General features: G+C 43.9%; 4 protein-coding genes across 5 annotated transcripts; 2 read left to right on the forward strand and 2 right to left on the reverse strand.

The window, feature by feature from the left end:
* The first annotated feature begins 12,274 nt into the window (after positions 1-12,274).
* On the forward strand, positions 12,275-24,129 carry mycbp (MYC binding protein). The gene is made up of 5 exons (XM_060915572.1): positions 12,275-12,363; positions 17,264-17,336; positions 17,416-17,464; positions 22,098-22,227; positions 23,863-24,129. Exons 1-5 carry the CDS (start codon positions 12,349-12,351, stop codon positions 23,905-23,907), a joined length of 312 nt encoding a protein of 103 aa, XP_060771555.1. The 5' UTR covers positions 12,275-12,348; the 3' UTR covers positions 23,908-24,129.
* Positions 24,130-31,339: 7,210 nt separating this feature from the next.
* On the reverse strand, positions 31,340-37,234 carry fabp10b (fatty acid binding protein 10b, liver basic). Its single transcript, XM_060915575.1, has 4 exons — positions 37,162-37,234; positions 33,360-33,532; positions 33,030-33,119; positions 31,340-31,390 (listed from the first exon to the last, which is right to left on the reverse strand). The coding sequence occupies exons 1-4, from the start codon at positions 37,232-37,234 to the stop codon at positions 31,340-31,342; spliced, it is 387 nt and encodes a 128-aa protein (XP_060771558.1).
* On the forward strand, positions 33,496-98,290 carry LOC132882278 (procathepsin L-like). Of its 2 annotated transcripts, none has more exons than XM_060915574.1 (8): positions 33,496-33,521; positions 65,694-65,812; positions 72,464-72,574; positions 79,045-79,197; positions 79,317-79,541; positions 81,100-81,265; positions 96,247-96,352; positions 97,920-98,290. In XM_060915574.1, the coding sequence occupies exons 2-8, from the start codon at positions 65,699-65,701 to the stop codon at positions 98,014-98,016; spliced, it is 972 nt and encodes a 323-aa protein (XP_060771557.1). In that variant the 5' UTR covers positions 33,496-33,521; positions 65,694-65,698; the 3' UTR covers positions 98,017-98,290. The 2 variants fall into 2 exon arrangements, with proteins under 2 accessions (XP_060771557.1, XP_060771556.1); XM_060915573.1 differs by lacking the exon at positions 33,496-33,521 and adding an exon at positions 47,528-47,574.
* LOC132870930 (Na(+)/H(+) exchanger beta-like) lies at positions 41,095-43,462 on the reverse strand. The gene is given in 8 exon segments (XM_060904939.1): positions 41,095-41,194; positions 41,328-41,398; positions 41,907-41,996; positions 42,414-42,616; positions 42,745-42,962; positions 43,068-43,217; positions 43,219-43,301; positions 43,448-43,462. Coding segments are annotated over 8 exon segments (930 nt in total).
* Positions 98,291-144,179: the final 45,889 nt, after the last annotated feature.

Here is a 144,179-nt window from a genome sequence, read left to right on the forward strand (position 1 = left end):
TCTTAAAGAACATTGTTATCTGTGAAGGTTCTGGGGCCTCCAAGTCTGTAAAAGTTACACAAACAGTCAGGAGCTGTCATGGTGTAATGTGTTCATGTTTAGTATATATATATATATATATATATATATATATATATATATATATATATATACATATATATATATATATATATTCATTCTATCCACATTCACTGGATATGAGCGCGCTCTGATTGCCTACTCTGCTTCTATGCTAACAGCTCATATACCATGAGTAGGGAAAAACAAAATGGTGGAGCATGTTGTTGAACCAACTGAGGATGAAGTAAAAACTCTACTTGAAAACAAAAACCCCAAAAATACAAAAAAAGCAACAAAATATGGAATAAAAGTATTTGATATTAAGAACGTATCTTTTTTTATTTTTCAAGAATTATTATTATTATTGCATTTTTCACAAATTGTTCCTGTCATTTCACTGGTTTGTTTACATTCTAAACGGAAATTATTTTATTAGACATTTTGTATAAAGCTTTCATTTATCGAATTTGCAAAAAATAAAAATAAAAATGCTCTGTTTCTCAAAACCCAGTGAATGTGGATAGAATAAAACAGTCATTCCACTCAATCTCGTTGTACACGGATTATAGAGAACTTGGTGCTACGCACCTCATCATCTATCAGCTCATGTACGACTCGATTTCGTGAAATAACTGTTAAATATATAGAATATCTTAAGATATTTCCCATGTTTTATATATATATATATATATATATATATATATATATATATATATATATATATATATAAAACATGGGAAATATTTGTGTGTGTACAAAATCAATTACCAATACCTCCCTCATGCGATGCTTAACACAATCAAGCAAATCACTCAAGGTTTCTTCCCGGTGACATTTTCGGGAGTTTTTCCTTATTGCTGTCACCTCGGGCAGTGGTAGCTTAGTGGTTAAGACACTGAATTCTGAAGTTAATGAGTTTAAATCCCATCACTGCCAAACTTCTACTGTTGGGCCCTTGAGCAAGGCCCTTCATTCATCCTCAACTGCTCAGTTGTATAAATGAGATGAACATAAGGTGCTCTGGAGAAGGGCATCTGCTAAATGCTCAGGAGTAAACCTGTCTATTTTTCTGTAAAGCTGCTATGTGACAGTGTCCATTCTTAAAAGTGTCATATAAATAAAACTTAACTGAATTTAATAAATCTTTCAATATGTTTGATTGATTGATTGATTGATTGATTGATTGATTGATTGATTGATTGATTGATTGATTGCAGAAAATCCCCTGTGCTGTTTAAAATGGTGACACTTGTGCAAAGTCATAGAAATGATAATGATTTTAAACCAAATGGTTTTAGTGCATAGAAGAAACAAAATAATTTGTCTCGCAATTCCAACACTTTCAGAGGAGACTGTATAACAAACAGTATTATCTGCCTATGAACAATTCTGTTCAACAAATTTCAACTTCTGCTCTTCTAAACTATCAAATAAAACACATAGACAATGTGGGGCTAATCCCGCTGTCCACTACAGAAGACATTAACTTTTTAATGTGTTCTAATCAGGTAAACTTACATTTAATTATTTTTTTTCATGCGATCTATCAGATGTATATTAAATTACATTAATGGCATTTAGCAGACACTCTTATCCAGAGCAACATACAACACACCCAGAGCAGTCTGGGGAGCAGGAGCCTTGCTCAAGGCCACTTCAGCCATTCTTGCTGGTCCAGGGAATCAAACCAGTCACCTTTTAATCCCAAAGCTGCTTCTCTAACCGTTAGGCCATGACTTCCTGAAATAATATCAGTCCACAGTAATGAGTGTGAATTTCTTAAAAATTGTTAACATGTCTGATTCAGGAAAACCATATAGTCCTGTGGAGAATCAGTAAGCTAGTAATGTTACCTGGCGTTATCATCTAGGTAGCAAGTTAGCCACGAATAAACAGATGCCCAGTCACAGTAATAGTGAAGAGATGTGCTTTCAGGTGTAATACTAACAAGAAACAAAATCCCAGTATGAAGTTTTATGTCTAATTTAAGACTAGAGACTATCAATAAGTTCATTTGCCTCGACAGTATAGCCAAGAAAGGTCACGACTGTTCAGGAATTTAAGTGCTGGCTGATAAAGTAATGTCTTTTGGGGGGAAACCTCATCTCATCTCATCTCATTATCTCTAGCCACTTTATCCTGTTCTAGAGGGTCGCAGGCAAGCTGGAGCCTATCCCAGCTGACTACGGGCGAAAGGCGGGGTACACCCTGGACAAGTCGCCAGGTCATCACAGGGCTGACACATAGACACAGACAACCATTCACACTCACATTCACACCTACGCTCAATTTAGAGTCACCAGTTAACCTAACCTGCATGTCTTTGGACTGTGGGGGAAACCGGAGCACCCGGAGGAAACCCACGCGGACACGGGGAGAACATGCAAACTCCGCACAGAAAGGCCCTCGCCGGCCACGGGGCTCGAACCCGGACCTTCTTGCTGTGAGGCGACAGCACTAACCACTACACCACCGTGCCACTCCGGGGGGAAACCTGTGTTAAATAAATCTCTAAAGTCACTCATGTGATCTTGTTGGAGGCAATATATTTTGTAGTATGTGACTGCTTCAGTATAAAAATACACTGATATTATAGAAAATCGGTGAAGTTATTTAATAAGATTGAGAAAGTCATGACTTTTACATGCAAGCCCATTGGGAAGGGAAAGATATCGAGTCGCCCCCTGGTGGTAGTGTTCCTGAAGGTGGATAAGATGAAGAGCTTCTCATCGAGATGTGTTTTTTTTTTAGAAAAACTATATCCCAGTCTGCATGGGAAAGTTAGTGAAATGTCTAACATGGCATGTGCTTTAAAATAAACTTTACTGATTCTGGTGATCATAGTTTATTTTCAGCCACTATGTGAAATGTTTGAAAGGAGTTGATAAGGAACTATGATGAGTCTGTGAATATAGTGCAGATGAGATCAGCGTCACCGACACTGGTGGTATTACTGACAATACTCTGCTGGGATTCGAATATTTAAACAATTTATTCTCACTTTACACACACTTTTCACTTAAGCCGAGAACAACATTATCGAAATATTAAACATATTTACCTGACAAGTTTGAGTGGAAAGAAATATGAAGTTGTACAAGAGTAGTGACCTTGCAAACCGTAAAGATTACCCCACTGTGATGCCAATATGATGAGGATTGTAATGGAATGTTGACACACAAACTGTTATTTCACCATATTAATGAGTAATATTACACCTATGAGCTGTTTGTACAGTGATTGTGTTTTGGTTGTAAGGTGTACTGTAATCTTGTCTTTATTCTGACATGAAATTTTATCTTTTAGATCCTGGTTGGATATGCTACATTTGGCTTCTTCATAAATGAGATGTCTGTGTACGTTTCACACTTGTGTCACTACAAATTGTAAAAGAATACTTGAACACTACAGATCCAGTCAGGGTCACTGTGGAAGAAGATTATCTCTCCCCTGCATTTACAGAGTGTGTGTGTGAGTATGTGTGTGTGTGTGTGTAAAACTCATAACTCCAACTCTTTTAGATTTTAAAGCAGAGCTGCATCTCAGCTTACCAAAAGAAAGCGAACACTCAGAAGGTCATGTTTTAGATACTGCTGCACACATGGGCTCACTGACACTAACACTCAATCAGAGAATGGAAACTGCGTTGACGTTCAGTCAGATGATGACAAAGACGCTGACGTTGAACATGGTGATGACATTGGTGAAACAGTTAAGGGAAGACTTGCATCTTTGGTTCTACACATGAAGCAGTCTTGCGTGTATCAAAGTCAGCTGTATATTAAATAATTAATGAAGTTCAGCTGGTGAAATTTCAAAAATCACAAGCACTTCTGACAGAGTGTAACTGAAATGTAGATGATGCCACGCTGAAGGTAGTGACTGAGACCCTCCAGAACACCAGTCTTCTGAGCTGTGCTTAAGAAAGCGGGCCTCTCGGAACAGGATATAAAAGAAAAGAAAAGAAAAGAAAAGATTCGATGCTATTGAGACAGTTGAATGTCTGTACAAGAAAACTTTTATACATGTCCCAATTTCAATTATATTTTCAAAATTTAAGTCCTAGATCAGTGAAACGTAGAATCTCAGTCTGGTCAGTACAGATCATTTGTTGATGGGCTTTAATTAGACACAGAAATATAACACACTGGGGAAGAGTTAGGTATTTCTCTAGGATTATATATTGATGAATTTGAATCATGCAACCTTTTGGGAAAAAAACACCCTCATAAACTCATCCTTGCCAACTCTACCGATTCACACGGTAGTCTACCAGTTCTGATAGGTGAATACCACCTACTGAATTTACTTCTAAAATATACTGCACTACAAAATAATCAGTGAACACTGTTGGATTTGTTCTTATGATCTCACTTCAGCTGTTTTCATCACAGAGGGGTACACGCAGGCCCGCCGACAGGGGGGGACAAACGGGTATGTTGTCCCGGGCCAGGAATGGGGAGGGCCCAGAACTGGGCTCTCATGAAGTTGCGATTATTTTATTTCATTTCAAAATGTGTTGATTTGGGGGAGAAATGTGCTATATTTGCATTCAATAAATGATTTCTAGATCTTTTGCCTTTATTGTCTTTGAAAAAGGCATCAAGAACCCCCTACCACCCCTAATGCAAAAATGGTTTGGTCTGACTCTTTGATTAAGGGGAAAAAAAACGACATCGTTCGATCATAGCGCTTCGACAATCAGCGTCCGTGCCATTTGCCAACATGCACAAGTCAGGAGCACAGAAAAGAAAAGAAAAGAGAAAAAGAGAGGAAGAAACCAAGAGACTCAGGGGCTCACTGCATAAATATTTTAAAAAAGATTGGGATGATGCAGCAGGTACTAGCAAAGGCAGTGGGGCAGCTGAGCCAGGTAAGACCAGTGTTGGGCACGTTACTTTCAAAAAGTAATTAGTTATAGTTACTAGTTACTTTTCCCAAAAAGTAACTGAGTTAGTAACGGAGTTACTTTGTCATAAAAGTAACTAATTACCAGGGAAAGTAATTATTCGTTACATTTTGTTCCCCCTCAAAAAAAAAATCAAATTCAATTAGTGTAATCATAATAAAAGTGAATGTTAAATGTGTTTAATGACTGAAATGGACACTTAACAGAACCAATTAGTAACGTTATCTACACTATATTAATATTTTTGTGGGACAATGTGAGATAAGACATCTATCAAATGTAATATATTTGTGTAGTTATTAAAATTATGTTACTAATTACTGGCCACTGACGAGGACAAACGCTTTGTTCCTCGACACAATGTGCATTGCACGTAAACACTCTTGCCTTTTATTTCAAGTAATGAAAAGTCCTGGCTGTATTTCCAGTGTGAAAGCGCAGTGCTGGGCTGACCACTCGCCATCGCTGGGTCTTCCGATTGAAAGAGCGCGCAGTAGTGCAGTAGGCGTGGCCTACCTACACATGTTGTCCAAATCTACTCTGATTGGCTTACTGTGCCGTTGTCTCGCGTCTCCCCGCCCCACACGAAAGCAGAGTAAAGAAAGGCTGAACGAGCAGCGTGCCAGATGAGAACAGCTTTAATAAAGTAACGCATAGTATTTTATTGTAAGTAACGGGAACGGCGTTATAACGATGTAAAAAGTAATTAGTTAGATTACTCGTTACTAAAAAAAGTAACGCCGTTAGTAACGCCGTTTATTTCTAACGCCGTTATTCCCATCACTGGGTAAGACAGCCAACTTTTTCCAGCCCCGTAAAGTAACCCCAACCAAGGCACGCGCGGCACGCAATTCATGTTCCAAATGAGGGGAGAGCAAGTCACACTGAACACCATATCAAACGCACAGGGCATTGAATCATTTCATAACCACAACGGCTTAATAACATTGTGTTTCATATATCTGATTGAAGCTAAGAATATTCACATTAGCCCGCAATCATATCCCGCCGTTTCTCGAGCGGTGTGTTCTTCTCTGCTTTTCACACTGGACAGTACGCACGCACGCACAACAAAAGTCTGGCGCATTGCATTTCGCACCTGAATAGTTGCAGACTAAGGAAATGTTAAAATGTTAAAACTTTAAAAATGTTGAAATGCTAAAATGAAATGGTTGTTGACCGGTTGAATGGTTTTTGAATACCTGTCATTTAAGGGTTGGAGTGAGTAGAGACTGGGATAAGAGAGGTGGGTGTGTGTGTGGGTTGGCCCGGGGGGGGGGGGGGGGGGGGGGTTGTTAGGGGGGGCCCAGGGGGGGCCCATTCAGAGCATTTTGTCCCGGGCCCAGCCAAAGCTGTCAGCGGCCCTGGGTACACGTCTACAGCATCAAATAGTTATTAAGTGAAGCTGAGAGCCAATGGAACGGCGATAATGATGTTAAATCTAAATTGTATCGCTCAGTTGTGCCATTCCACTGGTTCTCATTATGGTTCTCACCAATCAGCAATGAGGTCACATGTTATAACAAATCACACCAATATTTGTAAAAACCAGACACGCTCTGGTGATCACAAACAATGAAAACTCTGAAGAAAACAAGATTTGCGATGAGAACAAGTTCAAAGTGACTTGGTCATTGGATCATCCAGCATTGAGGCGAGGTGAGAAGCAGCATTCTGTGAAATATGTCGGTCCGATTTCTTCATCAATTTTCTTCAAATATGGCACTCAGAATGCAGAAGAATGTACCATTTTACACCATTTTTTTTCTTCAGAATTTTCTGGAGGAGCAGGCCCCCAGACCCCCCTAGAAGGGCATGATAGCATCACACAGTCTGATCTATTGCTTTTCATTCTCTTGTTGTTGGTAAGTACACAGATTTCATGCTATTTAATGTGTATTTTTGGATTTGCCTGTCAGCTCCAGATCAGCCATGGCACAGTGTTTATACAGTACAGTACTCTCTGCTAACACTGCTGAAAATCACACACGGCCTGTGGTGCTAACAGAGCTGTGATAGTTACAAGAAACTTCAAACACTGTCACTTGTTTTACTGAGTTAGCTGAGCATGGATACCATAACACCTTACTAAAAGAAGATGCTCATGACTCATCCAGGCTGGGGTCTATTTTAAGAAAACTCATCCCAAAAAAGAACAACGTTTCTGTACAAGAAATAACGTATAATGGGAGAAGCTTTTCTGAAAACTCTGATATAGCCAACTGTTTTAACACTTTTTTTTTACATCAGTTGGGAGTCGACTGCACAACTTCACTGGTTTATTGAGGAGTAGTCAAACTCCGCCTACTTCTGGCAACCCTGAAGAAGATCCCAATATTCCAACATTTTCATTTAAGGACATCTCAATAAAATTTGTTTATAAGGAACTGTCATCATTGCAACTTGACAAATCATCTGGAATGAAAGATATCCATATCAGGTTCCTTAAAGCTGGAGATGATGTTCTTGCCTCGCCACTAGCTTACATCTTTAATCTTTCCTTGCACACTGGTCAAATACCATCATCCTGGAAATCAGCAACTGTCACACCATTACATAAGACTGGATCACATTCTGACCCCAGTAATTCCTGATCGATTTCTGTTTTGCCAGCTGTCATGAAAATTTTTGAATGTGCGGTACATAAACAACACCTAACAGCCAACAAACTACTCTCACCTTATCAACCAACAAACTACTCTCACCAAACAACCAACAAACTACTCTCACCTAACAACCAACAAACTATTCTCACCTAACAGCCAACAGACTACTCTCACCTAACAGCCAAAAAACTACTCTCACCAAACAACCAACAAACTACTCTCACCAAACAACCAACAAACTATTCTCACCTAACAGCCAACAAACTACTCTCACCTAACAACCTACAAACTACTCTCACCTAACAGCCAACAAACTACTCTCACCTTATCAACCAACAAACTACTCTCACCAAACAACCAACAAACTACTCTCACCTAACAGCCAACAAACTATTCTCACCTAACAACCTACAAACTACTCTCACCTAACAGCCAACAAACTACTCTCACCTTATCAACCAACAAACTACTCTCACCTTATCAACCAACAAACTACTCTCACCTAACAACCAACAAACTATTCTCACCTAACAACCAACAAACTATTCTCACCTAACAACCAACAAACTACTCTCACCAAACAACCTACAAACTACTCTCACCAAACAACCAACAAACTACTCTCACCAATCAACCAACAAACTACTCTCACCAAACAACCAACAAACTACTCTCACCAAACAACCAACAAACTACTCTCACCAAACAACCTACAAACTACTCTCACCTTATCAACCAACAAACTACTCTCACCTTATCAACCAACAAACTACTCTCACCTAACAACCAACAAACTATTCTCACCTAACAACCAATAAACTACTCTCACCTTATCAACCAACAAACTACTCTCACCTAACAACCTACAAACTACTCTCACCAAACAACCTACAAACTACTCTCACCAAACAACCTACAAACTACTCTCACCTTATCAACCAACAAACTACTCTCACCTTATCAACCAACAAACTACTCTCACCTAACAACCAACAAACTATTCTCACCTAACAACCAACAAACTACTCTCAACTTATCAACCAACAAACTACTCTCACCTAACAACCTACAAACTACTCTCACCAAACAACCTACAAACTACTCTCACCTTATCAACCAACAAACTACTCTCACCTTATCAACCAACAAACTATTCTCACCAAACAACCAACAAACTACTCTCACCTTATCAACCAACAAACTACTCTCACCTAACAACCAACAAACTACTCTCACCTTATCAACCAACAAACTACTCTCACCTTATCAACCAACAAACTATTCTCACCAAACAACCTACAAACTACTCTCACCTAACAACCAACAAACTACTCTCACCTAACAACCAACAAACTACTCTCACCTTATCAACCAACAAACTACTCTCACCTTATCAACCAACAAACTATTCTCACCAAACAACCTACAAACTACTCTCACCTAACAACCAACAAACTACTCTCATCAACCAACAAACTATTCTCACCTAACAACCTACAAACTACTCTCACCTTAACAACCAACAAACTACTCTCACCTTATCAACCAACAAACTATTCTCACCAAACAACCTACAAACTACTCTCACCTTATCAACCAACAAACTAATCTCACCTAACAACCAACAAACTACTCTCACCTAACAACCAACAAACTACTCTCACCTAACAACCAACAAACTACTCTCACCTGATCAACCAACAAACTAATCTCACCTAACAACCAACAAACTACTCTCACCTAACAACCAACAAACTACTCTCACCAAACAACCTACAAACTACTCTCACCTAACAACCAACAAACTACTCTCACCTTATCAACCAACAAACTACTCTCACCAAACAAACAACAAACTACTCTCACCTAACAACCAACAAACTACTCTCACCTAACAACCAACAAACTACTCTCACCTTATCAACCAACAAACTACTCTCACCAAACAAACAACAAACTACTCTCACCTAACAACCAACAAACTACTCTCACCAAACAACCTACAAACTACTCTCACCTTATCAACCAACAAACTACTCTCACCTAACAACCAACAAACTACTCTCACCTGATCAACCAACAAACTACTCTCACCAAACAAACAACAAACTAATCTCACCTAACAACCAACAAACTACTCTCACCTAACAACCAACAAACTACTCTCACCTAACAACCAACAAACTACTCTCACCTGATCAACCAACAAACTAATCTCACCTAACAACCAACAAACTAATCTCACCTAACAACCAACAAACTACTCTCACCTAACAACCAACAAACTACTCTCACCTTATCAACCAACAAACTACTCTCACCAAACAAACAACAAACTACTCTCACCTAACAACCAACAAACTACTCTCACCAAACAACCTACAAACTACTCTCACCTAACAACCAACAAACTACTCTCACCTAACAACCAACAAACTACTCTCACCAAACAAACAACAAACTACTCTCACCAAACAACCTACAAACTACTCTCACCAAACAACCTACAAACTACTCTCACCTTATCAACCAACAAACTACTCTCACCTAACAACCAACAAACTACTCTCACCTAACAACCAACAAACTACTCTCACCTGATCAACCTACAAACTACTCTCACCTTATCAACCAACAAACTACTCTCACCTAACAACCAACAAACTACTCTCACCTAACAACCAACAAACTACTCTCACCTAACAACCAACAAACTACTCTCACCTTATCAACCAACAAACTACTCTCACCTTATTAATCCGGTTTTCAACCTGACCGTTCTACCTGCACTGTTCTCCTGGATGTGTCTGACTATCTATTAACGAACACTGATAAAGTAAGTACTATTTCTCAGTCATGCTGTATTTTTAGCTCTAAGTAAAGCGTTTGTCATGATTAACCGTACCATCTTCCTTCATAAACTTATTACTGTTGGTATTCGTGGTCAAGCAGTGGACTGGGTTTGTAATTATCTTTCAAATAGATCTCAGTCAGTCACTATAAATGGTATCTCTTCTGATTTGATGGAACTATCCCTTGGAGTATCTCAAGGTTTGGTCCCAGGACCTCTTCTTTTTATCGTTTATCAATGATCTCCCAAAGTCAATTCATTGTTGCAAGGTAGTGCTCTAGGCAGATGATACAGTCCTGTTCTTTGCTGGTAAGGACATCCATTCTATAGAGTTACTTCTTGAGGAAAATCTTCATGCCGTCAATAACTGGTTTTCTCTTAATGAGCTAATCGTAAATTGTACCAAAACAAAAGTCATGTTTTTTGGTTCTATCCAATGACTTAAAAAATCTCCAAAGCCAGTATTGTCATTCACAGGAACTGATCTAGAAGTTACAGGTTCTTTCAAGTACCTAGGTCTGACATTTGATCCTACTATGACCTGGCATAATCATAATGACGAGCTCTCTGGAAAAGGAGCTAAAAGATTAAACCTTTTGAGGAGGATTAGAAAGTATTTCACTGTGGACACATGCAAATATCTTCACGGTTCTTTGGTTTAGCCTCTTTACGAATACTGTGATGTGGTCTAGTCTAATGCTGACAAGACAAGCCTCGACAGATTACTAAAGTTACAGAAGAGAGGAAGCGAGGTGCCTGCATTATTCTACAAAAGAAGATCAGAGAAGAACAATCAGAAAACTTGTTTAGAGAGTTGGGTTGGATCCCTTTAACTGGTCGTTGCCTATTTGTATTCAAACGCTTGAAAGGACTTTTCCCATCATACCTCAGGAATGTGTTTACCTCATTATCTCATCTCATCTCATTATCTCTAGCCGCTTTATCCTGTTCTAGAGGGTCGCAGGCAAGCTGGAGCCTATCCCAGCTGACTACGGGCGAAAGGCGGGGTTCACCCTGGACAAGTCGCCAGGTCATCACAGGGCTGACACATAGACACAGACAACCATTCACACTCACATTCACACCTACGCTCAATTTAGAGTCACCAGTTAACCTAACCTGCATGTCTTTGGACTGTGGGGGAAACCGGAGCACCCGGAGGAAACCCACGCGGACACGGGGAGAACATGCAAACTCCACACAGAAAGGCCCTCGCCGGCCACGGGGCTCGAACCTGGACCTTCTTGCTGTGAGGCGACAGCGCTAACCACTACACCACCGTGCCGCCCATGTGTTTACCTGTAATTCTGAAATACATAATTACAACACTAGAAACAAATCTAACATTGACATGGTCAAGATATCATCCCAGCCTGGTTATAGATCTTTCAAATATTCTGCTGCTAAATTATTCAACACTCTGGATTCTATAGTTAAAAACTCTAAGTGTGTTAAATCATTTTGCTCAAACTATTGGTTATGTATATAACTAAAAATGTTTTAGATTAACTCTAAATTTTCCATGTACTCAAACCTCTGTTATTTTAATTTTCACACTATTTCTTAATGTTTCAATTGTCAATACAAATCGCTAAAAGTTTTAATATTTATATCCACATTACTGTTTTTTATTTATTATATTTGTTATGATATATTTGCCATTGATTTATATTTGTTATGCACAGCTTTCGTGTAAATAAGTGTCCGCTTTTGAAACCCTGTGCCTAATAAAGTTTATTATTATTATTATTATTATTATTATTATTAACGCGAATCTGATTGGTCGAGTGGTAACCAACGGCAACGGCCTGTTGTCTTCCGTGAAGGCGCGTCAGTCTCTTGCTCAGTGCGCATGCGTCACGGGGAGAGTTTAGTTCTTGGTGAGCAGAAGCTAGTCGTGTGCTGTGGAAACTTCATGAGGAATGGCGCATTACAGAGTGAGTGGCGCTTATTCACACCTATAACGCGTGTTTTACAACAGCTGCCATTCTGCACATTGGATTTTAGTAGCGTTTAGTTTAGTTTAGCTCAGTTTGACTGGAGGTTACAGTCCCGGATGTGTTCCGCGTGCATTCGCGTTCTGATTCGTGCTAACCCTTTAGCATTGTGATTCGTGCTAACCGTTTAGCATTGCGATTCGTGCTAGCCCTTTAGCATTGTGATTCGTGCTAACCCTTTAGCATTGTGATTCGTGCTAAGCTAAACTAGCATATCTCATTTTATTTCATTTATTGTTTTGTTGATGTCTTCTTATTGAAGACGGATTTTATTATTATTATTATTATTATTATTATTATTAACGCGAATCTGATTGGTCGAGTGGTAACCAACGGCAACGGCCTGTTGTCTTCAGTCTCTTGCTCAGTGCGCATGCGTCGCGGGGAGAGTTTAGTTCAATGCTACAGAAACCGGTTTCGCTCTGTATACCTAGTTTACTCCTTCATGACAACTGTACAGGGAGTGAATTTTTATAGAATTCAATTAAGCCATACATTTATGCATAATTAGGGGCGGGGCTGATTTGAGTGACAGCTGGGTTTGGGCCCTGGAAGCCGCTAGCTGGCATTACCTCAGAACTCGCCTCAGAACTCAAACCAGATTCACTCTAGTGATGGATTTATGTAAATCAGGCTCAGACTGACAATTTGACCGCTTGAGCGACTAAAAAAATTACATTTTGGAGTTCGAAATAGAAATAATGTCCATTCAGCATGAAGATCCGCATAGCAACAGTCAGTTGTTCACCAAGAGACACGTCTCTGAACTAAATCACGGGTTTGGTCGATTGTTTCAGATCAGATACACTGTGCTATGTGACCATCATAGACTGACCATCTAACAGTAGCTGCTATCGACTTCAGCCAATCCTAGCGAGCTATATCGCTAGCAAGCTAGCTATTAACCATGCTAATGCTAGTTATCCCAGATATCGGGGGGAATATAATTGTTAATGTTGTTTTTATTAACAGTTATTAAGATTGAAAAGGCGGCACTCCTTGATCAAACATGTTATCGGACAGTTACACGCTCTGAGATTTTGTGAACCAGCCATTGAGGTTACGATCTGTATCTTATGGGCCTTTTCCACTACCCTTTTTCAGCTCACTTCAGCCCGACACGGCTTGCGTTTCGACTACCTCAGAGCAGCACGACTGAGCTCACTTCAGCCTTACTTAGCACCCAAAACTCGCACGGTTTTGGAGTGGGTCTGAAGTGAGCCCAACCGAGCCGAGTGAGGCTGGGGGCGTGAGCAGACACTCCCCTGTGCACTGATTGGTGAGGAGGAGTGTCCACACGCCCACACACGCCCTGCGAGCACGCTGGGATCTGTAAACACCGTAAACCCGGAAGAAGGAGAATTACGAGAATTTCTGAAGCCTTATGCGCCTCGCCTCATCTATACGCTCTTGCCAGTATCTGTTGGCGTTGTCGGTGACAACAAGCCACAGCACCGAGACCAGCAACACTAACGACTCCATGTTTATTGTTTACTATCCAGGTCGTGAGACTACCGCTTAAAAGGTCACTGATGTCACTGTTTGTGCCGCCTAACGACATCACGTGACGTCCACCCACTTTTGCTAACTCCACCCAATGTGTCCACCCACTTCCAGCCAGCACGGTTCAGCGCGGTTGTAGTCGAAATGCAACTCCAACAGCCCCACTCAGCTCGACTCAGCCCAACTCAGCACGGCACGGCTCAGCCCAACTCAGCCGCGTTGGTAGTGGAAAAGCCCCATTATGGAGCCGCTTCTTTTAGTTTGTCCAGGAGCTTGTTGGCTAGCTTGCATTGCTAGCTTGTTAGCATTGAGGTGAGTAGGTGTATTCTAGCCATACTATTCCAGTGGCTAGGCTTCACTATCCTGCCCCTTTCTCCATTTATGCATACTTTCAGGCTTCTCATTCAAAAACTGTAAATCCTATCGCTCAGGGAGACACTTGTCTTGATTCACACAATGTGTGACTACAAGTTTTGAGAAAGCTGTGTGTGTAGAGTGAAAATTGTGGCTGAGAAAACAGTTTAAATGAGAAAGTTAGACCTTTTTTTTTTTCAAGCTGCCTACACTCTAAACTCCTGAGCGCTGCTGGTGTGTAACGCAATAGACACCCATTATAAAGCCTGAATTTCTCCAGATGTGCTCATGGTGTTTGATCTGTGACTGATCAGAAAGTATAGAACCTAGCAAAATTGAATGCCAGATCCACACAGGAGAATTTTGTCTCCGTTTTAAAGTTTGAATCATGTCTCTAGGTGAAAGACACAATAAGCGTTATCTCTGCTTCTGTTCCCTCCGCCGGCCCCGACACACTACTGCCTCCGCCGAGTGCGTGCGCACACCGCATATCGGGGCCGCGGATGAGTTACTCTCCCAGATCAATGAAGTCGGCAGGGAATTTGTGGTTATTATTGGTACAAACAGCGCGAATCACAACTTAAATGAGTGCGGTTCAGTTTGACATTATTGTCAGTCCGTTAGATAAACATTTAATTTTATTAAAATCGAAAAATAATATTTAGAGCCTGTGGGCTACAAAAATAAGTCATTAAAGTAGCCGGCTGGACTTAATTGTGTAGTCGGCTGTATGGCCGGCGCTTGTGGAAAGCCCTGGTTTTCCCCAGTGAAACTTCTGGTTCACGCGGTTGGGTTGTATGTAAAAGTTGCGACTGGGGAAAAAAACGAAAAAAAAGTTTAGGGTCGGGCGGTACGGATTAGGGTCGGTCGGGTAACCGGAAACACACACTTTTTTTTTTTTTTTGGCCTGAGAAGTGGTGCATGGTAATCATTCAACTCTGAACTTATAAAAGTTTGTGAAGTTAGCACTGAATTTTACTTTAAGTTGTTTTAACAACATTAGAGTTTTTCCCTAAACAGGTGGGTGTGTTATCAGGCCTTTCAGTTACATAATTTGGGCTACACCCTGTATATCTGAATTTGGGCTTTTTCCATCGTGATGCAGCGTAATTTGGGCTTTTCTGCGCGTGCAGAGTGCTGCTTTCCCAGCGCTCTGTGTTTAAACCTGCTGCTGCTTTTTTAGCTACAAAGTTATGAATAAATAAAGAAATCTATGAATGTTATTTTTACCTTTATTGCAAAATGTCTACAGCATTAATCCCTTTTGATGTCCATGACAAAAATAATTTAAAAGATGTGTTGTGGCCTGAGGAGAGCCTGGAGGAAAGCAGCCTGTGGATGAAAATGCAAGTTCTGCACTGTTGCCATCAAAGAGACAAACCTGTAGCAGACCTGCGACACAAAAGGTTTTTCAGTCACATCACAAGAATCGGCAGCGCAGTTCAGTCTGTAGTCAGGTTAAAGACGTTAGTTTAAATGAAAGGCCAGTGTCTAAGACCATCATCAACAAGAGGACCAAGCTCCAAGTCACTGATTCCACCCACACTTGCACAGCTGTGTGGATTTATGATGCAAGCTGTATCTTAAATACACACAGTTGTGTCCTGAATAGCTCTCTTTTACCTGATTTAAATCATAGGACACTAGGTATCAGAGAGATGTTGCAGTTGAGGTCAGATAATGTGGCATATCGGGCTGTTTTTTGGTTTTTAAATGATGCAGGAATTATTAGGAGAATTTAGCACAGTAGGGTAGTAAACATTCTGGTTCACACTCCAGTCCAGAAGGTGGCGATAATGCACCTAAAAGCTGTTTGCCAACCGCCATAAAAGATGACTTACCTAATGTGGAAATCCCGCTCTGGTCATTGGTATGCGAGTCTTGCTCCTCCATGAAATCATGGCGTGCCGATCACCGCTGATGGAGAATTCGTGCTCTGCGCGAGGCTTACGGCTCGTTCTGGGTTCGTCGAACTACATGGGCATGGTGCGCATTTCGCGTCAATTACGAGAAATATTTGCTAATTCTCACTAATATCTGTGTTTTTAAAGAAGAAAGTCAAGACATTGGGTTTTATGCAGCAAAGTTTATTTAATCAACATTTCGGGTTATTTTGTTTATTTTTTACTTTCGGTTGCATATTTTGGGCCCTTGACCTCAATTTGGGCGCCTTTTTTATTTGAGCGCCTACGACGTTATCCATCGCAGGCTTCATGTAATTGAAAGGCCTGGTTATAAACACCTGCACTCTGATCAGTGAAAAAATCCTGGTTATTAAATTTGAACCCTAACCCATTCTGATTAGGGTCACTCCATGCCAGTTCCACAGTGTTCCATGTCCTTTGGCCTCAGAGTTTCTTCATGTTCCCAGCGAATGCTCCTTTCCCCACCACGTGAACGCCTGATGTTTGAGCCCCTCTGTGGTAGGTTCTGAGTTCTTGCACTGGGTGTTGAATGACTGAAGTTAATCTTCACATCTGGACCCGAACCCAGTTATTTAAACAGACCAGTGGTGGTAATGGGAGATGATGTGCACCCCTTCACACACACAGGTGACCTGTACAGGGTCGTGGACGCTCTTCTCCGACTGAAATATTAGGATTTGCATCTGAGAGTTATGTTTAGTTGTGTTTGTGATCTCTCCCTGCTTAAAGTTCAGGTTTCTGGATTTATTATTTAATTCAGGGTTAAACTTCACCGTCACTATTTTGAAACATGGCCATAACTCAGAACCTGTTTGACAGAGAGGACTCCAACTTCATATCTTTTAGTAGCAGAATGAAGATGAGGTGAAAGGGCATGGCGCTGTGGTGTGAAATTATCCATTATTAAATTATACTTGAGTAATGAGATGAGTTTACTGTTCTGTTGTTAAAGACTTTATTAATACCTGAACACTTGGTCAGGTTCTATCCCCCCTGTAAGAAACACATGGTGTAGAAGTTCTACCGGGACCTAACCGTGACGTTTGTGCATCCTCCAGGCCTCAGAGTCGAAGCGTGAGCAGTTCAGGAGGTACCTGGAGAAGGTTGGGGTCCTGGACAGTCTGACTAATGGTATGTGCTGCTAATGTTCATGATCATAGTGCCTGAACCTCACACACCCAACTCTAACATTCTCACACTCGCTTTACAGTGCTGGTGGCCTTGTATGAGGAGACGGAGAAACCCAGCAACGCCCTGGAGTATCCTTCATGTACCCCACACACACACACACACACACACACAGGACAGACCAAACGAAAGCTCCAAACAGTAGAACACACAGATCGGGTCGGGGTGAGCGTGTGGTGCTTCGTGGATGTTCACGAGTGATTGGACAGCGTGGTGCCCTTTACCAAATCAGTCACTTATCTCCGTGTGAAACATGCTAACAGCAGGAAAAACTGAGCTCAGACTGAATTGGGCCATACACAGGAAGGGCATGGGGTCGTTTCATCAGCTGCATTAAAGTGGATTTAATGTCCCTAAACCACATACTTTTCTTTGTACAAACCAACAATAATAATAATAATAAGTTAAATTTATATAGCGCCTTTCAAAAAACCCAAGGACGCTTTACAATTATAGACAAGGAAAGAATAAATAAATAAATAATATAATAATAAATAAATAAAAAGGAAAAAGCCCACCAAATAGGGGTCAGGATGTAATTCCCGTGGTGTAGCAGCCACAGTCCCACCAAAAGGCGCATGAAAACGAGTCCCACATCTCCAGCACAGCCGCCGTGACGCCGTCAGCAACATCGCTCGAACACCACGCCATGGATCCACAAAGCGAGCAGAGAAGCTCCGCCACGCAGAGCACTGGTGTGTCCCAAACCACCTGCACAGCCACCGCGACGCCACCCAACCACAACCAGCGGACAAAACACTCAAACATCAAACCACTCAAAAACACAAAAAAAAAAAAGAAAAAGAAATAAAATAAAATAAAAAAGCTCTGGTGAGAAGCGGCAGCCAGAACGCGCACGACGTACTCTCAACCGGAAACGGAAAAAAAAAAAGTACAAACCAACAATCATTATGTTGATTGATCATGTGTTTTCGAACCCTAGCTGATCCAAAAGGCCATAAATTGATGGAAAATCAATAAGACCAGTCGATTTTCACAGAATTTGCCGAGACCAAACTGGAAGATCCTGAAGCGGTGTGTGATGTCACACATGTAACAGAGATCCAGGTATAATTTCGTTGTGTGCAGTAGTGGTCGGAGCAGTCTCCATATGGAATCACGCTTTGGAGAGAATTCTGAGAGTGACTGGAATTCTTGTATGTCGGATGAAGGGGCAGAAGATTATCAAGGCTATTCCGGAGTAAATGTTTACCTAAGCCTAACCCCAAAGACGAGAAACTGCCAGTTCACAACAATCTTCCTCTGTAGCGTGCATGAGATGGAGAGATGGATGGATGGATGGATGGATGGATGGATAGAGAGATGTGGCAGATCACAGAATCCAGGGACACATGTCTGCCCAGGGGCATTTTGAGTTATTGACAGATTCAGAAAGTACAGTTTCTAAGCTTTCCAATGATGCCTTCCATGTGGAGATCTGACAATATTTGAAGAATGTGTGGCCTTTTGAAAGTGTATACTTCTTAAAACAGAAAAGGGAGAAAATCGCCCTCAAAGTTTTCCATCTCAGCTACTCTGGGTGTAGGGCGGGCACATAATGCTGCTCATTTGCATGATATTAAGGAAAGCTCTACCCCCTACGAGCTAGCACGATACTACTTTCATGTAAACAAAGATCACCACGTCAATTTTCCTTCCATGCAAAGTATGCCCAACACAATTATGAAGTACAAAAATAAGTCCTAAAGTATACTTTAACGTTTTGTGGTTGAAAAATTACTCACACCGTAAGAAAGAAAGAGAGCACGATGATGACACAACTAACACAACACTAGTTTCATGTAAAGCCTCGGTCACAACCGGCCGTACAGTACGCGCTCCTACAGCCGGTCTACATGCAAAAAACACAAGAAACGCACGGAGGGCGCGCGCGTGAAACGCACGGAGGGCGCGCGCGTGAAACGCACGGAGGGCGCGCGCGTGAAACGCACGGAGGGCGCGCGCGTGAAACGCACGGAGGGCGCGCGCGTGAAACGCACGGAGGGCGCGCGTGTGATGTGCTGATTTTCGAGCCGCAGACCGGCCGCAGAGGTTCTTTGTCATGTCAGACAAACTCTACGGGTGCTTACGTTTTTTTCAGGTTGCAAGACAAACTTACGGCCAACGCGCGTCTTTCTCTGTGAACAAAAAAAAAACCGCAGCGATTTGGGAAACACCAAAAATCACACGGCCAAAAAATCGTACGTCCGATTGTGACCTAGGCTTAACCAAACCACAACACTCTCCGTTACATGCAAAAATAACCACACAGCCTTAGATTAATAAACTCACCCCATCAGAAAGAGAAACGGCGCCTTGCACACACCAATGCCTCCGATGGAATGTAATCCTAGAACGGTCCGTGTATCATCCGATCATTCAAGTATTCCATTCAATCTGGAAAACGAGGTTGCGGGGTTTTTTTTGCTAGAAATGGTGATCTCCGGTGTAAATACCGTGTGTCTGTTTGCTTCGCGGTGTTTCAGCTCCTCTGCGCTCTGTTTAGTAACTCATTCCATAGTGAAATCACACGCCTGTATGCAGTTAAGTAGCCACGAGCTCAACTCCGATCATACAGCTGATTCGCGGAAAAAAAAAACAAAAGACTTAAATCATCATGTGAATGGCCCATATGGTAATTTACCCACACCCCCCAGCAGGCTACAGTCCTGACAGAAACGAGACAATTTGCAACAAAAAATGTATGCTTTTCCAACAAAATAATCTATTATCTGAAATACTGATTGCATTCTTCAAGATCTCAACTTGCACATGATGGAAAAAAACAAAAATCACAAATTTCGAAAAAAAAATGCTTCTTTTGCGATTATCTCGGATTCGATTCGGCCGACATGTGTCCCTGGATTCGGTGAGGGGTCACAGATGTGCAGAACGCCGTGGTTACTTTTCATCATGTTTTCCTGAACAAAACTAAAAACAAATGGAGTCCTGCAGTATTGCAATCTGAGAGCATTTACCATGTTTCAGTTAATAATTAATGATGATTGCGCGTGCTTTTTTCTTCCTGTTAAAGTACATCCGATATGATAAGATCAGATGTCGCAAGCGTGTAAATGTCGCTCATAATCCTGTGTGTGTGAGAGAGAGAGAGAGAGATAATACGGGAATCGAACTGTACAAATGTCAGATCAAATGCCATTTATTAAATGGGTTTCTTTTTGCCCCAGTAATTCCCATGTGGTCGTTCTGGTGGTGATGAACACATGATGAATCAGATTTATTATCAGTCGGCGACACAAAATCTGCCCGCTTCGTTTGCACAAACCCCACCCACTGTCGCTTTAGATTAGTGTCATTTCTCAGAAAGTCCTGAACGTCCTGTTGTATATGAATTTGAACATCCAAACACAACGCAGCGCTTTCACATCGTTATTTTTGTAACATTCCAACAACATTATCCAATTTCAGTGAGTAAACAAGCACAGGGTCAGATGAACAGAAATGACCCAGATAATCAGGGTTCCATGCGTGATGTCATGCGAGATGATCCCTGGGACAAGGCGGCCTTTTTCCGGGATCCGGACGCCGCGATTTATCAATAGTTTTGTGCTTGATGATAAAATAACAAGTAATTAATATTATTTCCCCCTGCTTTATTAATTCATTTTGGTCGTTACTAATGATGTATATTCATTTTAAAGCATGACGATAAGGCATTACGTTCACTTTAATGAAGTTCTGCCCAACATTAAAAGATGCTGCGATAAACAGAATGAAACTGTTAATTACATCCTTAAAGTCACTGTGCACGCTGTGATAAAGACTCTGGGTTCCTGATGGGGTGGAGCTTAAAACTGGTGCAGCTCGTTCAGAGCGGTCGGTACAGCGTTACTGATTAATATGTAAAATGTAGTCTATAATTTTCACATGTGCATTGGTTTTAATACTGTGAGGAAAAGATTTCAGAGCTTGGAGCCGCCCCTCCTGTCGTGCGCCGCCGCCCCTCCTGTCGTGCGCCGCCGCCCCTCCTGTCGTGCGCCGCCGCCCCTCCTGTCGTGCGCCGCCGCCCCTCCTGTCGTGCGCCGCCGCCCCTCCTGTCGTGCGCCGCCGCCCCTCCTGTCGTGCGCCGCCGCCCCTCCTGTCGTGCGCCGCCGCCCCTCCTGTCGTGCGCCGCCGCCCCTCCTGTCGTGCGCCGCTCCTGTTTGCTGACTAGCTGACGTTATCCATCATTTAAATCAGTCACGTCAGAATAAGCACTTTTAATGTAACGTACCCAATGAGAATATGAACGACTCAGCATTTACACAACACCACGTGTACTCGAGGGGAAATCTCTCCGTCTCACTCGCACACCTGCAGTAGATCACACCTCTGAACAGCGACGTGCTTGTTTATGCGCCACTCGTTCTGTCTGTGAAGTTCGGATCAAAAGCAGCAACTGCGAAACCTCACCAAGATATTTTGAGACTTCGCTGTGGTCATACAGTCACTATTAAGCTCTTATGGCCTGGTGATGTCACTGCTGTGGGCTCAGCATCAGAATGTTGAAATAATTAGCGGAGCTGTAACTCCTCACCTTTCCTACTGATGAACATGGGACTGGGCGGGGCTAACACCTGTTCTGCAGCCGAGGGTTTTGGAGAGATTTTGGTTTCACTTCTAAACCCCTGTTGCAACCTGTGTGTGAGAAACCCAGAATGCACTGCAGTGCTGGTTGTTGATCCTTAGCGAGCGTTTCCTCAGGTTTATAAAGCAGCACCTGTCCACAGGAGACTCGGACTCCAACAAGGCCGAGGTTCTACAAGTCGAACTGGACAAACTGCAGCAGAAATATGACCTGCTACAGGAGGAGAACTGTGAGCTCAGGAACCGGGTGAGGAATGTCACCACCTCCTCCATCAGAGTCCAGCTCATTTCAGTTTTCACTGAAGAGTGAATGTGTGTGTGTGTGTGTTATGTTTGCATCCCAGAGTGTGGGTAAAGATGAAATCCTGAGTGACTTTACTGCGCTTTAATCTCTCTGATGCCCCTTTTCCACCAAAGCAGTTCCAGGGCTGGTTCGGGGCCAGTGCTTGGTTTGGAACCGGGTTTTCTGTTTCCACTGACAAAGAACTGGCTCTGGGGCCAGAAAAACCGGTTCCAGGCTAGCACCAACTCTCTGCTGGGCCAGAGGAAAGAACCGCTTACGTCAGTGGGGGGGCGGAATTGTTAAGACCAACAACAATAACAAGACCGCGAAAGATTGCCATTTTTAAGCGACGAGAAGCAGCAGCTGTACAAACGCGAAGTCATCCATTATTATTGTTGTTGTTGCTGATGCTGCTTCTTCCGTGTTGTTTTTGCTTTGATATTCGCGCCAAAGTTTAAGCAAACGTAGCGACGTAATGACGTATACAGCGACGTAATGACGTATACAGCAACGTAACTGACGTATACAGCGACGTAATGACGTGGCACCGTGAGCTATGGAAAAGCAAACTGGTTCTCAGCTGGCTCGCAAGTTGAACGAGTTGTGAACCAGCACCAGCACTGGCCCCGAACCAGCCCTGGAACTGATTTGGTGGAAAAGGGGTATGAGTAACAATTGCACTTCAGTTCCTTTTGTCTGAAAAGGAGGTAATTTAAAACACGAGCGTGGTGAGTAAAATCTGGTTGTTATGCGAATGCGGACGTTAAACCCTGCTCCCAGCGGGCGTGATTGTGGATCGGGTTACATGCAGCGTGGGTTTTATACGGAGCGTAAGGTTCAGGATTCAGTTCCACAGGAGTCTGAACTGAGAAAGGGAATAACCAACTTTGTGTGAGAACTTGATTTGGAACACAGCCGTACAGTTGGGGGGGGATCACACTGCCCAGCGGTGGGACCGGGGCTTCTGCTGCGTGCTATGATTCGGCAGTGGGATGGTTCACGCCGCGACCGTTACGCTCATGATGGAGCTGAGTGTGGGTCTGATCTCAGCTGGGTTCAACACTGAGTGTAACCCGATGCTCGTCAGTGTCAGTTCAGTGTTTCCTAGAAGTGTATCAGGCATTCTGACCAAACAAACAGTGATATTGTAATAGGGGCGGGGCATCTGAAAGGACAAGAAAAGGTTTGAGTGAAGGCAGTGTCTCACGAACCCAAACTAAATTTGCCCCCCACCCTCTGGTCCCAGAGCTGCTAAGAGCAAAACTCTTACTAGTATCCATTTTTCCAAGTCTTTTTTTGAATTGTTGTACAGGAAGTTGGTGCTTCACATCCCTGAGGGATGAAGGAGAACTTTGTTGTAGTCAGAGTTTCTTGTGGTTTGGCTGACTCGTTACGCTCCGCTGCTGTCGCTTCGTCTTTCACTCTGATCCACGGCTGATTTCTGTTACTGTGTTCTCCGCCCGCATGTTCTCCTCACAGATCACTCATGTTCCTCTCGCATTCCGTGTGTGTGTGTGTGTGTGTGTGTGTGTGTGTGTGTGTGTGTGTAAGTAAAAGTCCTATTTCCTGATGTGTGTTCTTCTGGTTCTTCCCCTTCAGCTGCTGCAGTATGAGCCACCTGCTGAAGATGCAGGAGCAGAATGACTCTTTATTTACTTTCATTTTTCTTCTTACTAATTATTATTATTATTATTATTATTATTATTATTAAGAGCAATAATGATGTCACTGTTCTGCGAATGTGCAGATTTATTTTCACCAGTGCAGTGTGTGTTTTGTTTGTGTATTCTTGGTTAAAAGGTTTAGTTTGTTGAACAGTGTCTATTGTTTGGATTTATAGAATAAAAACAATACAGTTTTCCTGCATATGTGTGTGTGTGTGTTAAATATGTTGTGTATGGATTGTTCTGAATCCATTTGTGGTACGGTGTTGACCCATCCATTAATTATTTTAATTAATTTTGACGAGACCCACCTGTTAAAGCGCTCCAGGTGACTTCCTGATGAAGCCGTTTAAGATAATGCCAGTAGTGTTTAAAGTGTCAAGGGAAACGCTGGGTACACTGAAGAATCTCATCTCATTATCTGTAGCCGCTTTATCCTGTTCTACAGGGTTGCAGGCAAGCTGGATCCTATCCCAGCTGGCTACGGGTGAAAGGCGGGGTTCACCCTGGACAAGTCGCCAGGTCATCACAGGGCTGACACATAGACACAGACAACCATTCACACTCACATTCACACCTACGCTCAATTTAGAGTCACCAGTTAACCTAACCTGCATGTCTTTGGACTGTGGGGGAAACCGGAGCACCCGGAGGAAACCCACGCGGACACGGGGAGAACATGCAAACTCCGCACAGAAAGGCCCTCGCCGGCCACGGGGCTCGAACCCAGGACCTTCTTGCTGTGAGGCGACAGCGCTAACCACTACACCACCGTGCCGCCCAGAATCTAAACTATCAAACATATTTTTTTAACATGTTTTTGTTTCCCACATAATTCCATCTAGATTCCAGATGTTATTTCATTGTTCTGATGTCTTCAGTTTTGTTCTACAGTGTAGAGAATAGTTACAAATCAGAAACACTTATGAATGAGTAGAGTAGGGGTGTACAAACTTTTGACTGGTCCTGTCCACGAAGGTTAGCATCTTCATGTGACAGATGCTCCAACACTCTTTAGTTCAGCAGCAGTGCTTACTGCCCTCTATCTCAGGTCATCATACCGAGCCAGCGTAGCTCTCCAGACCTGTGATACGGAGCTCTCGGGACAGATCGCTGAGCCTTTCACTGGTGTCCAGCATTCTCACCTCTCTGCTGCTCACAACCAGTTCGCCGTTAACGTGCCACAGGAGGAACGCAAACACAGCACCAACCAACACACACCACAGTCACAAATACTGCACGTGTTGCAGAGACAGGACATAACAGTTAATATTAGCATTCCTGTAGCGTTCAGGGTTTATACTGCTCAAACACACCAGAACTGTCTAAACAGTCGGGTCAGATCCTACACTCGCTGCCCACTTTATTAGGAACACCCCTACATTCCCCCTGCAGGTCTGTAATCAGCCGATCCCTCGCCAGCAGCAGCACAATGCATCAAATCACGCAGATACAAACCAAGAGCTTCAGTTAATCTTCACAATGTTCAAACATCAGAACGGGAAACACTGATCTCAAAGTGTGACTTTCTTTCTCTCACTGTGGTATGGGTGTTGGTTTGATCCAGATGGACTGGTCTGAGTATTTCAGAAGCTGCTGATCTCCTGGGGTTTTCACACACAACAGTCTCTAGAGTTTACACAGAATGGTGCAGAAAACAAAAAACACTGAGTGAGCGACAGTTCTGTGGGTGGAAACAAACGCCTTGTTGATAAGAGAGGGTCAGAGGGAAATGGACAGATTGGCTCGAGATTTTTTGCCAGGAAGGATATAGTAACTCGTATAATCACTATGACCGTGGTGAGCAGAAAAGCATCTCAGCATGAAACAGCAGAAGAACACATTGGGTTCCACTCCTGCAGCCGAGAACAGGGATCTTAGAACCAACAAGTTCCTATTAAAGTGGCCGGGGGTGTGTATTGCTGATGCGTGTGTAAATAAGAGAAAATGTGCTGTGGGAAAGGTGTATCCTCCAGTACACTGCACTAGTGATGGTGAGGATACAAAGATCACCTGAAGAAGAGAAGGATTTATTCATTGTTTTAATCCCTTGTCTCACTTAAAAATGGCTCTTAAGAAAAGGTCACAACTGACAACAGTGTAGTACCAATGACCATTTGTACTGGGTTACCATCTCCAAATAAAACCTCAGAATTCGCCATAGGTATAAAATAAACCTGAAGCAATCTCTTAATGATGTGTGATCTAATCTGACCAGCTGACCCGGAGCTCCGGAGGAGGGAGATGTTTCTGCAGCCAGGCTGCTGTGGGTTGCAGATGAAGTCGACCTGCTCTTGTAAAAATAAACATGATTATAAATTGTGCTTTATAATTTATTTTTTTTATAATCCCCTGCTGGTCGAAAGGCCCGAAGGGGGATTATGTCGCGGCGAAGTCCGTCCGTCCCGGAAAGGGTTCTCACCTTCTGAAATCAACGCACAATTTTGGGAGGAATTTCATGAAACTTGGCAAAAGGCTTTGTTACAGGACAGTAATACACACATTGCAATTTTGTTTGCAGTATATTGTAGCGGGGGATATTGTGCTCTCAGAGCACTCTTGTTAACCTGCTCGTCATTTCAGCCGCCACTCCAAGCACAAGCATGCAGAAGATGAAGAGAACAGTGAGTCAGATCTTTCCCACCATGGTGGAGTGGACATGAATCTTCTCAAGGATGCCTCCCAGAAAGCCTCAGTCCCCCATTCTCTACTGCAGAGAGAGAGATTCCATTCCTAAATGTGCTGTGAGCTGAACGTTGAGCACCAGAAGACCCAGACCATAACTCTGAATCTTAAAGTGCCAAGAGTTTCAGGGCTGGATGGATACACAAGTCACAAAAATAGATTATGGACTGGTTCTTTTTGAGGTTTGTATTCATAGTGACAAATTCCTTCTGAACCAGCCAAATTTTATATGTGGTGTCTATTGCACAGGTTTGTTTTTTTTTATAAAATGGGATATAATTCATGCATCCCTCTCTTGTAGTTATTATGCATAGTTGTGTTAGAGACGTGGAGACAGATGAAACTGCAGGTGTTTTATTACAAACAGCTAACAAAGTCAAAAGAAGATCCATAAAATGAGCAAAACTAAACTTGGAGAACAGCACGAGGTACGCAACAGAACACTCGTAATGAGACAACGGGCTCTCAGAACTTAAACAGGGAAGCTATCAAGTTGTAAGACAAAACAGGTGAGTAATCAGAAGGACAACAGCATGTGACCTGGTCATGTGATCTGGTTGGAGTCTACAGCTGATAAGGCCAGATTGTGAGGTCATGATGAACCCTGGGATGTGGGGTTCACGGTTAAACCAAGACTGACGTTACGTGGTGTTTAACAATTGTGTCTTTAGTTTTGCTAAACTCATACTGTAAATGTTGGAAGCTGCTTGACTGAGATTAAGATGAACGTAACAGGACTACAATCAAGACTCGGGAGTAAACAAACAACAACAACTCTGAAGAATGAGTTTGGAACCAAAACTCTGTGAACTGCATAAGACTGGGACTCTGAGCAACGGGGCCGAGTCTCAGAGTGATGTGAGCAAGACTCGGAGAAATGGGACAGGGACTCGCAGTAACGAGGTTCAGTGCAGTGCTTGGAGTGCCGAGTCCAGGTTTGTGAGTGACTCACAGTATTGATTTGTCAGTACTGATATCAAACACAGTGACCGTGTCTTTTCCAGCTCCATTTGTTGACTCTATTATGATGCAGAACATTTTACAGTACTTTAGATCGTTCACCTGATGCCCTGAGTAGAGCTTTATGGATGAATGTGGCTCCCAATCGTTGCTGTCAAAGAGAGAGAACTTTATACATTAATATTTATATTTAAATACAAACTACTCTGATGTGAACATTGCTGACACTTACCTTCTCACAGGACGCAGTGTGTGTGTGTGTGTGTGTAGATCAGTCATGCTTGCATTAGATTAGCATCGACACTAACAGATCGATCTCTCTCTCTCTCTCTCTCTCTCTCTCTCTCTCACTGTCTCTGTCTCTCTCTCACACACACACCCAGGATGTCACAATGTCATGCTACCAGTCACTAAATAATCAGCTTGCTAAACCCTTAAAGGACACATCTTGGGTAAATTCAGGAGTAAGATCAATGTAATTCTCCTGTTTTATATTATTTGGTCAAATATCTGTCACATTTTGCATTTTGTGCAATTTGTTTCCCTTGCGCAATACCAGAAAAATTCAGTTGAAATCAAGCCATTTGAGGCGGATTGGTCCGCCTCTGAAAAAACTTGCCATTTGGATTTCCCGGCAAACATTGATTTTTGTGACGTCATCTGCGGGACGCCTCCCTCTGAATCCTACATCAGCGCTGGTTTGTTTATGAGAAAACGACCTGGTGGTTTTCTGCAAATTTCTTCAACGTTATCGCGTAATTATTAAAATGGTTAACAGCTGTATCGTAGGAGGGTGTAGCAACACCAATCTTGATGGGATTAGTGCTCATCGTTTCCCAAAAGACCGGACAATGAGAGAGAAATGGGAGCGCTTGGTCTACACAGGCTGTGCACTGAAACCGTGCAAAGGTTGCGCTTCCACAGGTGACGTCACGAATCTGGCTCCAGACTCATTCTCATTATCTGTAGCCGCTTTATCCTGTTCTACAGGGTCGCAGGCAAGCTGGATCCTATCCCAGCTGACTACTGTAACGGTGTTTGGTTTTGGAACTGCAAGTTTAAATTAATGAAATAATATTTAACCAAACACCGTCAGAAAAAAAAAATCAGGGTCGTGATCTTATGAAAGAGAAGATCCAAACGCAGTTCCTTATATTCAATTAGTTTCATTCAAAAAGTAACAAAATTATCCAATAACAAATAACAAAAGTATTCAATAAAGAAGCATTCAACATAAAATTATTTTCTCTAAACGAAACACAATACACACAACTCAAAACTCCGGAACAAAAGGTTCCATCGGAAGCAAAAGTCAATTCAGTTCAGTTCAAAACCAAAAAAAAAAAGGCAGTAGTGTAGGGCGTGTAGTGTGTTGTGTGTTTGTATATTGTATGCTTATGGACTTGTATGTGTTGAATCTGATGAATCAATGGCAGGGTTTAGTTATTGTTGATGTTTGGAGGAACAGAAGTCAGCGCAGATGAACAAATAAACGGGCTCAGCTAGTTCTCAACTCACAACTCTTCAGACTCCTCGATTCTGGATCCATCCAGGTCTGGTGACAATAGATCCACTCATCAAGGGAGAGGTTGCACAGGCCAGCAGCATTCGATCGCGGCAGTAAGCCGTAGGCGACAGCGGGATTCCAAGTGCAAGTTGTGGGTTTTATGTTCCCAGGGTTTACTTTTGGTTCACTCGCTCAATGTAATGCCGTAATCTGTGAATGTGTGTGTCTGTGTCTGCTCTGCCTGCTAGTGAGTGAGGACTGCTGTTTAAAAAACATGAGTTCCGCTGAGTGTCAATTGCACGTCAGCTGTGCTTAATTAGGCTCTGACACTGCGCGCAACTCAGCACAGGAGAGAGGGGGAAGGAGACGGATCGTCACACTACGGGCGAAAGGCGGGGTTCACCCTGGACAAGTCGCCAGGTCATCACAGGGCTGACACATAGACACAGACAACCATTCACACTCACATTCACACCTACGCTCAATTTAGAGTCACCAGTTAACCTAACCTGCATGTCTTTGGACTGTGGGGGAAACCGGAGCACCCGGAGGAAACCCACGCGGACACGGGGAGAACATGCAAACTCCGCACAGAAAGGCCCTCGCCGGCCACGGGGCTCAAACCCGGACCTTCTTGCTGTGAAGCGACAGTGCTAACCACTACACCACCGTGCCACCCCTAGCTCATATTTAAAGTCATTAAAATTCTGTAAAGCTGCTTTGCGACAATGTCTATTGTTAAAAGCACTATAAAATAAACTTGACTTGGCTAGGGTCCAAGGTGACACCCACATCCTTGCATGACATGACAGGAACCAGGTCTTGACCCAGGAAGGGGACAGTAACATTAGAAACAGTATTTAATATCTGTTTAACTCCAAAGAGCATGAGTTTTGTCTTGTCTGGGTCGATAAGTAATTTATTGCAGCAACATCACTCACCAGATTTGTGAAGGTCTTGAGAGATTTGATATACACTTTCTTTAATATCCACAGGGGCAAATGAAAGATAGATCTTTGTGTCATCTACATATGACTCCACTTGACAGTTTCCAATGGATCTTGGTAGGTCATTCATGTATATCTTGAAGAGTAAAGGCCCCAAAATGGAGCCTTGCGGCACACCATGAGTGATGATGAGTGGCGATGACCACGAGGTTCCGATATGAGTAGACTGTTCCCTCTCAGTAAGATAACTCTTGAACCAGTGGAAAGGGTTTCAGGAGAGCCCAAGATTGTGTAATTTGTTAAGAAGTATTGAGTGGCAAATGCTGTCAAAAGCCTGGCTTAAGTCTATGAAGACCATCGCAGTCACATTTTTATTATCCAGACAGAGATAAGAAACTGATCTTGTTTAAAGCTGATTTGTGTAATGCAGCCACTTTAATATAAATAATTTTAATAAAAATTATTATCCAGTTCCCATGCATTTGTAATCCATCGAAGTTTGTTTTTAATTTTACAGCATTTTACCATGAAAGTGTGTTTAAAATGACTGCTGACAGACACGAAATTAAACTGTACAACTACACACACTGTCTGAGCAAAGAGAGCAGTGAGAAGAGCACACAGCTGCTCTATCAGTCGCACAGCTGGAGTGTGTGTTCAAGAACTGTTCATGAGTTTATCAGTAAACGTGACCTGTGTGGGGGTCGCTCTATCCTTCTCTCTCTCCCTCCCACTTCACGCTCACTCATCAATATATAAAATCAGTACATCACATTTCACACTAAAGCTAATTAAATCCTCTGTGCTGGGCTTTAAACACACACACACACACACACACACACACACACACACACACACACACACACACACACACACACACACACACACACACACACACGGTGGAGTGGCTGCTGCTTTATGTCCCAGGGCCCCTTCATGTCCGTGTCGTCTGAGGGAGTTTTTCCTCAACATCGTCACCTCAGGCTGCTCATCAGGGATAAATAAACGTATTCAGGATAAAATTAGTTCATGTTTAAAGTCTTTAATTTTCTGTAAAGCTGTTTTGTGAAAATGTCTGCAGTTAAAAGTGTGATATAAATAAACTGACTTACCCTCACTCAATCAGTGCTCAACTTCACTGCTCTGAATAACTCATCATTAGAAATAATTTTTAAAAGTTTATACTTTATTATTTATTGATTGGTGCTCAGGGTTAAATGTTTATAAAGTTCATGCAGCTTTTTAATATTCTATTATTACACAAAACTGCTTCATTTAAATATTATAATTTATTATTTCAGCCCGTGTGTGCTTCAGGTCCTCCTGTATCTTCTGACCAGTGTCACAGAGCCAGCTCTCAGAGTCTGCAAGGTCAAAGGTCAGGAGAGAGAGAGAGAGAGAGAGAGAGAGAGAGAGCGATGGAGGGGAGGCAGACAGACACAGTGTATGTAGGTAAAGTAAATGGGTAATTAGCTCATTGTGTTAGTTTTGTTACAGTATGTAAGGAATAAACCATGATAGGTAGCAAGCTGTTCTACAAAAATAATCCATGTTTGGACCATCCCATTACCACCCTGTTACTACTTCATTACCACCCCATTACCACCCTGTTACTACTTCATTACCACCCCATTACCACGCTGTTACCACCCTGTTGCTACCTCATTACCACCCCCTTACCATCCCATAACCACCCCATTACTACCTCATTACCACCCCATTACCACGCTGTTACCACCGTTACTACCTCATTACCACCCCATTACCACCCTGTTACTACTTCATTACCACACTGTTAGCACCCTGTTACTACCTCATTACCACCTCATTACCATGCTGTTACCACCCCGTTACTACCTCATTACCACTCCGTTACTCCGCTGTTACCACCCCCATTACTACCTCATTACCACCTCATTACCACACTGTTACCACCCTGTTGCTACCTCATTATCATCCCGTTACCACCCCATTACTACCTCATTACCACCCCATTATCATGCTGTTACCACCCTGTTACTACCTCGTTACCACTCTGTTACCAACCTGTTACTACCTCATTACCACCCCATTACCACATTGTTACCACCCCGTTACCATGCTGTTACCATCCTGTTACTACCTCATTACCACCCCGTTACCACCCCATTACCACCTCATTACCAACCCATTACCACGCTTTTACCACCCCGTTACTACCTCATTACCATCACATTACCACGCTGTTACCACCCCATTACTACCTCATTATCACCCCGTTACCACCACCTAAACCACCCCATTACCACCTCGCTACCATCCCTTTACCCCCCTGTTAAACACATACTCCAGTTTGTTGTGGGACAGGCGTGACCATGCTGTCTGACTCGGCCACTGCATAACTTTCTTATTATCGCTGTATCATTAACACTTCACTCTTTATCTAGTTAATATTTTTCTATCCAAATTTTAAATGTTTTTCAGCAGGAAGAGCTGTTTTGTCCATTTTCAGTTAAAAATCTTTCAGTGAAATCCTTAAAATTCGATCTAACTGATGTTAGCGAAACAAGTGTCTAATGTTAGCAAAGTGAAACACACACTGATAGATTTTATTTCACATTAATCATCAAATCATCCATGAAGTGTGACAGAATGTAAGGGCAGCTCTTTCAGCCAGAACATCAAGTTGAGACAAGAGATTAATGTGAGATAAGGAAAAGGGGCGGGGCTTCTGAGGGTCATTTAATAATTAAGAGTTCCAAGCACCTACAAAACTGTCAATCATTCTAGATTCACGTGTTGATCGGTTCATCTGCTCGTTTTATTGGGGGAAAGACAACCAAATAATGAGTGATGGCTCCCAGCAGCGTATAAATGTTAAAGTCTGACAGGTCTGGCCAAGTTTTCACCTCACTGGACTTATTATAACCTCAGCTGAGTTGGGTTCTGCAGCAGTTCTGTAGTGATTTAAAGTGAGGATGATGATGATGATGATGATGATGATGATGATGAAGGACAACAAACCTCAACCATTTCCTCTCCCTGGATCTCACGCATGTGTTTGACTTTTTCTGTATCGATGATGATTTTCCCATCAACCATTTGCGCCATAGCCTGTGGAGAAACACACACACACACACACACACACACACACACACACACACACACACACACACACACACACACTTTAATTTAACGATTATGATTCACTAAACCAGAGTGAATCTTATAGTTTTACTCCTTTGTTACAGTAAATTCTGCAGAGTTATATTTGTACATTCACTGTAGTGTGAAATGGCTGCTTGTTCTCTCTGTAGGGCCCTAGATACTGTATGAGCAGTGAAGTGCACTTGCCCGGGTCTTCACTCCGTCCATGGTGGTGAACTCACTCTCTTTGCCAATGGTGAATGAGTTGGTGTTTGTGCGCAGCGGCGTTTTAACCGAGACCACAAAGTCATCACCAATTTGTTTGATAATCATCAAGGGCTTCACTTCTCTTATCATCTTTCCCATTAGGTATGGCACAGCTACACACACACACACACACACACACACACACACACACACACACACACACACACACACACACACACCAAACATAAGAACTGCTTGAATTTCATCACTTAAATAAATGACAAACAAATGAAGCATTTTATATGGTATGAGGTGATAGTTTGACACTATATACAAATGTTGTTATGGTGACAGTTACTGTGGATATAAAAAGTTTACTGGCGTTCGCGTATTCTCCCCGTGTCGTTGAGTCACACCTTAGATGAGCTTTTCATCCATGAGAGGATAAATAGCTGATACCCCTACCAGTCAGACAGAACTGAAGAAGCCTTTCGGATGAGAGGTGAAACGTCTTCAAGAATCTTCAAGCAAGTCCAGTTGCTCTCTTTTACCACCCACAGTTACTATGACCTGGATGACTGAGAATCTTCACAGACAAGGGGAGAAGAACCTCACAATAACCTGGTTGCATAAGTATGTACACCCCTTAAATAATACTTTATGAAAGCTCCTTTTGTTTGTAATGCAGTACTCAGTGTTTTTGGATAAGAACCTTCTGACTAAGCACATCTTCATCATCATCTCTGGATCTCCTGCACACAGCCGTCTTCAGGTCATTTCACAGATTATTGATAGGATTTAGATCAGTGCTCTGACTGGACCATTCCAAAACTCTGATCTTCTCCTTTTGAAGCTGTTCCTTTGTTGACTTGGAATTCTGCTTTGGTTCGTTATCGTGCTAGAAGGTGAAATTATTCTTCATCTCCAGCTGTCTAACAGAGGCCTGCAGGGTTTGAGTTAAAATAGATTGGTGTTTGGAGATATGCATGAGTCCCTCTATCTTAACTCCAGCCCCAGTCCCAGCTGAAGAAGAGCAGAACCATAGCATGATGCTGCCACCACCATGCTTCACTGAAGGTATGGTGTTCTTTGGATGATAAACAGTCTTATTTTTCTGTCAAACACAGCTTTTAAAATTATGTCCCAAAACAGTTCTACTTTGGTCTAATCAGAGCGTAACAAATTTTGCCACATAATTTAGGATGATATGGGCTTGGATGCTTTTTATTTTGTTTTGTTTTGGGATTTTTTTTTTTTTTAATGAGAAAGGGCTTCCATCTAATCACCCTACCCCAGAGCCTAGATATGTGAAGAACACGAGAAATTGTTTTCACATGCAGAAAGTGACCAGTACTTCCTACATATTCTCATAAATATTTTGTAAATAGTGTGTGTAGTGTGTTTTCTCGTTTCTACCACACTATTTACACACTCTCTTACTCTTTTTTTCTACTTTGGAATTGCTGTAATGTGTGAACATGTTTGTCCTACGGGGAATGATATGGCTTATCTTATCTTATCTTATCTTATCTTATCTTATCTTATCTTATCTTATCTTATCTTATCTTATCTTATCTTATCTTATCTTGCAATGTTTGAAAGAGTTTCATCGTTTTGGTTAAATTTCATCAAAGTAGCTCTTTAATAGTAAATGATCATCAAATTTAGCTAGTGTTAGCTGTTGTGGTTTTTATGCCATCACTTCTTTCACTCATGTTGGTTTGCTAATTATAATAACAGTAAAATGAGATAACTAACACACTAAAATGAGCAACATACCATAAAAACTGCCCAGAATTCCTCATAGAACACAACTTTACTGTAAAACTGTCCAGAGCCTCCGGTGTGTGTGAGAATACTGAGACTCGGCTGTTCTCCTAACCTGCCGATCATCTCGTCAACCATTCCCTTTTATTTAGCACCAAATAACTCCTATAAAACATATTTATCATAAAGGAAATTATTGTGGAAGATATCAGGACCAACCGAACTTGTAAAAGAAAATTGTTTCACAGCCTCTAGAGGGCGTCAGAGACATTTTAACCTCTCTTGTGAATCTGTTATAATGTCTAACACAGTCATCGCTTAGAACACACAGTGTGAACACTGTACATGATCCCAATAAAGTGTGTCATGAATTCGATAACAGACTGTGTGATAGCGTGTCTCCGTGTCTGATTATATGAGGACATAATCAGAGGACAAATCTTAAATAATCATTACATTATATTGCATTTAGCAGATGCTCTTATCCAGAGCAATGTACACCGAGTGCGCCACACACAGTAATCACACACTGTAAAACCAGGATAATGCAAAACCCCCTGCGATTCTGTGGAAGGATCAATGGTGGGAACAGAAAGCAGCACAGTGGATTCAACAATGTGGAAGTCAATGATAAAAAAAATTAATCCATTAATTTAATTTGCTATTGAACATTTATTAGAGTTACAACATAAATTAAAGACTAAAGAGTGAAGAGTCCGAATCCCAGTGTATATTCTGTATTCCAATGAGAACCGACACAGGTGATTATTTATAGGTAATTATTGAACCATTACACTGCTACTGCATGGCCAGTGGAGACTCAGGGGGTCATAACACCGTCACAGGTGTTTTTACATCCCTGTACCCCTGAGGACTTAGACGAGGACCTCAGGGGTTAGAGCCACGTTTTGGATGCAGCTTGAGTGCTGGAAGTGTCTCAGTAAGAAAAAATCCCATAATTCTTTTATAAGATAAGATCTCATCTCATTATCTGTAGCCGCTTTATCCTGTTCTACAGGGTCGCAGGCGAGCTGGAGCCTATCCCAGCTGACTACGGGCGAAAGGCGGGGTTCACCCTGGACAAGTCGCCAGGTCATCACAGGGCTGACACATAGACACAGACAACCATTCACACTCACATTCACACCTACGCTCAATTTAGAGTCACCAGTTAACCTAACCTGCATGTCTTTGGACTGTGGGGGAAACCGGAGCACCCGGAGGAAACCCACGCGGACACGGGGAGAACATGCAAACTCCACACAGAAAGGCCCTCGCCGGCCCCGGGGCTCGAACCCGGACCTTCTTGCTGTGAGGCGACAGTGCTAACCACTACACCACCATGCCGCCCGATCAGATAAGATAAGATAAGATAAGATAAGATAAGATAAGATAACCTTTTATTATCCCACAAGGGGAAATTTACAGCAGCAAAATATATAAAGAGAAAAAGATAAGGCAGTGTAGGAGTAGTGCAAAAGTACTAAGTGTACAAAAAAGGATGTATATAAAAGAAATAAACTACAAATTTAGAGAAAAAAAATTAACAAATTTGCATAAATTAACGGGTTTGCAGAAATATACTTAACATAAGTGTATCACAAAGCTGGTATTGCACGTGTAAGTATTACCCAGGTAGTATTGCACAAGAGCCATTATTACACCACCCACAGCGCTAAAGAGTTCTGCACTCTGATTAGTCAGAAGGTGTTGATTAATTCTCTATAACAGCAGCTCTGACAGTCCTGCAGCTGCAAACCACAGGTTTATATTAATGCTCTCACTCTAATACGTTATCGTTGATATGAAGTTTCCTGTAAAGAGAAATGTGTTCATGTATCGTTTCTGGAAGGAGTCTCCAGTGTCGGCGCTGTGTAACAGTCAGAGGTGATGTCTTCAGGACAGAGGAGTTTACGCTTCTTTACAGTTTCTCAGTAACATGACAAACTCAGTCACTAAATATATTTCACCCAGAAACTAACAGGTCATAATAAATCTAATGGTTTTATTTGTGAAGAATGATGAAGAAACTCACACACAGCTTTGAGGAACTCCTCAGGGTCTCCCTGCTCATACATCTGCCATGTTCCGTTAAAATCCACAGCCATGACAGGAGAGAACCTCAACACACGCACTGCTTAATATGCTGGAGTGTCAGTCTTTGTTCACAGCAGTCTTAATCACACCCTTTAGGGATAGTGATGGTTTTCATCAGGGGACACACACACACACACACACACACACACACACACACACACACACACACACACACACACACACACACACAGAGTTTTGTTTGCATCATTTCAACTCCATAGTGATACTCCTGGGGGAAGAACACACATTCTGAAAGGCCAGTTAGTGAAGTGAATGTTTACGCTGAGTTTATCACAGTGTTTTACTGAACTCTGTTCTGGACAACAAAACAGTACGATTGCCTTCTTCACTGGATTATAAAATTTACTATAACACTGAGTAAAATGTGTACTCTGAATCACAGAATTTACATTACCATACACACGTTTTTATTTTATTACATCCACAACGTAAATATTACATACATACATACACACTCAGATTAAAATAACGATTAAAATATAGTCATATAAAGAGCTGTGTATCCCAGAGAGTATGTGCACCGCACTCCCGGGGTGTTTGAGTTGTAACTCATGCTGTTACGCCGCAGTAGATTTCTGAAGTAACTCGATTGGTTCAGTTAGTGCAAAGCCTCATAATGCATTGTTATTTATTATTACTATTAAACCTAGCTCTGAAATAAATGTTTTCTCTCAGTTTCTAGTTTTGTTTACAACTCTAAATCAGAAAAAGTTGGGATGGGGTGTTGAAATTACAATTAAAACTGAAAACAATGATTTGTAAATAATCTTTGACCTGTATTGGACTCAAAACAATACAACAGCATGTTATTTGATGTTTCATCTCATGAATTTTATTGTTGTTGCTTCAGAATAAACACATTTAAATTTTTCTTGCAACATATTTCAAAAAAGTTGGGATAGTAAAGAATTTACTACTTTATAATGTTCCCGTTCCTTCTCCCAACACTTAAAAGCTGTTTATGGACTGAAGACTCCAAGTGATGAAGTGTTTCAGGTGTTATTTTTGTCCCGTTCTTCCTGTAAACAGGTCTGAAGGTGTGGAACAGTTCGGGGTCATCACTGTCATATTTATCATTTCTAAATTCTCCACACATTCTCTATTGGGGACAGAGGGGACACGCCCTCTTCTTCCACAGCCACGCCTTTGTAATATGTGCAGAATGTGGTTTTGCATTGCCTTGTTGAAATCTCCCTGGAAAAGACGTCGTCTTGAAGGCAGCAGATGTTGCTCCAAAATCTCAGTGGACTTTTCTGCATTAATGCTCCATCACAGAAGTGTGAGTTACCTTCGCCAAGGGCACTGACCCAACACCATACCATGACACACCCTGGCTTTGGGACATGTTCCTGCTAACAGTCTGGATGGTCCTTTTCCTCTTCAGAGCACATGGTGTCCATTTCTTCCAAAAAAGACCTGGAATACTGATTCGTCTGACCACAGTACCCGTTCCCACTGTGTGATGGTCCATCCCAGACGCCTCCAAGCCCAGAGAAGTCGACGGCGCTTCTGGACACAGTTAACATAAGGCTTCCTTTTTACACAGTAAAGTTTTAACTGGTGTTTGTGGATGTAACTCCATTGTAACTTGATAAAGGTTTTCCAAAGTAATCCCGAGCCCATGTGGTTCTATCAGCTGTAGATGAATGACAGTTCTTGATGCCGTCTGAGGGATCGGAGATCACAGATGTTCAGATTAGGCTTGAGCCCTTACCCTTTTCCTCATGGAAATTCCTTCAGATTCCCTTGAATCGTTTAGTGGTATTATGCACCATAGAGGGTGAAATATCCAAATCCCATTCTATCTTTGTTTGATGAACATTGTCTCATCTCATCTCATTATCTCTAGCCGCTTTATCCTTCTACAGGGTCGCAGGCAAGCTGGAGCCTATCCCAGCTGACTACGGGCGAAAGGCGGGGTACACCCTGGACAAGTCGCCAGGTCATCACAGGGCTGACACATCGACACAGACAACCATTCACACTCACATTCACACCTACGGTCAATTTAGAGTCACCAGTTAACCTAACCTGCATGTCTTTGGACTGTGGGGGAAACCGGAGCACCCGGAGGAAACCCACGCGGACACGGGGAGAACATGCAAACTCCACACAGAAAGGCCCTCGCCGGCCCCGGGGCTCGAACCCAGGACCTTCTTGCTGTGAGGCGACAGCGCTAACCACTACACCACCGTGCCGCATGAACATTGTTTTATACATTTCAATACTTTTCTCATGCATGTGTTGATAAACTGGAGATCCTCAGCCCTTTGTTGTTTCTCAAAGACTCGGCCTTTCCTGGATACTGATTGTGAACCTAATCATGAGGACAGTCACCTGTTGACATCACCTGTTTCACTTCATTATTTAATTGTTTTACCTCATTACTTTCCCTAAATTGTCTCCATACCAACTTTTTTTGGAATGTGTTGCAGATCTGAAACTCAGGAATGGATGTATATTCATAAATGAAATGAAGTTGACCAGCAAAACATGAAATATCTTGGGTTCATTCTGTCTGCAATGAAATACAAGGTAAATTACATTTAGAAATCACTGCTTTGTTTATTTTATTTGCATTTTCCATTCCATCCCAACTTTTTCTGATTTGGGGTTGTAAATTGGTGCTGCTTGTCTCCTGTACCAACACATGACCAGAATCACTGTCATTGTCATCTTCCTCCTCAGTCTTGCTCACTTCCAGTTTGTCTAGATTTTGAGGAGTTTTCTTTTCCTTGACCTCCAGACCAAAGGTCACATTCAGCTTTCTGCCTTTTCCTCCACAGGAACCATGCTGGATCATACAGGCTCCATCTCCGTCCATCTGGGGGTCACTCTGGTTCTTGTTGATTGCATCTTTTGTTTTGTTGACTTGGTTTTCTTGGCTCCATCTTGTCTTGATTGTGTTTCATCGAGTAGCTTCACCGTGGCTGTAAGAGTTGAAGATGGCTCTGTACTAATGATGATGTCACTATCTGCAGGACTTGGATTCTCTGCTGGAAGAGAAAATAATTGAAACACAGTTTTTATGACTGACATTTATGATGTTTGACATCATTAGTGTTGTTCTGCATGTTATTATGATTTTTGTTTTTAATTTTGTTCTGGTTATGGTTCTATTTCATGTTCTACTTTGGGTTTTGTTCCTGATTCTTGATCTTTATAGTTTTTACTGTGGTTCTAGTTTTGTTTTTAGTTCTGTCTCTTCATCTGGTTTCATTCATTCATTCATTCTCTTGGTTTGGGTCACTGAGAAGTTAAGTTCAGACTTCTTTATGCCCAAGCACAAATCCCAGCTCCTCCTGGGGGATTTCCAGACATTCCCAAGTTGATGGTTTCCCAGCAGGTCTTGGCTCTGTCCCATACTGCCTGTACTTATGATCTTATTCACTCATAACCCCTTTCCATCATGGAAAGGGTTGAACCTGCCTGCAGTTCCACTCTCAACCACTAGGAGTGCCTACTTCATCTCATCTCATCTCATTATCTCTAGCCGCTTTATCCTTCTACAGGGTCGCAGGCAAGCTGGAGCCTATCCCAGCTGACTACGGGCGAAAGGCGGGGTACACCCTGGACAAGTCGCCAGGTCATCACAGGGCTGACACATAGACACAGACAACCATTCACACTCACATTCACACCTACGGTCAATTTAGAGCCACCAGTTAACCTAACCTGCATGTCTTTGGACTGTGGGGGAAACCGGAGCACCCGGAGGAAACCCACGCGGACACGGGGAGAACATGCAAACTCCACACAGAAAGGCCCTCGCCGGCCCCGGGGCTCGAACCCAGGACCTTCTTGCTGTGAGGCGACAGCGCTAACCACTACACCACCGTGCCGCCCGTGCCTACTTCATCTCCAGTTTATTATAGAAGGAGATGAGCTGTGGTTCCTCAGACCTGTCTCCTGAGATCAGCCACTTCCTCATGTAGCGCTACTGAGTCAGCCTGAGACATAGGGGGCAGATACAGGGTAGAGAGAGACAGATAGGGAGTGGATCAAGGGATAGATAGAGGGACACCTTCATCCAGTCCTAACTCTTTCCTCTAATGATAACATTGTGTTCAGTGTGTTACTGACTTGTCCTTCCAGTGAAGGTGTCCATAATGACCACAGATGTACTCGATTCCCATCAGCACATGGTCAAGAAACTACACACACACACACATTTATAGTTACATTTAATGCTGTAATGTCAGTGAATCAAGTTAGTTCCTGTTGTCACTGATGTTATAGCAGCTATAAACAGTCCTTCCCTCACCAGCCTCTCTTTAGTCTCTCTCAAAGAGAATAAGGGGAAAAATACAGCTTGTCATGTTACTGAGAAACCAGAAAACATATACTGTACCTACAGTTTTACCTCTGACTGTTACAAAGCACTGACACTGGAGACTCCTTCCATATGTTACAAAAATGTCTCCTTCCAAAAAAACTCACCATATTACACATTACATATTTTTAATCCATTTATTATCAGTGGAGAATCCACTGCATGAGTCCCTGTGAACGAGCTGTTACAATAGAAACGATAACATATTAGAACGAGAGCATTAATATAAGCCTGAGATTTTCAGCTGCACAACAATCAGAGCTGTTACAGAGAAGTAATCAACACCTTCTGACCCATCACAACGCAGAATTTTAACAAGAGAAACTGACCTGTGTATGTATTTGCTCGTTTATTGTAAACTTGGTGTGGCTTTTCTTCTTCACTGCCAGAAGCTCCACCAGTGGGCGGATCGTCATTCCCTGTTTCAGAAAACAAAATAAGCACATGGAAAACCATTAAGAGGATTATTTATGAAATGACACGGTGAGACATGAGCGCCCTCCAGAGGTGGAGTTAAACAGTGAGGTGGCATACACCAAGATCTTTCTGTTTCCCTAGTTTCCCTATTAATTCCCTAGTTTACAAACCTTCTGTATTTTTCATTGTTCTTGATGTTTCCATGGTTCTTCAGGTTCCTCTAGGTCCCCAAGTTCCCTGTTTCTCCTAGTATACCTGGTTCTCCTAATTTCTTCAAACATTTCACAGGTCACTCTTTTCTGCTTGTACGTTTGACATTTAATGATTTATGATGATGTATATGCAGCTCAGGCACACACACACACACACACACACACACACACACACACACACACACACACACACACACACACACACACCTGAACAAAGACTGTGAAGAAGATGAGTGTGATGATGGAAGTAAGGAACATGTTCTTCATGGGGAAGTGTTCACTGGAGAGCAGGAAGGCCAGTGAGAAGGTGACGGCTCCCCGCAGGCCGCCGTAGGCCACGATGAACTGGTCTTTTCCCATTAATTTCACCATGTGGAATTTATTCATGATGAAGCTCAGTCCCACCACTCCTACACACACACACACACACACACACACACACACACACACACACACACACACACACACACACACACAGTGATTAATGGAGAAGCTTCACAGACAAACAAATAGACAGACAGACTGACAGAGCTCTGACCCAGTACACGGGAGATCAGGCAGAGGATGATGGTGAGGATGATGAAGATAAAGTTCCAGTGATGCGGTCCTGCTACCGTGGAAACACCGAGGAAGATGAAGATGAGCGTCTCACTCACACTGCTCCACATCTTCAGGAAATACTTTATTGTGGTGTAAGACTTGTGGGAAATGTTGGCCTCCACACAGGGCCACATGACCACGCCACATACAATGAGACTATGCGCATGCATACACACACACATACACACACAAACACAGACCATATTACAATGTCCTGATAGAAATACTGTCTGCAGTGTGAATAAATAAATAAGAACTCACGCCATGATGCCAGACAGGTGGAACACCTCAGCTGACAGGTATGCCAGGTAGCTGTAAAGGAAGATGAAAAGTGGCTCGATGACACGTGACTGTGAGGTAAAGCGAGAGGTGACAGCTGCCATGATGCCATAAACCATGCCCACCGCGATTGAGGAAGCTCAACACACCCAGTAGAGCATCGCTGAGCTCCACCGTGCCTCTGCCAGCAAACTCCTCCAACAGATGGTACAATACCTAGAGAAAGACACATACTGCACCTTTAACAAGTTCACTTCACCTTTCATATCACTGACTGCAACTTTAATGTCACTCACTGCACCATTAACTAATTCACTGCACGTTTAACGTCAATCACTGCACCTTTATCCACTTCACTGCACCTGTAACCAATTCATTGCACCTTTAACCTCACTCCCTGCACCTTTTAATATCACTCACTGCACCTTTTAATATCACTCCCTGCACCTTTTAATATCACTCCCTGCACCTTTTAATATCACTCACTGCACCTTTTAATATCACTCCCTGCACCTTTTAATATCACTCCCTGCACCTTTTAATATCACTCCCTGCACCTTTTAATATCACTCCCTGCACCTTTTAATATCACTCCCTGCACCTTTTAATATCACTCCCTGCACCTTTTAATATCACTCCCTGCACCTTTTAATATCACTCCCTGCACCTTTTAATATCACTCACTGCACCTTTTAATATCACTCCCTGCACCTTTTAATATCACTCCCTGCACCTTTTAATATCACTCACTGCACCTTTTAATATCACTCCCTGCACCTTTTAATATCACTCCCTGCACCTTTTAATATCACTCCCTGCACCTTTTAATATCACTCCCTGCACCTTTTAATATCACTCCCTGCACCTTTTAATATCACTCACTGCACCTTTTAATATCACTCCCTGCACCTTTTAATATCACTCCCTGCACCTTTTAATATCACTCCCTGCACCTTTTAATATCACTCCCTGCACCTTTTAATATCACTCCCTGCACCTTTTAATATCACTCCCTGCACCTTTTAATATCACTCACTGCACCTTTTAATATCACTCACTGCACCTTTTAATATCACTCCCTGCACCTTTTAATATCACTCCCTGCACCTTTTAATATCACTCCCTGCACCTTTTAATATCACTCCCTGCACCTTTTAATATCACTCCCTGCACCTTTTAATATCACTCCCTGCACCTTTTAATATCACTCCCTGCACCTTTTAATATCACTCACTGCACCTTTTAATATCACTCCCTGCACCTTTTAATATCACTCACTGCACCTTTTAATATCACTCCCTGCACCTTTTAATATCACTCCCTGCACCTTTTAATATCACTCCCTGCACCTTTTAATATCACTCACTGCACCTTTTAATATCACTCCCTGCACCTTTTAATATCACTCCCTGCACCTTTTAATATCACTCCCTGCACCTTTTAATATCACTCCCTGCACCTTTTAATATCACTCCCTGCACCTTTTAATATCACTCCCTGCACCTTTTAATATCACTCCCTGCACCTTTTAATATCACTCCCTGCACCTTTTAATATCACTCCCTGCACCTTTTAATATCACTCCCTGCACCTTTTAATATCACTCACTGCACCTTTTAATATCACTCCCTGCACCTTTTAATATCACTCCCTGCACCTTTTAATATCACTCCCTGCACCTTTTAATATCACTCCCTGCACCTTTTAATATCACTCACTGCACCTTTTAATATCACTCACTGCACCTTTTAATATCACTCCCTGCACCTTTTAATATCACTCCCTGCACCTTTTAATATCACTCCCTGCACCTTTTAATATCACTCCCTGCACCTTTTAATATCACTCCCTGCACCTTTTAATATCACTCACTGCACCTTTTAATATCACTCACTGCACCTTTTAATATCACTCCCTGCACCTTTTAATATCACTCACTGCACCTTTTAATATCACTCACTGCACCTTTTAATATCACTCCCTGCACCTTTTAATATCACTCCCTGCACCTTTTAATATCACTCCCTGCACCTTTTAATATCACTCACTGCACCTTTTAATATCACTCACTGCACCTTTTAATATCACTCACTGCACCTTTTAATATCACTCACTGCACCTTTTAATATCACTCACTGCACCTTTTAATATCACTCACTGCACCTTTTAATATCACTCACTGCACCTTTTAATATCACTCCCTGCACCTTTTAATATCACTCCCTGCACCTTTTAATATCACTCACTGCACCTTTTAATATCACTCACTGCACCTTTTAATATCACTCACTGCACCTTTTAATATCACTCCCTGCACCTTTTAATATCACTCCCTGCACCTTTTAATATCACTCCCTGCACCTTTTAATATCACTCCCTGCACCTTTTAATATCACTCCCTGCACCTTTTAATATCACTCACTGCACCTTTTAATATCACTCCCTGCACCTTTTAATATCACTCCCTGCACCTTTTAATATCACTCCCTGCACCTTTTAATATCACTCCCTGCACCTTTTAATATCACTCACTGCACCTTTTAATATCACTCCCTGCACCTTTTAATATCACTCCCTGCACCTTTTAATATCACTCACTGCACCTTTTAATATCACTCCCTGCACCTTTTAATATCACTCCCTGCACCTTTTAATATCACTCCCTGCACCTTTTAATATCACTCACTGCACCTTTTAATATCACTCACTGCACCTTTTAATATCACTCACTGCACCTTTTAATATCACTCACTGCACCTTTTAATATCACTCACTGCACCTTTTAATATCACTCACTGCACCTTTTAATATCACTCACTGCACCTTTTAATATCACTCCCTGCACCTTTTAATATCACTCCCTGCACCTTTTAATATCACTCACTGCACCTTTTAATATCACTCACTGCACCTTTACATCAACGTACTGATAGCGATCAGTTAAATAAGAGCTGAGCCAGGAGAGGGCCGTTCCCTTAACTCCCACAACATCTTCTAGTCTATCCAGAAGAATGGAATGATCAATGGTATCAAATGCTGCACTAAGGTCAAGCAACACAAGCAGCGAGACACAGCCCTGATCAGACGCCAACAGTAGATGATTTATTACTTTAACCAGTGCTGTTAACCAGTTAAATAAAGGTTCACATGAATTAACAAACCACAGATTTTTTATTTTTATTGCATTTTGGAAAATATCTCAACTTTTCTGGAAATTGGGTTTTTATTTATGTACTTATAGAAAATAAATAAAATATCAATGTTAATTTTGTGAGTAGGGCGGCACGGTGGTGTAGTGGTTAGCGCTGTTGCCTCAGAGCAAGAAGGTCCGGGTTCGTGGCCAGCGAGGGCCTTTCTGTGTGGAGTTTGCATGTTCTCCCCGTGTCTGCGTGGGTTTCCTCCGGGTGCTCCGGTTTCCCCCACAGTCCAAAGACATGCAGGTTAGGTTAACTGGTGACTCTAAATTGAGCGTAGGTGTGAATGTGAGTGTGAATGGTTGTCTGTGTCTATGTGTCAGCCCTGTGATGACCTGGCGACTTGTCCAGGGTGAACCCCACCTTTCGCCCGTAGTCAGCTGGGATAGGCTCCAGCTCGCCTGCAACCCTGTAGAACAGGATAAAACAGCTACAGATAATGAGATGAGATGAGATTTTGTGAGTAAATGTGATAATAGACCTCTGTTGGAGCAGTTGAAGATCTGCATAAATATTGTGTAAAATTGCTGGACAAACAGAAGTCTAAGGGCCTCTGCATGCTCTTGCGACAAGGCTTTTGCAGATAGCTTTTCGCAGACAGTTGTAATTTATCGTTGAGCGGGGAGTAATAGGCATGCGCGATGTTATTCACCGCCACAACGCAAGGGGGCACGAAGTCGCGAAACCGCTAGGAGTAGTTGGTGGGTGTGGTTAGTGGAGTGTTTATCCTCCGGTTACTTATAATGACTAGAACTGGAGTCGTATAGATGTCCGTACTTCCTCACTTCCTCGATCAACCGCTCTTCGTGCTGCTCCATCTTCGCTCATGTTTTTAAAAATGGCGGTAGTGAAAACAAACCAAACCGGGAAAGTAGGGAAGCGGAAGTGTGTGTACAGCGGATGTAGAGTGGACCAATCAGAGCCCTCTTGTCTGCGACGCTGTCTGTGAGGCTTCCGCCTCACAATTTTTGGTCACAATTTTTGGGAGGTGCGCGCAGAGCGTCTGCAAAGGTGGGGGGGCTACGCAGACACCATCTGCGACACCGTCTGCGAGGACTGGGTTGTCAGCATAAATTGGCCTTAAGTGTGTGTGTGTGTGTGTGTGTGTGTGTGTGTGAGAGAGAGAGAGAGAGAGAGAGAGAGAGAGAGAGAGAGAGAGATTTCAGCACTTCCTCTTTTAGATCTTTTTACCTCAGATCTTCAACCAGAATTTCTCTGAACTCTCTCTCTCTCTCTCTCTCTCTGCCCCTGGTAAGACTATCTTGGAAGACATTTTGTACTCTGTTGTGTGTATGGTATGTGTTCATGTTTATAACATCTTTCTGTCTTTAATCTTTCAACAAAGACTAAATTCAGTCAATCCAGTTTTACTCTAAATTCAATTAGAACTGAAAATAAAGTTTTGGTTTCTGCTTTATCTGGTTGTTTTATAAAACAGAGCAGAATTGTGGTGTTTGTTAGTATTGTATTACTGCAGTAATAATAATTATATCACAATGATGTTTGATGTTTATTGTGAGGAGATTCCTGCTTCAGTCCAATGCTCCGGTTCCAAACTTAATTATCTAATTTAATTATCAAAGTCTAATAATTATTCTGAACATTTTCATTGAATATATCAGGACCAGCTGACAGGAACTAGTCAGGAATATATCAGGGACTAGTTTTAGGGCTGAGTGCTTGGGTTTTCAGTGCTTCAGACTGCAGTGTGTTTTTTCATAACTTGTATTGATGTGCTTCCAAAATTTTAGTGTTCTTTTTTGTAAAGGTATAAACAGGTATAATCAGTGGGAATCTGTCTGTTTCTGCTCTGTGTGCACTGGTTGGTGTTTTTATTTCAACTTTTAGGATATTTCTACAGAATTCTGCATGCAGGGACTCTGTGGGATGTTTGTCCCCTCGAATGTAGTCATGTGTGCACAAAAGTGGAGACAGTGCAATGGGTGTAATGCCACTGTCAAAGATGTTGCACTAAATTCTAATTGGTTTGTCTATTTTGTCAATTTTTTCGTCATTGCATAAAGAGCTCTTAGTGCTTTGTGCATTGACTCTCAGATCAAAGTTTCCTGCAGTACTGATGTTCAGTTGTAGATAATCACAGTGTAACAAGTGTTCTAGGGTGGTGTTTCCTAGAGCAGACAGGTGTCTGTTTTCCTGAGACCTGGCCTTTTTCTGGAAGATTACAATTTTGGTCAGATTGACTATCATGCCTCAGTTCTCAGTCCTGTTCTAGAAGGTCTAGGTTCTGCTGTGAGCCTTGTTCAGTAGGCAGGTGCTGATTAAAACAACACAGGGCCCTGGGTCTATGTTAACACCAAGGGCCCCCTCACCCATCATAATACCATATGGGTCAATCCATGTGAAATCACCAGAGGCCTCGCCACTGACCATCTCAGATTTGCTTCATACTTTCTGGAAATATTGTCAGTGTGCCCAATAAATAGTGTACAAGATTTTAGGCTTGTACCTTCATTAGTTTCTGAGATATAGGGGCTTTAAAAAAAGGGGTGTGGCCCCAATTTCACTGTTAAAACGCGTGCTACAGAAAATGGACCTAACTTCCATAAGTCATTACTTTTAAACTATTCATGCAAGATACGTGAAATTTTCAAGGATTGTTCTTCAATGCCAGATGCCATTAAATACTAAAATAGAAAGTTCACAGTTCAATATTTGCCAAGTTATGACTTGCTGAAAATAATAAAAAACTGTCTTCTATCGTACTTTGGAGCAACTTTGACGCCCCCATATCTCCACATTAAAGCACACCAGATCTTTCAAATTTTCTTATTTATTACTTATGTTATAGTACTCTTTAACCCTTTGGTGACTGACCCCTTGAAAATGGTTCCTCCAGGAACCATGACGTTTCAGTTGTCAAGACAACGGAAAAACTAAAATACAAATACAAATACAAGAGCATTTTGTTTTGTGCACAAGAGCATTGTGACGTATCTTTCTGTTTTTGTATTTTAGTTTTTCCGTTGTCTTGACAACTGAAACGTCATCATTCCTGGAGGAACCATTTTCAAGGGGTCAGTCACCAAAGGGTTAAGGAACTAGGTATGTGTTCAAAAGAAATCAAACTTTATGATTTATTAGGTTTAAAAAAAACATTTTGTGCCTATAATTCAAATGCATATTGCAAATGTATGACAAGATCTACCATAAAAACAATTATACCACTGGAAAGAGCTTGTTCTGATTAGCCAATGCACATAATATGAAGTTGGTACCCTCAACCAAACTATAAATATTAAGGTATCAAATATGGCATGTTTTACGATAGACAGAAATGCTGTTTTAAGGCATATTACAATACAATTACAAACCTACAGTGTAGGAAAAATAACAACCTTAAAAATACTTTATTTGAAGAGCTTAAACAGTGTATTGATTTGCTTTTCCACATCAGATGGAAGTTTATACTGCCTGCCAGTTGATGTAAGTGGGGCATCAATGATTTTCATGACATGCACCAGAGGGACCCAACAGTTATCCTCTCTCCTGGGCCAGCTGTAAGTCTGAGAGGGACCATGAGGATGCATAAATGTTACTTGTACATCTTGTTCCTCCTCTGATAATTCATGAATGTTGCCTATCCACCACTGTCTGTCATACAAACATACAGCATATTTACCAGGAATTGTATCTGCCAGAGAGATTGCTGATTTAACAGGGGTTTTATGCATTACTTGTGGCCGATTCCCACTCATATCCACAATGAAGCTAGGACCACCTGACACCCTGCTGACCTGCAGCTGGTTGAACATGATTGGAACGAATGAGTGGTTGTCTCCTGTTCCAGGAATAGTAGCTGACCTTGAAAATCTGGTCTCCAATGCTTTTCCACTCTCCATAACTTCCCCTGTACCAACCCAGATGAAATGGATGTTCTTGATATGTTTTTCTGCTCACAAAAACAGATCGAATGGGGTTAGTATGTGATCACTCGTGACTGCCTGTAAGCTAGCTCGAGCTGCTGACCGCTTTACAGTGCCTCCAATACCATCACAAGGTGATTTACCATGAGAAGTGGCAAAGAAATGCCATTCTGCTAAAAGTCCAAAATCGTCTGCATGCTTTATTAGATTTGTGAAATTTTTATAGTTTTCGTATTGGGCTGCTGATCCGTCACTGAAGTAAATGACCTTTTTGAGCTGGGGATGTATCTGGCTGGCAAATGGAAGCTCAAATATATGCTTCTAAGGGATAGTGATAAAAATCCTCATGAATTTTGTGGTTTTTCAGTTTTTATGCATCTCTGGATGCATCCAAGTAGATTATATGCCTTAAAACAGCATTTCTGTCTATCATAAAACATGCCATATTTGATACCTTAATATTTATAGTTTGGTTTAGGGTACCAACTTCATATTTTGTGCATTTGCTAATCAAAACAAGCTCTTTCCAGTGGTATAATTTGTTTTTATGGTAGACCTTGTCATACATTTGTAATATGCATTTGAATTATAGGCGCAAAATGTTTTTTTTATTTTTAAAGTGTAATAAATCAGAAAGTTTGATTTATTTTGAACACATACCTAGTTGCCTAAAGAGTACTATAACATGAGTAATAAATAAGAAAATTTGAAAGATCTGGTGTGCTTTAATGTGGAGATATGGGGGGTCAAAGTTGCTCCAAAGCACGATAGAAGACTTTTTTTTATGATTTTCAGCAAGCCATAACTTGGCAAATATTGAACTGTGAACTTTCTATTTTAGTATTTAAAGGCATCTGGCATTGAAGAACAATCCTTGAAAATTTCATGTATTTTGCATGAATAGTTTAAAAGTAATGACTTATGGAAGTTAGGTCCGTTTTCTGTAGCATGCGTTTTAACAGTAAAATTGGGGCCAGACCCCTTTTTAAAAGCCCCTATATCTCAGAAACTAATGAAGGTACAAGCCTAAAATCTTGTACACTATTTATTGGGCACACTGACAATATTTCCAGAAAGTATGAAGCAAATCTGAGATGGTCAGTGGTGAACATTTTTCTAAATCTGGTTATTTGGGGCGGAATTACCCATATGCTATTGAAAACACTAAATTTCAGACACACATACATAGGTAGATGTATTATAAAATATAGGCTACAGAACACCAGCCAAATTTGAATGTTTGCTTGAATTATTTATGAAGTGAATATTGAATTAATTATTTGATGCTGTTGTTCACGATCTCACCAGAGGTTTTGCAGCCCTAATACTTGCGCTTCTGCATTTGGAACACGGAAATGTGAAAACAGGTCTATTAAACACAGACACATATTAATTCAGAGAAACACTTTAGAGTTTTTACATTTACAGCACCACAAGCATTAGTTATGAAAGAAAAAGCATGCAACACTCACAGTTCAGGGTAAAAGAGGAAATGGGACACAGGCTTGTGATTACCCAAGGTGCATTTTATTTTTTCTCCCTTTTCTCTTTTCAGTGGCTTTATTTCACTCTAAGCACATGTGTACACACACACACACACACACACACATGGTGCTGGGCTGTTCATCTCTCTCTCTCTCTCTCTGATTGCCGGCTTCTCCCTGAAAGAAAGCAAGAGACACATGTAAGTAAATTGCCGGTAATCTGATACAGGTGAGATTCACCACCTGTTACCTGCTGGTTCTACCTGCCTCCTCTCTGTCCACAGCTGATTCTCAGCCAGGCCCTCACTGCCACACACCACGTCAGTGTTTTAATAAGCCCTTGAAGGGTGCAAACTAAAGCTATTCATTTTTGAGTATTACTGCAAAATATCACTGAAATCATCACGATGATTCCATATTTAACTCACTCAAGAAATAAATTGTCATGTTCTACTATTACTAACAATATTTTATATGTGTCACACTTCTCAGGTGAACTGTACAGACCACACAATTCTTTTATTTAGCAGATGAACTTAATTCCTGGCTACTCCCAACCAGGGCTAAAAATTAACTTCAGTGCTTGGTCTCCACTCGGGCCAGTATTCCTGAATTCTTAGTGGCCAGGCCAAAATAAAGTGGCCTTTAAATTTCCTCTAGTCGAGCACAAAAAAATTAAAACCATTTTTACTTGAATAATACCCCATGGTGTTTAATGCATGCCCCAGAAATGGATTAATCAACAGCGTTAATTCTGTGTAATTTAGATATTGTACATTATTCAAATGTTACACTACATTACAGTCATTTAGCTGACATTTTTATTCAAAGTGACTAACAATAAGTGCATGTAGCCTCGGTAGCCGAGAGAATCTGAGAGCGACCAGTGCTGAAGTACGAGTGTAAACAAACGGCCTACAAATACCATCCAATATCTGGAATGATCAGGGGAGTTAAGAAGTTGAAGAATCTTGGACAAATACATTGACAAGGAATTATTTACATATGGTGTGTTTATTCTTTCCAAAGTTTGACAGCATCTGCATTAAAATGGTGAGCCTGTGCTTCTCTCCTAGCTTTTGCTTCTTGAGCCAATACAAGAGCCCTCACGGTACAGTGGGCTGGTAGAGTTCTATTAGACTCGAGCTCGGTGCTGGTGGTTAATATGGTTATGGTATTTGGCAGACGCTTTTGTTCAAAGAGACTTACAATATATAAACACTACATTATTAGTAAACCAATACAATAATGCACTCACTCTACTCTGACAGAGCCGACTTTCCAGATGAGAGCTGCTGGATGACTGCAGGATTTATTTCCCTTTTTTTGTTCTGGCTTGGCTCAACCTCAGCCTTTAAGCAAACAAACTCTCTGTTTTTGACACATAATTTTTCCAATTTTATTCCTGTGTAGATAATTGTTCACCTCCATGCATTTGTAGTTCCTTAGCTCCTCACCATCAATGCCCTCACTAAGAATAAAATAATTGACAATGTAAACATCGCTGATGTCGGGCCACAACTTCATGTCATCTATCCATTCTGCGAGGGTAGATGGATGGGGCACTTTGATCGTATTATCATCAGAGCACGTCAGAAAATTTTATGTCATTTACAGTCATTACTGTTGCACAATTAAAACGTGTCGGATCAGTCAGCTGGTGGGTTTTCAAAATAATAAATACATGCATGTGTTTTTGTGATAAATCCATATTATACTGAGTGTATTTCCCACATTAACCAATACAAAGTACTTTGTGTCTGTGGCATCTTTCAGTTCTTTTAAATCAAGGTTGAATACTTTCTTCTTTGCCACTACCTTTTATTAAATCAAATTTGAGGCTTTTGATTAATTCCTCGCTCTGCACTGTAACTTTTATTCTTGTATTTTATCTTATTCTATTTTAGCTTATTTTCTACTCTGTTGCTATTTTTAATTGGATTTGAATGTCCGTTTATAATGTGTTTCTTCCTCTGTCTGTTCACCCCAACACACTATAATATTATTGACATTTTCGCTCCACAACTTATAAATTTGTCTCGTGCTGTTTTGATAAGGAAAAACAAACTACTGCTATACTCAATCTAAAAAACTTAATGGTCCATATGAAACAGCTTTTACAGCTCTGTGAAAATGCATGACTGCAATGCATGATGGTATATACTGGTTGTAATAGGCCTGTAATTTTCATCATAGGTATACCTCAACTATGAGAGACAAAATGAGAAAAAAAATCCAGGAAATCACATTGTCTGATTTTTAAAGAATTTATTTGCAAATTATGGTGGAAAATAAGTATTTGGTCAATAACAAAAGTTCATCTCAATACTTTGTTATATACCCTTTGTTGGCAATGACAGAGGTCAAACGTTTTCTGTAAGTCTTCACAAGGTTTTCACACACTGTTGCTGGTATTTTGGCCCATTCCTCCATGCAGATCTCCTCTAGAGCAGTGATGTTTTGGGGCTGTCGCTGGGCAACACGGACTTTCAACTCCCTCCAGAGATTTTCTATGGGGTTGAGATCTGGAGACTGGCTAGGCCACTCCAGGACCTTGAAATGCTTCTTACGAAGCCACTCCTTCGTTGCCTGGGCGGTGTGTTTGGGATCATTGTCATGCTGAAAGACCCAGCCATGTTTCATCTTCAATGCCCTTGCTGATGGAAGGAGGTTTTCACTCAAAATCTCACGATACATGGCCCCATTCATTCTTTCCTTTACATGGATCAGTCGTCCTGGTCCCTTTGCAGAAAAACAGCCCCAAAGCATGATGTTTCCACCCCCATGCTTCACAGTAGGTATGGTGTTCTTTGGATGCAACTCAGCATTCTTTCTCCTCCAAACACGACAAGTTGAGATTTTACCAAAAAGTTCTATTTTGGTTTCATCTGACCATATGACATTCTCCCAATCCTCTTCTGGATCATCCAAATGCTCTCTAGCAAACTTCAGATGGGCCTGGGCATGTACTGGCTTAAGCAGGGGGACACATCTGGCACTGCAGGATTTGAGTCCCCGGCGGCGTAGTGTGTTACTGATGGTAGCCTTTGTTACTTTGGTCCCAGCTCTCTGCAGGTCGTTCACTAGGTCCCCCCGTGTGGTTCTGGGATTTTTGCTCACCGTTCTTGTGATCATTTTGACCCCACGGGGTGAGATCTTGTGTGGAGCCCCAGATCGAGGGAGATTATCAGTGGTCTTGTATGTCTTCCATTTTCTAATAATTGCTCCCACAGTTGATTTCTTCACACCAAGCTGCTTACCTATTGCAGATTCAGTCTTCCCAGCCTGGTGCAGGTCTACAATTTTGTTTCTGGTGTCCTTTGACAGCTCTTTGGTCTTGGCCATAGTGGAGTTTGGAGTGTGACTGTTTGAGGTTGTGGACATGACCTGTGGGCATCTCTCTTCAGGTAACATCTCCACTCAGCATTACCGACCACGCCCGCTCTCACATCCTCTTATTAACTTTCAGTGACTGTCATTGGCTGTTGCCGATCACCTGCTTCCCCCGTGTGTATTTAAGCTGCAGTCCTCCCAAGCCTCAGTGTCAGATCGTCTGCAACTTCCAGCGTGAAACCTGCTCTGTGTTCCTACTACTCTGACTCCTGACTATTTTCTGTTCTGTCTGACTCTGTCTGCTCTCCAGCCCCAGTAACCTGATCTGTCTTCTGTCCTGTCGACTCTGCCTCTTGCCTGCCTCTCCTGTACCTTCGCCTGATCTCCAGCCTGCCCAGCCCTGCTGCTCGCCTGCCTCTCCATCAGTCTGGTGTGAGCAGCCCTGCCTGGAGCCCTACTCTCCAGCCCCAGTGACCTGACCCTGCATTTCTGTCCCCTATCTTGCTATCTGATCTGTGACTCTGTGTTCCAGCCAGCTCCCTAACTCCAGCCTGCTGAGGGAATACTGCTGGGAGACTGCCTGTAACCCAAGTGCTGTTAGCCTACAGCCACACCTCTCTGACAACGCCTGATCCTGTCTGATCTCAGAAGCTAAGCAGGGTTGGGCCTGGTCAGTACTTGGATGGGAGACCTCAGACATCACCACCATGCTCCCACCTGCCTCTTGCCACTGAACTTCACACACATTCTCCCAACTCCCTTTTCCCCTGTTACTAATAAACTGTGGTTTGAGTGCATTTGATCTCCTTTCCTGTCTGGTCCCTGACAGAATGATTTGACCAAGACATGGAGTCAGTGCCTAGACTGGCTGCAGCGCACTGAAGGAGAAGTCTGCTGACGTTGCAGCCCTGATCCAGCTTGGTCAACAACGACTGGACCAAGCATTCCAGCTGCTCACTGCCCTAGCACTCAATGCCCTGGAACCCAAGGTCGGCAGTCTGGAGTGTTTTGACAGTGACCCCTCCCAAGTCCGTGCTTTCCTGACCAGCTGCTGGTTGCTGTTTGACCTGCAGCCCAGAACCTTCGCGTCGGAGGCAGCGAAGGTGGCCTTCGTCATCACTCATCTGACTGGCCGTGCCCGCCTGTGGGGGACTGCTGAGTATGAACACCGGCGTGTGCCTCCTTTTCCCTGTTTGCAGCGAAGATGATTAAGGTCTTCGACCTGGGCTCGTCATCAGTAGAGGCATCCGGAGGACTGATGAGTATTCGCCAAGGCAGACGTACAGTGGCTGACTACTCGATCGATTTCCGGACCTTGGCCTGGCGCAGCAAGTGGAACATGCAGGCGCTGGTGGACGCCTTTCTGCACAGCCTGGCCGACTACATGAAGGACAAATTGGTCTCGTATGAACAACCATCGACACTCAATGAGGCCATCACCCTGGCTGTCCGCATTGACCACCAGGTCCAGACCCGTTGACGAGAGAGGGCCCACCAGACTCAGTCAGTCATCAGCGCACCGAGAAGCCCGAGCTCGCCGGACATAGGAGGGCCCGGCTGGGTTCAATGATCCTCCAATCCTCCACCAGCCAGAAACTTATGCTCCAAGTTTGCCTTTGTCTGTCGGATTCCACCCACACCCTGGCCGCCCTGGTTGACTCTGGCGCCGAGGCTAACATCATGGACACCGAGCTTGTGCGCCAGTTGGGTCTGCAAAGCCATCATTTATCCTCTCCTGTTCCAGCCAGGGCACTGGATGGCCATCTCCTTGGCACCATCACCTGCCTCACTGCCCCTGTCCCGATGACTCTGTCTGGTAACCACCACGAAACCATCCAGTTTCACCTGCTCCGTTCCCCCGGCCAACCTCTCATCCTGGGCTATCCATGGCTCTGCCAGCACAGTCCTCACCCTGACTGGGCCACTGGAGCCATAAGAGAATGGGGCAAGGACTGCCACCAGACCTGCTTACGAGCCGCCACTCTAACCTCTCGTACTCCACCTGCCAGCTCTGCCCCCGACCTCACTAATGTCCCAGTGTGTTATCACAGCCTTCGGGAGGTATTCAGCAAAGCCAAGGCCACTTCCTTGCCCCCTCACTGGCCCTACGACTGCGCCATTGATCTCCTCCCAGGCACTGCACCACCCAAGGGCCATCTCTACTCTCTGTCTGCCCCGGAAAGGAAGGTGATGGAGGCCTACATCAGTGACTCTCTGGCTGCCGGCCTCATCCATCCATCCTCTTCTCCTGCCGGAGCTGGGTTCTTCTTCGTGCGAAAGAAGGATGGATCCCTGCGTCCCTGCATCGATTACAGGGGTCTCAACGACATCACCGTCAAGAACCGATACCCTCTCCCACTGCTTACCTCCGCCTTCGAGCTGCTCCAGGGAGCCACGATCTTCACCAAACTCGATCTCCGGAATGCCTACCACCTGGTTCGGATAAGGGAGGGAGACAAGTGGAAGACCGGGTTCAACACCCCCACCGGTCACTATGAATACCAGGTGATGCCGTTTGGCCTTACCAACGCACCAGCGGTATTCCAGGCTCTGGTGAATGATGTCCTGTGAGATATGTTGAACAAGTTCGTCTTCGTTTTCCTCGACGACATCCTGATCTTCTCAAAAACCCTGTCTGAACACACCCAGCATGTCCAGCAAGTGCTCCGTCGTCTCCTGGAAAACTCCCTCTTCATCAAGGCAGAGAAGTGTGAGTTTCACACCAAGTCTGTGGTGTTCCTGGGGTACATCGTGGCAGAGGGGACCATCCAGATGGACCCTGCCAAAGTCTCAGCAGTGACTTCATGGCCACTACCAGAGAGCAGGAAGAAGCTTCAGCAGTTCCTGGGCTTTGCTAATTTCTACAGGAAATTCATTCATAATTACAGCACTGTTGTGTCACCCCTCACCGCCTTGACCAGCACCAAACGGCGCTTCACCTGGACTCCGGCTGCCAATGAAGCCTTTGCCACCCTCAAGGCTCGGTTCACCACTGCTCCCGTCCTCCAGATGCCAGATGCGGAGCGGCAATTCATCGTTGAGGTGGACGCCTTGGATGTGGGATTTGGGGCAGTGCTCTCACAGAGGTCAGCGGATGACAACAAACTCCACCCCTGTGCGTTCTTCTCCCGCTGGCTATCGCCGGCTGAACACAATTATGACATAGGCAACCGGGAACTGCTGGCGGTCAAGCTTGCCCTGGAGGAATGGTGTCACTGGCTGGAGGGGTGCATAGTCCCATTCCTGGTCTGGACAGACCATAAGAATCTGGAATACATCTGCACCGCCAAACGACTCAACCCCAGACAGGCCCGCTGGGCTCTCTTTTTCACCAGATTCAATTTCACCCTTTCATACCGGCCCAGATCTCGCAACACCAAGCCTGACGCACTCTCCCGCCAGTTCCAGAAGGATGATGCCTCCTCCAAGGATCCGGCTCCCATCCTACCTGACCCCTGTATCGTTGCTGCTCTGACCTGGGACATCGAAGAACAAGTGTGGGAAGCCCTCCGTGACCAACCCAGCCCCAGTGCATGCCCTGCAAGTCGCCTCTTTGTTCCTGAAGACCTGCGATCCCAGGTTATACAATGGGGACACGACTCCCATCTAGCCTGCCACCCTGGTTCCACTCGCACCTACCACCTGCTCGCCCAACGGTTCTGGTGGCCGTCTATGAGCAGGGATGTGCGAGACTTCGTCCGAGCCTGCCCTACCTGTAATCAGAATAAATCCTCCAGCCGGCCTCCTGCCGGTTTGCTCCAGCCTCTGCCCGTGCCTATGCGACCCTGGTCCCACATTTCCCTGAGTTTTGTTACAGATCTGCCCCCTTCTAATGGGATGACTGTCATACTCACCATCGTGGACCGTTTTAGCAAGATGGCACACTTTGTTCCCCTCCCAAAACTACCGTTGGCCAAAGAGACTGCCCAGATTGTCCTGCAGCAGGTCTTCCGCATCCATGGGCTGCCCAGGGACATCGTTTCGGACCAGGGGCTGCAATTCACCTCCTCTTTCTGGAAGGAATTCTGTCACCTGCTCGGGGCCACCGCCAGCCTCACCTCCGGATTCCGACCCCAGTCCAATGGCCAGTCTGAGTGGACTAACCAGGAGTTGGAGAAGGCACTTCGGTGCATGGCGTCACGCAACCCTAAGGCCTGGTGTGAGCATCTGCTGTGGGTGGAATACTCTCACAACTCCCTCACCAGCTCAGCCACTGGACTGTCCCCATTCCACTGCGTGTATGGCTACCAACCACCCCTGTTCCCCAGCCAGGAGGGAGAGGTCACCTGCCCGTCTGCCCTCACCTATGCACGCCGATGCCGCCGCACCTGGTCTCAAGCCCGCGCTGCACTCCTCAAGTCAGTCACCAGCTACTCCATTGGAGCCAACCGGCAGAGGACGCCTGTGTGAGGACTACCAGGTGGGCCAGAAGGTGTGGTTGTCAGCCAAGGACCTGCCCCTCCAGGTGGAGTCTCGTAAGCTGGCACCTCGGTTCGTCAGACCATTTCTGATCCAGAGGATAATCAGCCAGTCTGCTGTCCGGCTCCGACTGCCCAAGTCTATGAGAGTGCACCCCACCTTCCATGTCTCAAAGATTAAGCCAGTGAACAAGAGCCCACTGGTCCCAGCTGCACCTTCTCCTCCTCCTCGTCTCATCGATGGTGGCCCGGTCTACTCCGTCCGGCGACTGCTGAAGTCATGGCACAGGGGCAGGGGCCTCCAATACCTGGTGGATTGGGAGGGCTATGGTCCTGAGGAGAGGATGTGAGTTCCTGCTGGGAGAATTTTAGACCATACCCTCATCAGCACCTTTCATCGCCTGCATCTGGACCAGCCGGCCACCCGGAGGGGTCGACCAAGGGGTCCTGGTCGGAATGACAGTGCGCCAACCGCCACTGTCCCCGAGTCCGATTCTGAACCAGATCCTGAGGCCTTGGACACTGACCAGTCAGAGGAGTTCTGACCCTCCATCGGTATTCCCCCTCCTCCTGCCCGTCTTGGTGGATCTGTGGCTAGGGACTTCTGGAGCCATCCCTTGAGGGGGGGGGTGTTCTGTCATGGTCCTACCTGTGAGCTTCTCTCTTCAGGTAACATCTCCACTCAGCATTACCGGCCACGCCCACTCTCACTTCCTCTTATTAACTTTCAGTGACTGTCATTGGCTATTGCCGATCACCTGCTTCCCCCCTGTGTGTATTTAAGCTGCAGTTCTCCCAAGCCTCAGTGTCAGATCATCTGCAACTTCCAGTGTGAAACCTGCTCTGTGTTCCTACTACTCTGACTCCTGACTATTTTCTGTTCCGTCTGACTCTGACTGCTCTCCAGCCCCAGTAACCTGATCTGCCTTCTGTCCTGTCGACTCTGCCTCTTGCCTGCCTCTCCTGTACCTTCGCCTGATCTCCAGCCTGTCCAGCCCTGCTGCTCGCCTGCCTCTCCATCAGCCGGTGTGAGCAGCCCTGCCTGGAGCCCTACTCTCCAGCCCCGGTAACCTGACCCTGCATTTCTGTCCCCTATCTTACTATCTGATCTGTGACTCTGTGTTCCAGCCAGTTCCCTAACTCCAGCCTGCTGAGGGAGTACTGCTGGGAGACTGCCTGTAACCCAAGTGCCGTCAGCCTACAGCCACACCTCTCTGACAACGCCTGATCCTGTCTGATCTCAGAAGCTAAGTAGGGCTGGGCCTGGTCAGTACTTGGATGGGAGACCTCAGATGTCACCAGCCATCCCTGCCTCTCAGTCCTCTTGCCACTGAACTTCACACGCATACATTCTCCCAACTCCCTGTTACTAATAAACTGTGGTTTGAGTGCATTTGATCTCTTCTCCTGTCTGGTCCCCGACAGGACAGGTGTCTTTTATACTGATAACGAGTTCAAACAGGTGCCATTAATACAGGTAACGAGTGGAGCACAGAGGACCCTCTTAAAGAAGTTGTTACAGGTCTGTGAGAGCCAGAAATCTTGCTTGTTTGTAGGTGACCAAATACTTATTTTACTGAGGAATTTACCAATTAATTCATTAAAAATCCTAAAATGTGATTTCCTGGATTCTTTCCCCCCATTCTGTCTCTCATCGTTGAAGTGTACCTATGATGAAAATTACAGGCCTCTCTCATCTATTTAAGTGGGAGAACTTGCACAATTGGTGGCTGACTAAATACTTTTTTGCCCCACTGTATGTGTAGTACTGTAGTTGTGTGCTTTGAGTAATGTCATCCACAATATGTATTTTTTGTTACAGAGAATCTTGGACATGGATGGAGCTGCACAGCCTCATGAATTTATTTACATTCACGAGGCTGGATTCAACCTCAGCAAAAATAGATGATGGGGATGTAATATAATTGGCCAAAGGGCAAATGTGCATGTCCTGGGGCAGAGCGGCGGAAATATCACATTGTGTGCCGCCATAAGCCTTCGAGGGCTACTACACCATCATGCCAAACTGGGTTGCTATAATGCGCAACACATAATCACATTTCTAGATGCACTTCATGATTTGATTAGATTAGATTAGATAAAACTTTATTGATCCCATTGGGAGGGTTCCCTCAGGGAAATTACAGTTTTTTTCTGATTAGGCACAATTTTTGAAACCTTTGGCTATTTTTGCAAAACTCTTCACACAAATTGCAAAACCTTACATCCAGTTCGCAAAACATCATAGATTACTTGCAAAAGCAAACACTTTTTGCTAAACTGTTAACACTCTTTTCAAAATAGTATTTTTGTACACAACAGTACACACAACGCATAACACTAATAAGCACACGAAGCAACAACTGAACACTGACAGTAAGAATGGAAAACACATCTGGCTTTTACTTTCTCTGTGCACAAGATAGTCTGTCAGTTTGAGGTCATACTTTTTGTCATAGTTCTGTAAACACACAGGGATCCAAATTTCAAGTATTTTAAATAGGGCTGGGAATATTAACGCGTTAATCGCGATTAGATTAATGTAAATTGTGATCGCGAATATTTTTTTTAATCGCGATCAGAGTTTACCAGCATTTTCCGCACTTCTACCATCCACATGCAGTTCCTCTGGTTGTATGAATTAAACTCATTTTCGGTTAAACGCGCTATTTCGAGTTTGCTAGTCTTTTGTTCCTTCTACGCATCCGTAGGCAGCTCGAGCGGAAGCGTGTGGTTTCCATCGAGTCATTGGCATTGGCATGGAAGGACATGCTGTTGTCTTCAGTTTAGTCCTCTTTTGTGATGGATAAGCAACGGTTTTCTGGACCTCTGAATGGTTTGTTTGAATTTAAGTTATGAAGTGCTTTGTATGGTTATTTATTTTTTTATGGTGACATTTTATTTTTGAAGAAGAGAGTGGCCTGACATTACATTGTTCATAGTCAAATCTGAAGTAGAGACAAGTGGGTCTACATGGCACTTTTTCTGATTTTTTTCTTGTGTTCATTTATTTACAATTTCTCCAAAGTAGCCAGTCATTCATTCTTAATACTTGTTTTCCTTTCTCTACACTCTTTTTGAAATAAAAAAGGCCAAAAGATAAATTCTGCTTTTGTCTCTGTCTTCATTTTATTCCAATTTAAGACACAATGGTCAGAAATACTTTGCATTGTGGGTTTAACTTTAGATTCGAACGGTCTTACTGCAAAATATCAATTTTACACATGCAAAGTAAATCAAGATTAATCACGATTAACTATGAAATTTCTGAGATTAGTTGCGATCAAGAAAATTAATCTTTTGACAGCCCTAATTTTAAAGTATTTTTATTCAAGGTGTTTACTGTATTTGCTGTAAACACACCAAAACAAACATAAGTGATAAGTGTTTTTACATACAGTTATTTCACAGAGAGGAAAAAAAAAAACCCTCAGTTGTGTCGTCTCTCTGGGTCCGGCCACAAGATTTCGTCAACATCGCATGCAATGTCTTCAAGTCCAAGGCACCGAGGAAAATACCTCCTGGAGCGTCGTATCCAGGCCTGACATGACCCCTGGTCAATATTCCCACATGCCTCCTCCATTGCCTGTAAAAGGCCTATATGTTGATGGGGATGACAGTCATTGACCTTCCAGCGCCAGGCAGAGAAGAACTCTTCGATAGGGTTCAAGAAGGGAGAGTATGGGGGGATGTAGAGTAGAGTGAAGAGTGGGTGATCTGTAAACCATTCGCGGACCAAAGCAGCCCTATAGAAATGAACATTGTCCAATATGATGACATACCTGGTGTGCTCTGGTCTCTGAACATTAGTGAACATGTGATGTAAGGTGTCCAGGAATGTATTAATGTGTGCAATGTTATATGGGCCCAGGGTTGCATGATGGTGAACAGCACCATTTTGACTTATAGCTGCACACAGAGTTATGTTGCCACCGCGTTGTCCTGGGACATTGACTATGGCACAGTGTCCAATAATGTTCCTGCCACGTCTCCTCGTTTTAGTAAGGTTGAAACCTGCCTCATCTACAAAAATCAGCTCATGACCCATGGCATCTGCATCTAGCTCCATCACTCTCTGGAAAAGACAAAACAAATTCAGCACAGCAGGCCCAAGCACAGCACTACAGAATGCACTTCCAGATCCAGCACCAATGATACTATAGCTTACCTGCACATATTCATATCGCAGTTGTTTTACACGTTCACTGTTTCTTTCTGTTTCATTCTGATTTTGTTGTGGGCAAGTACACAAGACAATACAGAAATGCTCACACTGTTCATGTCTTGAAAGGTGGTGTCATCCTCTATTATGCGCTGCTGTATTTCTCGTAGTCTTATGGAATTATTTCCAATGACCATATTGACTATATGAGTCTCCTGTTCTGCAGTGAACATTCTTCCTCTGCCCCCAGCTGCTGGATGTCTAGCAATTCTGTAAAGTAACAATTTCAGTATTTTTACATGCATTGTCTTGTTGTGTTTCTCATTAGAGTATGGCAGTGCTACAAAACTTAGTGTAAAGTGACTGTACTAACCGATTCTCATTTTGAAATGTCCTTATGATGCTTGCTACAGTGTAGCGGCTCAAGTTAGGCTGAACCCGTTGGCCAGCTTCCTTCAAGGTCATTCCATGGTTGATAACATGGTCCACTATTGTAGCTCTGATGTCATCAATAATTCTATTTCTTACTCTCCTTCCTCCTTCACTGCCATGTCCTCTTCCACGACCTCCTCTAATTCTCACTCTTCTCACTCTTCCTGCTCCTTCCATTATACTCCACACCGACAGCTTACCTGTGGCTTATTTATAGTGCTCAGGCTGATTGCAAAGTGAACTAATTATCTAAAACTGTTTTCACATGTGACAGTGTGGCCAGACTGTTGGCCAAATAATGTAAATAATAGCTATAAATGTGTATAGTTTTGCTAGGAGTGTGTTTGAAATTTGGAAATTGAGTGTAAAGCAGTGAGTTGTGTTTACAGTTCTGCAAAAGGTGTGCTGTGCAGTGGATTGTACTTACACTTTTGCAAAGTGTGCGTTACAAAATTACAAACTCAGTGCAAAGCAGTGTTTGTGCTTTTAGTTTGCGAACTCAGTGAGTGGTTTTGTGATAGATATTACTAGTTTCAGAAATTGTGCTACAAGAATCACCATTAGAGTTTAAGCATTCAGAAAAAAACTGTAAGATTCCAGCAGCATCATTACAGGTAAACAGATAAAAGAAATAGAGGAAAACGTCTAGATAAATTAAAATAAATTAAGTTGTACAGGACAGACCAGAGCAGCCAAGGTTTGTTTGTTGTCTGGGATAATGTTAGTTTCCATCGGGCTGCTCTGGTCCAGAACTGGTTCACCAACCATGATCAATTTGAAGTTGTGTACTTGCCCCCTTACTCACCATTTCTAAACCCTGTAGAAGATTTTTTTTTCCACTTGGAGATGGCGCATATATGACCGCCAACCACATGCCCACATGCCTCTTCTGCAGGCAATGGAACAGGCCTGCGGAGACACTGAGGTAAGGTCAATCCAAGGATGGATTCGGCACACCAGGGGATATTTTCCCCGATGCTTAGCGAGAGAAGACATTGCTCTTGATGTTGATGAGATCCTTTGGCCAGACCCCAACAGATGGCAGGATCCATAAGCCCACTTACGCACAATTGTGTTTTTCTGTGTTTACAGTAGTGTATTGTTTATTTTTGTTTTATTTTTGCTATAACTGAATTTACTGTACTGTAATGTACACTACTATAATGTACAGTATTGAGTATTTCATTTTTTGGTTCTTGTGAAAATGTGCCTTCTGTGGAACTGAATAAAAACAGTGAAAATGAAAGACTGCAGTGTTTTATATAAAGTAGACTCGTGTGTTGCTGCTGATCTGAAAGTGTATTCATATGATGCAAGTGGGCATCATTTCGTCATCAGAGTGACATTTTGACAAAGGATTGTTAGGTTTTGATAGCAGAGTTTCAATTTGACATACAGTAGATGTGAATGGTTTATTTCCCAGTGTTGTGTCTTATTTGCTTGTGTGTAGAGTTTTGACACAATGAGCCAAGTTTTGCAAAATGTGTCCAAGCAATGGGCAAAAACTGTAACACAGCATACAAAACATTAACAAAATGAACACATTAACTGTCTCTCTCTCTCTCTCTCTCTCTCTCTCTCTCTCGCTCTCAGTGTGAACGTGTCTGCAGTTTCTTGGTGTTTAAGGAAGTCATAAAATGCTGTTATGGTGACACTTCTTTAGACCTCACTGTGGTGGTTACTGTGTGTGTGTGTTTACAGAGACAATGGTGTGCATTCTGCTTATGGCTCTGCTCCTACCTTGCATTTGCTGTGAAATGAATCTGGACAAATACTGGATTTCCTGGAAAACAGAATTCAATAAAAAATACAACACTGTGGTGAGAACACACACACACAGCATGTTGTCCTCCAATGACTCTAACTCTACACTGGTCTGTGTTACAGTGTAGAAAAACATTTAAAAAAAACTGAAAGTGAAAAAGAAATTAAATAAAATGAAGGAAATTTTGAAGTTTATTCTGTAGAGTTACTGAAAGCTCTATTACTATTTACTCTTGCTAACTGTTTTAATCCACTAGTCTAATAAATTAATTAACAAATAGATAAGCAAATGAAAAATTTTTTTGATTGATTGCTTTATTCCAAACAGTAAAGAAGATATAAAAACAAACAAAAAAAACCAACAAAAAATAAAAATAAAAAATGCAATCATCAAAACATCATCATAAACAAACAGAATAGCGTAGCCACAAGGCAGTAACATAATAATGTTTGGAAAGGATTAGGAAGAAATAAATAACTTATCAAATCCTAACCCTCTATACCGCCGCTAATCAAACATCACTTTCCACCATAATAAACTACATATACAAAAGAAAACATAATCAACAAAAAAAAAACATACCAACACATACTAACATGGTATAATATCGACCAAATCATATATATATATATATATATATACAGATACTTATGTTATGCATATATACACACATACAATACATATATACAGTACATACATATACACATACCTATAACTATACACATCCATACGTACACAGACACCCATATCATAATTATGCATATTATGCATATATATTATATACAATTATATATATATATATATATATATATATATCATCTCATCTCATCATCTCTAGCCGCTTTATCCTGTTCTACAGGGTCGCAGGCAAGCTGGATCCTATCCCAGCTGACTACGGGCGAAAGGTGGGGTTCACCCTAGACAAGTCGCCAGGTCATCACAGGGCTGACACATAGACACAGACAACCATTCACACTCACATTCACACCTACGCTCAATTTAGAGTCACCAGTTAACCTAACCTGCATGTCTTTGGACTGTGGGGGAAACCGGAGCACCCGGAGGAAACCCACGCGGACATGGGGAGAACATGCAAACTCCACACAGAAAGGCCCTCACCAGCCACGGGGCTCGAACCCGGACCTTCTTGCTGTGAGGCGACAGCACTAACCACTACACCATTGTGCCGCCTATATATATGCAGGTGGCACTGTGCCTGCATATATATATGCAGGACTATATATATATATATATATATATAGACCCCCCTCTCTATCCGAGAGGATTGTTTGGATATTCCTTGGTACTTTATAATTCCTTACTTTGTACATTACTAAGGCAGTTTTATATTCTATAATATCCCTGAATTTTAAACATTTTGAATTTAAGAATAGTGAATTAGTATGATCTCGGTAAGCAGCACTATGAATTATTCTTATAGCTCTTTTTTGAAGTATAGTTATTGCATGAAGTGAACATTCATACGTATTTCCCCACACCACTGAGCAGTAATTTAAGTACAGTAAAACCAGGAAACAGTAAAGAATGCGGAGTGAATTATAGTCCAGGATGTGCTTAGCTATACTCAACACAGATATGCTTCTTGATAGTTTCATTAGTATGTATTGTATACTGGGTATGTGAGTTCCAATTAATTCTATCATCTATTATTACCCCAAGAAATTTATTATTAGACACTCTTTCAATATCAACACCATCTACCTGTACATTTATTGCCCTATTTATTTTATAATTATTAAATAACATGATTTTTGTTTTAGACAGATTTAATGATAATTTATTTCGATCAAACCAACTTTTTAGCCTGCACAATTCTGAAGAGATTATGTTTTCTAACTCATTTTCTAACTAATATGTTGGTGTATTCTGATGGGTATGCCGTAGTGTTCGAGAGCGGCCCAGATCTAATCGCGATTGACTGAGTCAAAAGCTGCTTTAAAATCAATGAAATTAATAAACAGGGGAAGATTGTACTCAAGAGCTTGCTTGATGATAACGCGCAGAGAGAAGAGTTGGTCAATACAGGATCTGTTCCTCCAGAATTCGCACTGGTTTTCATGCAGGAGGGATTCTATGCCGTCCGATAATCTCAATACGATGATCATCTGGAAAAGGTTTGAAGCTATGCAGCAGAGGGTGATCCCTCTGTTGTTTTTGCAATACGTTACGTCTCCCTTCTTCTCTACTTTGATGATAACTCCTTTTAGCCAGTCTGAAGGCACTTGTTCTTGGTCCCAGACTCGGCCGAACAGGGGGTGGAGGAGGTCTACTGTGGCTTCTCCCCCGAAGTGAAGATCCTCATTGCTAATTTCATCTATGCTGCAAGCTTTGTTGTTCTTAAGCTTTGAGAGGGCCTTGCTGATTTCACACTGCATAGGGGAATATAAGGGTAGATCAATAAAGAGTTAGTCCGCAATAAGATTGGAAGTAGGGACAGAAAACTGAGAACTGAGAATGGGATTAAGAAGCTCTTCAAAGTGTTCCTTCCACCTAGCAAGTTTCTCATCTTGAGCAGTTATGAAGTCCCTGTCCTTGTCTCGAACTGTGGAGGAGGCATTCTTCTTCTTCTTTCTACCAGAGAGAACACTGATGTTATGCCACACCTCCCGTTGGTTGCCAAAAGTAGCAGCATCCTGAAGTTTTGAGGCTACATTTGCGGCCCAGTTCTCATCATCCTTCTGAACACTTTTCTTGACTTGCCTATTGATTTTGATATACAGTTCGTGGCTTCTCTCAGATGCCTTCAGCTTTTTCACTTCCTTGCGTTTCTCAGTGAGGCGCAAGGTTTCAGTGGAAAGATGTTTATCACAGAACTTGGTGGGTCTTTGACTGAGAGACTCATGAGAAGCATTGCGGAAGGCTACTTTGATGTTATTCCAGTCTTCGTCTAAGGAGTAACCAGAGGCAGGGAGATCTATTGAGTGGCGACAAAGGGATTGCCGGAAATCCTCAATTTTTTCGCCTGATCACAAGAGATCTAGGTTGGGCAAGGAAGAGTGTTTCTTTCTCCTTTGGCTGGAGAGCTTCAGCCACACTCGGCTGATCACAAGACTGTGGGTGGAATTTATGTCAGCACCGCGGTAACTTCTGACATCTAACAGGGAGCGTTTCCAGCGATGGTTGATGCAAATGTGGTCTATCTGAGTAGATGTGTCTCCCTTCGGTGAAGTCCATGTAGCCTTGTGGATATCCTTGTGCTCAAACAGGGAACCGCCAACGATGTACTGGTGAAGAGCACAGAAGTCCAGAAGGCGGTATCCATTGTTGTTGGACACTGGATGGTGAGAGTGTTTTCCGATAACATTTGGCCAGGCATCAGTGCCTTTCCCGACACGGGCATTGAAGTCCCCAAGAAGAATTCGAATGTCATTTCTGGGAATATCACAATGGATTTTTTCTAGATCAAGATAGAATTTGTGCTTTTCTTCATCATCAGAGACTTCAGTAGGAGCATATGCAAGGATGATTGTGAGATTCACTTGTTGATTGTAAAATCTTGCTGACATGATCCTGTCCGAGAAGGGTGTATATGAGATCAGGGACCTTCGGAGATCTTTGGAGATGAGGAAACCGACACCATATTCTTTCCTTCAAGTAGTCCCGGAGAAGATGAAAAAGGAACCGTTATCGAGGATGTCTTCCCCAGAGAGTGGAATGTGTGTCTCCGTAATTCTCAAAATGTCAAGATGATATTGATCAAAGGCACGTTGGAGCTGGTACATCTTGCTAGAGTTGCTAACAAGGGAGGTGACATTCCATGTGGCAATCGAGAGAGGTCTTTTGGAGAGACAAATCCCTGGATGCATCTTGTTGTACTGCACGTGAGATGGAGTAATGTGGAAGGGTGGTCGCTTGCATGATTGTGGGATTGCACGATTGGTGGATTGGATGGTTGGGTTGGGGGTGCTACTCTTAGCACCAGATGGTAGTTGTGAGCTCTGGGACATCGCGCTGGCAGCGTCCAAGTGGCTTTGACTGTCAGCGTTCATAATGGAACGATTGGAGGATTCTTCCAGTGTCACACTAACTAGATGAGTTGGTGATGATGTTGCACGAGTTTCGGTAGCTATGGTGGGTTTTCCGTGACAGGGGAGCTAGCCCGGTGCACAACCCCCTAGTATGGGGGAGGGGTTGACTGAACTTCGTCTGGCTTCTACCCTTCAACCAGTCCGGCATGGTTGAGCCTGCCAGGGACAAGAGTCCCAGCCGGCATTGCTCTAGGGGTCACTGAGACACACAAACCTTACCACCACGTTAAGGTGTCAGCCACGGTAACCTTACAATCTAACTAAATACAGATAGTAAACAAAGTAAATCAACAACACCCGGTCTAAGACCGACCTTCATGTGAATCAGAATGCATACATTTAAATCATAAATGAATTCAAATAAACAACACTCTTCATGTTAACTAGCTACAAGTAAACTAACGATTTTTGCCCAGATGCTAGCCTTACTTGGGGTGATTACTCTTGTTAGCGATTGAAAGTGAGACTTCTGTTATCCGAAGATAGTGTGGAATGCAGATCCAGGAAGAAGACAGTTTTGTTCCAACGCAAGGTTTTTGTTTGGATTCTTTGGGCGGGCTTTTGCAGGAGTGACGACAAAGCTGCGCGATGCTGGAGAAAGCACAGCAGGAAAGATGGCTACGGCTAGTGAACAGCGCGCATTTTACTCCGCTTTGGAATCAGTTTTAGAAGAATTAGACTTGGAGTTTTCGTTGGAACATGAGCAGGAAGAGGCTCTCCGCTCATTCCTTTTCAAGAAGGACGTTTTCGTGGTCCTAATACAAGTACTTCAGTCTTGTCAGAGTTAAGCAGAAGGAAGTTAATAAGCATCCAGTGTCTAATGTCCTTTACACATTCCTCAATTCTATTCAGCTGGTGTCTCTCATCAGGTTTTGCAGAGACATACAACTGTGTGTCATCAGCATAACAGTGGAAACTAATACAATGTTTATGAATAATATCACCCAGAGGGAACATATATAAAGAAAAAAGCAGTGGACTTAAGACAGAACCTTGTGGAACACCAAACTTTACTTCAGTATGTCTAGAAAAATCACCATTTACATCAACATACTGATAGCCATCATTTAAATAAGAGCTAAGCCAGGAGAGGGCCGTTCCCTTAACTCCCACAACATTTTCTAGTCTATCCAGAAGAATGGAATGATCAATGGTATCAAATGCTGCACTAAGGTCAAGCAACACAAGCAGCGAGACACAGCCCTGATCAGACTCCAACAGTAGGTCCTTTGCTACTTTCACCAGTACTGTCTCAATGCTATGATGAGGTCTAAATCATGACTGATACATTTCATGGATGTTATTTCTGTGTAAATATGAGCATAACTGCTGTGCAACAGCAGTTTTTTGGATCTTGGAGATAAAGGGGAGGTTTGATATTGGCTGATAATTGAACAGCTGACAGGGATCAAGGTTAGGTTTTTTAATCAGGGGTTTGATAACTGCTAGTTTAAAGGATTTGGGTACATAGCCAATTCTAAGAGAATAATTTATTATTTTTAGAAACAGTTCAATTACTTCAGGGATTATCGGTTTGAATAGACGTGTAGGTAAGGGATCTAGTACACAAGTTGAGGATTTTGATGCAGAGATTCATGAAAGTAGCTCATTTTCTCTAAGGGGAGTAAAACATTGTAATTGCTGATCTGATCCAGTTCTATTGTTAACTACAGGGTCACTTACATTGTCACTTAATTTGCCTGACCTTGAATTAGTAGTTTGAATTTTTTGTCGGATATTTTCAATTTTGTCATTAAAAGATTCATGAAGTCGTTGCTACTACATACTGCAGGTGTGCATGTGTCTATAGTGGACTTATTCCTGGTTAATTTTGCTACAGTATTAAATAGGAATCTCGGATTATTTTTGTTATCTTCTATTAGGGAGGAGAAATATGTTGATCTCGCAGCACTAAGAGCTTTTCTATACTTCAGGAAGCTCTCCTTCCACGCTAATTTGAACACTACCAATTTTGTTTGATGTCATTTACATCCCAATTTTTGAGTAGTCTGTTTTAAATTGCGATTGTCATCATGATACCAGGGTGCTAATTTTTTCTCTCTGATCATTTTCCTTTTAAGTGCCACCACATTATCTATAGTGGAAGATTGACTTTAAGCGTTCAGTTGCCTGATCAAGTTCTGCAGGGGCTGACAGTGACCCAATTAAAGTTGATGACTCTGGGAGATCATTTATAAAGCTCTGTGGAGTAGTTGACCTGAATGTGCATTTAGTACTCTGAATATATCAGACATATAGGCAAGAGCCTGAGGGCTGCTGAAATGGAGATCGGTGCCACACTCATGCACCTCAAGAGCTGGTTAATATTGGGACAGAAGACTGCCTAGGAAGACTAGATCCTGGTGCAGGCGGGCCTTTGACTTGACTTTGGGAATTTGGCACGTAGCATGGCAGCCATGTTGGAGGGCCGCTGCACATTCTGGGAGATGGAGTTCTGAGCCTGAGTTGACATGACAGGAATATATGGAAATTAACGCTGACTCGGAGGATACCATCATTGTTCTGAATAAAATGTGTTCATGCACACAACATTTCTTGTGTAAAAGCTCCTCCAAACAATTTTATGAGCAACTTTCTTATATTCAGCACAATAAATGATGCCCTGTGTGTGTGTGTGTGTGTGTGTGTGTGTTCAGGATGAAGAAGTATTCAGGAGATCTATTTGGCAGCAGAATGTTCTGGAAATGATGAAGCACAATGGAGGACACCACAGCTTCACCATGGGGGCCAATCAGTTGTCAGACATGGTATGATAACTTAAGTTTGATAATCTTTTGTAACACCTTCACTGGGAATGGTGGGATACTGAAGCACTGGGATAGGTGGGTTAGTTACTTTAGTAACTTTATTTAAGTTTTTCAGCTTGCAATTGAACACTTTGTCTCACACACACATACAAATATGGCTCTCTCTCAGGGAAGCTCTCTCTTCCTCTCTGCTTCCTCCCTCCATATAAGCCCTTGGCTGTCACTGCAAGACACACACACCATTAATTTGACACAGATGTCATCACCTCCATTCATAAACTGGTACTCATCCCCACTGCCACAGACTCAAGCCAGGGTGCCCTCCAGTCTGCAGCTGCAGATGTTGGGGCAACACCATCTTCGCCCCCAGCTTGCGGACCACCTCAAACTTAAAGGGATGCAGAGTTAGATACCCATTGGTGATCTTTACCTTGGCATCTGTCATGTGGTGGAGCTACTGAAGCAGGGCATGACCCGAACAGAGGGTGAAAGGGCACCCCAGCAGGTAGTACTGAAGGGTGAGGACCACCCACTTGATGGCCAGACCCTCCTTCTCAATGGTGCTGTACTTAGTCTCTCACACCAAGAGTTTGCAACAAATGTGCAGCTCTGGGTGCTCCTCCCCCTCCACCATCTAGGACAAAACAGCCCCCAGCCCTCTGTTCGATGTGTCACTATGCAAAATAAAGTGGAGAAAGAAGTCAAGGGAGTGTAAAAGTGGCCTACCACACAGTGAAATTCTGGTCCTCTATGACCCATCATGTCTACTTAGATCAAAAGGTGCAGGCTATCTGCTGGTACCTTGTATTGTGAAGGCTACATCAGGGGGCAGAGCCTTTTCTTACAATGCCACACAGTTATGGAACAGCCTTCCAAGTAGTGTTCGGGAATAAGACAAAGTCTCAGTGTTTAAGTCTCGGCTGAAAACATATCTGTTTAGTCAAGCCTTTTGTTAATGGTGTTTATGAGATAAAGGTGTAGATCTGGAGGGTCCTCAGACAGAGTGTTTTGGTAAACTGGGTTGTATGGATGCTGTCAGTCCCCTACTCGCTTGCTCACTCGAGTTTGTTGATAGTGTAGTGGCTGCTGCTTTATGTCCCGGGGCTCCCTCATGCTTGTGTTACCTTCTGGCTCTCCCCTTTTAGTTATGATGTCATAGTTAGTTGCCGGACTCCCTGCTTGTACTCCGTGCAATATGTATACTGCTCCTACTTATTCAGTTGACATTGGGCATACCTAACAACCTGTGGTTTTTTTTCTGTCTCTCTCTCTCTCTCTCCCCCACCAAATCTGTCCCTCTGAGTTACATGTCGGTCCTGGGATCGAGATGCTGACCTCTTCTGCTCCTCAGACCTGCCTGATCCATCCTGGTGCCCTGTGTCTGGTTGGAGTCTCATCGCATCGCTCCTGTGAAGGGCGGCCCCATGTGGACAGTTGGGGGTCACACCTGGAGGATGCTCTGGACTCTTGCAGCGGTGCTTTTGTGGCTAGGGACTGCAGTTGACTTGCTGACTTTAGGGCTGCAGTTGACTTGCTGACTTTGGGACTGCGGTTGTCTTGAACGGTTTTGCGCTCGGGTTTCCGTCGGTGGGGGGTTTATAGCATCATCAAAGCTGACTTTATGTTAGGACTGTTAATATTATAATCATGTTGTCTGTTGTTACCCAAATGAGGATGGGTGCTCTTTTGAGTCTGGTTCCTCTAGAGGTTTCTTCCTCATGTCGTCTGATGAAGTTTTTCTTTGCCACCGTCACCACAGGCGTGCTCATTGGGGATAGATTAGGGATAAAATTAGCTCATAATTTAAGTCGTTCAAATTGTGTAAAGCTGCTTTGCGACAATGTTTATTGTTAAAAGTGCTATACAAATAAGCTTGACTTGACTTGACTCTTCTGCTCCTCGGACCTGCCTGATCCATCCTGGTGCTCTGTGTCTAGTTGGAGTCTCATCGCATGGCTCCTGTGGAGGGCGGCCCCATGTGGACAGTTGGGGGTCACGCCTGGAGGACGCTCTTGACTCTTGCAGTGGTGCTTTTGTGGCTGGGGACTGCAGTTGACTTGCTGACTTTAGGGCTGTAGTTGACTTGCTGACTTTAGAGCTGCAGTTGACTTGCTGACTTTAGGGCTGCAGTTGACTTGCTGACTTTAGGGCTGCAGTTGACTTGCTGACTTTGGGACTGCGGTTGTCATGAATGGTTTTGCGCTCAGGTTTCCATCGGTGGGTGATTTATAGCATCAACGAAGCTGACTTTATGTCAGGACTGTTAATGTTATAGTCATGTTGTCTGTTGTTGCCCAAATGAGGATGGGTTCCCTTTTGAGTCTGGTTCCTCTCGATGTTTCTTCCTCATGTCGTCTGATGAAGTTTTTCCTTGCCACCGTCGCCACATGCTTGCTCATTGGGGATAGATCAGGGATAAAATTAGTTCATGTTTTAAGTTGTTCAAATTGTGTAAAGCTGCTTTGCGACAATGTTTATTGTCAAAAGCGCTATACAAATAAATTTGACTTGACTTGACGGTGCAGCCTTTACCTGGGTGAAAGCCCTTTGGCACAGTTCTGTCCACTGGACCGGATCTGGTGGCCCCTTTTTAGCAAGATCAGTCAGCAGGCTGGTGACATCTGAATAATTAGGCAGAAATCTATGATAATAGCCAGCCAGACCCAGGAACTGTCTCATGCCCTTTTTGGCCTTGGGTTTCAGACAGGTTGCAATTGCCGCAGTCTTGTCAATTTGGGGATGTATGTGCCCATCACCCAAGTGAAAGCCCAGATACTGTACTTCCACCTGCCCAACTGCACACTTCTTTGGGTTAGCCATGAGCCCCACGTGCCTCAACAACTCCAGAACAGCCTTGAGGTTTTTTGTGTGCCACAGCCAATTGTTGCTATATTTGATGTTGTTGAGGTAGGATGCAGGTGAAGGCCTTTGTCCATAAGATGTTGGAATGTCGCCAAGGCCCAAAATAACCCAAATGGAAGGGTAACAAATTGGTGTAAACTGAACAGGGTGGACAAGGCTGTTTTTTCATGGGATCAAAGGAGTCAAAAGGCTCTGCCAGTATCCCTTTGTTAAATCCAGTATTGGGGACAATGACCACCAGACTGCTATTCCCATTTCAAGCATGGCCTTGAGTTTGTCCCAGACTACAGTTTCTTGTGTTCAGGTAAGCAGTATTGGTAGCTACATACCACCACCCCTGAGGGCATCTCAGTGTGGTGTTCTGTGAGGTGGGTTTAACTGGCAAGGAGCAAGAACATGTTGGAAAACTCTGCTTGCAACTTGGTAACCTCCATGAGTTGGGATGGTGAGAGGTGGTCTCCACAGGGGACCGGAGTGGGTTGAGCAGCTACATTCATTTTTACCTCTGGCCCCAGCTCCTCCCTCTCTGGACCTACTGTTGTCAATGTCCTACCAATGCCCCTTATGCCCCTTCATTCAATAGTTTAAGCAGATTGAGGTGGTATATCTGCAGCAACCCACCTCTATCTGTTCGATTAATCTCATAGTCGACGTCCCCAAATTGCCATGTGACCTCAACGGGCCCTGGCCACTTGGCGTGCAATTTAGAGCATGACACGGGTAATGACATGAGTACTTTATCTCCCAGTGTGAACTCCTGTGGGTGCACACCCCACTGTATAGCTGGGACTGACATTTCTGAGCCTGCTAATAATTATCCTGGGTTAGATGACCTGAGTGTGTGGAGCTTTGCCCACAGGTCAAGAATGTACTGAATTTTATTTTTCCTATTAAAAGGTCTCTCCTCCAAATTTTCCCTTATTACATCTAGGACACCACGTGGCTTACCTCTGTACAATAATTAAAATGGAGAAAACCCCATGGAGGCTTGTCGAACCTCTCATACTGTAAATAACAAGGGCTCGAGCCGTTTATCCCAGTTAAATGTTCAAGTTCACAGTGTTTGTCATATGCACAGTAAGGACATGTGTTTTCATGCACAAATTTACAAATTAAGTTTTTAATGGTTCGGTTAAATCACTTGACCAAGCCGTCTATCTGTGGATGATAAATGTTTGTGCAGATTAATTTAACCCCAGTAACTCGTAGAGTTTGCCAAGGGTGTGTGACATAAATGTAGTGCCTTGATGTACATCTACAGCGGATTTCTTTTGGAATCTCACCTTGAGAGATCATTTTAAATAGTGCCTCTGCAATATTACACATGGAAATGTTACACAGTGGTACTGCTTCTGGGTATCACTTTGCATAGTCCTCTAGAACTAAATTAAAGTGATGCCCTTGTGCAGGCCAATCTAGTGGCCTGACTAGATCCATCCCAATTCATTCAAAGGGGGTCTTGATTTGGGAAAGAGGGTACAATGGCGCTTCCGGGATGGTCACGAAATTCACAAGCTAGCATTTGCAAAATGCTGCACACCACCTGTGGACATCCCTGCAAATCCCTGGCCAATAGAAATGGGCCATGAGACAGGTCAGTGTTTTATCCTGCCTAGGTGTCCTGCCATAGGGTTATAATGAGCCACATGGAATATGAGTTACCTGAGGCTCTTTGGGACTAACAACTGTGTCACCTTTTCTCTGGTCTGAGTGTCCTGCATCACTCGATACAACCTATCCTTAATTACTGAAAAGTATGGGCAGGTGAGTGCAATGTTGGGCTGGAGGGTTTGACCATCGATTACTCTCACTTGGCCAAAAGCATGTCGCAGAGTTCTAGCCTGTGCCTGCTCAAAAGGGAAATCCTCTTGGGAATCCTTAAGGGAGCAGAGAGGGCCAAGGTGCCCTCCCATTCTCTGTTTCGCTATGACATGGAGCTGATGGAGATGGCTCTGGGATAACCTCCCTGGCCAACACTATGCTAGGCTAGGTTCCCCCCATGACACATTACTGCAGGACCCACCCACCACTACTCTCTTGCCCTTGAGCAAGGTACCTAACCCCAGGCTACTCTGGGTATGTTGTAAATCGCTCTGGATAAGAGCATCTGCTAAATTCCATTCATGTGATGTAATAGATGGAGGGCTGATTGCAGCCTGAAACTCATTGGTATGTGGTATGCTCCAGCCCAATCAGGAGTGGTCTCTGGAGCATCAGGGAGCTGAACCACTGCTCCTACCTCTGTTGCATGCTACTGGTCTTGGAAGTGCCCAGGCTCCCTGCAGCACCAGCACACCAGCTCAGGCCTCACCTCTGCATTGGTGACTCAGGGATCACCTGAGGGAGAGGAGACACAGAAACACAAGGGGAGGAGGGGAGACCATTGGCTCAGTGAGCCAACTGCAGGAGCGTTGACCCTCGCTTCCATGGTGTGGGGACAGGGAGGGGATGGGAGGAAGGAAGAGAGAGAGAAACTGCTGCCAGAACTGTCACTAGATGGTCCTCAGCCAGAGGGATAGTTCTATGCAGTGATGCTGGGTGGTGGCACTTTCTGGCAGTCGAGTGATGACTTGCTCCAGTACAGCCGTGTCAATGATACCCTCTGTGTCGCAATCTTTCACCCTCAACCACTGCCCATAGGCGTCCTCGAGCTGCTGGATGAATGCAAATGACCAGCCAACTTCCACTAGGTTGTTGTGAGGCCTCATCTTCATCAGCATGATGTGTAGGAAGCCCGTTGATGCTGCAGTTGGGGTTCTTGCTGATGCAAGCAGGTTCTGGAATGTCTGGCAATCCTCCTGCTGGGCCTGCAGCAGTGCTTTGAAGCACTGCTCTTGCTTGTTGCACAGTGTAACCAGTGCCTGGTGCTGGTTCTGCTGGGTGGCAGTGAGGGCATGGATGAGCTCCTTAAACGGGAAGGAATCCATGTACAGTAGTTCGCTTCAGTGTCCTGGGTTTTGGCACCTTTGGGAGTGGTGGGATACTGAAGCACTGGGGCAGGTGGGTTTGTTATTTTGGTAACTATATTTAAGCTTTTCAGCTTGCAATGAAGTACTTTGTCTCTCTCTCTCTCTCACTCACACACACACACACACACACACACACACACACACACACACACACACACACACACACGGTGCGCAGGGAAGCTCTCTCCTCCTCTCTGCTTCCTCCATCCATATAAGACCTCAGTTGTCACTGCAAGACACACACACACCATTAATATGATACAGGTGTGATCACTTTGCCACTCATCTTCTCCGGCCTCGCTCTTCATTCACAAACTGGTGCTCGACCATGCCCCTGCTGCCACAAATTTATAATCACACAATCAGGTCTCACCCAGATGAGGATGGGTTCTCTTTTGAGTCTGGCTCCTCTCAAGCTTTCTTCTTCATGCCATTTCAAGCTTTTTTTCCACCACTGTTGTCTCTGACTTGCTCATTAGCATGAATTTATACATTTTTTTTTATTTCTGTAAAGCTGCTTTGTGACAATGTCCGCTGATAAAAGAACTATATAAATAGCATTTTTTAAAAATTACATTGAATGTGTGTGCTGAGCTACAGAAGAGTATTCTGTAACTAGGTTTATATTAATATCTGCAGACAGCAGAAGAAATTAATGCTAAGCTGAATGGTCTGAAGATGGAGAATGTTCCTGTGGATATGAACGAGAACCTCACAGTGCTGAGTGACTCCCCTGTCCCAGACACACTGGACTGGACTGAAAAGGGCCTCGTCAGCCCTGTGCAGAACCAGGTGTGTGTGTGTGTGTGTGTGTGTGTGTGTGTGTGTATGTTTGTGTGTGTGTGTGGGGGGAGCAATAAAAACTGTGATAGTTTACTTCACTGATGATCTGTGTATGTGTGTGTGTGTAGGGTATGTGTGGATCATGCTGGGCATTCAGTGCAGTTGGAGCATTAGAAGCTCAAATGATGAAGAAGACGGGTCGTCTGGTTCCTCTGAGTGTGCAGAACCTGGTGGACTGCAGTGTAAAAGAGGGGAACCACGGCTGTAAAGGAGGATTCATGACTAAAGCCTTCAGTTATGTTATACACAACAAAGGAATCGACTCAGAAGCCTTCTACCCTTATCAACACAAGGTCATAATTTAACTGAGACACAGACAACACCACTGACTCAGAAACGATGCCAGAGCGAGAGAGAGCTGTTGTGTTAATGTTGTGTATATTGTGTTAATGTTGTGTAAATGTTGTATTAAGGTTGTGTGTGTTGTTACTGTTGTGTATGTTGTGTTAATGTTGTGTAAATGTTGTATTAAGGTTGTGTGTGTTGTTACTGTTGTGTATGCTGTGTTAATATTGTGTTCATGTTGTGTTACTGTTGCGTATGTTGTGTTAATATTGTGTTCATGTTGTGTTACTGTTGCGTATGTTGTGTTAATATTGTGTTCCTGTTGTGTTACTGTTGCGTATGTTGTGTTAATATTGTGTTCATGTTGTGTGTGTTGTGTTAATAGCGGCGCTCCATAGTTAAGAAAATCTGGAAACCCACCGAGTTGATGTTTCATGGACACACAGGGATCCCAGCCGGGTCCATCCGTCCCTGCCCCTCACGATTCTGATTGGCTGTTTGATTTTGGTGGGAACTAGAAGCGCGAGCGTGCCTACAGAACTTATTTTTGTCTACAGATAATTTCATATTTATGGGTTGTTTCTACTGAGAACAAGTCAAACAGGGCAACACAATAATCATCATTTTTACACACTTTAAAAAGATGTCAGAACAAGTGAACCAAGGAGAGAAAGATGAAGTGAAAACCGGGAAGAGAAAGAGAGTTTTGACAGAGGAAGAAAAGGAACGAAGCGGTGAAAAAGTGAGAGAAAGGCGAAGAAATCTTTCACAAGAAAAGCGACAAGCTGAAAGAGAAAGAAAATGGGTAAAAAATGAATGAATAGAAATGAGTTGCAGGAATTTAATTCTAAATAGTGATGTTGGTTTTGAAATCACTGCGAAATCCTTTGGGATCTGACAAGTTGACCTGAATCCACTCAGTGTTTTCATGAATCATGTGTCTTATGTTTTCAAAACATTTTGTTATAAATCCCTAAAGCACACTGTAGTTTATAGGAATAAAAAGAATAATATACATGCGAGTTTGAAGAAATTTATCTTCTCGTGATAAAATTGAAACACATCAAAGCCCGTGGCGGCACGGTGGTGTAGTGGTTAGCACGGTCGCCTCACAACAAGAAGGTTCTGGGTTTGAGCCCAGCGGCAGGTGAGAGCCTTTCTGTGTGGAGTTTGCATGTTCTCCCCGTGTCTGCATGGGTTTCCTCTGGGTGCTCCGGTTTCCCCCAAAGACATGCGGTTAGGTTAATATGGGACGGCCTTGAGCGAGGCACCGAACTCCCAACTGCTCCCCAGGGGCTGTTAGCATGGCTGCCCACTGCTCTGGGTATGTGTGTGTGCTCATTGCTCACGTGTGTGTTCACTGCTTCAGATGGGTTAAATGCAGAAAGGAAATTTCACATGGATGTGATGAATACAGTTGTTCTTTCTTTTCTTTCCATCATCTGCTGCATGTTTGTTTTCATATGAATGGAAGCGCCGCTATTAGGAAGGAGCTTATTTTATATTATTGTGTTAAGTTTGCGTTACTGTTGTGTATGTTGTGGTAATGCTCTGTGTGTTGTGTAGGATGGGTTGTGTCATTATTCTCCAGAAGGCAGAGCCGGCTCCTGTTCCAGTTTCAAGATTCTTCCTCATGTTGATGAATCTGTCCTGCTGAACACAGTGGCTCACATTGGACCTGTTTCTGTGGGAGTTGATGCTCATCTGGCTTCATTCCACAGATACAGGAGTGGTAAGACACACACGCACACACACACACACTCAGACATACTGTACATACTCAGACACACACACGCACACTCAGACACACACACTCAGACACACACACTCCGACATACTGTACATACTCAGACACACACATGCACACTCAGACATACATACTCAGACACACACACACACACACACACACACACACACTCAGACATACATACTCAGACACACACGCACACTCAGACATACATATTCAGACATACACACACACACTCAGACATACATACTCAGACACACACGCACACTCAGACATACATATTCAGACATACACACACACACTCAGACATACATACTCAGACACACACGCACACTCAGACATACATATTCAGACATACACACACACACTCAGACATACATACTCAGACACACATGCACACTCAGACATAGACCCCGAAGCCGCCGCCAGGCGCCGCTAAAACCGCCATTTAGAATTTGAGCCGCCGCCAGCCAATAATTTTGTAAGCCAATTTGAGCCGCTATCTAATAAAATTTGGCTGAGCCACTAAGAATTGTGTACATCAAATAATGGGTTTATCCACATCATGAGCTACAAGAAAAGTGACACAAACATGATCAACTGTACACACTAGTAGTAACACAATAGAGACGTATAGGCATACACTGTAGAGATTTAGAACTGATATCACAGCACAGAGAGCCACCACAAGCTTGCCGTTGTGACTACCTGTCTGGCTTCCCGCCCCTCACACCGTTACCACGATACACTGGGGAGCCCGGGAACCCACCCAGAGCATCAATCGACTCTGATATCGACGAGATGGCTGCATTCTTTGCCGCTGCTGAGGGAAAGTGTAAAGGTATTTTTTTTGTTTGTTTGTTTGCACATCCAGGTTTTTCCGGGATTGTCCCGGTTTTTTTGTGGAAAATGGAAAATGTCCAGGAAAATGGAATAACCTTTCCGGGACACGTTTTGTCCTGGTTTTTTACTTCCTCACATTATCCCCATTGAAATAAACACAAATCATTAATGTTTCTCGCAGCCACTTAACATATTAATAGTTTTCACGTAAGCGGGCATATTGTAGGCAGCTACTTGTGTGGCCTCACCGAATGTTTGCGCACGCAGCCAGTCGCCGTTGCTAGGTGATCGTGGTCAATACAACGGCGGCCGCGCGAAATCAAAGATACTGGAATACCGTAATACCAAACAATAGGTGAGAGTTCCCTTGGCCGGTGCGCGAGTAGGCTGGCTGTCTACTTCCTATGTTCTGATTCTGATAAAGGCTGGTTCTAAAGCCTGGGCCAATTTCATCAATAAATGAATCATTAAATAAATCATTAAATATATCAAAAAAGAATGCCTGAACACTGGCGTGAGAAATGAATAAATCAGTTGTCCCAATAACATAGCACCTCTCTCTTGTGATTAAAACAAAGGATTAGGGCTATTTGGTATGATACGGTAGTCTAACTTTTAAAGTTCAGTTCTCCAGAGAAAAGGCTAAAACAACAACGAAGCAGACTGAGAGAAATTATATTGATTATATTTGTATTATTTTGATTTGGAAACGGAATGGGAGGAGAGACAGACGATGAGGGAGTCGGACAGAATGAAGTAGAAGATCCGGTACCTGTCAAAAAGAAAAAAAAATATTGTTAAAAAAAAATATTGGCGTCCAAATAAGATCATTCCTATATGAAATTATTTTTTTGTAATAATATTTGTGGTAGTGCCCATTTAAGGGTTAAGAAGACAAAATGAATTTTAACTAAACGCCTAACTGCACCAGTTGAACTGTTTTATTTTTAAACGTGAACATTCACATAAGGCATAAGCAGGGGCGTGTTTAGCCTATTTTTGGGGGTGCTCAAGCACCCCCAAAAACGAGCTCAGCACCCCCTAGCTCAGCACCCTCAAAACACTGCTTTTGGACGTAATTTTCAAAAATAAGTGCCCTTGCGCACTGCGCAATGAATGTGTGCGCGGGCGTGTGTGTGTTCTTGAATTCATCCGTTACGTGATAGTTCTATGACCAGTAAAATCCCTCTCCTCCTTGCGTCCCCTCTGATTGGGCTGCCTGTCCACGCGAGTGCTTGCTACGACATGGTGTTTTTTTTAACTGGATTCCACGCCGATGAGGAACTAACGTGGAAATAAACGCGGAATAAACGTGGAAACACTATAGTTCAAGCCAGGTGCCTCTGTCAGCTCTGGGGGCTAAGCACCCCCAAAGATCAGATGCTAGAATCGCCCCTGGGCATAAGGCATTGTAGATGTGCGTGTCCGCAGCCCTCAACCCCCGCGCTCGTACGTGCGCGCAGGCGCGGCCGCCGACCGATGTGTCCCGGTTTTTTACAACTCAGATGTGGCAACCCTATTCACATACTTCGAGATTGATAAAAAAAAAAAGTACTCCACCACTCTACTTTCATCATAGTACGATAGCTGCCAGTCCTTCACTGGTCATTGCTAGTGAGAGTAGATAGCTAGATGCCTTCCTCGAACAATCCAGATTAGCTTATTATTAGCATTGAACTACAATCTTGCTAGATTTATATTTACAATGAAGTAAGAGACCAGGGGACCTGTGGTAATTTGCTATTTATTCCCCCCATTTGTTTGATCCGTTCACCCGGATATATGCCACACAGTGACGTCCAGTATCAGCCATTTGTAGCCATAAACATTTTGGTGGCTGCAGCAGCCATTAAGGTTTTGGCTGAGTCAGCTAGCCAGCCAATAATTTCATCAGCCAGCCATTATCCTGAAAACAAACGGCTTCGGGGTCTACTCAGACATACATATTCAGACATACACACACACTCAGACATACATACTCAGACACACACACACACACTCAGACATACATACTCAGACATACACACACACTCAGACATACATACTCAGACACACACACACACACACACACACACACACACACACACACACACACACACACACACACTCAGACATACATACTCAGACACACATGCACACTCAGACATACATACTCAGACACACACGCACACTCAGACATACATACTCAGACACACACACACACTCAGACATACATACTCAGACATACACACACACTCAGACATACATACTCAGACACACACACACACTCAGACATACATACTCAGACATACACACACACTCAGACATACATACTCAGACATACACACATACACACACACTCAGACATACATACTCAGACATACACACACACACACACACACTCAGACATACATACTCAGACACACACACACACACACTCGGACATACATACTCAGACACACGCACACACACACACACTCAGACACACACACTCAGACACACACGCACACTCAGACATACATACTCAGACATACACACACACTCAGACATACATACTCAGACACACACACACACTCAGACATACATACTCAGACATACACACACACTCAGACATACATACTCAGACACACACACACACTCAGACATACATACTCAGACACACACACACACTCAGACATACATACTCAGACATACACACACACTCAGACATACATACTCAGACACACACACACACTCAGACATACATACTCAGACATACACACACACTCAGACATACATACTCAGACATACACACACACTCAGACATACATACTCAGACACACACACACACTCAGACATACATACTCAGACACACACGCACACTCAGACATACATACTCAGACATACACACACACTCAGACATACATACTCAGACACACACACACACTCAGACATACATACTCAGACATACACACACACTCAGACATACATACTCAGACATACACACATACACACACACTCAGACATACATACTCAGACATACACACACACACACACACACTCAGACATACATACTCAGACACACACACACACACACTCGGACATACATACTCAGACACACGCACACACACACACACTCAGACACACACACTCAGACACACACGCACACTCAGACATACATACTCAGACATACACACACACTCAGACATACATACTCAGACACACACACACACTCAGACATACATACTCAGACACACACGCACACTCAGACATACATACTCAGACACACACACACACTCAGACATACATACTCAGACATACACACACACTCAGACATACATACTCAGACACACACACACACTCAGACATACATACTCAGACATACACACACACTCAGACATACATACTCAGACATACACACATACACACACACTCAGACATACATACTCAGACATACACACACACACACACACACTCAGACATACATACTCAGACACACACACACACACACTCGGACATACATACTCAGACACGCACACACACACACACTCAGACACACACGCACACTCAGACATACATACTCAGACATACGCACACACTCTGTTGATGGGTATTAATGTAAGCTGGTTTGGATTGTTCAGACGCTGTTGAGAGTCGATCAGGACTCTTAATATGGAGTTCAACATAAAGGGATCCAACTTTCTTTCAAATAAATGTCCTTTAATCTTCCCATACAATTGCAATGTCACTGGTATTTGTATACTGTCTGTTTGTCTGTGGTGGTGTGTGTGTGTGGTCTGCAAGAAACAAATATACAATAAAGAAATAATCAGTAATTATGTTATGGATGTCCACTAAATCACCTTAACTGCATAAACACTGATACAATACATAACTGACTGACTTGGGCTAAATACAGCACTGTAACAAAGGGATTGCATCTATATTAAACATAATACCACTTTATCTTTACTGAAACATAAAGGCACTTCGTCTGTTCTTACTAATTGCCAATGTACATAACAACAACTGGTACAACTTGGTGGATTCACTCCATGAATTATCGTTCAGGCATACGTTACCACATTAAAGATTCAAACCATAACGGCACACCCAAACCGACAATCACTTACACATTCAGCACGAATTGGCATCGAAATATTTTAACTATTACTCAACTCAACTAGGCAGCATTGCTTACTTTAGAGACGCACACTTCGTGGAGGAACAAACAAAATGATAGAACACAAATTGACTATAAACTTAAAGTCCTAGTTGCATCTTCGAGCCGCGCTGCAGTTTTTGCTCTCTCCTCGCGCTATGAACTAGCACTATTAACTCGCGCTGCCGCTTAGTCCATGCCTTAAAGGTACAGTGTCTTAAAAGGAAAGTGGCCCCTTTTAACAGCCGCCCCCGAATTCACGGAGGGAATTCGCACCCAAAAAAAAAGGGCTTCAATCAGTTCTCCTCTGGAAGCACAGGAAGACTGATCAGTCTTGCTACAGGCCGAACATACTTCTTGTCCTTCACTGACACCTCCGCTGATCTGATTCTCTTGTCAGCTCCTGGGAAAACTTGAACGACCTTTCCTACTGGCCAGAGAGCACGGGGCAGTTGATTGTCGACAATCATGACGACTTCACCTACTTGTAGCTCCGCCGTATCGGTCCGCCACTTCTGACGAGCCTGGAGCCCTGGAAGGTAGTGCGTAAGGAAGTGCTTCCAGAAGTGATCTGCTAATATTTGGCTGTGTTTCCATCTTCTTCGACCCAACATGTCTGGACCCTCATACACGACCTGGGGTAGGGAAGTATCCCGCCGTCCCATCAAGAGACAGTTGGGGGTGATTGGATCAGGATCAGCTATATCCGATGAGGTATACCCAAGGGGTTTGGAATTCAAGATTCCCTCGATTTCAACGAGGACGGTGCGTAGCACCTCTTCAGATACAGTCTGAGCCCCTATGGTGACACGGAGTGCTGCTTTGAGAGAACGGATCTCTCTCTCCCAGCAACCTCCAAAATGAGGAGCTGCTGGGGGGTTGAAGACGAATCTGATTTGCTCGCTGGCCAATTGGTCTTGGAGCTCCGGATGGAGAGCGGCAAAGGCCTGCCGGAGCTCTTTCTCTCCACCTCTGAAGTTTGTGCCCTGGTCGCACAAGAGCTCATAGGGTTTTCCTCGTCGCGCTATAAAGCGCCTCAGAGCCATCAAGAAGGTGTCACCATCCATATTACTGAGTAGATCTAGATGGACAGCACGGGTGGTCATACATTTGAAAAGTATCCCCCACCTCTTCTCGTTCCTCCGACCAATCTTGATAACAAAGGGCCCGAAACAATCTACACCAGTAGAGTAGAAGGGGGGCTTGAAGATGCGTTGCCGCGATGGTGGAAGGTCAGCCATCCTTGGTGGGTTTGTACGTCCTCTCCATTTTCGACATGTGACACAGCTCTTCTGGTGTCGACGCACTGCCTCACGCCCATGCAATACCCAGTAGCGTCTTCGGATCTCGGTGAATACCCTCTCCGGCCCAGGATGACACAACTTCTCATCATAGTCCTGGATGATCAATTTGGTGAAAGGGTGCTTAGGGTCGAGGACGATAGGGTGAACTTCATCTGAGGCAAGGTCAGTGCTGCGGCGTAACCGACCACCAACCCGTATCAGACCAGTAGCCTCATCTAGCTCCGGGGCGAGCGACAGGAGACGGCTTGACTTTGCTACTGGCTTACCGGCTTTGAGCAGGGCAGTCTCATCAGGGAACGAGTCTCTTTGGGCCTGTTGCAGAACTTCTAGCTCAGCAGACTTGTAGGCATCCGCGGTGAGGGGAACGTTAGGGCTGGCCGCCCCGTGAAGCTGATGGGCAACAGCTTGCAGATAGTCACCCAAGGCGAGATGTTGCTCTGGATCTGGGAGCGGTGAGGCCACGGTTGCCAGGACCATTTCCGTTGCTATCGTAGCCCGTTTCAACTCGCACTCTGGTTCCTGAACTACGAAAGATGGTTGGTCAGGCCACTGAGCAGGTTGTGACTTCAGGAATGTGGGACCATAAGCCCACCGATGGTCGTCACACATGACTTTAAGAGAGAGACCTCTGGTTATATCGTCGGCTGGATTGTCCCCAGTTGGGACATAACGCCAGGAGGCAGATCCTGTCAACTCCTGAATCTCCGCTACACGCGTGCCCACGAAGACCTTGTAGCGGCAGGAATCTGACAGCAGCCAGGTGAGGACGGTCAAAGAGTCTGACCAGAGCATGCTGGAGTTGATTGGGAGGGTCAGCTCTGTTAGTATGACCTTTAGGAGCTGTGCTCCAGTGAGAGCCGCACAAAGCTCGAGTCTTGGAATAGACTGCTGTTTACAAGGTGCCACCCGGGACCGTGCAGCAAGGAAGGAGATCTTGACTTCACCATCTGGATCCTCGGTTCTGATATATGCAACAGAACCATAAGCCTGTTCTGAGGCGTCACAGAACACATGGATGTCTCGTATGCTGCTTGAACGGTCCATTCTTGGTGTAGAGTAGCACCTGGGAAGTGTTATCTCAGGGAGATGTTCCAACTCTGCTTCCCAGGAATGCCAGGAGTCCAGTAGCTTTTCAGGCAACTGAGGATCATCCCAGTCACGCTTCTTGTCCCATAAACGCTGCACCAGGACCTTAGCTCTCGTCGTGTATGGCACCAAGTATCCGAGGGGATCATATTGGCTAGCTGGAACCTTGTATATGTTCCTCATGGTGACAACAGAATATTCCACCTTGCGGGTCTTGTACGAGAGCGTGTCTGACTTACAGTTCCAGTGTAGGCCAAGGGCTGGCTCCTGTACATCTGTCTGGCCATGGCTACGCCACAGCTCACAGCTGGTGGACTTCACATCAGGGGGAAGGTGGCTGATGATAAATGGGTCATTGCTGGCCCACTGCCTGAGCTCAAAGCCTCCTTCGGCCAAAAGATGTTGGAGTCTGTCCACAAGGGCTTTGGCTGCTTCTTGCGAGGTAAGGCTATGTAGACAGTTATCCACATAGAAGGACTGGTCGATGACAGCTCGAACTTCGTCCCCTGGTTCAGTGGTATCATGCACGTGCCTCTGTAATGCATATGTCGCACAACAAGGGCTACAGGTTGTGCCGAAAGGGAGTACCTGCCACTCGTAAACATCTGGTGCACGGTCACGATTCAGGTCCCTCCAAAGGAACCGCAGCAGTGGTCTGTCAGAGGGGAGCAGCCGTACCTGGTGGAACATGGCACGTATGTCACTGCTGAAGGCGATTGCATGTTGTCAGAAGCGCAGCAGTACAGCCAACAGAGAGGAGCCTAGAGCAGGGCCAGGAAGTAGAAAATCATTCAGGTTAAGGCCTTGGTACTGGAAGGAGCAGTTATAGACCACCCGGTTCTTTCCATTGTGCTGGACTATATGGTGTGGTATATACCATGCCTCCTCGGTGCCTTCAATCTGATGTGGCTCCAGCTTTACAGCATATCCTGTTTCCTCTAGCTTGTGAATCTCTGCTTGGTATGCTGCAGCTTGCTCCGGAGATTTTGCCAACCGGCGCTCGATACCCTTCAGGTGCGGCAGCACAGCCTCTGGTGAGGCATGTAATCGGGGCATGTTCTTAACTCTGAGGAGGGGTGTGGCGTACCGTTTCACACCACAGATATCCACTCTCTCGGTCTGCTCTTGGAGCAGAGTCATGGCTTCTTGATCTTGACGTGACCTAACGACCACCTTCTCGTTGCGATAAGGAATCACGTCTAACTGCCACAGTTTCTCAACACATGAGAACAGATCAGGTGTAGAAGCTGCTGTTGTGAAGAGGCACTGTGGTGCTCCATGACTGAGGTTGATGTCTTGTGCTGGTCCTTGCAACGTCCATCCTAAGCGTGTCCTCACGGCGGCAGGTCCACCTGGAGGGCCTAGTCGTACGGGCTCTATCGGCGTGATAAGGTGAGTGTAGTCAGAGCCAATCAATAACATGGGGTGTACTTGATTCAAGGACTGGAGGGGCAGCCCAGCCAGGTGCTTGTATCTTTGCTGGAGGGTGCTCACAGGATGGGTGTGTTCAGCTAGTCCTAGCTGCTCAGCAGAGAATGCGTTCTGTATCTCATACCTCTTCTTGGGCTCTGAAGCTGGGGATATAGTGAACGATATGGCCGCCCCATGGAGGACCTGTAGCTCCTGTCTGACTGTGCGGAGGGCCAACTTCTCTGGTTTGCCTACAAGGCCTAGTTTCTGTACTGCAGAATGGAGGAGAATCGTCCTCTCCGAACCATCATCTAGGACAGCGTAAGCCTCCATGGATTGGTTCCCGTTCCTAATGATGACTTTACTGATCTTCAGTAGCACCTTACAGTCATATGTGGGGCGGTCGACATACAAAACTTTGTTAACCGTATTTGCGAGGCAGCTCTCTGCTCGGACTTCTGCTGGGGGTTGAGCCTCATGCTCTGCTCTATCGTTAACCTCATGCAGAACAAGCAGATGTCTCCTGTTGCACGTCTTGCAGGGCGCCTTCAGAGTGCATTTAGCAGCTTGGTGGCCACGGCCACAACGCCAACACCGGTTATTGCCCTTTATCCATGACACCTTCTGTTCTTTGCTAAGTTGCTTGAAGTTAGCGCAGCTATTAAGAAAGTGTTTGTCATTGTCACAATATGGACAGTAGGCCTTTCCCTTCTGCTCCTTGGTGGCTTTACTGGCTGAAGGCTCAACTGCCGAGGACGCTACCGATGTACTGGGCTTGGAGGTGGATTCCGTACCCAGGAGAACAGTCGTGGTCTTATTACCGTGGTTGGACTCTCGCTTCTGATCTCTCTTCCTGTTATAGGGCTCTTCATTCTTACCACGGGGCTTCCCGTTGTCATCTTGGATTTCGAGCTCATATTCAAGCCACTCAGCGAAGTCGACCAGGGTAGGGATTTCCACTCTCCTGGGATGGATGTACCTCTTAAAACTGTAGGTAAGGTCATAAGGTAGCTTACTTAGTAGCCTTGACACATGGGAACCACATAGTAGTTCTACATCGCCTCCTCTCCCCAGCTGTTCCAGCATGCCTACTAGGGAGCGTACTTGTAGAGCGAACATGCTGAAGGACTTCACATCACCAGTACGGATACTTGGGCCATCCATCATCTCTGATATCCGCTGTAGGGCCAGTTTGTGTGGTTGCCCATACATCTTGGTGAGAGCCAGCATAGTATCTGTGTATGGGTGCCTGGAGTTAAGATATGAATCTGCCACGAGAAGGGCCTCCTCACATTTGAGGTGGTCAGTGAGGATCTGGTATTTATATCTCTCTGTGGCGTCATCTGGCAGAAGATTCTCCAGTGCCGTCTTCATCCTGGAAAACTGTCTTGAGTCAGGTGAAGTCATGCACGGTATAGTTGCTTTGGGCCCTCTGTATGTGCTCTCACGTGTAGGCGACATATCCATACGACGAGAACGAGAGAAGGGGTAACCGGGTTCTGTGGCGAAAGCGCCATTGCCTCTTGTGCCGTAGTATGTATGTAAGGAATGTGTTTCCCTTCTCTGATCATACCGGTCTCCACCAGTGATGCTAGAACGGAGAGCGTAGCTTTCTCTTGGATGCTGTGAGGATTGGAGAGGGGTGTGGTCACTTGCTACACTGTAGTGGCGGTCGAGATGATGATTGTAGGAATGTTCATACTCAGAACCAGGCGCTTCTGTCCGGCGGGATGTTGGGTGGCTGTACACCTCAGACTTCGGCAGCAGAGACGGTTGTGATAACACTGGGGTAGCATGAGGGCGTGGAGATCTTAGCTCACTCATGAGGTCCTCAAACTGTTGCTGGAGAGTGACATTTTGTTGCCTGACTTCTTGTACGGCAGCAACTAACTCAGACATCGCGTTGTTCTGATTACTCAGAGTGATGTGGGTTTCGTGGGTTTGCTGACGCGTGGTGTGTATCTTAGACAACGGGCGGTTCTTCTCTGTGTCACCCATGTAGTTCTGCATCAGTTCTCTGGCTTGAGGAAGAATGGGATGGTTTACTGGCTCGATTTGGCTTGCTGGTGATGCAGATCTGGAGTTGGGTTGTGACTCAGGATATTCCATCTTCAAACAGCTATCTGCTTTATCCGGCTCGAAGGACCAAAATTGTTGATGGGTATTAATGTAAGCTGGTTTGGATTGTTCAGACGCTGTTGAGAGTCGATCAGGACTCTTAATATGGAGTTCAACATAAAGGGATCCAACTTTCTTTCAAATAAATGTCCTTTAATCTTCCCATACAATTGCAATGTCACTGGTATTTGTATACTGTCTGTTTGTCTGTGGTGGTGTGTGTGTGTGGTCTGCAAGAAACAAATATACAATAAAGAAATAATCAGTAATTATGTTATGGATGTCCACTAAATCACCTTAACTGCATAAACACTGATACAATACATAACTGACTGACTTGGGCTAAATACAGCACTGTAACAAAGGGATTGCATCTATATTAAACATAATACCACTTTATCTTTACTGAAACATAAAGGCACTTCGTCTGTTCTTACTAATTGCCAATGTACATAACAACAACTGGTACAACTTGGTGGATTCACTCGATGAATTATCGTTCAGGCATACGTTACCACATTAAAGATTCAAACCATAACGGCACACCCAAACCGACAATCACTTACACATTCAGCACGAATTGGCGTCGAAATATTTTAACTATTACTCAACTCAACTAGGCAGCATTGCTTACTTTAGAGACGCACACTTCGTGGAGGAACAAACAAAATGATAGAACACAAATTGACTATAAACTTAAAGTCCTAGTTGCATCTTCGAGCCGCGCTGCAGTTTTTGCTCTCTCCTCGCGCTATGAACTAGCACTATTAACTCGCGCTGCCGCTTAGTCCATGCCTTAAAGGTACAGTGTCTTAAAAGGAAAGTGGCCCTTTTTAACACACTCAGACATACATACTCAGACATACACACACACTCAGACATACATAGTCAGACATACACACACACACACACACACACACACACACACTCAGACATACATACTCAGACACACACACACACCACACACACACTCAGACATACATACTCAGACACACACACACACACACTCAGACATACATACTCAGACACACACACACACTCGGACATACATACTCAGACACACGCACACACACACACACTCAGACACACACGCACACTCAGACATACATACTCAGACATACGCACACACTCAGACATACATACTCAGACATACACACACACTCAGACATACATACTCAGACACACACACACACACTCAGACATACATACTCAGACACACACACACACACTCAGACATACACACTCAGACACACACACACACTCAGACACACACGCACACTCAGACATACATACTCAGACATACGCACACACTCAGACATACATACTCAGACATACACACACACTCAGACATACACACTCAGACACACACGCACACTCAGACATACATACTCAGACACACACGCACACTCAGACATACATACTCAGACACACACAAACACTCAGACATACATACTCAGACATACGCACACACTCAGACATACATACTCAGACACACACACACACACACACACACACACTCAGACATAGATACATACATACATACATACATACATACTCAGACACACACACACTCAGACATACATACTCAGACACACACACACACACACACACACACACACACACACACACACACACACACACACACTCAGACGCACGCACACACAGACACACACACACTCAGACATACATACTCAGACACACACGCACACTCAGACACACATACACACACACACTCAGACATATATACTCAGACACACACACACACTCAGACATACATACTCAGACATACACACACACACACACACACACACACACACACACACACACACACACACACTCAGACGCACGCACACACAGACACACACACACTCAGACATACATACTCAGACACACACACACACACACACTCAGACATACACACACACACACACACACACACACACTCAGACGCACGCACACACATACACACACACACTCAGACATATATACTCAGACACACACACACACTCAGACATACATACTCAGACATACACACACACACACACACACACACACACACACTAAGACGCACGCACACACAGACACACACACACTCAGACATACATACTCAGACACACACACACACACACACACACACTCAGACATATATACTCAGACACACACACACTCAGACATACATACTCAGACATACACACACACACACACACACACTCAGACGCACGCACACACAGACACACACGCACACTCAGACATACATACTCAGACACACACGCACACTCAGACATACATACTCAGACACACACACACACTCAGACATACATACTCAGACATACGCACACACTCAGACATACATACTCAGACACACACACACACACACACACACACACACACACACATACATACTCAGACACACACACACACACACACACACACACACACACTCAGACATACATACTCAGACACACCCGCACACACAGACACACACACACACACACACACACAGACATACATACATACATACATACATACATACATACATACATACATACATACTCAGACACACACAAACACTCAGACATACATACTCAGACACACACACACACTCAGACATACACACACACACACACACACACACACACTCAGACGCACGCACACACAGACATACATACTCAGACACACACCCACACTCAGACACACATAGACACACACACACTCAGACATATATACTCAGACACACACACACACTCAGACATACATACTCAGACATACACACACACACACACACACACACACACACACACACACACTCAGACGCACGCACACACAGACACACACACACTCAGACATACATACTCAGACACACACACACACACACACACACTCAGACATACACACACAAACACACACACACTCAGACATACATACACACACACACTCAGACATATATACTCAGACACACACACACACTCAGACATACATACTCAGACACACACACACACTCAGACATACATACTCAGACACACACACACACACACACACACACACACACACACACACACTCAGACGCACGCACACACAGACATACATACTCAGACACACACCCACACTCAGACACACATAGACACACACACACTCAGACATATATACTCAGACACACACACACACTCAGACATACATACTCAGACACACACACACACACACACACACACACACACACACACACACACACACTCAGACGCACGCACACACAGACACACACACACTCAGACATACATACTCAGACACACACACACACACACACTCAGACATACACACACACACACACACACACTCAGACATACATACACACACACACTCAGACATATATACTCAGACACACACACACACTCAGACATACATACTCAGACAAACACACACACACACTCAGACGCACGCACACACAGACACACACACACTCAGACATACATACTCAGACACACACACACACACACTCAGACATATATACTCAGACACACACACACACACACTCAGGCACGCGCTCGCACGCACTCAGCCACGCGCTCGCACACACACAGACACGCTCAGACATACATACTCAGACACATGCACGCACCCACACACACACGCTCACACACACACATGCACACACACACTCAGATGCACACACACACACACACACACACACTCAGGCACGTGCTCGCACACACACAGACACACTCAGACATACATACTCAGACACATGCATGCACACACACACACGCACACACACACACATGCTCAGACACACACATACACACACACACTCAGATGCACACACAAACACACAATGCACTTTATCATGCTGAATATGAAAAAAATTCATAAATTGTACATAGGTTTACCTTTACATGAGAAACCTGCTTTTTATTAATGACTTGAAAGAAAATGATTTGAAGACAAATCCGTAAAATATCACAAATAAAACTGACTGTTCAATTCGGACAAAAGTATTGAGCTCCTATAAAAGGAGGAGTTCATGTGTATCTATGCTACTGTTTAGTCATCATTTTGTAGTTTTAGCTCTTAGTTTTTGGTTGTGTGTGTAGGGATTTATACAGATCCCCAGTGTGACTCTCGGACAGTGAATCACGCTGTTTTGGTGGTTGGATATGGAACTGACGGAGGACAGGATTACTGGCTGGTCAAAAACAGGTTAGACACACACACACACACTTAATTTTGGAAATGTCTTCATGTGAAAAAAAAACTGGATGATTTTGTGGCAGCAGGGGCGTGGCCAAGCAGCAGTCTGTGAATGGAGGGCGGGGTCAGGGAAGGTAAGTGGCTAAGTCATTACACCTGGTGTCAATGTGTGTGTGTGTGTGTGTTTGTTTGTTTGTTGCAGGGATGGAGTATAAAAGGAGGGGGAGAGCAGAGAAGAGTCACCCCTGACCAGAACATGTGTGACTGAGAGAAGCTGAAAAGCTAATGAAAATAAGTAAAATAAAGTGTCTGTGTGAACCCCAACTCTCGCCTGCCGTGCTTCTGTGCTCCACCCACGTCAGGGATTACTACAGTGGTGCCAAAACCCGGGAGCACAGAAGGGAACCACCCCATGGAGTCCTCCCCATTCGAAGAGCTCATCCTTGCCCTCACTACTGCCCAGCAGAACCAGCATCAAGCGCTGATCACCCTCCGGAAGGAGCAGCAGCAGCGCTTCGAAGCCTTGATGCTGGCCCAGCAGGAAGCTCGCCAGGCGTTCTGGCACCTGCTCATGTCAGCAGGGCCATCGGCCACCGCTGCCGCCACCCTTATGAAGATGGGACCGCAGGACGATCCGGAAGCGTCCCTCGCTCTCTTTGAGCAAGCAGCTGAGGCGTGGGGGTGACCGCAGGAGCAGCGCGTGGCGCGCCTTCTCCCGCTCCTGACTGGCGAGGCGCAGCGCAGCAGCTCCCTGCTGACAGCCGACTGGTCTATGCTGACCTAAAGAAAGCCATTCTGCAGCAGCTCGGCCGCTCCCCGGAGCAACATCAGCGCTTCCGGACACTGGCACTGGAAGAGGTCGGCCGGCCGTTTGCATTCGGCTAGCAACTCCGGGACGCCTGCCGGCAGTGGCTGAGGGTGGAAGACCGCGACGCCGACAAGATCATCGATCTGGTGGCACTGGAGCAGTTTATCTCTCAACTTCCAGAAGGAATGGCGGAATGGGTCCAGTGTCACCGCCCGGCATCACTGGAATGAGCCATCGAGCTGGCGGAGGACCATCTGGAGGCAGCTCCGACGGCAGGCAGACAAGGTGTCTCCCCTCGCTTCTCTTTTCCCTCTCTCTCTCCTGTCTCTTGTCCCCCTCTCCACCCTGTTCCCCTGCCACGAAGCCGGCGGCTGGCTCCTCCCCAGCCAGCCCGTCGCACCCGTGGTGTCCTCCCGGGTTTCGGCACCACTGTAGTAATCCCTGACATGGGTAGAGCACAGAAGCACGGCAGGCGAGAGTTGGGGTTCACACAGACACTTTATTTTAATTATTTTCATTAGCTTTTCAGCTTCTCTCAGTCACACATGTTCTGGTCGGGGGCGACTCTTCTCTGCTCTCCCCCTCCTTTTATACTCCATCCCTGCAACAAACAAACACACACACACACATTGACACCAGGTGTAATGACTTAGCCACTTACCTTCCCCGACCCCGCCCTCCATTCACAGACTGCTGCTTGGCCACGCCCCCCTGCCACAGTAATCTAATAGCTCTGTCTGTCTGTCTGTCTGTCTGTCTCTCTCTCAGTTGGGGTACTGCATGGGGAGAGAAGGGTTATATCCGGATGGCGAGAAACAGGAATCAGTGTGGAATTGCCAACTTTGCCATTTTCCCAATTGTCTGAACTCATCCTCCAATTTACTTCTATTTTTCTTGCATCATGCTCTCTTTGATAAACTTCTTTAATTACAGTGAGTTTTGTGTTGTGTCTTCTGCTGGTGAGCTAAGCAGTAGTTTTTTGTTTTGTTTTTTTACAGAAGGAAAAAAGGCCTATTTGTATGTGCACTTGTATTGTGTACTTTTATTGTTTGTCAAGATTAAAACTCACATTTCACCAAAGCATTTATCATTCTCTGATTTTAAAATGATTGTAAGCATTTTGGTTCAATCAATCCGTTTTAAACATGCACCTTAACCAAGCTTTAAAATAAACAATCATTATTATAAATGTATTATTTGTCTTATGACTTATTGATCAACAAACATGAAGGTGTCAGTAACAGCATTGAGAGCACAAGCCTGAAACAGCATCCAAACATGGCTGCTCTGAACTACAACACCCAAGAGTCACGACGCCCTCTGTCACCTGATTACTAATTGCACCTGTCTCTCATTCCCCTGTAATCACCTCCCCTATTTACGCTCAGCTCTCACACACTCACATCGTGAAGTATCGTTTAGTGTCTATTCACCTAACTGTACCGAGCCGTTTATTTTCTGTCTAACTTCCAGTGTTTTGACCTTTGTTTACATTTTTCCCGACCGCGTTTCTCTGTCTTGCTCACATTATCCTGCTTGCCGATCGACCGACCCCAGCCCATTACCTAGACTACGATTCCTGCTTCCTGATTTGGCTCAGTCAGCTGTTTGCTTCTCCCACTCTCCCCTGCGCCTGCCTTCGTAAGTGCCTGCATCCTGCAGGGTTCGTACACATTTTAACCAACAAATTTCCATGACTCTTCCATGAGTTGGCTACAAGTTTCCATGACTACACATAACCTCTAAAATGTCAATGTTTGTATTAATTCTACCTTCCGTAGAAGTCATGCATTATGTTCATTGTGACTGTTATTTGTATAGTAAATACTGCCACATTGTGGACTAAATGTGCAACTGCAAGGTCTGCATAAGCCATGATTTCAGGCACTGGAAATTTTCAACACTGGAGCCTGGGACATAATTTGTCTTTTTACAGCGAAAGAATTATAAAGAATAAATATGCATGCAAATGTGCCATCATTCAACTGTTAGCTAGCTGTCTAGTTTTGCAGATTGGAATGCAGTGCAAGGGCAGCATACTATGTATGAAATTCATTAAACTACACAAAAATTATCACTGTGAAATGACATAAGAATACGCATAATGACAGATTGTAGGATTATACAAAACAAACATTTATTTAAACCACCACTGACATAAGCATGAATCAGCAGCCTCAAATGCACTGTTTCAAACTGTGTAACACTAGTCTGGATTGAAGACGGAAAGACCATTTCAACATACAGAAACAAATACAAGGTAACAGTACATCAATGTGCAAACTTTACATCAAAGTGCATCAACCAATTTGTGAGTGATACTACCCACAATTCACAATTCATTTTTTCATTTCTGCCAACTTTTCATCTATTTGTCTTTCAACTGTCACCAGCAATGCTTTCTTTTCTTTTATCGTACGTCTAAAGCTGTTGGATTTTGAGATGAACGTGAAGTTGCCCGTTTTCTCTGCTTTCTCAGCATATTTGTCTGCTGATGTTTCTAGGGCACAGATATCAGCCTCAATTGTAGCCCTCTTCTTTTTCAAATCATGGAGCTCATCACTGAGGGCCTTCCTCTTGAGATCAACTGCTTGCTTTTCAGGCACTCTTTTCTGCTCATCCAGATAGGCATGATACTTCTGCCTAGCTCCTGCTGCTGATTGCAGCAGTTCTTTTGTGATCTTTACCTTCGTCACCCCCCCCCCAGATTGGACATGGTCAACAATGAGCCTCTGGGCCACCACTGACAATTCCTTCTGATTCTCCACTATTACTTCTTTGTTAATAGAGAATCCCCTCTCTACACTGGCCTGTCCATGTGACAGGACCAGTACAAGTTTCATCACGATCCAGACTGTGGAAAAGGATGGTTTTGTCCCCACTGTCTCAAAGAGAAGGGTGTCCACTTGATCCACTTTGCGGTCAAAATCACGGAAATTGGCCTGACAGCTAGCCTTATCACATACCTCCCTAAACTCCCTGAGGGTATCATCACACACTGCCTCGTCTATGTGTTTACAGTACATTCAACAAGTGTATGTAGCATTCTTGTCCTTTGTCTAACACATTGCTCTTTGGATCTAGCCATGTGTGTGGGGTCAAGACACTGCATGTTTCTCACTAATGTGTACTGCAATGAAGCCTTTTTCAGCAACTTGTCCAGCAGGCTAATCAAGAGTCTCTTTCTGTCCAGTCGCACCTCAAGAGCCTGCCTCTCTGAAACCTTTTTCGAGGATCGGAGTTGTTTCAGGCTGGTGTCTGCGGCAAATCCAATGTCAATTTGTGAAGCATCTTTGTGTAGAGTGATGTCCTGATAAGGCACTTCCAGAAGCTTGAGTGGGGATGATGCCTCCTGCAGGTGTGTGCCCACCACAAATCGTCCCATCAGCCCTGCAAAAGATTTAAAGCAACACAATGTATATTTTAGTTTTATTTTGCATAGCAAATCATATTCAGAAGTCCTTAATAATTAACTCATTTTAGTTAGAAGCCTGGATTATGCCCAGAGAACAGTATACAAGCAGCATCATAGCAGACTGGTGTTTGTGATGAATGAGGAACAGTGTTTGGTGCATTGTCAAAATATATACTCGATCACGCCAATTTTTACCTAGTTGTAAGCTGAAACATATAGGATAGGCTACATAATTCTGTAGGCTTTCACTTGACCATAAAATAGATAAGGAGTGTAAAATGATTGGTTCAATTGCAATATTGTGTTTATATCATAATTGTATTTGTATAGCACAATTCATACAAACATGCAACTCAACGTGCTTTAACAGACTGTAAATAAATAAATATTTATTTAAATAAATCTTACCTTTAATCAGTTTAGTCATATCTTCACAGAGGAAGGGCAGCATAGGCTTGTCTGTTTGATACATGACCAAGAAGGGGTCAAGCTCTCTTGCAATGCTGATGAATATTGCCACTTTGACAGTGAACAGAGGGTCTGCACAACGGCTCTTCACTTCATCAAATGATTTCACTTTTGGATTGGGCAGCTCGCCTTTTCCCACCATGTCAACATATGTGCTGACGTGCGGCCATAGTCGCAATCCTCTCTCTGCAACGTTCACATTCTCGACCCACCGGTGCTTGCAGAATTTCAGCATGTTTGAATCACACCCAGTTGCGGTCACAAAATCCTCGTGTCGGGCTGGACTGTCATGAAAAAGCCAGTACAGGCTTGAAAGTGCGTGTTCAATGTCCCATCCACTGGATTTGCATCCATCCCTGAACGCGTTATGCAGGATGTGCAATCCACACGAGCCAATGTTGATGAGAGACTTGCCCGCATCCATCTCCACTTGCTTCTGCAGGGTTTGGAAGACTCTCCAGTTCATGTTAGGGCCGTCCATTGAGATCTGGACAAGGTTGAGGATTCCGGTCTCGGAAAGCATGAGATTTAATTTTTCAGCAACATCTTTCGCTGTCGAGTGGCCCAAAAATTCTGAGCTAATGTACGTCGTTTTCACCTCAGGCCCGTCCCAAAACCTGACGTGCACATCCATTTGCTTCAACTGCAAATAATGATTCAAACTTTCATCGAACAACATAACTTTGCTCTGAGAGGTGGCTTAACGTCAGACCCTTAAAGTAGGGAGCTAGTCCAAATGTGCAGAGATATGCACACTTGCGTTCATCGCATGCAAATCTTGTGGCTATCTGACTATCGGGAAACATGGCCTGGAACAACTGGGCTGTATCCTCACACGACTTGAAGGAGTAGTGAGCTTTGATTACCTTTAGCGCACAGAATATCTTCGCAGTAAGCGAGTCATTTCTAGTCACAGCACTTGAAAGTGTTCCTTGTCTCAAAGACGAAGTGGCAGTAATGCAGGTAGATGTCGTCGTGGGTGTCGTCGTGTGAGGTTGAAAAAAACTGGTGATTGAGTTTGCTTGGTGGGCAGCGACTACAGCTTGGTGCTTAGTGCCTTTGGCATGGCTAGTAAGAGCTGCTTCTCCCATGTTAGCTATGTCGAATATTTTACTGCACAAGACACATTTGGCTCTTCCAGGGTCCTCTACCCTCTCCAACCACAATTTGTATTTTTTGGCATGAAGTGAGACATTATTAAATGTACATTTCCCTGGCATTGTGTATTTTGTCTCTTGGCATAGTACAAGCCATGCAGGGGCGATTTCTCAGAGACAACAAGGGAAGCCGAACTTCCCCTAAAATTCTCTCCCCAAACTGCGGCGTCTACGACGTTGAATTCTCATTAAAACAATAACTTGCATAACATAATATATGCCCAAGATTGTATTTATGTTCATAACTATCCCTATGTCATCCTATAACTTATTTGAGTGATGTCTGACGAACTTTCAGTTCGCTATGAGAATCACCTTTGCTGCCAGGCTGTAACCTTTCTTATTTCAATGGGCTCTATGGACTGGCAGCCGGGTATCCATTGCAGTCTACGAGACGGCTCTGAACAGCCAATTTCGGCTAGTTGTTATTGGTTAAAATCGACAAAATCGTCACTTCCAGGGAAGCCGGGTATCTCTGGGGGTAAACGGGACATGGGAGGGCCAAGAAGCCAGGCTGATAAAGGAGTATTGGAGGTGGTGTTTGAAATACATGAGGAGGGTGGTCACTGTACTTCGGCGTCGGCAAGGAACACGGTAAACATGATCAGTCAGTCCCTAGCGGATGTTGAGAAAGTGTAGTCGTGTGCCAAACTGTTGTCTGAATTTCTTTTCATATAAACGTTTCTTCTCATTGATGTCTCTGTACATTACTCTGTAAATAAATGTAAATATTACTTGTTGTGCTCCATTAACTTTCATCCATTCTATCAGTTTGATCATTCGTGAATTCACTCGTTTATTTCATTTGTAGTTCAATCAACGTGGTTGTAGGCTAGCTTGAGCCTTATTGGGATCTGCAGTGCTAGCTGCTAACAGCTGGTATCTATCTGCTATAATGGCAAACGTCGTGGACATGCTTTTGTCAAAATGTTTTGACACTCTGCCATATGAGGAGAAAGTGAGAATTAAAGAGCAAGGCAGACCAAAGCCCAAGCTTAATCTCATTCAAAAATCAGCAGGTCATAACAGGTCTTTTCAGGTGTCTTGGTATGAAAATGTGAACTGGTTGACTGGGTCTCCTGTGACTAATAAAATGTACTGTTGGCTATGTCTTTTGATGAAGCCCTCTCAGGGAAATTTAGTTTGGTCAAAAGATGGGTTTGGGGACCTGGTGAATTTCAAAAGGGCTTGCAAAAGGCATGAAATGAGCAATGAGCATGTCACTTCATGTGCAAGACTTAGCTATCTGGGGAGGGTCAGGGTGGAACATGCCATTGATGAAGGTGCTCGTATACAGTGTGCAAGGCATAATGAAATAGTCACTCAAAACAGGGCCTTCCTGAAACGTTTGATAGATGTTACCTCATTGCTTGGCTGTCAGGAACTGTCATTCAGGGGGCACAATGAGAGTCATGAATCAGACAACAAGGAGAATTAGAGAATTTACTGAAACATTAGCAAAATATGACTCTGTCCTAGCCACACGTTTTCAGTCATCAGCTGTGTTTACTGGTATGTCTCACACCATTCAAAATGACCTGATCAATGCACTTGCTGCCACTGTTTCTGACGAGATAACCAGTTAAGTGCAGGCTGCTCCCTTTTTTGCTTGGCAGGTGGATGAGACCACAGACATATCCTGTCATGCCCAAATGTCTGTCATTGTTTGCTATGTGGATAGGGCAGGTGCAATCCAGGAGTGTTTTATTGGATTTTTTGATGTGTCAGAAGGCCGCGATGCTCAGTCTGTGTTTGAGGTTTTGCAGCAGAATATGCATGCTTACAATTTTGAGGAAAAACTTGTGGCACAAACATATGATGGGGCTGCAGTTATGGCATCATCTCTCAATGGCCTGCAAGCCAGAGTCAGGGCAGTAGCTCCTAGTGCCATGTTTGTGCATTGTTATGCACATAAACTGAACTTGGTGTTGTCCCAGGGTGCTAAATGCATACCTCAAGCAAGAGTGGTTTTTTTTGCAACGTTGTCTGGGTTTGCGACATTCTTTGCGAAATCAACTAAAAGAACATCTTTTCTGGAATCTGCAGAATGTTCAAGGCTGCCCCGAAATGCACCTACTAGGTGGAATTTTAGTTCCCGCATAGTGGGCACTGTGCTTGAAAATTATGATGCTTTGATCAGGGTTTTTGACAGCTTAATTGCTGATAAAAGCATGGATGATGATACAGTTGACTGTGCCAAGGGGTATGTGATGAGGATAGAGGACTTTGAGTTTGCCTTCCTGCTGCAGTCCTACTATGACATCTTTTGTGAGACAGATGTTGTGTTTGACATTGTGCAAGCCAAGGCCATGGATGTCCTTTTCTGCAAAAAGAGAGTAGAGGCCCTGCTTTCTTTTGCAGTGGATAAAAGGTCAGAGGAGGCTTTTCAAGCTGTGTATGTCAAAGCTGCAAATATGACAACAGACCCTCGAGATGTGCCCTTGAGAAAGCGCCGCTCCACGTTGTCAGATCCACAGGAGCATTACAGAAATTTGTATATGGCCATCTTTGATAACATAATTGAACAGATTTCTCATCATTTTGCAAACCTGGAAAGTCTGCGCTTCCTTGAACTGGTTAACCCAGGAAGGTTTGATGAAATGAAGCTGGTGTTTCCAGAGGAAGCATTCCAGAATGTTGAGAAAATGTATTTTTTTTTTTAGGGAGACTACGGTCTGAGCTGCAGGTTTGGTACAAAAACACTGACTTGCAGGGCACTCTGGGCAAGCTGAGTGATTCTCTGTTGTTTTTCAAAGACATGGAGCTGGACAGTTCAATGCCCCAGTTATACAAGCTGCTGTCTTTGGTTGCAACTATTAGCGCCACATCAGCTGGAGTAGAGCGTAGCTTCTCTTGTTTAAAAAGAGTGAAGTCTTTCACTCGAAATACAATGGGCCAACACTGTTTAAGTAGTCTTGTTCTGCTGGCCATTGAGAAGAAATTGGTGAAGTCTCTGGAAAGCACAACCAGCTGGTATGACAGGGTCACAGACCATTTTCTGGAAAAGGAGCGGAGGGCAGAATTTGTGTATAAATAGTGTTCATCATATAATGTTCATGAATCTGAAGTGTGTGTATATTGTTCAGTAATGTTAAGAGAATGGTGGGCTCTGTGTTATAGGTTATACCTGGGTATAATATTCAAGGTTCTGTGTGTTGCATAGCCTACCTGGTTATGAATTTCCAGACTGTGTTGCAGAAGATGTTCAAGGATGTGTTGCACAGCTGGGTGTTGTGTTAAAGACTCTGTGTTGCATATCAGGGTATGATGTTCAAGGCTCTTCGTTGAAAAGCCAGTGATTTTTGGATGTTTGATATTTTTGATTAAGGATATGAGGCACTAGCCTGGCAAGCCAGACTATAACATGCAATGTACAAGCAAAAATACTTTCTGCCACTAGGTGGGGTTGTCTAGTTCACTATGCTAATGGGGCACACCTTTCTATGCTTTGATATCTGGCCTACAGGTTTTACGATGAATGCATAAAATGGGCTTCCCCTGTTTTAAAAACCAGCAGCTGCCACTGAAGCCACGCGATCTGATCTAAAGACTGAGGGAAGTTTACATTGCATCTAGGCAACACACGTCACACGTGATATGAACAGTGGCCGGAGAGGGGGAAAAAGCGGATCAGTAATGATCTCCGCACTGGCCGAAATCAAATCAACACGCACGATTGTCTTATAAGTTGTTTACAATATACAATAACCAATTTTAAATCACATTGTCTGTTCACAAAGGAAGGCGGATAAATTCCATAAGTATGGAATTCCAGGAGTGTTCCAGTCCTGGAAAACAACATAAATCACATTCCATAACTTTTCCAGGTTTTCCATGACCATACGAACCCTGATCCTGACAGAAGGAACATGAACAGTGTTTACTAAATGCAAGATGTCAGGTTATAGCTTGATCAATTCAGCAAAAAAAAACAGTAGATAAATACTTCATGTGACATTATCTAGTAAAAGCAGCACAGACTGAAACAGCACTGTAAAGTAGTCAAAGGGAACACTGCCTAATCTGAGGAAACTCTAAACAACAAGCTCTACACATGTTGAGGATTGGAGTCAGAATCCACGAGTCCAGAGTCATGATGAATTTGAAAACAGCAATTATGTTGAATTTTATGCAACTAAAGCAAAAGTATGAGTTAAGATTCCTAATCATGAGTGTTTGTGATGGTTTTGTAGGGTGGAACTTGAGTGAGAAATTCTGTTAATGATTTCTTTATGAATCACATGTTCCTGATTATTGTTGAAGATAACATGTGCTCTGGATGGTTCTGGAGACAGATAATGAATTCTTTCACATCTCTGCCCTCAAAACATATCTGACAGACTGAGACAAACGGGGAGAACACACATTTTATATATACTTTATTTGATCCTGCATTACAAGTTAAATTTCATTTAGGAATCAAGTTTTATGAATGATCCGACAGATTAAGACAATACAGCACATGGTTATGGATTTTACAAATTCAAGGACATAGAAAACATCTTCTTTTCCAAATAAACATACTCCTTATAATTGCTGAGATTGAACAGTACTTTGCCAACTGTTTGGCCCTTATTTTAGATAGGCCCCCCAATACAGTAATGCAACACACTAATGCTTCAAAGTTGTGAAAACTTGTCTAAGATTATTTATTACTTAATTATGTGTATTTATAAAACCATTATATAATAGAATGCCTTTAGAACCCTGGGGAGTAAGGGAAGATAATTTGGGGAAAATTTGGGCTCTCTCTCTGGCAGCCCCACCTGGCCATGACCTTAATGAGTGAAACTGTGACAGGCCATATTGGCTCTGATCAGATGGCTTGGATCAGTTCTGAGATTAATGAGTGAGATTCTGATGGATCTGGTTGATTCTGACTTAAACAGGGTGATCAGTGTCTTTTTATTTGTCATTTAAACCATACATGGTAGGTACAGTACAAAGTTAAAATGAAACTGTTTCTCCAGGACCATGGTGCTACATTAAACCTCACAGGCCTACAAATCTACACAACAATATAAAGTGGAAGAGTGCAATGAGTGCAACACTGCAAACAGTAATGACACAATAGACAAACAATAAATGAACAATAAATGACACAAAGTGCAGACACAAGCAGCATAAGGTGCAGAATTGAGTGTGCATATTGAGGTAATATATGAAAGGAAATAAATAAATGTAAACTTTGTGTGTGCGAGAGATATTGTAAACATTGTAAGGTAATAGTGCAATATTGTCCACTGTTCAGAGATTGCAGTGTGAGTGGTGTGCTCAACAGTCCATGAGAATCAGTCTGAGTTGAGGAGTCTGATGGCATAAGGAACTGCAGTAGTTTATGAAAATGGAATAAATGTGTGTGCGTGCGTGCACAATGGTCTGGGCTTGAGGTCAAGACCAGCAAATGTGCAGTGTTCTATGAACAGCGCAGCGGTGGCAACAGGTGGTATAGGGCAAAGTATGACCACCCTCCCTCATTTACTATTGCTGGGAACGAGATTCAAGTCTATGCAAGACACAAAACATACAGCTACTTGGGGCATAAGTTTAATGTAACTGGCGAATGGCAGGAACAGCTGGAAGTGATCTGCAAGGAATACTTTGCAAGATTAGACCAGATAGATCAATGCCCTCTGCCAATCTGCATGAAACTTCAGGTAATTCGGGAGATAGCTCTTTCCAAAATTCAACATCTATTCGCCAACGTTCACATTACTAAAAAAATGTTGAATGAACTGAACAGTAAGACCATGGAACTGGTGAGGAAATGGCTGAACCTAAACACACACGACCAGGAGCATCCTCTTTCTGAAAAAATCAGAGGGGGACCTTGGGGTTCCAAACATCAAGTGGATCTACACAGCTACTCGGATAAGTCACCTGTTGCGCATGCTAAATAAATGATGTGACAGTTGGGGAAATGGCCCAGGGCTCACTGCTGCTAGACTTAGGGAAATGCAAGATCTCCCCTGCCCCCTGCGGACAACCAAGTTTCCTTGGCTTCAAGAAGAAACCTAACGGAAAATTGGATACTCGTGCCAGTGGATTTGGGGTGTGCTCGGATTGGCCGGATTTGAATGACCTGTGCAGTCGTAACAACATAGAGTTGAGCTGGATACATACAAGTAGAGCTCAGGTGAACGTCAGTGAGGAGCTAATCCTGGACTTAAATGTGCATGCGGAGGCAACTCTACATCATGATGGAATCAGTAAAAAGCTTAACGGCCTGGCGTGCAGGTATGAGATTCTCCAGTATTTTCACTCACAACAACGTGCTCCCTGGGTGAACTTGCATCTTCAAGGCAAACTCGCGTGCCTTCAGTGCGCCGATCACACTGCTTCTCATGTAGCACTGCATAATCCAGCTGTCAACGAAGGCATTCTAAAATTTGTCACCAAAGCTAGACTGCAAGCCCTTCCAGCTCAGTATAACCTCTCTTTGTGGTTTCCGAGGTGTCATAAACCATGCTGCCTATTGCACAATGATAAAACAATAGAAACAACCGCGCATATAATGAATGGTTGTCCAGCATTTAAAGGCCTGTACATCGCTCGTCATGATCGCATTGTTAATATAACTGCGACAGAGCTACGGAAAGTATATGGACAATCTGTAATACACACAAATAGAAAAATACAATTGAGCTGGTTTTCAAATTTGATGAACAATGTTGCTCTGAAAAATGTTATAAAAGACTCCCGACATAGTTGTTGTTAATGAGATTTTAAAAACCTATTGTGATTTTGGAAGTGGGATGCTGTTTTTATGCATATATGGACTTGTTTTTCTGAGAAAATGATAAAATACCAGCCATTAGTGGATGCTCTTAGAGTAAGTGGCTATAGTACAAATCTGGTGGGTCTCATTTATGGTCACCTTGGACATGTCCATAGACTGTGTTATGGCCCTTTTCCACTACCCTTTTTCAGCTCACTTCAGCTCGCTTCAGCTCACTTCAGCCCGACACGGCTCGCGTTTCGACTACCAAAAAACAGCACGACTCGGCTCGCTTCAGCCCTGCTTAGCCCCTAAAACTCGCACCGTTTTGGAGTGGGGCTGAAGCGAGCCAAACCGTGCCAAGTGAGGCTGGGGGCGTGAGCAGACACTCCCCTGTGCACTGATTGGTGAGGAGGAGTGTCCTCACATGCCCACACACGCCCCGCGAGCACGCTGGGATCTGTAAACACCGCAAACCCGGAAGAAGGAGAATTACGAATTACGAGAATTATGAAGCCTTATGCGCCTCGCTTCATCTATACGCTCTTGCCAGTATCTGTTGGCGTTGTCGGTGACAACATGCCACAGAACCAAGACCAGCAACACTAACGACTCCATGTCCTCCATGTTTATTGTTTACTATCCGGGTCGTGAGACTACCGCTTAAAAGGTCACTGTCACTGTTTGCGCTGCTTAACGACATCACGTGACGTCCACCCACTTTCGCTAACTCCACCCAATGTGTCCACCCACTTCCAGCCAGCATGGTTCAGCGCGGTTGTAGTCGAAATGCAACTCCAACAGCCCCACTCAGCTCGACTCAGCACGGCACGGCTCAGCCCGACTCAGCCGCGTTTGTAGTGGAAAAGCGGCATTAGAGGGCTGCAAATAGCTGGCCTAAACAAGAAGAACTCAAAGCAGTTAGCAAAAGATTCCTCTGTGTCAGCAATTATAGGCAGTTTGCATATATGGAGAAGGCGATGTCACCTGTACACTGCAAAAAATGATATCTTAGCAAGTGAAAATATCTTCAAAATAGTTGAAATGATCTAGCATTTATTATTAGAAGAAAACAAGACACCAATTTTGAGATTATTAAACCTAGTTCTAGATTGCAACCAACTTATTCTAAGATGTCTTACCAAGTGTAATTACAGTATCTTACTGCACTGGCAGATTATTTCACTTGATTATCGTCTAAATGTTCTCAAATTTATTATGTTTTTCCTTCTATTAGGATGGTTAGTTTTTGCAGTGTATCCTTAATATACTTAACATCTATATGTGGTTGTACACCAGCACAGTATTTGTATTGATGTGGGAGTCACAAGATGCTCTTTGTAAATATTTGGGTGCTCTGTTGCTTTTTTTAATAAGTATTAGTCCTCCCAAATAAAGTAATCAAAATGTGTGTGAGACATTGTAACCACTGTAAGCAACAGTGCAATATTGTTCATGGTGCAAATGTGAGTTCACTGCAGATGTGCAGTGTGAGTGGTGTGTTCACAGTCCATAAGAATCAGTCCAGTCCCTCAGAGTTGAGGAGTCTGTCATATTTGAAGAAACTCTTACAGAGTCTGGCTGTGAAGGCCCGAATGCCTCGGTACCTTTTTCCAGACCTTTTTCGACACCTTTTTTCCAGGTGAAGAGATTGTGTGTGGGGTCAGCCATGATGCTGGTGGCTTTCCAGATGCAGCATGTGGCGGAAATGTCCGCGATAGAGGAAAGAGAGACTCCAATGAGCTTCTCAGCTGTCCTCACCATCCGCTGTAGGATCCTGAGATCCAAGATGGTGCAATTCCCAAACCAGACCATGATGCAGCTGCTCAGAATGCTCTCAGTAGTCCCTCTGTAGAATACAGTGAGGACAGGTGATGGGAGATGGGTTTTCGTCAGCCTCTGTAGGAAGTAGAAGCACTGCTGGGGTTTCTTGACTATGGAGCTGGTGTTGAGGAACCAGGTGAGGTTCTCTGTCAGATGAACACTGAGGAATTTGGTGCTCTTGACATTCTGCACGAGTGAGCCGTCAATGGAGAGTGGTCACTTCATGTTCTTCTGAAGTCAGCAACCATCTCTTTTATGTCCACGTTCTGAGACAGGTTGTTGACTCTGCACCAGTCTGATAGCCGTTGCACCGCCTCTCTGTATGCTGACTCATCGTTTTTACTGACGAGACCACCCACCACAGTTGTGTCATCAGCAAAATGTGGTTCGAGCTATGAGTTGCTGCACAGTCGTGAGTAAGCAGAGTGAACTGCGTAGAGTTTTCCTCACGTGGGCTGTGGTCAGACACAGCACCTGGTCATTGGGAGGAGGGGTGATCTTCCTTGCTGCCATGCCATTCTGTGCTTCAAATCATACATAAAAGCTGTTCAGCACATCTGGAAGGGAGGCATCACTGTCACAGGCAGATGGTGTTGTCCTGTAATTTGTGATGGTCTGGATGCCCTGCCACATGTGCTGTGTGTTGCCACTGTCATGAAAGTAGCTGTGGATTCTCTAGGCGTGTGCACGCTTTGCTGCTCTGATGGCCTGAGACAGGTTGGTCCTAGCTGCTCTCAGGGCTGCTCTGTCACCTGCTCTGAAGGCAGCATCTCAGGTCCTCGGTAGTGCATGCACCTCTACAATAATCCACAGCTTCTGGTTGGGGCAAGTAGTGATGGTCTTAGAGATACTAACATCATCAATGCACTTGTTGATGTAACTGGTCACTGATGCTGTGCACTCCTCTAGGTTAGTGCAGTCGCCATTGGTTGCAGCCTCCCTAAACATGTCCTAGTCAGTTCTCTCAAAACAGTCCAGGAGAGCACAGATGATTTCCTTCTGGCCAGAGATGGTGTAGTGCCTGGCTGCTTTATGTCCCAGGGCTCCCTCATGCCTGTGTTACGTTCTGGCTCTCCCCTTTTAGTTATGCTGTCATAGTTAGTTTTGCCAGAGTCCCTGCTTGTACTCAGCTCAATGTATACTATACCTACTTATTCAGGTGACATTGGGCATACCTAACAACCTGTTTTCTCTCTCTTCTCCCCCCCCCCAAAAAAAAATCTGTCCCTCTGAGTTACATGTCAATCCTGGGATCAAGGCGCTGACCTCTTCTGCTCCTCAGACCTGCCTGATCCATCCTGACGCCCTGTGTCTGGTTGGAGTCTCATCACATCGCTCCTGTGGAGGACGGCCCCATATGGACAGTTGAAAGTCACACTTGGAAGACACTCTGGACAATTACAGTAATGCTTTTGTGGCTGAGGACTACAGTTGGCTTGCTAACTTTGGGACTGTGGTTGTCATGAACAGTTTTGCACTCAAGTTTCCATTAATGAAGAGTTTATAACATCAACAAAACTGACTTCATGTTAACTGTTAATGCTATAGTCATGTTGTCGTCTGTTGTTGTCCAGATGAGGATGGGTTCTCTTTTGGGTCTGGTTCCTCTTGGTTTCTTCCTCGTGTTGTCTGGGGGAGTTTTTCCTTGCCACCATCGCCACAGGCTTGCTCATTGGGGATAGATTAAGGATAAAATTAGCTCATGTCTTGGGTCATTCAGATTCTGTAAAGCTGCTTTGGGACAGTGCTGCTCAGTCCCCTGTTGACTCTGGGGAGGAAGATGCAAGAATATGGTTTGACTTATCCCCAGCTTTTGATAGCACAAATGCTTTGGCTTCTGTCCTTTATCCTGACACTCCAGAGAAACCCCTCTGCAAAAAAATGAAGTGTGTGGAATCAGGGAGTGTTGCTAAAGACAATGATAGAAATATGGACGTGCTATCAGCAACTCATGAGTTGTCCGTCAAGCATGACGCCACATTTCGAAAGATTTCAGCTATTGAAAAGACCACACAGGACACTTCTAAAGAAATTGAGTGTATCGGCTACTGTTAAGCAGCTTGTATTTGATGTGGGTGAAAATAGGAAGGAGCTAAAGAACATGCAAAACGAAGTACAGACTTTGAAAGAAGAGAATAAAGCATTGAAATTAGCTGTGGAAGAACGTCAACTTTACAGCTGTAAATCTCTACTGAAACTACATGGTCTGAAAGAATACGATGGAGAGAACGTAAGGGAAGAAGTCATTAAAATCCTTACACAAATGTGGCAGATCACAGAATCCAGGGACACATGTCTGCCCGGGGGCATTTTGAGTTATTGACAGATTCAGAAAGTACAGTTTCTAAGCTTTCCAATGATGCCTTCTATGTGGAGATCTGACAATATTTGAAGAATGTGTGGCCTTTTGAAAGTGTATACTTCTTAAAACAGAAAAGGGAGAAAATCGCCCTCAAAGTTTTCCATCTCAGCTACTCTGGGTGCAGGGCGGGCACATAATGGTGCTCATTTGCATGACATTAAGGAAAGCCCTACCCCCTACGAGCTAGCACAATACTACTTTCATGTAAACAAATCACCACGTCAATTTTCCTTCCATGCAAAGTATGCCCAAAACAATTATGAAGTACAAAAATAAGTCCTAAAGTATACTTTAACGTTTTGTGGTTGAAAAATTACTCACACTGTAAGAAAGAAAGATAGCACGATGATGACACAACTGTGGGTGCAATCAGTTAATTATTGAAATTAAGTGATCAATCTCGTTAAATCAGTCTCATTAAATTTTGAAGGTTAATAATTAAAATGAATCAATCCCATTGAATCGTTTAATTTGACTCGTTTGAATTGAATCATACCATAGAATCAGTCTCATTCAGTGAATCATTTAGTGAATCGTTCAATGAATCGTTTAGTGAATCATTTGGTGAATCGTTCAATGAATCGTTTAGTGAATCATTTGGTGAATCATACCATTAATCCTGGTGCTTAATAATAAATTACCAAACAGCTAAATTATGGTATATTTCCAAATTATTACGATCACTTACCATATTACATAACATACGCACCCTTTTTGAATTCTTTGAGAAGATTGGGGACTTCAGATGTTGTTCACCAACAAGATGAATACACACAGCTTTGATAATAAATGAATTTATTATACAAAGATTAAAAAAAAATGGATAATCAATATATACAAGCAGTGAGGTGTATATACATGTGTGGTGTGTGTGTATGGCCTAGCTTGTGGCTAGCTAAAACAGTGTGTGTGTGTGTAGGACTTGACCATGTGTTTAGCCTCATGTAGCTAACTACACGTGGTGGAGGCCTAGATTAGCCTTGTGTTGCTAATGTGTGTTTGCTAAAGGCCCTATGGCCTAGCTAAAGTGTGTCTGTTAGGCCTGGTGAGGCCTACTGAGCACGTGTTGCTAAAGACAAGGGTATTAGCCGTAGCTAACTAAAAGCTGGCTTGTGGATTTCTAGCTGAGGTGTGGTTTATCAGGCCTGATGGCCTGCTGAGCACATGGTAGGCCTTGATTAGCTTTGTGTTGCTAAGCAGACAAAAGGGAAGCTGTAGCTAACCCACTAGCTCATAACCATACTGAATCCACTGAAATCTTGAGATCAAGATGTATAATAAGAGAACTATATGTTAGTAGTAAAGAAGAGAGAAGCATGCGCAGCCTATCTATTAAACAATTGAGAGAACATAGAACCAAAATAAATCAACACACTGCGTGTCTAACAGTGTAACAGATAAACCTGGGTTTAAATTCACACTATTTCAATAAAAGCAAATTCCTAAGACTATCCTAATTATGCCCAAATGCCAAAATCTTACTTAATCCTGCCTTTAGCAAGATATGAAGAACTATTCGCCGGTGTAGCTTCAGGCCTCGCCGTGGGAGCACGTGAGCTGCTCGGGATGGAGGCGGAGAAAACTTTCTGGTCCAGCGGAGCACTTGGGTGGTTCCCGTGAAAGCAGAGGATTCTTGGTCCGAACCTCAGCGTTCGTGAGGAAAAGTCTCTGATCAGAATGAGATGCACAGCGCTTTTGAGTTAAAAAGGATTCAATCGCTTCTTAACTTTTAACTGCCTGGGCTGCAGTCGTGACGTCACTTCTAATGCAAGTAAACCGGTTGTAACTCAGGTTGAGTTTAAAGATCGCGCGACTCTAGAGTTTACCTTTGCCAAGGGTAAGAAGATCGCGCTGAGTGATGGATCTTGCAAGAAAGAAGACGTCTTTTTGGGGTGGAGAGCGCCTCTTTATACGCCCAGATTCATCGGGAGCCAGACGTGAGAGACGAAGATGGAAGCGTTGTCCCATTGTTTTATGTTTCCTTGTATATGACGTAGATGATCCCGCCCACGCGTGACGTAGGTCACACGGAAGTGGACTGGGAATTGTAGTTCTGACACAAGATGGTGGCATGATACCTACACAACTAACACAACACTAGTTTCATGTAAAGCCTTGGTCACAACCGGCCGTACCGTGCTCCTACGGCCGGTCTACACGCAAAAAACGCAAGAAACACACGGAACGCGCGCATGAAACGCACGAGAGCGCGCGTGTGAAAAGCACGAGAGCGCGCGTGTGATGTGCTGATTTTCGAGCCGCAGACCGGCCGCAGAGGTTCTTTGTCATGTCAAACAAACTCTACGGGCGCTTACGTTTTTTTTCAGGTTGCAAGACAAACTTACGGCCAACGTGCATCTTTCTCCGTGAACAAAAAAAAAAAACGCAGCGATTTGGGAAACGCCAAAAATCACACAGCCAAAAAATCGTACGTCCGGTTGTGACCTAGGCTTAACCAAACCACAACACTCTCCGTTACATGCAAAAATAACCACACAGCCTTAGATTAATAAACTCACCCCATCAGAAAGAGAAACGGCGCCTTGCACACACCAATGCCTCCGATGGAATGTAATCCTAGAACGGTCCGTGTATCATCCGATCATTCAAGTATTCCATTCAATCTGGAAAACGAGGTTGCGTTTTTTTTTTTTTTTTTTTTGCTAGAAATGGTCATCTCCGATGTAAATACCGTGCGTCTGTTTGCTTCGTGGTGTTTCAGCTCCTCTGCGCTCTGTTTAGCTTCCTCATTCCATAGTGAAATTACACGCCTGTATGCAGTTAAGTAGCCATGCGCTCAGCTCGGATCATACAGCTGATTCGCGGAAAAAAAAAACAAAAGACTTAAATCATCATGTGAATTTTACGCACTTCCTGTTTCCTGAGTTGTTCGCGCCGAGTCCTTTTTCCCGCGAGTGCCGGCGTTAATTACTAATCCTTTTTTAACTTTTTTTCTATAAATAAATTTCTAGTATCGTCTTCATTTTTATTATACTGTCGCTTTCATTTTTCCGTTTTTTTTTTTCCGTTTTTTTCTCTTTCTTTTTTCGGAAGAACGCCGAGACCGGAAGCTTTCTTTTTCTCTCTTCCTGTGTAAAGTCAACAAGCGGAGGCCATCTGATCTGCTTTAATATCAACAGATCTTCATTTAAGGTACGTGAATCTTTTCATCATGGCACACCTTCAGCCTGTTCAGTGTGCTGAGTGCAGGATGTTTAGTCATTCTTCCTCTGTCACTAGCGATAGCTCTATTAGCTTTACTTGTGATAAGTGCAGATTAGTTAGCTCTCTGACGGAGAAGATTTCAGTGCTAGAAGCGCGTGTCCAGGCTTTAGAGCAGGTTAGTGAGCGTGAGAACAGTGTAGTTTCTGTTAGGGAAAGTCTGGATGCCCTAGGTGGAGTTAGCAATCCCCCAACTCCGGCATTAGAGCCCTTACAGCGGGGCGAATGGGTGACGACTCGGCGGCATAAGCGTAGAGCCAAAGCTACCGCTGAGGCTCACCCACGGGAGCACCACTCCTCTCCGCGTCACGTGTCGAACAGGTTTGCTCTCCTTAGTGATGCACCCACTGAGAAACCTGAAAGAGCTCTGGTTATAGGGGACTCTATCATACGGCACGTGAAATTAGCTCAGCCTTTAGGGGCACCAGCAGCTTTAGTCAGGTGTATACCGGGAGCCAGGGCGCCGGACATAGCAGGTAATCTTAGGGTCCTAAGCAAGCACAGGTTCTCAAAGATAGTTATCCATGCAGGAGCTAATGATATATGCCTTTGTCAGTCTGAGGTTACTAAGAGTAACTTTGTAGAGGTGTTTAAATTAGCGAAGGCGATGTCCGATGCTGTAGTATGCTCTGGCCCCATCCCAATGCGGCGTGGCGATGTAGCTTACAGCAGGTTATGGTCGCTGAACTGCTGGCTGTCCAGGTGGTGCTCTGAAAACAGTGTGGGCTTTATAGATAATTGGGCTAATTTTGAGGGCACTGCTGGCCTGTTAGGGCGGGACGGTATCCATCCCACTCGGGAAGGTGCTGCTCTCATTTCCTGCAGCATAGGTCATAGTCTCAGAACAGGCCTAGTTAATTTCTGACAATCCAGAGCCAAGGCCAGGGAGCAGACGAACAGGCTAAACCGACTGTCTGCTAGCTGCACAGAGTCGTCACTCAGGGCCCACTACATCGAGACTGTGTCTGTTCCCCGAGCTCAACAAAAAGGTAGAAATTTTCAGAGAGTTTGTTCCAGTAACCTAATCAATATAAAATTAGATCAGACTGACTGTACAGCTGCTGCCAGCACCTTTGATCTAAAGGTGGGGCTATTAAATATTAGATCTCTTACATCTAAAGCGCTAATGGTTAATGAACTCATTACTGATCAGGAGTTTAATGTACTATGTTTAACAGAAACATGGATTAAGCCAAATGAATATATAGCATTAAATGAAGCGAGTCCTCCTGGATACAGTTATATACACCAGCCTCGTCTAACTGGCAGAGGAGGAGGCGTCGCGGTTATTTATAACGATTATCTAGGTGTAACACACAAACCTGGTTATAAATTTAATACATTTGAAGTTCTTCATACTCATATAATGTATGTAGCCTCGAAAAATAAGTCTACCCAGTTAATTCCATTGCTTATTATTTACAGGCCCCCGGGGCCATATTCTGAGTTTCTTTCTGAATTTGCAGATTTTATCTCAGATCTGGTTATTTCCTTAGACAAAGCTTTAGTTGTCGGAGATTTTAATATTCACTTTGATAACCCAGAAGACCCTTTAAAAACAGTGTTTGTGTCCATCTTAGATTCAGTCGGGATTAAGCAGAATGTCATAGGACCGACCCATAATGGTGGTCACACCCTTGATCTAATACTAACATTCAGATTAAACGTAGACAATATAGTCATACTTCCACAGTCTGAAGTTATCTCAGATCATTGTCTCATCTCATTCAAAATATGTCTGAGTAATAATATATGCACCTCACCACGCTACTGTATTAAACGTACTTTCACGTCAACTACTGCACAGAGCTTTATAAATGATCTCCCAGAGCTGTCAACTTTGATTGGGTCACTGTCAGCCCCTGCAGAACTCGATCAGGCAACTGAATGCTTAGAGTCAACATTCCGCCATACTTTAGATAATGTAGCTCCTCTAAAAAGGAAAATGGTCAGAGACAAAAAATTAGCACCCTGGTATAATGATGACACTCGCACATTAAAACAGACCACTCGAAAATTGGAACGTAAATGGCGTCAAACAAAATTGGTAGTGTTCAAATTGGCGTGGAAGGAGAGCTTCCTGAAGTATAAAAATTGATTATAAAATACTACTATTGACCTTTAAAGCACTGCATGGTCTCGCACCACAGTACCTGAGTGAACTTCTGCTCCTCTATGACCCGCCACGCCTACTTAGATCAAAAGGTGCAGGCTATCTGCTGGTACCTCGTATAGTGAAGGCTACATCAGGGGGCAGAGCCTTTTCTTACAAAGCCCCACTGTTATGGAACAGGCTTCCAAGTAATGTTCGGGAATCAGACACAGTCTCAGCATTTAAGTCTAGGCTAAAAACATATCTGTTTAGTCAAGCCTTTTGTTAATGGTGTTTGAGGTAAAGGAGTAGATCTGGAGGGTCCTCAGACATAGAGTGTTTTGGTAAACTGGGATGTATGGATGCTGTCAGTCCCCACTCGCTTGCTCACTCGAGTTTGTTGACGGTGCAGTGGCTGGCTGCTTTATGTCCCGGGGCTCCCTCATGCCTGTGTTACCTTCTGGCTCTCTCCTTTTAGTTATGCTGTCATAGTTAGTTGCCGGAGTCCCTGCTTGTATACTGTTCCTACTTATTCAGGTGACATTGGGCATACCTAACCACCTGTGTTTTCTTTCTCTCCCCCCCCCCCCCCCACTCCAAATCTGTCCCTCTGAGTTACATGGAGTCAACAGGAAATCTTTTGGTGGAGACGGTGGGGACCTCGACTGGCTATCGTAGCCTGCAGGGAATCGGCCGTCAGACATTCTGTCGGATGTCCCAGACCCGGTGAAATGTAACTGAATTGTCTTGGCCAGGCCTAAGGGTCCCATCTGCATCTCATCATTGCTGAGGAGTGTGCTCCCATCACCCAATCAAGCATCCAGCCAGAGCAGGTCATGATATATTTTTTTTTACCATATTAACATGCCATTGTGCGTCATGCCTGATGTAAAGACTCTCGTCTCTGCGAGCCTACCACACAGATTTAATACTTGTCATTTTTAGGGCATACCTAACAACATGTTTTCTTTCTCTCCCCCCCCCCCCCCCCCCCCCCCCCCCCAATCTGTCCCTCTGAGTTACATGTTGATCCTGGGATTGAGATGCTGGCCTCTTCTGCCCCTCGGACCTGCTTGGTCCATCCTGGTGCCCTGTGTCTGGTCGGAGTTTTATCGCCCCACTCCTGTGAAGGACGGCCCCATGAGGACAGTTGAGGGTTATACCTGTTAAAACTATTAATATTATAGTCAGGCTGTCTGTTGTTGCCCAAATGAGGATGGGTTCCCTTTTGAGTCTGGTTCCTCTCGAGGTTTCTTCCTCATGTCGTCTGAGGGAGTTTTTCCTTGCCACCGTCGCCACAGGCTTGCTCATTGGGGATAGATTAGGGATAAAATTAGCTCATGTTTTAAGTCGTTCAAATTCTGTAAAGCTGCTTTGCGACAATGTTTATTGTTAAAAGCGCTGTACAAATAAACTTGATTTGATTTGATAAAAAAGCTCTTAGTGCTGCGAGATCAACATATCTCTCCTCCCTAATAGAAGATAACAAAAATAATCCTAGATTCCTATTTAATACTGTAGCAAAATTAACCAGGAATAAGTCCACTATCAACACATGCACACCTGCAGTATGTAGTAGCAACGACTTCATGAATTTTTTTAATGACAAAATTGAGAATATCCGACAAAAAATTCAAACTACTAATTTAAGGTTAGACAATGAAAGTGACCTTGTAGGTAACAATATAACTGTATCAGATCATCAGTTAGAATGTTTTACTCCCCTAAAAGAAACTGAATTACTTTCATTAATCTCTACATCAAAAGCCTCAACTTGCGTACTAGATCCCTTACCGACACATCTATTCAAACAGATAATGCCTGGAGTAATTGAACCGCTTCTAAAAATAATAAATTCTTCTCTTATGATTGGCTATGTACCCAAATCCTTTAAACTAGCAGTTATCAAACCCCTGATTAAAAAACCTGACCTTGATCCCTGTCAGCTGTCCAATTATCGGCCAATATCAAACCTCCCCTTTATCTCCAAGATCCTTGAAAAAGCTGTGGCACAGCAGTTATGCTCATATTTACATAGGAATAACATCCATGAAATGTATCAGTCAGGATTTAGACCTCATCATAGCACAGAGACAGCACTGGTTAAAGTAGTAAACGACCTACTGTTGGCGTCTGATCAGGGCTGTGTCTCGCTACTTGTGTTGCTTGACCTTGGTGCAGCATTTGATACCATTGATCATTCCATTCTTCTGGATAGACTAGAAAATGTTGTGGGAGTTAAGGGAATGGCCCTCTCCTGGCTCAGGTCTTATCTAACTGATCGTTATCAGTATGTCGATATAAATGGTGATATTTCTAGACGTACCGAGGTAAAGTTTGGTGTTCCACAAGGTTCTGTCTTGGGTCCACTGCTTTTTTCTCTATATATGTTACCTCTGGGCGATATTATTCGTAAACATTGTATTAGTTTCCACTGTTATGCTGATGACACACAGTTGTATGTCTCTGCAAAACCTGATGAGAGACACCAGCTTAATAAAATTGAGGAATGTGTTAAGGACATTAGACACTTGATGCTTATTAACTTCCTTCTGCTTAACTCTGACAAGACTGAAGTACTTGTACTCGGACCACATGCAGCTGGAAGTAAGTTTTCTGATTACACAGTAACTCTGGATGGCCTTTCTGTTTCTTCACGTGCAGCAGTAAAAGACCTCGGAGTGATTATTGACCCCAGTCTTTCATTCGAAACTCACATTGATAACATCACCCGGATAGCTTTCTTTCATCTCAGAAATATTGCAAAGATAAGAAATTTAATGTCATTGCATGATGCAGAAAAACTAGTCCATGCTTTCGTTACCTCCAGGTTGGATTATTGTAATGCCTTACTGTCTGGATGTTCCAATAAGTGTATAAACAAGCTCCAGTTAGTTCAAAATGCCGCAGCAAGAGTCCTTACTAGAACTAGAAAATATGACCACATCACGCCTGTCTTATCCACACTGCATTGGCTCCCAATCAAATTTCGTATTGATTATAAAATACTACTATTGACCTTTAAAGCACTAAATGGTCTCGCACCACAGTACCTGAGTGAACTTCTGCTCCTCTATGACCCGCCACGCCTACTTAGATCAAAAGGTGCAGACTATCTGCTGGTACCTCGTATAGTGAAGGCTACATCAGGGGGCAGAGCCTTTTCTTACAAAGCCCCACTGTTATGGAACAGCCTTCCAAGTAATGTTCGGGAATCAGACACAGTCTCAGCATTTAAGTCTAGGCTGAAAACATATCTGTTTAGTCAAGCCTTTTGTTAATGGTGTTTATGAGGTAAAGGAGTAGATCTGGAGGGTCCTCAGACATAGAGTGTTTTGGTAAACTGGGATGTCTGGATGCTGTCAGTCCCCACTCGCTTGCTCACTCGAATTTGTTGACGGTGCAGTGGCTGGCTGCTTTATGTCCCGGGGCTTCCTCATGCCTGTGTTACCTTCTGGCTCTCTCCTTTTAGTTATGCTGTCATAGTTAGTTGCCGGAGTCCCTGCTTGTACTCGGTGCAGTATGTATACTGTTCCTACTTATTCAGGTGACATTGGGCATACCTAACCACCTGTGTTTTCTTTCTCTCCCCCCCACCCCCCCCCCCCCCACCCCAAATCTGTCCCTCTGAGTTACATGGAGTCAACAGGAAATCTTTTGGTGGAGACGGTGGGGACCTCGACTGGCTATCGTAGCCTGCAGGGAATTGGCCGTCAGACATTCTGTCGCATGTCCCAGACCCGGTGAAATGTAACTGAATTGTCTTGGCCAGGCCTAAGGGTCCCATCTGCATCTCATCATTGCTGAGGAGTGTGCTCCCATCACCCAATCAAGCATCCAGCCAGAGCAGGTCATGATATATTTTTTACCATATTAACATGCCATTGTGCGTCATGCCTGATGTAAAGACTCTCGTCTCTGCGAGCCTACTCACACAGATTTAATACTTGTCATTTTTAGGACATACCTAACAACGTGTTTTCTTCCCCCCCCCCCCCCATCTGTCCCTCTGAGTTACATGTTGATCCTGGGATTGAGATGCTGGCCTCTTCTGCCCCTCGGACCTGCTTGATCCATCCTGGTGCCCTGTGTCTGGTCGGAGTTTTATCGCCCCACTCCTGTGAAGGACGGCCCCATGAGGACAGTTGAGGGTTATACCTGTTAAAACTGTTAATATTATAGTCAGGCTGTCTGTTGTTGCCCAAATGAGGATGGGTTCCCTTTTGAGTCTGGTTCCTCTCGAGGTTTCTTCCTCATGTCGTCTGAGGGAGTTTTTCCTTGCCACCGTCGCCACAGGCTTGCTCATTGGGGATAGATTAGGGATAAAATTAGCTCATGTTTTAAGTCGTTCAAATTCTGTAAAGCTGCTTTGCGACAATATTTATTGTTAAAAGCGCTGTACAAATAAACTTGATTTGATTTGAATGGCCCATATGGTAATTTACCCACACCCCCCAGCAGGCTACAGTCCTGACAAAAACGAGACCATTTGCAACAAAAAATGTATGCTTTTCCAACAAAACAATCTATTATCTGAAATACTGATTGCATTCTTCAAGATCTCAACTTGCACATGATGGAAAAAAACAAAAATCACAAATTTCGAAAAAAAATGCTTCTTTTGCGATTATCTCGGATTTGTTTTGGCCGACATGTGTCCCTGGATTCGGTGAGGGGTCACAAATGACGCTGAACATCCTTGACAGTCTACATGCGGGGGTGGATATCACTCATCGACTGGGACCGAAGGAATCCGGGAAAAATAGATCTGTCATCATCCTCTTTGCAGCATGGCACGTCAGAGATGCAGTTTGGCAAGCAGCCAGGAATTGCAGGTTCCTTCAGGAGAATAATCTACACATCACAGAGCCGCTGTCTCCAGAGGACAGGGTAGCTAGGAACAAACTTTGGCCCTTGTTAAAGAAGGCTCGAGAGGAGGGTAAGAAGGCCTCTTTCAAAGGCTCATTTGCCCTCATTGATGGAAAGAAATTCCCTTTCTCTGAAGTCAAATAAGGTTTAAGGCTAACATTGTGGTCTAATAGCTCAGCTTATAGGCTATCAACCAGCCCCCATCTATCCATGTTACATTCGTGCAGCCCCGGAAAAAGAAGGGATAAGGGGGGCAAATGTAATTGTTTGTACTACTTATGTAGGCTTAATATTTTTGTCTCAACACACTTTTTTTTCTGCTGAGTAATTTTCCTTGTGTTAATTCCTTTTGCACTTTCCCAGCTAGCCTTTTTTTTTTTAACTGAATCTGAATAACTTCTATGTTCCTACTGGTGCATATTAGGCTATAAACTGGGATTTAGCCTGACCTTTTCAGTTAAGGATGTTTAAGATACTGAGCATTGAACTTACTTACAGTGTTATAGTAAATTATAGTTGTTATCCACCTCTCCTTTAGGTGAGTTTTCAAGTTAAGCGTTTAACTTTGTCTTTATGGTAAATGTTTTTAAGTCTCTGTCTGTCTTGTCTTTGAATGTAAGAGATGTATGGGATATGGGAAAGAGGAAAGCTTTATTTTTGTTTTGTAAGAGAAGTGAGGCAGATTTAATTTTGTTTCAGGAGACACACTGTTGATGCTGACACTAAGTTCTGGAAAGCTCAATGGGGAAATACTGTACACTACAATCATGGGAGTAGTTACTGAGCAAGAGTAGCTATTTTTCTACACAAATTAAAAGGGGAGGTATTAGAGGTATCCAAATCTTCTGAAGGAAGATGGCTAATAATGGTCATAAAGCAAGAGGATTTTACTTTCATTCTATGCAATATCTACAGTTACAACTCTCGTCTCTGTAACAAAGCCTTGTTTGCTGAAATATCAGACAATGTAGGATCTCTGTCTGACAAGTATAGTGACTTATCTTATTTTGGGAGGCGACTTTAACGAATGTGTTGATGCTAGCTTAGATAGATAGATTTCCCCCAAGAGTAAGCCAAGGTGCACTTGTCAAGTCAAGTTTATTTGTATAGCGCTTTCAACAATAAACATTGTCGCAAAGCAGCTTTACAGAATTTGAATGACTTAAAATATGAGCTAATTTTATCCCTAATCTATCCCCAACAAGCAAGCCTATGGTGACGGTGGCAAGGAAAAACTCCCTCAGATGAAATGAAGAAACCTCTAGAGGAACCAGACTCAAAAGGGAACCCATCCCCATTCGGGCAACAACAGACATGACTATAACATTAACAGTCCTAGCATAAAGTCAGCTTCGTTGATGCTATAAACCCCCCACCTACGGAAACCGAAGCGCAAAACCATTCACAACAACCACAGTCCCAAAGTCAGCAAGTCAACTGCAGTCCCCAGCCACAAAAGCACCACTGCAAGAGTCCAGAGCATCCTCCAGGTGCGACCCCCAACTGTCCACATGGGGCCGGCCTCCACAGGAGCAATGCAATGAGACTCCAACCAGACACAGGGCACCAGGATGGATCAGGCAGGTCCGAGGAGCAGAAGAGGTCAGCATCTCAATCCCAGGACCGACATGTAACTCAGAGGGACAGATGGGGGGGAGAGAGAGAAAGCACAGGTTGTTAGGTATGCCCAATGTCACCTGAATAAGTAGGAACAGTATACATATTGCACTGAGTACAAGCAGAGACTCCGGCAACTAACTATGACAGCATAACTAAAAGGGGAGAGCCAGAAGGTAATACAGGCATGAGGGAGCCCCGGGACATAAAGCAGCAGCCACTACACCGTCAACAAACTTGAGTGAGCAAGAGAGTGGGGGACTGACAGCATCCATATATCCCAGTTTACTAAAACACTGTCTGAGGATCCTCCAGATGTACACCTTTACCTCAAACACCATTAACAAAAGGCTTGACTAAACAGATATGTTTTCAGCCTCGACATGAACACTGAGACTGTGTCTGATTCCCAAACACTACTTGGAAGGTTGTTCCATAACTGTGGGGCTTTGTAAGAAAAGGCTCTGCCCCCTGATGTAGCCTTCACTATATGAGGTACCAGCAGATAGTCTGCACCTTTTGATCTAAGGAGGCATGGCGGGTCATAGAGGAACAGAAGTTCACTCAGGTACTGTGGTGCGAGACCATTTAGTGCTTTAAAGGTCAATAGTAGTATTTTATAATCAATACGAAATTTGATTGGGAGCCAATGCAGTGTGGATAAGACAGGGGTGATGGGGTCATATTTTCTAGTTCTAGTAAGGACTCTTGCTGCTGCATTTTGAACTAACTGGAGCTTGTTTATGCACTTATTGGAACATCCAGACAGTAAGGCATTACAATAATCCAACCTGGAGGTAACGAAAGAATGAACTAGTTTTTCCGCGCCGTGTAGTAACATTAAATTTCTTATCTTTGCAATATTTCTGAGATGAAAGAAAGCTATCCGGGTAATGTTATCAATGTGAGTTTCAAATGAAAGACTGGGGTCAATAATCACTCCGAGGTCTTTTACTGCTGCACGTGAAGAAACAGAAAGGCCATCCAGAGTTACTGTGTAATCAGAAAACTTACTTCCAGCTGCATGTGGTCCGAGTACAAGTACTTCAGTCTTGTCAGAGTTAAGCAGAAGGAAGTTAATAAGCATCAAGTGTCTAATGTCCTTTACACATTCCTCAATTCTATTAAGCTGGTGTCTCTCATCTGGTTTTGCAGAAACATACAACTGTGTGTAACCAGCATAACAGTGGAAACTAATACAATGTTTACGAATAATATCACCGAGAGGTAACATAAAGAAAAAAGCAGTGGACCCAAGACAGAACCTTGTGGAACACCAAACTTTACCTCGCTACGTCTAGAAATATCACCATTTATATCTACATACTGATAGCGATCAATTAAATAAGAGCGGAGCCAGGAGAGGGCCATTCCCTTAATGCTGGGCATACACTGATTTTTGGCCCGATTTTCACTCGTGTGACTATTTTGGAGATCGGGCCGAGTTTTGGCTCAATCATGCATCTCGGATTGTGTAGTATACATGGGGTAACGACAAGCGATTAACACCTCACGACCTCCTCCCGATCGATCAGATGAAAAATCAAACCTGTTTGAAATCCTGAGCATCGGATCCGAGCATCGGATCGTATAGTGTGAGAACAGGAATCGTAAGCTGTGTGCTGTTTACCCCTGCGATTCACTCGTACAGTGTGAGCAGCAGCTGAATACCACGATTGAAAAAAATCGCACAGTGTATGCCCAGCTCAACTCCCACAACATTTTTTTAGTCTATCTAGAAGAATGGAATGATCAATGGTATCAAATGCTGCACTAAGGTCAAGCAACACAAGCAGTGAGACACAGCCCTGATCAGACGCCAACAGTAGGTCGTTTACTACTTTAACTAGAGCTGTCTCTGTGCTACGGTGAGGTCTAAATCCTGACTGATACATTTCATGGATGTTATTCCTATGTAAATATGAGCATAACTGCTGTGCCACAGCTTTTTCAAGGATCTTGGAGATATCAAATCAAGTTTATTTGTATAGCGCTTTTAACAATAAACATTGTCGCAAAGCAGCTTTACAGAATTTGAACGACTTAAAACATGAGCTAATTTTATCCCTAATCTATCCCCAATGAGCAAGCCTGTGGCGACGGTGGCAAGGAAAAACTCCCTCAGACGACATGAGGAAGAAACCTCGAGAGGAACCAGACTCAAAAGGGAACCCATCCTCATTTGGGCAACAACAGACAGCCTGACTATAATATTAACAGTTTTAACAGGTATAACCCTCAACTGTCCTCATGGAGCTGTCCTTCACAGGAGCGGTGCGATAAAACTCCGACCAGACAAAGGGCACCAGGATGGATCAAGCAGGTCTGAGGGGCAGAAGAGGCCAGCATCTCAATCCCAGGATCAACATGTAACTCAGAGGGACAGACTGGGGGGGGAAGAGAGAGAAAGAAAACACAGGTTGTTAGGTATGCCCTAAAAATGACAAGTATTAAATCTGTGTGGTAGGCTCGCAGAGACGAGAGTCTTTACATCAGGCATAACACACAACAATGGCATGTTAATATGGTAAAAAATATATCATGACCTGCTCTGGCTGGATGCTTGATTGGGTGATGGGAGCACACTCCTCAGCAATGATGAGATGCAGATGGGACCCTTAGGGCTGGCCAAGACAATTCAGTTACATTTCACCGGGTCTGGGACATGCGACAGAATGTCTGACGGCCGATTCCCTGCAGGCTACGATAGCCAGTCGAGATCTCCACCCTCTCCACCAAAAGATTTCCTGTTGACTCCATGTAACTCAGAGGGACAGATTTGGGGTGGGGGGAGGGAAAGAAAACACAGGTTTTTCGGTATGCCCAATGTCACCTGAATAAGTAGGAGCAGTATACATATTGCACCGAGTACAAGCAGGGACTCCGGCAACTAACTATGACAGCATAACTAAAAGGAGAGAGCCAGAAGGTAACACAGGCATGAGGGAGCCCCGGGACATAAAGCAGCAGCAGCCACTACACCGTCAACAAACTCGAGTGAGCAAGCGAGTGGGGACTGACAGCATCCATACATCCCAGTTTACCAAAACACTCCATGTCTGAGGACCCTCCAGATCTACTCCTTTACCTCATAAACACCATTAACAAAAGGCTTGACTAAACAGATATGTTTTCAGCCGAGACTTAAACACTGAGACTGTGTCTGATTCCCGAACACTACTTGGAAGGCTGTTCCATAACTGTGGGGCTTTGTAAGAAAAGGCTCCACCCCCTGATGTAGCCTTCACTATACGAGGTACCAGCAGATAGCCTGCACCTTTTGATCTAAGTAGGCATGGCGGGTCATAGAGGAGCAGAGGTTCAATCAGGTACTGTGGTGCGAGACCATTTAGTGCTTTAAAGGTCAATAGTAGTATTTTATAATCAATACAAAATTTGATTGGGAGCCAATGCAGTGTGGATAAGACAGGCGTGATGTGGTCATATTTTCTAGTTCTAGTAAGGACTCTTGCTGCTGCATTTTGAACTAACTGGAGCTTGTTTATGCACTTATTGGAACATCCAGACAGTAAGGCATTACAATAATCCAACCTGGATGTAACGAAAGCATGGACTAGTTTTTCTGCATCATGCAATGACATTAAATTTCTTATCTTTGCAATATTTCTGAGATGAAAGAAAGCTATCCGGGTGATGTTATCAATGTGAGTTTCGAATGAAAGACTGGGGTCAATAATCACTCCGAGGTCTTTTACTGCTGCACGTGAAGAAACAGAAAGGCCATCCAGAGTCACTGTGTGATCAGAAAACTTACTTCTAGCTGTATGTGGTCCTAGCACAAGTACTTCAGTCTTGTCAGAGTTAAGCAGAAGGAAATTAAAAAGCATCCAGTGTCTAATGTCCTTAACACATTCCTCAATTCTATTAAGCTGGTGTCTCTCATCAGGTTTTGCAGAGACATACAACTGTGTGTCATCAGCATAACAGTGGAAACTAATACAATGTTTACGAATAATATCGCCCAGAGGTAACATATATATATATATATATATATAGAGAAAAAAGCAGTGGACCCAAGACAGAACCTTGTGGAACACCAAACTTTACCTCGGTACATCTAGAAATATCACCATTTATATCAACATACTGATAACGATCAGTTAGATAAGACCTGAGCCAGGAGAGGGCCATTCCCTTAACTGCCACAACATTTTCTAGTCTATCCAGAAGAATGGAATGATCAGTGGTATCAAATGCTGCACTAAGGTCAAGCAACACAAGTAACGAGACACAGCCCTGATCAGACGCCAACAGTAGGTCGTTTACTACTTTAACCAGTGCTGTCTCTGTGCTATGATGAGATCTAAATCCTGACTGATACATTTCATGGATGTTATTCCTATGTAAATAAGAGCATAACTGCTGTGCCACAGCTTTTTCAAGGATCTTGGAGATAAAGGGGAGGTTTGATATTGGCCGATAATTGGACAGCTGACAGGGATCAAGGTCGTTTTTTAATCAGGGGTTTGATAACTGCTAGTTTAAAGGATTTGGGTACATAGCCAATCATAAGAGAAGAAGTTATTATTTTTAGAAGAGGTTCAATTACTCCAGGCATTATCTGTTTGAATAGATGTGTCGGTAAGGGATCTAGTACGCAAGTTGAGGCTTTTGATGTAGAGATTAATGAAAGTAATTCAGTTTCTTTTAGGGGAGTAAAATATTCTAACTGATGATCTGATACAGTTATATTGTTAACTACAAGGTCTCTTTCATTGTCTAACCTTAAATTAGTAGTTTGAATTTTTTGTCGGATATTCTCAATTTTGTCATTAAAAAAATTCATGAAATCGCTGCTACTACATACTACAGGTGTGCATGTGTCTATAGTGGATTTATTCCTGGTTAATTTTGCTACAGTATTAAATAGGAATCTAGGATTATTTTTGTTATCTTCTATTAGGGAGGAGAGATATGTTGATCTTGCAGCACTAAGAGCTTTTCTATACTTCAGGAAGCTCTCCTTCCACGCTAATTTGAACACTACCAATTTTGTTTGACGGCATTTACATTCCAATTTTCGAGTGGTCTGTTTTAATGTGCGAGTGTCATCATTATACCAGGGTGCTAATTTTTTTGTCTCTGACCATTTTCCTTTTTAGAGGAGCTACATTATCTAAAATATGGTGGAACGTTGACTCTAAGCATTCAGTTGCCTGATCAAGTTCTGCAGGGGCTGACAGTGACCCAATCAAAGTTGATAACTCTGGGAGATCATTTATAAAGCTCTGTGCAGTAGTTGACGTGAATGTACATTTAATACAGTAGCATGGTGAGGTGCATATATTATTACTCAGACATATTTTGAATGAGATGAGATGACAATCCGAGATCTTCAGATTGTGGAAGTGTGACTCTTTTCTACGTTTAACCTGAATGTTAGTACTAGATCGAGGGTGTGACCACCATTATGGGTCGGTCCTATGACATTCTGATTAATCCCTACTGAATCTAAAATGGACACAAAACGCTGTTTTCAAAGGGTCTTCTGGGTTATCGAAGTGAATATTAAAATCTCCGACAACTAAAGCTTTGTCTAAGGAAATAACCAGATCTGAGATAAAATCTGCAAATTCAGAAAGAAACTCAGAATATGGCCCCAGGGGCCTGTAAATAATAAGTAACAGAATTAACTGGGTAGACTTATTTTTCGAGGCTACATACATTATATGAGTATGAAGAACTTCAAATGTATTAAATTTATAACCAGGTTTTTGTGTTACACCTAGATAATCATTATAAATAACCGCGACGCCTCCTCCTCTGCCAGTTAGATGAGGCTGGTGTATATAACTGTATCCAGGAGGACTCGCTTCATTTAATGCTATATATTCATTTGGCTTAATCCATGTTTCAGTTCAGTTTCAGTTTGTTTTATAAGGGACCATGTACAATTAAAACATAAACGTTGCCATTTCATGCATCGTACCAGAGTTAGCCACAAGCTAATTTACATCTGCAGTCCCAGGCAGGACATAAAAACAATACATAAAAACATACAAAATAAATATTCAGACCCCCTACCTCACCCAAATAACAAACTCCACTCATACAATAAACAAATCACTCACATGTGTCCAAACCCCCTACACCCCAAACTCGCACACAGGCACACACACACACACACACACACACGCGCGCAAACACCCGCATCCAACATAAACACATTCTGTCAGCACCATGAAAAAGTGATTACAGTTTTGACTGTTTTTTAGAAAACATTTCAGCTGTGATTTGAAGCTCCTAATGGAGAAACAGCTCTTTAAATCCCCTGATAGTGCATTCCATTGTGTAGTGGCTTTAAAAGAAAAAGAAGACTGTCCAAAAGTTGTGCGATAGAAAGGTATGTTACAATCATGGACAGAGGCTATTCTGGAGCATCGTATGGAACTAGCAGGACGATAACAGACAAACTCCAATAGACAAGCTGGGGCCAGACCATGTAGGGTCTTATACACCAGACACAAGCTTGAAAAAAAGTCTAAAATTTTCAAAACTTAATAAATGATGTTTCTCTAGAATATTGCAATGGTGGTACTGAAGTTTTTTTTTTTTTTTTTTTTTTTTTAATCAAGAATTTTTATAGCTTGTTTATATAGTGATTGTAGCGGTCTAATGGTAGATTCATTGGCCTGCCCCCAACAGGTGATACAATATGAAATATGTGTGAAAAAATTAAAGCATGCATAAATGTTTTGGCTACATCCATAGGAATCGACGATCTTATATGTCTAAAATTTGCCAAGTTGTATTTAATTGTTTGTCATTTTTTTTAAATATGCTTTTAGAAGTTGAGATTGGAGTCCAGTGTAACACCAAGATATTTGAATTCGGTAACTATTTTCATTAACTATGTTTAATGTACTTTGTTTAACTATTTCAGTTAAACAAAGTACATTAAACTCCTGATCAGTAATGAGTTCATTAATCATTAGCATTTTAGATGCAAGAGATCTAATATTTAATAGCCCCACCTTTAGATCAAAGGTCCTGGCAGCGGCTGTACAGTCAATATGATCAAATTTTATATTGATTAGGTTACTGGAACAAACACTCTGAATATTTCTACCTTTTTGTTGAGCTCGGGGAACAGACACAGTCTCGATGTAATGGACCCTGAGTGATGACTCTGCCGCTAGCAGACAGTCAGTTTAGCCTGTTCGTCTGCTCCCTGGCCTTGGCTCTGGATTGTCAGAAATTAACTAGGCCTGTTCTGAGACTATGACCTATGCTGCAGGAAATGAGAGCAGCACCTTCCCGAGTGGGATGGATACCGTCCCGCCCTAACAGGCCAGCAGTGCCCTCAAAATTAGTCCAATTATCTATAAAGCCCACACTGTTTTCAGAGCACCACCTGGACAACCAGCAGTTCAGCAACCATAACCTGCTGTAAACTACATTGCCACGCTGCATTGGGATGGGGCCAGAACATACTACAGCATCGGACATCGCCTTCACTAATTTAAACACCTCTACAAAGTTACTCTTAGTAACCTCAGACTGACAAAGACATATATCACTAGCTCCTGCATGGATAACTATCTTTGAGAACCTGTGCTTGCCTAGGACCCTAAGATTACCTGCTGTGTCCGGCACCCTGGCTCCCGGTATACACCTGACTAAAGCTGCTGGTGCCCTTAAAGGCCTAGCTAATTTCACGTGCTGTATGATAGAGTCCCCTATCACCAGAGCTCTTTCAGGTTTCTCAGCGGGTGCATCACTAAGGAGAGCAAACCTGTTTGACACGTGACACGGAGAAGATTGGTGCTCCCGTGGGCGAGCCTCAGCAGTAGCTTTGGCTCTATGCTTATGCCACCAAGTCGTCACCCATTCGCCCCACTGTAAGGGCTCTAATGCCAGAGTTGGGGGATTTACTAATTCCACCTAGGGCATCCAGACTTTCCCCTACAGAAACTACACTGTTTTCACGCTCACTGGCTTTCTCTAAAGCCTGGACACATGCTTCTAGCACTGCAATCTTCTCTGTCAGAAAGCTAACTAATCTGCACTTATCACAAATAAAGCTATCGCTAGCGACGGAGGAAGAATGACTAAACATCCTGCACTCCGCACACTGAACAGGCTGAAGGTGTGCCATGATGAAAAGATTCACGTACCTTAACCAAAGATCTGTTGATATTAAGGCAGATCCGATGTGGATGGCCTCCACTTGTGGTCTTTATGCAGGAGGAGAAAAAAAGAAAAAAGAAAGCTTCCAGTCTCAGCATTCTTCCGAAAAAAAGAGAGAGAAAAACGGAAAAAGGAAAGCGACAGTACTATAAAAATGAAGAGGATCCTGGAAAATTATTTGTAGAAATTTTTTTAAAAAGATTAGTTGTTAGGACTGGGACTGTTTTGGCCTCTAGAGGCCGCTGTTATGTTTATCTTGTCATGTTTGTTTTGGCCTCTAGAGGCCGCCACTGTGTTTTGTGTTTGTCTTGATTGCCTGTTTTCTGCCCCGCCCTGTTCCTTAATTAGTTTGTGTATAAATACCCCTCTGTTTGTTCCCTTGTCACGGAGTCTTTATGCTATGCTGTCTAGTGCTAGTTTCCTCTGTCCCACGTATCTTGCCTGTGCCCTTGTGTTTTTGATATTTTTGCTTTCTTTGGACTTTGTACCTTTTTGATCTTCTGAGCATTCAGCATTTTGCCTTTCCTTTTGTTTTTGGACATTTTACCTTTGGATATTTTTATTTTGGTTTATCTTCTGAGCTTTTGGATTTTCTTTTTGTTTTTTCCATTGGATTGTAAATAGTGTAAATAAACTTTTTTTTTTTGGATACTCTACTTTCGCCTCATGCCTCTGCACTTGAGTCATCACCCTGGTGGCCTAGTGGGGGTTTGCTGGATTATCATACCAACGACCCGGGTTTGAATCCCAGCAAAACCCTAACAGAAAGACTCCGTCATGACTGACTCTCTCCTGAACTCCCTGGCCAAGGAGTCTACATCCTGGTCTCCATCTCCTGGGGTGAGTCCGTCAAGCCTTGTTAGACTCCGGGGTGGCTGGAAACTTTATGGATGTTCACTTCGCCCAAAGTATCAATGTCTTGACTACTCCTCTTGAAGTCCCACTGTCTGTCTGCCCTGGATGGCCAAGCCTTAGGTGACGGAAGAGTCACCCAAGTAACTTCTCCAGTCACAAGGAAGAAATATCCCTGCACCTGATTCCTTCACCAGAGTTCCCAGTTATTCTAGGTCTTCCTTGGCTCACCCGCCACAACCCTCATATAGACTGGGTCACTAGCCAGGTTGTGGAGTGGGGTCCTGCTTGCTATGCCTCTTGTCTGCTTTCTAGCTCTCCTGTGTCTCTTGTCGAGCCTCCTGATCTCACCGAGTTATCTCAAGTCCCCACAGAGTACTGGGATCTCAAGGAAGTTTTCAGCAAGAGCAGGGCCGCTGTTCTTCCTCCGCACCGTGCCTACGACTGTGCCATCGACTTGCTCCCTGGGACTACCCTCCTCGTGGCAGACTGTTTTCCCTCTCTCAGCCAGAATGCAAGGCCATGGAGGAGTACATCAAGGACGCCTTGGCCTCTGGGTTCATCCGACCCTCCACCTCACCCGCTGGTGCCGGCTTCTTTGTTGGCAAGAAGGATGGGGGGGCTCCGGCCATGTATTGATTACAGGGGTCTGAACAAGATCACTGTACACAACCGCTATCCCCTTCCGCTGATGTCCACAGCATTCGATCTGCTCCAAGGCGCCACTGTCTTCACCAAATTGGACTTACGGAACGCATACCACCTCATCCGTATCCGACAGGGAGACGAGTGGAAGACTGCCTTTAACACCCCGTCTGGGCACTACGAGTACTAGGTGATGCCCTTCAGACTCGCCAATGCACCAGCTGTTTTTCAGGCCCTAATCAACGACGTCTTGAGGGACATGATTAACCTGTACGTTTTTGTCTACCTCGACGACATCCTAATCTTTTCCAAGACCATGCAGGAGCACCACCACCATGTCCGCCAGGTTCTCCAGAGGCTGCTACAGAACAATCTGTTCGCTAAGGCCCAGAAATGCGAATTTCATGTTCCCGAGGTCTCATTTCTGGGTTTTATTGTACGGACAGGCCAACTCCAGATGGATCCAGCCAAGACCCTGGCCGTCCGGGACTGGCCCACCCCCAAGTCTGTCAAAGAGGTTCAGCGGTTCTTAGGATTTGCGAACTTCTACCGCAAGTTTATCAGGAACTTTAGTTCTGTAGCAGCACCCATATCGGACCTCACCAAAGGGACAGGTGGATCGTATGTCTGGTCTCCTCAGGCAGAAAAGGCGTTCAAAGACCTCAAGCACCGCTTCTGCATGGCACCCATTCTGGTCCTCCCGGACCCTTCACAACCCTTCATCGTCGAGGTAGATGCCTCGGACAACGGCGTTGGCACGGTCCTCTCTCAACGCTCGGAAGGAAGGTTGCACCCCTGCGCATACTTCTCCCACTGCCTGAGTTCTGCGGAGTCCTGGTATGACGTGGGGGATTGAGAACTGCTAGCAGTTAAACTGGCCCTTGAGGAGTGGAGGCACTGGCTGGAAGGAGCGCAACATCCATTTTTGGTCTGGACGGACCACAAGAACCTGGAGTACCTCCAGCAAGCAAAGAGACTCAATCCACAACAGGCTAGGTGGGCCTTGTTTTTCAGTCGGTTCGACTTTACCCTATCATACCACCCTGGCTCCAAAAACACCAAACCTGACGCACTTTCCAGGCTGTTCGCTCCCACCAACAGGGAGAGCGAAGTTGGGCCTATTATCCCTGTGTCCCGGATTGTGGCCCCTGTCCGCTGGGGTATTGAGGAGGCCGTCCGATGAGCCCAACGCCAGGACCCCGGTCCTGGGACGGGGCCACCGGGCCTCTTGTATGTCCCACATCAAGCCTGGGCCAAGGTTCTCCAGTGGGGTCACTCGTCCCCTCTCACCGCCCACCCGGGAGCTCGAAGGACCCTGGACTTTTTGAGAAGATGCTTCTGGTGGCCAAGCATGGAGAAGGAAGTAAGGTCATTCGTCCTTTCCTGCGAGGTGTGCACCAGAAGCAAGAACCCACGACAGCATCCCCAGGGCCTCCTGCATCCTCTGACCACTCCCCGGCGTCCCTGGTCCCACGTGGCAGTCGACTTCATCATGGGTCTCCCTGAGTCACAAGGTAACACTGTCATTTTGGTCATAGTTGACAGATTCTCCAAGGCCTGCCGCTTTATACCACTGTGCAAACTCCCTTCTGCCCTTGAAACAGCTAAACTAATGTTCAATCACGTCTTCTGAGTCTTTGGTCTCCCACAGGATATCGTCTCTGACTGGGGGCCCCAGTTCTCCTCCCGAGTGTGGCACGGGTTTTGCAAGCTCATCGGAGCCACTGCCAGCCTCTCCTCTGGGTTCCACCCACAGTCCAATGGCCAGACGGAGAGGCTCAACCAGGACCTGGAAACCACCCTGCGAGGTCTGGCCATAGATAACCCCACAGTTATGGAACAGCCTTCCAAGTAGTGTTTGGGAATCAGACACAGTCTCAGCATTTAAGTCTAGGCTGAAAACATATCTGTTTAGTCAAGCCTTTTGTTAATGGTGTTTGAGGTAAAGGAGTAGATCTGGAGGGTCCTCAGACAGAGTGTTTTGGTAAACTGGGATGTATGGATGCTGTCGAGCTAAACTTTTTTTTTGATTCTCTACTTTCGCCTCACGCCTCTGCACTTGAGTCATCCCCCTGGTGGCCTAGTGGGGGTTTGCTGGATTATCACACCAACGACCCGGGTTCAAACCCTAACATTAGTAATTAATGCCAACACTTGTGGGAAAAAGACTCCTTGCAAACAACTCAGGAACCAGGAAGTGTGTAGCACAGAATGTGCATGCACAATCAGCCAATCCAATAAAAAAGAAACTTGCCAATAACTTAGTTTTGTTTTTATACTCTGATATTTCTTTAATTGACACCTAGTGGTTTTTCAATCCAGATCTAATAGATTTCACTTGGTCTAACAAAAGTTTAACCCTTAGATCTAGGATTGATCTCATCTCCTCTAGCTGCTTTATCCTGTTCTACAGGGTCGCAGGCAAGCTGGAGCCTATCCCAGCTGACTACGGGCGAAAGGCGGGGTACACCCTGGACAAGTTGCCAGATCATCACAGGGCTGACACATAGACACAGACAACCATTCACATTCACACCTACGGTCAATTTAGAGTCACCAGTTAACCTAACCTGCATGTCTTTGGACTGTGGAGGAAACTGGAGCACCCGGAGGAAACCCACGCGGACACGGGGAGAATATGCAAACTCCACACAGAAAAGCCCTCGTCAGCTGCAGGGCTCAAACCTGGACCTTCTTGCTGTGAGGTGACAGCGCTAACCACTACACCACCGTGCTGCCCCTCTAGGATTGATTTGTTTTTAATTTCTAATACCGCTCTTCATTTAATTCAAGATGTTTCACAATCATTTGCACCTTTGTCTGACCACAAACAGATATTCCTTAAACTGGAAGACCAGCAGAATGTTTCTTCACTACGTGGTTATTAGAAGGTAAACAATGCTTTATTAAAGGATGAGGACTTTTAATAACAGTATTAAGCATCTTATAACATTACTGTTTTCTGACTCTAATAAGGAATGCGCAACAAAGTCGGAATTCTTTAAATATAAGACGAGGTGTATTGCTATTGAAAGATGTAAGAAACTGAAGGCCAATAGACATCAGTATGAGAGTTAGTTGAGAGAATCAATGAGTTAACAACAACAAAAGAATACTACTGAAGAGGAAAAAGTAGAAATACAAGAAATTTGTTTAAAACTCGATGAATTATATTCAGATTTGGCTAAAGGTGCCTTCATAAGATCCAGGGCAAATTGGTTAGAGGAAGGTAAAAAGAACTCCAACTATTTTTTTGCACTAGAGAAAAGAAATGGTCAAAGGAAGGCTTTGACCTCCCTTAAGTCACTACGTTTACATGCACATAGAGAGAATCGAATTTCTGCCATTGCTCGACTGAAATTGAAGTTCAAAATGTCATGTATACACCTTAATTCGGCTGAAATTGAACCGAACTTGATTTGTCGGAATCGAGCTACACGACCTAGTTTATGCGATTTCTGCCGAGCTACTTTGTGCATGTATACCCTATCGAGCTAGTTGTCGAGCTACTTCCGGAAGTGACGAGTGACGAGACCACAAGCGGGAAACACAACAGCCTCGGTCGGCATGACAACAGTAGTAGCGAGCAGCAGAAGAGGTCAGGAGGAACAAACGAAGAAGAGAAAATGGCAATGTAGAGCTCTCTGAAGTGTGGGTGGAGCACAGAGGACGGCAGGACAAAGCTTCTGGTACTAATAGGCTTTTTATTGTCAGACTTTTCAGTTTAACAGCCTACTTTTATTCTTGAGAGAAAAACACGCGCGCGCGCGCTGTGTTCTAGTCCCGGGATGCGCGGTCCCCTCTGCTCTCCCTCTGCCTCCTTAAATAGGGCGCGGTTACTGGGAAGACACACAAACACAGGTTAATTACCGTCAGGTGTAGTAATTCTGCCACTCACCTTCCCTGGCTCTGCCCTCCTGTCACAGACCGGCACTTGACCACGCCCCCACTGCTACAGGCAAGCAGAAACATGCACTTCTGGAGCAATGAGGAGTAAGAGTTTATGCTCATTCAGCTTAAGGAGCTGAATATATTAAAATTCATGGACGGGAGAAAAACACGCAATGGCGAACACGGAACTGATAACTTTGTTTACACTCTTGAATAGCTCTTCATGACGACAACCGGAAGTGTACCAACACGATGGGGCGTGTTGCGCCACCTGTGGCTCGGGTGCACAATGCACCTCACACAATAGCCCGATTTCAGTTGTGTGCATGTAGGATTGGATTTCTCTGGCACCCTGCTGGGACCTTCAGCTCGATTACCGACAGCAGCTCGATTTGGATGTGCATGTAAACGTAGTCACTGATGGCATTAAATGTAACAACCCTGTGGTAATTTCCAAATTTGTCACTACGTTCTATAGAGAGCTTTATTCTTCCAGAATTGATGTCAGTAGTTGTATGTTTATGGATAAAGTAAGTAAATATGTCCCAATTATTGATGATTACAAATCAGTGATTCTAAAATTACTTTTGATGTAAGCAAAGCTCTACACTCTATTAAAAAAAAAAAGGCAAGGCCCCTGGCATAGATGACCTTTCAGTCGAATTTTATGTTCATTTTTGGGAGTATATAAAACTTCCTTTGCTTGGTATGTATAATGAATGTATAAGGCAAAAGGAAATGTCTACAACTATGAAACTGTGGGTGGTAGAAGAGAGCAACTGGACTTGCTTGAAGACGTTTCACCTCTCATCCGAAAGGCTTCTTCGGTTCTGTCTGACTAATAGGGAGTATCAGGTATTTATCCTCTCATGGATGAAAAGCTCATCTAAAGTGTCGTTGAGTCATCCTGTTGGTGTGGGTCACTGGAGGCTGGGTGTGAATGGCCTCGAGTCTCGTTAGGGTGATCAATAAATTTCCCGTTAGGGTGATCAATGGAATGCTGATTCTCTCTGTCCTGTGAGTCACTGAAAACAGCTGGGTTTTGGTGTGCATTCAGTTGTCTGGGAAGTGTGCCAAGGACTGCATTGTAGGTGGCTGATAAATGATGTCTTAGACCCCCACCTCTGTTCAGTGATAGTCATTCCAGATTGACACAGGGGTCTAAGACATCATTTATCAGCCACCTACAATGCAATCCTTGGCACACTTCCCAGACAACTGAGGCCCTGTCCACACGGCAACGGATTCAGGTGAATCCGATACAATTGTTTATCGTTTAGGCCTGGCGTCCACACGGCACCGGCGTTTTGGGTGCCCCAAAACGCAATCTTTTGAGAACGGGTTCCAGAGTGGAAAGATCTGGCAATGTTGCCGTTGCAAAGTCGTCTGGATGAGTAGAACGGATTTGTTTATGATGACGTCACAACCACATGTGCTTCACGCCGGGTAGAAGTGTAATGAACTCGATGCGAGTTGTCAACAAATCCTATAACTTGGTTCATGAAACACGCTTACAAAATATTTTCACTGTGAATATTTATTGTGTAATGGTGCAAAGTGAGAGAGAGAGAGAGAGAAAATAGCCCTTAGGGCAGAGTCAATCCCGCCAGCAAAAATAGGGAAAAAAAGGAGCGATCTCACCTCTTTAGATGTTGGTTTAAGTCCTACAATACATTCCTCAAAAAGGGCGTAGAAGAACAAATTAATCCATCAACGTGTAGCATTCAATTTATTCCGGACCATTAAAGACGCCACCTTCCGCGTAGAATCATACGTCATCCTCGCCGCCATATTGGATAGGTCAAAGCGGAGAATAAAGATGCCTCATTCATGTACTGTGTTTAACTGTACCAACAGGTTTACCATCCAAACGAGATCACATGGGATTACCTTTCACAGGTGAGACTGGAAAAATACTTTTCATTGTATTTGGTCATTATAACGTAATTTTACGAACAGATTTTCCTGACTTTGTGGCTAATATGAAGTCTCGCACATAATAGTTTATGCGCATGCGTCCTTACTTCTTCTATTGTTCTGGTGTCTCCGAAGGGACCGTTTTACAGCACCCCTAGAGGTGTGGCATGTGTATTGCATCGTTTTCAGCAAGCGTTGCGTTGCCATATGGACCTGATATCTTACTGATCGTTGCCCATGTGGATGCGATATTTTTTTAAATAACATCTCATTGTCGTGTGGATGTAGCCTGAATGCACACCAAAACCCAGCTGTTTTCAGTGACTCACAGGAGGACAGAGAGAATCAGCATTCCATTGATCACCCTAATGGGCAATCCATTGATCACCCTAATGACTCTCGAGGCCATTCACACCCAGCCTCCAGTGACCCACACCAACAGGATGACTCAACGACACCTTCAATGAGCTTTTCATCCATGAGCAGATGAATACCTGATACTCCCTATTAGTCAGACAGAACTGAAGAAGCCTTTTGGATGAGAGGTGAAACGTCTTCAAGAATCTTCCAGCAAGTCCAGTTGCTCTCTTCTACCACCCACAGTTTACTATGACCTGGATGACTGAGAATCTTCACAGACATGCAACTATGAAACAAGGGATCATAGTCCCTTATTCCTAAACCAGGCAAGGACACACTTTTAATTGATAATTGGTGCCCGATTTCATTTCTGACCATTGATTACAAGATATTGGCTTTGGTTTGGGTCCAAATGGGTTGTCATAGCTGGGGTGGTAGTGGAGTTAAGCTCCCACTTCCTCTAAAGTACCCCAAAAGGCGTGCGTCTCAAATAGCCTCTGACAACCAAGTCCAGCTCCTGGCCTTCACGTGTGGTTTGTTCTTAAACCCGGCGGACCTGTTTCTTACTAACAGGAAAAGGGACGAAAGGCGGGTCACTGGCGCCTTAAAACCAGTTGTTTTACCAACAGGCAGGTGGGGCTCGTCAACCTTGGGTGGTAACTCACCTAGGAGAAGGCAACTCCGATTTCAAACCTCCGTTGCCTCGTGGCTATACCCTTTCTGGGAGAGGCTATGGGAGTAAACCCTAAGGAAATCTGGAGTCAGAGTCCCTAAGGCGGTCTGGCATTAAGCCTTTCCAGCAGCTTCTGTGATGCCGCTGGTGTCAAGTTGTATCGGCCTTTGTCGTTCCCTTGGTTCCGCCAGCTGCATGGAGAGGGGGGACTTGCTGCATGGGCAACAGCTCGTCCTCCATATCCCTTGCCCAGGCTCAGTAGCACCACTGGAGAGGACACTTCAGTGCCATCATTAGATGTGGAAACAACACGGGAAGTGAGCAGTTTACCAGTTCTAAGCTCATCCGAGTGGCGAAGGAAACGAGTGCTAGGGGCCACTTCCGACGGTGGAAGAGACCTTCATAGTCTCACTGGACAGCTACTGCCCTCCTTAAGCTGGGCAGCCCCCAGCCAATTAGGTGCTGTCCCGCCGTGGCCTGCCTGCTTCATTGGGTGCATGGAGATAGAGATCCTTCTCGAAAAGTAGGCCAAAAAACTTTGTACCAGGCACTACAATACATGAGACAAAGAAGACTCCAGCTCTTCGATTTGCAAGCTGGAATGTAAGGACTATGTGTCCCGGCCTTACGGCTAATTTACAGCAAATAGATGATGCTAGAAAGACCGCAGTCATCGATAAAGAACTCTTGCGCCTAAGTGTCGATGTTGCTTGCCTTCAGGAGACTTGCCTGGCCGACAGCGGGACCATCAGAGAAGCAAACTATACCTTTTTCTGGCAAGGGAAATCCCTGGACGAACCCCATCAGCATGGCATCGATTTTGCAGTGAAAAATTCACGTCTTCTCTTCACGGAGACCCCATTGGCGGGCTCTGAAAGATTACTTACCCTGCGGCTGTCCACATCTACTGGTGTTGCTAATATCATCAGTGCTTATGCCCCTATGCTCTATGCACCGTCTGAGGAGAAAGACAAGTTTTACGTGGCCCTAGAGGAGGTCGTATCCATGATCCCTAGATCTGAAGCGCTTTACCTTCTTGGCGACTTCAATGCTAGGGTGAGAGCTGATCACAAAGCCTGGCCTACCTGCCTCGGTGTTTACAGCAGGGGAAAGATCAATGACAATGGCCAGCGTTTGCTGGAACTCTGCTGCATGCAAAACCTATGTGTGACAAATTCCTTCTTTAAGTGCAAGGAAATCCACCAAGTTTCGTGGCGACACCCTCGTTCCAGTCACTGGCATCAACTCGATCTTGTTATCACCAGACGGTCGGACATTGCCAGTGTTCTCCTAACTCAATCCTACCACAGCGCGGACTGCGACACTGACCACTCTCTTGTTGCCAGCAAGGTGCGCATGATCCCAAAGAAGCTGCAGCATATGAAGAAGAAAGGTCACTCCCGGATCAACACATGTTGCACGGGCAATGCAGAAATGAACCAACTTTTCACAGATCATCTGGAGTGCTCCCTTGCTGGAAAGCTTCCTACCAACGAGTGTATTGACTCAGTGTGGTCGTGCTTTCGCGATGCTATCTACAACTCGGCATCCTCTGGCTATGGGCTAAAAGAGCGCCAAAATACCAACTGGTATGAGGCCCACTGGGAGGAGATGAAACCTGTAACTGAAGCTAAGAGAAGAGCCCTGCTGGTTTACAAAGCCGCACCAAGCTCTAGCACCCTCGATGCTCTCAGAGCGGCTAGAAATAAGGCTCAGCTGACCGCCCGACGCTGCGCAAACACCTTCTGGCTAAATCTCTGCAGCAAGATACAAGCAGCTGACGATTCTGGCAATATGAGAGGGATGTACCGAGGGATCAAGGTGGCCACAGGCCCGGCTCCTACCAAGTCTGCTCCCCTCAAGTCCAAATATGGTGAAATCTTAATGGAACAAGGAAAGCAAATGCAGAGATGGGTCGAGCACCATCTTGAGCTGTATGCAACCCAAAACACTGTCACCGACGCAGCCCTTGATGCCATCCCCGACTTTCCAGTTATGGAGAAGCTAGATGCACTACCCACCCTAGACGGGTTTAGCCAAACCATCGATCGGCTCACTTGTGGGAAGGCTCCTGGTTGTGACGGCATTCCTGCAGAAGTGCTGAAAAGCAGGAAGTCTGCCCTCCATCATCCCCTGCACAATTTACTCTGTCTTTGCTGGGAGAAGGGTTACATCCCCCAAGACATGCGCGATGCTTGCATTGTCACACTTTTTAAGAACAGAGGAGACCGTAGTGTCTGTGATAACTACTGGGGGATCTCCCTGCTTGTCATCTTAGGAAAGGCCTTTGCCCGCGTAGCTCTGTTGCGTTTACAGCCTCTAGCAACTCGTGTCTATCCTGAATCCCAATGTGGATTCAGAGGGGGTCGCTCAACAGTCAACATGATCTTCTCGCTACAGCAGCTCCAGGAAAAATGCCGCGAGCAGCAAATGCCCCTCTTTGTTGCGTTTATCGACTTAACAAAGGCGTTTGACCTGGTTAGCCGGAGTGCAGCGGTCTCAAAAGTAGCCGGTCACCGGCGGCAAATCGCTGGCTATGGCTTGTTATGCCACCGGCTATTGTCAGTCGAGTCACAAAATTTAATATTAAATATTTCTGACAGCAAAAAAAGTTGTGAACGTAAATTACATCCACGGTCATGTATGTCCGTTGCCGCGTCAACTGTGTTTACATCCTCGACATGAGTGCAGCCATTACTGCCCTGTGTTGCCAGATTGGGAGGTTTCCCGCCCAATCTGGGCAGTTTTAAGTGCATTTTGGCGGGTTTTGAACATATTTTGGGCTGTAAAACGTC

This window comes from Neoarius graeffei, chromosome 2 (genome assembly GCF_027579695.1).
Source record: "Neoarius graeffei isolate fNeoGra1 chromosome 2, fNeoGra1.pri, whole genome shotgun sequence".
NCBI lineage: Eukaryota > Metazoa > Chordata > Actinopteri > Siluriformes > Ariidae > Neoarius > Neoarius graeffei.

What these genes read in the sequence shown, in the direction of transcription:
- mycbp (XM_060915572.1), top strand. An exon ending in CCTGGACAGTCTGACTAATG is followed by an intron (nt 17,337 to 17,415) that starts GTATGTGCTGCT and finishes CTCGCTTTACAG; the next exon opens with TGCTGGTGGCCTTGTATGAG. An exon ending in AAACCCAGCAACGCCCTGGA is followed by an intron (nt 17,465 to 22,097) that starts GTATCCTTCATG and finishes GCGTTTCCTCAG; the next exon opens with GTTTATAAAGCAGCACCTGT.
- fabp10b (XM_060915575.1), bottom strand. Translation starts at nt 37,234, where the DNA reads ATGGCTGTGGATTTTAACGGAACATGGCAGATGTATGAGCAGGGAGAC. An exon ending in TGGACGGAGTGAAGACCCGG is followed by an intron (nt 33,120 to 33,359) that starts GCAAGTGCACTT and finishes GTTTCTCCACAG; the next exon opens with GCTATGGCGCAAATGGTTGA. An exon ending in AGGGAGAGGAAATGGTTGAG is followed by an intron (nt 31,391 to 33,029) that starts GTTTGTTGTCCT and finishes TTGACCTTGCAG; the next exon opens with ACTCTGAGAGCTGGCTCTGT.
- LOC132882278 (XM_060915574.1), top strand. Translation starts at nt 65,699, where the DNA reads ATGGTGTGCATTCTGCTTATGGCTCTGCTCCTACCTTGCATTTGCTGT. An exon ending in ATAAAAAATACAACACTGTG is followed by an intron (nt 65,813 to 72,463) that starts GTGAGAACACAC and finishes GTGTGTGTTCAG; the next exon opens with GATGAAGAAGTATTCAGGAG. An exon ending in ATTCCACAGATACAGGAGTG is followed by an intron (nt 81,266 to 96,246) that starts GTAAGACACACA and finishes TTGTGTGTGTAG; the next exon opens with GGATTTATACAGATCCCCAG.